The sequence below is a fragment of the Euprymna scolopes genome, chromosome 1 (assembly GCF_053919585.1).
Source record: "Euprymna scolopes isolate OS-2025 chromosome 1, ASM5391958v1, whole genome shotgun sequence".
Taxonomy (NCBI): Eukaryota; Metazoa; Mollusca; class Cephalopoda; order Sepiida; family Sepiolidae; genus Euprymna; species Euprymna scolopes.
In genome coordinates this window covers 193,259,265-193,403,443 of record NC_136482.1, presented here as the reverse complement: position 1 = coordinate 193,403,443, position 144,179 = coordinate 193,259,265, and the positions used below count along the sequence as shown (strand labels likewise).

Here is a 144,179-nt window from a genome sequence, read left to right as displayed (position 1 = left end):
TATTGAGATTAAACAATTGAAAGACGACGTGCAAAGAACAGTAGAGAAGGTATCGCTATTTATATGGCAAAAGAGGATAACACCTGATTAGAAGAAAGTCTTTCTTCTTTCAGTGTTGATCCAACTAGATCCCTGATCTCTCCTTTCACATTAAAAGTCATAAACTTTCTCTTATCCACATTAATGTGGAGACCAATGTCATTTGCAGACTTTTTTAGCTTACATAATAGTGTTTGCGCATCAGCAGTGTTGTCCGTGAACAAAGCAATATCGTCTGCGTAATCTGTATCAGTTATGTGCGCTGATTGATAACGTTTCAACACTGAGAGAAGTTGCTGAGTTTATGTATCTGGGCAGTAACATAGTTTCCAGAGAGAGAGAGATATCGAAATTTGCATCTCAAAAGCATGGGCCGCATTGGATGGGCTGCATTCAGTATGGACTTCGGGACTAACTAACAAACTGAAAAGGCAGTCCTTCAGGGCAGTGGTAGAGTCTGTCCTTGTTTACGGTGCTACAACCTGGACACTCACCAAAAGATTGGAAAGAAAACTAGACGGCACATACACCCATATGCTACGAACAGTATTAAATGTATCTTGGCAAAATCATCCCACGAAGCAGCAACTTTATGGCAACCTACCTGCCATATCTAATACCATCAGAGAAAGACGCCTACGATTTGTTGGTCATTGTCTGAGGAGCAAGTATGAATTGGTGAGTGATGTATTGCTATGGACTCCACGACACGGATGTGCAAGCAAAGGACGACCTAAATCCACGTACATCCAGCAAATAGCACACGACGCCAACTGTGAACGTGAAGATCTGAGGCAACTGATGGAAAACAGGAAACTCTGGAGAGGAAGAGTCACATTGGTCCAGGCAAGGAGCCCGTTATGATGATGATGATGATGATGATGATGATGATGATGATGATGATGATGATGATGAGAAAGCCACTAATAGGAGACAATAGGCAAATAGGAGTACTACACCAGTGAAGAGAAAACTTCGAGAGAAGTGGGCTTGCCATGGCTATTCACTGTAAGGAGGAGAGAACCAACAACAGCGTGCTGTGGTCCTCCTCTGATGATCTCAGACATCTTGGATCCAACTGTTGAACTGTGGACTTGAGAGCACTAGAAGGTTCAGTGTGTATACAAATCTTTAATGATTAATTATATAATATACATATAATAATTAATAAATAATTAATCATTAATTCTATAATATAATAATTAAAAATATAAAAATTAATAATATAATAATTAATAATATAAAATGAATAACATATTTAATAATTAATAAATGATTATTAATATTTAATAACATTAAAATTGATTATTACTATTTAATAACATTAAAATTGATTATTAATATTTAAAATTAATAAATGATTCTTAATATTTAATAACATTAAAATTGATTATTAATATTTAATAACATTAAAATTGATTATTAATATTTAATAATTAATAAATGATTCTTAATATTTAATAACATTAAAATTGATTATTAATATTTAATAACATTAAAATTGATTATTAATATTTAATAATTAATAAATGATTCTTAATATTTAATAACATTAAAATTGATTATTAATATTTAATAACATTAAAATTGATTATTAATATTTAATAATTAATAAATGATTATTAATATTTAATAACATTAAAATTGATTATTAATATTTAATAACATTAAAATTGATTATTAATATTTAATAATTAATAAAGTATTATTAATATTTAATAACATTAAAATTGATTATTACTATTTAATAACATTAAAATTGATTATTAATATTTAAAATTAATAAATGATTCTTAATATTTAATAACATTAAAATTGATTATTAATATTTAATAACATTAAAATTGATTATTAATATTTAATAATTAATAAATGATTCTTAATATTTAATAACATTAAAATTGATTATTAATATTTAATAACATTAAAATTGATTATTAATATTTAATAATTAATAAATGATTCTTAATATTTAATAACATTAAAATTGATTATTAATATTTAATAACATTAAAATTGATTATTAATATTTAATAATTAATAAATGATTATTAATATTTAATAACATTAAAATTGATTATTAATATTTAATAATTAATAAATGATTCTTAATATTTAATAACATTAAAATTGATTATTAATATTTAATAACATTAAAATTGATTATTAATATTTAATAATTAATAAATGATTATTAATATTTAATAACATTAAAATTGATTATTAATATTTAATAGCATTAAAATTGATTATTAATATTTAATAATTAATAAATGATTATTAATATTTAATAACATTAAAATTGATTATTAATATTTAATAGCATTAAAATTGATTATTAATATTTAATAATTAATAAATGATTCTTAATATTTAATAACATTAAAATTGATTATTAATATTTAAAATTAATAAATGATTCTTAATATTTAATAACATTAAAATTGATTATTAATATTTAATAACATTAAAATTGATTATTAATATTTAATAATTAATAAATGATTATTAATATTTAATAACATTAAAATTGATTATTAATATTTAATAACATTAAAATTGATTATTAATATTTAATAATTAATAAATGATTATTAATATTTAATAACATTAAAATTGATTATTAATATTTAATAATTAATAAATGATTATTAATATTTAATAACATTAAAATTGATTATTAATATTTAATAATTAATAAATGATTATTAATATTTAATAACATTAAAATTGATTATTAATATTTAATAGCATTAAAATTGATTATTAATATTTAATAACATTAAAATTGATTATTAATATTTAATAATTAATAAATGATTCTTAATATTTAATAACATTAAAATTGATTATTAATATTTAATAACATTAAAATTGATTATTAATATTTAATAATTAATAAATGATTCTTAATATTTAATAACATTAAAATTGATTATTAATATTTAATAACATTAAAATTGATTATTAATATTTAATAATTAATAAATGATTATTAATATTTAATAACATTAAAATTGATTATTAATATTTAATAGCATTAAAATTGATTATTAATATTTAATAATTAATAAATGATTATTAATATTTAATAACATTAAAATTGATTATTAATATTTAATAGCATTAAAATTGATTATTAATATTTAATAATTAATAAATGATTCTTAATATTTAATAACATTAAAATTGATTATTAATATTTAAAATTAATAAATGATTCTTAATATTTAATAACATTAAAATTGATTATTAATATTTAATAACATTAAAATTGATTATTAATATTTAATAATTAATAAATGATTCTTAATATTTAATAACATTAAAATTGATTATTAATATTTAATAATTAATAAATGATTATTAATATTTAATAACATTAAAATTGATTATTAATATTTAATAATTAATAAATGATTATTAATATTTAATAACATTAAAATTGATTATTAATATTTAATAGCATTAAAATTGATTATTAATATTTAATAGCATTAAAATTGATTATTAATATTTAATAATTAATAAATGATTATTAATATTTAATAACATTAAAATTGATTATTAATATTTAATAGCATTAAAATTGATTATTAATATTTAATAGCATTAAAATTGATTATTAATATTTAATAATTAATAAATGATTATTAATATTTAATAACATTAAAATTGATTATTAATATTTAATAGCATTAAAATTGATTATTAATATTTAATAGCATTAAAATTGATTATTAATATTTAATAATTAATAAATGATTATTAATATTTAATAACATTAAAATTGATTATTAATCTCTATATAAATAAAATGAACTCATTTTTCCCGTCTGATTTTGACCTTTATAGGATTAAAAATCAACATATTTCATGCAAATATAATATGCACAAACGGCAGAACAATATCTGAGGTGTGTTATAGGCTTATTATTTCTCAAATTCCTCGATAATCTTAGATTTCTATACTTTTTCTGCTGAGAAGTCACGGCCAAAATCGGTTAAGATCAATGGAAGTGGTAAAATATTTTCTCTCTTATAAATTCCTCCTCCCCCTGCCACCACTTAACACCGTTTGGGGATCGTTCACAAGGAACAGTTGAAAAGAGAACACCGGTTTGGCTTCGTAGTTCTTTCATGTGAAGTTATTTAAAATCACCAAACTAAGCTGCAGTGCTCTGTGGCGTAGTGGTTAGCGTGCTGGACAATTCACATTATATTTTCACGTTCGCGCCGACCTACCGTAGTCATTTTTTTTTTTTTTTTTTCCTAAACAACTGGAATGGACTTTTCTTGGTGGCTGAACTGTTAACGTTGCAGATGTTTTTTTTTTTTTTTTCACACTTTATTTTCCTGCTTTTACTCATGACTCCGAGTTTGATCCTTCCTACTTACCTACCATAACATTTTTTAACCCCCCCCCCCCCCGTCCCGGAAACAAACACTCGGGCAACGCCGGGAACCCCCGCTAGTATTTAATAAAATGAAGGGAAATGTATGAATATTCTTTTAATTTAATTTAAGAACAATCCAGAACATCTTTAAGAGAACAATATATACAATGGTATTCTTATTTTCACCTGAAAAAGAACATTCCAGAACAATCTAAAAATGTTGTACAAAAGATGCTGTGCTTTCAAAACTGAGTTATACAAACAGCTATAAATCTATACAGTGGACCACGTTTCCTGGACCTTGTCCAGCCGACAGAACTTTCTCAAAAGCATTTCCTAGCATTCAGTTAAAGATTTGAGTTTCAAGTAAATAAAAATTTATGTTAATTGTGAATAAAGAGAGAGCCTAACTTTCAAACACACTAGAAGTTGGCACCAACGTCTTTCAATTGAAGTATGGAAGCACAGAATGGATACAATTTTCAATTATATTTTATGTTTATTTTTTTTCACCTCCTTATAATAAAAATATATGAAATACGTGAACTTTTTTTATCAATTATTTTTATTTTTTATCATATGTCTTTTCAAATAACTATAATTATTTAAGTGTAGATGTTATATGTTTTGTCAAACTATTTAGATATTTTAAAAATATATTTATTTACAGAAACATGAAAAAAACATGTGTCACAGTTTTTTAATAGTTTTAGCAGTTTAAAAAAAAGGTGAATGTGCAACAGGAAAATAGTTTAACAGTTTAAAAATGTGAATATTTCACATATGTTAAACAAAACACTAAATTCAAACAAAAAAGTAAGTGTGAATCTAGTAGATTATATTGCTGAAACAGTTATTTTTAAATTGGTTACGACAAAAAAGAAAACTAACTATATTTGAAAAAACAAAAGTAAATATGTTTGAAAAAATATATTAACAAAAAATTTGTAAATTTATAAAGATATAAGAAATACCTAAGCTTTTTTTATTGATTATTTTTTTTATTTTTTAATCGGATATCTTTTCAAATAACTATGTTTAATTAAATAAATATGTTATATATATATATATATATATATATATATATATATATATATATATATATATATATATATATATATATATATAAGATATACACTTAAAAATAAAAAAAATAATTGATAAAAAAAAGTTTACGTATTTTTCTATATTTTTATTATAAGGTGGTGAAAAAATAAACATAAAATATATTTGAAAAGGGTATCGATTCTTTTTTTTTTTTTTATATATCAGTACAGTTGGGAAAGCAGTATTCCGAAAAGGAATTCCAAAGACTTGCACTTCTGGGGAAGAAACTATTGGAGTAAAAGGCTTTCTTACACCTAGGGATCTCTACTGTAAAGGGGTGGGATTTTGCTGCTTGTCAGGTCCGTCGGGGGTAGTCACATCGAGGAGGTACAAGTGCTTGCAGTTCATCAGAGCATTCACCATTAAAGTATTTGTAGAACAGGCAGAGAGATGCAACATTTCATCCATGTGACAGAGGCTGAAGCTTAGATAACAGTTCAGGACCGATCAGGTTGGCGACTCTCTTTTGAACCCTGTCCAGGAGTGAGAGACAAGCAGCAGATGCACCAGCCAAAATGTGACAGCAATACTCTATACATGGACGAATGGTGGCCTTGTATAGGTACAGGATACTTTCAGGTGTAAGTAATTTTCTAGCACGGTAGAGAGAGCCCACCTTCTTTGCAGCAGCCTTGGCAATGCTCTCAATGTATATATTCCCGTTCATGTTCCCTGTAAACGTTAGGCCGAGGAGTTTAAAGGAAGTACTTTCAGGCAGTGTATTCTTAGCCATTGCTATTGGTGGTAGAAAAGGTTTCTTGTAGTTATTGAAGGAAACAAGCTTAGTCTTGGCAGCATTGAATGTGACCATCCATTTTTGTCCCCATTCCACTACAGATTGGAGGTCATCCTCTAGTGATTCTGCCATTTCCTTAGATATGTGTTCATTTGTTTTCCTCTCATGCCTGTTATAGAGAGTGGTGTCATCAGCAAATATACGCATCTCCAAAACAATTTTATCAGGGAGGTCGTTTATGAATATCAGGAACAATAAAGGTCCGAGGATAGACCCCCTGAGGTACTCCCGCATTTATATCATATTGTTTAGAGGTATGACCGTCGAGGACAACTTGGATTTTTCTCTTACTTAAGAAGGATTTAATTATATTGTGTATTCTTCCAGTCTTCATTCTGCGCTTCCATACCTCAATTGAGAGACGCGGGTGCCAACTTCCGGTGTGTTTGAAAGTTAGGGTCTCCTTTTATGCACCATTACCAAATTTCTCTACTTAATTTATTATTGATCAACGGTTGTAAGTATTTTCGAATTCAACTGTTTAAAAAGTTGGCTTAAAATTAAGAAGAGTTACTTCCCTTGAACCATTACTTTTCTTGTAATATTCGTTCGAACAAAACGTTTGTTTATAAACATTTTTTAATTGTTCTTGTTTCATTTTTGTAAAATAAAAATTTCTTTTTATGATTCGGAGTCTTTTGATGTTATGTTCTCTTTTAATTTGTTGCATGCAATACCTTAGACTAAGCGTGTAACACTCACATGCGCATGTTGCAGGGCCGAATGTCAGTGGCAATCAACCCTACAAGACGACACAAGCAAGAAGGTGAAAAACAACAATGGCAAAGAAGAGATGACAAACGAAGTGGGTATCGTCCTGAATTAATATAAATCGGTTTGGATTTATTTTTCATAAAGAAACTGAATTGTGGTAGGAGGTCTCAGGCTGAGGGTTAGAATCCAGCTGTTGTTTGAATTGGCATGGCTACGAGGTCATAGTGGCTACGGGAAATGCGTGCTAGCTTGAGAAGCTGGACTACTAGGTATCGAGTGGGTCAATGGTGAGTGGTCGCTGCTGCTGCTCATAGCTCTAAAAATCACCCCTTTCCATGTCTGTGAATTCATAAAAATTTTAGACACTGGCAAGGCGTATGGGCCTGATCTCATCCCTGTTATACTAATTAAGAAATGCTTTGCTGAGCTAGCCCCTGTTCTCTCTAAACTTTTCAACAAATGCCTTGTCAAGTTTTGCTTCTCTGATAGATGGAAAATTTCCTCCATGTTACCAGTATTCAAGAATTTTGGTGAAAGAACAGACTCGTTCAATTACCACCTCATCAGTTTCCCTCTTCGCTAAAATCTTTGAGTCATTAATTAATCAAACACTAGTTCACCACCATATAAACTCTAATCTTTCTAACTTACTGTATAAATTTAAGCCTGTTCTACTGTGGATATTTTAACCATCATTTCTAAGTGCATATACCATGCACTGGATAAGGCAGAAGTAGCTCTTGATATATCCAAAGCATTTGACAAGGTTTGGCATGATAAACTTCTCATGCAAATTAAATCCTATGGTATTTCTGGACGAATACTTAATATAATAAGATCCTTCTTAAACAAGAGAAAAACCCAGGTTGTCTTCAATACCTGAATATCTAAACAATATAATACAAGTTAGAAAAGCATTTCATCCAAGGCATGAAAATTGTTAAACAAAATGTTTTTACTATAGGCTTTAAAATAAAGGTACAAGATTCAATTTGAAATTTATTTCTCTTCAAAGTGCACTTTTAAACATTTTACAAAGTAAGGTATTAAATTTGCATACCTTACTTTGTAAAATTTATAAAAATACACTTTGAAGATGAATAAATTTCAAATTGAATCTTGTACCTTTATTTTTAAAGCCTATAGTAAAAACATTTTGTTTAACAATTTTCATACCTTGGATGAAATGCTTTTCTAACTTGTATCCTATCTTTTTAAGATTATATTTTATTTAATTTATTAATTTGGATTTTAAAAAAGATGAATGTGGTTTTGTATGTATTTATAAAAACTCTCCTACTCTCTATTTCAGATTTTATTTCTCCTCACACCACAACTCATTTTTGCAACCCCCTCTTTGTATTATTACAGGTCTGAATATTCTCTCTGTTTCAGTTTGTAATTCTCCTCACTCCACAACTCTTTTTTGCAGCTCTCTCTTTGTCATACATGTCTGAATAATAAGAAAATCTGAATTTTTTTAACAAAAACTTTAAAATAACTTTTTTAGATTAATTTTTTTAAAAACTTCTTTCAGAATAGAAAATCTTTACAATTTAATAAGGAACATATTTCATATAGGTTTCATCAAAAATATTCAGTAGATAACGAAAAAAAATAGAGATGAAAATTTCAAAAGAAGTGTATAACTGGTTACGCTCAATAGTAGTCCTCGCTAGCGAAAGACTTTGTTATTGTTATTCTATTATTATTATTATTATTTAAAACATTTTGTGTCCTGCGCTTTCACATGAGGACTAATTAATGGGCGTGTCTCTCAGGGGTTGATCATTGGATCTTTATTATTTCTGATATTCATAAACAAATACCTTGATAATATTGTGTCTGTGATGAATATATTTGATGATGACACTATGCTCTATAATAGTCATGAGAAAAAAACGAATGTGTACATATCCAACATAATGGCAGAAACCTTAGAAAACGACCTCCAGTTCATAGTGGAATAGGGTTGTAAATGAATGGTAACATTTGATACTACTAAGAATAAGCTTCTTTCCTTTAACAATTACAAAAACTTTCTCAACCACCAATTGCCATGACAAATAATGTCATATCTAAACTCATCATTCAAATGGCTCAAGCTTACCATTTGCACGCAACATAAATTGGGACAAATACGTTAAAGACATTGCCAAGGCTGCTGCAAATATGGTGGGCTGTTACTCATATTTAATAGTATTCTATACCTATACAATGCCACCATTCGCTCATGCATGGAGTATTGTTGTAACATCTGGGCTGGTTCATCTACCGCTAGTCTCTCTCCTTCTTGGATAGGGTCCAAAAAAGAGCCTCTTTCCTGCACTATCGGTCAAGCTCAGTTTCTGTCCCATCACCGCATATCATATCCGTGTGCTTGCTTTACAAGTACTTTAATGGAATGTGCTTTCATAAATTCATAGAATTTGTACCTCCTCATAGTATATACTCAAAACTAACCTGACAAGCAGCAAAATCCCACTCCTTCACTGTTGATGTCCCAAGATGCCAGAAAGCTGCCTACTCTAATAGTTTCTTCCCTCGAACTGCTAGACTTTGGAATACCAACTCCCAAAACACATACTTAAATCATTCGTTGACATCTATGCTGATGACACAACCATCTATGGCAACACATCAAAGGCTGTAAATGACAAAGTTCTCTTTGATTCTATCTCCTCTGATCTTGAGCACGTGGTACAGTGGGGGAAGAAGTGGCTGGTTACTTTTAATGCATCTAAAACCAAGCTCCTATCTTTACATCATCAACGCTCTGATCCTCATCTGGCATCAATTAAAATGGATCACTCTCGTCTAGGGGAGGCTCCATGTTTTGATGAGATTCTGGGCTTGACCTTTACCCCTGATCTGAAATGTAACATGTGCATCAAGTCTGTTGCCAAGGTCGCTGGAAAAATGGTATGAGTCTTCTACCGCTTCAGAAGATATCTCACTGTTGATGGAATTCTCTATCTCTATAAAACCCAAGTACGCCCAAGGATGGAGTACTGCTACCACATCTGGGCAGGAGCTACTAAAAACAGCCTATCCTGCCTTGACTGTCTTTGTTTTATCGTTATTTCCATGGCAAATGTTCATCTGAGCTCCAATCTCTGGTCCCCCCTCGCCAATCTTTCATGAAAAACACCCATCTAGCTAAAACGAATGCCAATAATTTTCCCCACTCTTTATCTGTGCCTAAATCTAAACATAGATTCCATGAACAAAGCTTCTTTCTTAGAAGTGCACGCCTGTAGAACTCTCTTCTGTTCGTCTGTTTCACACCTGACTACAAATTGGATGTCTTCAAATCCAACATAAACAAATTCCTGATAAACCGCCCTCTTAAGTAAGACACTCTATCAAATCTCCATTGCTAACGATTATTACAATATTATCCCATTGATTACTGTACACGCAATAATCCTCATCCCCGAGTGGTTTCTGGGCCTTGATAAATGGTGACTTCCATGTAAAAAAAAAAGAAAAAAAAGTCCAGCACTATTAGCCAAGCTCTAACCTCTGTCCCATTGTCGCAATGTTGGATCCCTGTGACTGTTTTACAAGTACTTTAATGGAATGCACTCTGATGAACTCACAGCACTTGTGCCCCTCAACATACATATCCCTGACTAACCTAACAAACAGCAAAATCCCACCCCTTTACTGTTGAGGTTCCTATTTGCCAGAAAGCTTTCTTTTCTAATAGTTTCTTCCCTCGGACCACTAAACTTTGGAATTCCCTTGGACTGTTTCCCTGACTGTACTAACCTGCAGAAGTTTAAATGTAATGTTAACAAACTTCTCACAACTCCTCGCAGTTCCCTGTTGGGCACAATCCCAAATAGTAGCTCCTTATGTTCCAAGAGCAAGTGATTTGTGATATTCTCAATTAACCCTACACCATACGATCTAACTTTCAATTTTTGAGAGGAAAGCATGCGGAATGTCTAAATCGGAGCTGAAGAGGATTTCTCACAGGAGTTTGTTAATGTCGTCACTTTGAGGCAATAATTAATAACGTTAATGACAACTTTACAGAAAAGTAAAAAAAAAAAAAAGCAATGTAGATTCTTACTGGCTAAATTATGGACGTTACCGGTCAATAGCCAACAGAATAGAGAATGCTATATTGTAATTTGAATGCTTTAAGTAACAACAGATAATGCTTTTCAAATAATCAAAAAAGCACTAAAAACTTAGCAAATGCAATGGGACGGATGTCGCATGTTGGATAATGTTGATTTAATACGTCAACGGCTGACAAATTTACATGTACTAAAATTGTTTTTCCATACAAAAAATTATTTCTGATAATATTCCTTTTATAACCTCTCTCTCTCTCTCTCTCTCTCCCTCTCTCTCTCTCTCTCTCTCTATATATATATATATATATATATATATATATATATATATATATATAGTCATCCACATACAGTACTGTTGTGTTGTTTCACAGCTCATCAGTGCGGCTAGACAGGCAACTGCCTCAAGCCAGGGTCAGAACCCGACCGCCAAAATGACAGTCACCATTACACTATATGCCTGCTGCTGTGAGGGTAATGAATTAACGATGCTTTTGACATCGTCCAAATACCTTTGCTTGATCTGTTTACACAAAGAGCGTTGCTTAATACGCTAATGGCAGTTTGTATATCACTTCCCAATATGCTCAACCCAAGATAGGGAGCATTATAGTTATCCACATACAGTATTGTTTCGCTGTTTCACAGCTCATCAGTGTGGCTAGACGGGCAACTGCCTCAAGCCAGGGTCGAAACCCGACCGCGCAAATGATAGTCAAGGCTTGTCACCATTACGCTATATGGCTGCTGCTATGTGGGTAATGAATTAATGATGTTTTTGATTTACATACAAAAACGTCTCATATAATCTTTAATTTTAGTTTATTTATTAATTTTCAGTACAAAACAAGAAATGGTTCATATTCATAGCAATAATAGTTTATACAATAAATATCGAAAATTGATGACGCACTGTATAGCAAAAGAAAAAAAAGTTCCCATACCATAAACCTAATCAACCACTATTTTATATTGACTACAGGATGAAATGATAAAATCGTCGCCTTAGAAAAGACAACATTATTCCATTTCCGTTTGATGAAAACCAGTTTCGTTTTTATGTGGTAGACCATCTACTAGTTAGCCAGTTGTGTACAAATCCCAGGAGTGATAGGAGTCTTCTATCATATCTGAAAGTGACACAATGTTTAATGACCGAGATAGGAGATGCGCCGTTGTACAACTCATGCTCTCTCCCGATCCAAGTTATGATAACAAGACCATTGCCAGCACATTCAAAATGCATCGCTGGATTGCCATGAATAACACGGACGAGTCCAGGGTGCTGAAAACAAAGTTTTCGGCCACGGTTATGGTTTTTGGTGTGGTTTCACGTAAGAGCCACATTATGCCACCTCACATCTTCGAAGTCGGCTTGAAAGTCAACGCCAAAGTGTACCTGGATGAGCTGAAGAGTGTGGTGATCCTCTGGTGCAATCAGGTGGCCGCTGATAAGCCCTGGTTATGGCAGTAGGACTCGGCGCCAGCCCACAAGTCCAAAGAGACTCAGGCTTGGCTTCAGAAGGACTGTTACAACTTTGTACCCGTCTCTCACTGGCCTTCCTTCTTCTCTGACCTGAATCTGCTGGACTACTTCATTTGGTCATATGTGGAGAACATCACCAATATGACCTCCTACAACACCAAAGCCAGCCTGATCGTTGCCATCCGCCAAGTATTCGCCGAGCTCCTGCTGGCACTTGTGGAAACGGCATGCTCCCAGTTCGAGACCTGTATCGAGGCCGTGATTGAGACTGAAAGCGGTTGCATTGAATAAATGTCAGCTCTCCTACATAATCAAGTTACCTGAATTGATTTTTTCATTAAAAGTATTAAAATAAAGCTGTTGTGTTGTTTTCTTTAGGACGACAAAATTTTATTGTTCTAACCTGTTTGAATCAAACTATCCAATCTCAGTAAAGAAAGTCATTATATTATTATTATTATTATTATTATTATTATTATTATTATTATTATTATATTATATCTAGCATGTCAAAAAGAATATCAGTATGTTGAATTATGATAACCAGTTTTTTATGATTAGACATGAAAGACAATTGAGATTGATGTTAACTCAGATGTACTAGATCTATTATTATATAAAAGTTCCTTATAGGTTCCCAAACGGCTGAGTTTATCTTTTGCAAATTCCACACAAAGCTAATATATATGTCTGGCACTGTTCCTAGATATGTTTTGTACAGAAATTCATCTGATAAGTATCGAAAATCCAAAAAATCTGATCCTAAGAATAATTGTTTTTCTAATAGATAAAGAAAAAGAATTTTTACAGGGGAATTTTTATACGTTACATCAGCAAGGGAGATAATAATAAAATTTTAGCAAAGGATTTCTTCTTAAAAAAACAGATTTCTTATAATGTGGAGATATAGCTTAGTGGTAGAGCATTCGACTACAAATTGAATGATCCCTTGTTCAAGTCCAGGTGAACCTCACCATTTTATTTTAATTTTTTTTATTAAGGAGTTCAATTTATGATAAAAAAGGAGGTATCATTTAAAATCACAGCAAATCATTTCTTCATTTGTATATTTTAAAACTAAACATTAATCAGAAGTGACTTTTCCAGGGCATTCATCGTCAAGCCCAAATATCAGCTGACATGATATTGTAAACAAACACAGAGGGAATTTGATGAATGACATTATCTTCATTATTTTTTAATTTTATTATTTTGTTTTTTGGGTTTTTTTGTGAATTAGTTGACCGGGCAAATTATTCCTCATAATATATAATAAGCAATAGAGAATTGATTCGATAATAATATTTATGCAATCTGTAAAATTAAAATATCATGTTTCACGTCCAGTTAATAAAGTATATTTGGATTCTGAGATTATTGAGGTTGTCTAGACGTTTTCTTACCTTGCTGATGCCTTGGTGTAAGGAGATGGTACTAATGCGATTGTAACAATTAGGATTAACTGGAGAAAGTTTAAGAAATTTCCGTCATTACTAGCCAGCAGAGCATTATACTATCAACCAAGAGAATATTCTATCATAATAATCTGTTTATACCAAACTAGCAAAAGTACTCGTCGTTGACTCGGTTCAAAAACAGTCTACAGAAAATGGACTCTGATTTATGAAAGTATGATAGGTTATGAAAAGAAAGGGTTGTAAATTTAGGTTGAATTTGGGGGTATCAAAACCAAAGCAAAATATGATGAAAGTAAAAATAAAATAGATAAACCCCATAATTCATTATACCATACCTGTTCACACTGAAACAGATATCACAATATTCTGTGGATCTATATTAAAAAAAACCTTGTTAAACTTTGTGACATATTTCCATTCTATGGAGGGCAGGTGTGAACGAACACCCCATAATTTTATTATACCATATTTCTTCAAACTGAAACATAATTATCAAAGTATACTTACGCAGATAGATATGAAAAGTCTTTATTAAAGTTTGTGCCGATTTCCATTCTATGGAGGCCAGGCACAAACGCGAAACCCACAATATTATTATACCATCCCTATTTAAGTTAAAACATACGTATCAAAGTATTATTATGTACATCTATATCAAAAACACTTGGAAACGTTTTTTTTTTTAATTTTAAAATTTTTTATTTCCATACTTTGTGAACTAGGCGCGAATGCAGACCCCACAGTTTTAATGAACCACCGTTCTGCCAGATCAAGCATACCCACTCCTGTGTCTTGATACATCTTCTATCATTATATGTGATCAGTTTTTTTAAAATAGTCAATCGTATAGGAGCCTATTCGTGACCAGACACACACACACATTCAGCTTTATATTATAGATTTGTATTAAATGTTGTTGTGGTTCTTTGATAGTACAAAAGGATGCTATCATCGTCCAAAATGGCCTCTACCAAGTCCAGGGATCACACCAAAATGTTGCTCTGAAGTTTTCGTTATTCAAGTGTAATTAAGCTCTTTATATAGGGATGTCATCAACCAAGAGAACAAGCATGTTTCAGAGCAGGTTACTCCACCATCAACCATATCCAGGCTGTCAGTCAACTGCAAGAGAAAGCCAATAAATACAAGATTCCACTGTTCTTTGCCTTTGTGGATTACGAAAAGGCTTTCGACTATAGAGTTTGATTCATTGTTAACTGCCCTTAAGAACCAAGGAGTTGACTCTATATACATCACTTTGCTGAAAGACTTCTACTTTAAAGCTCCATCATGACAGCAACAAGATCAAGCTGGAGAAGGGAGAAAGACAATGTGACAACATCTCACCAAAACTCTTCACAGCCTGTATCCAGGATGCAATAATCAGTCGGATTAAGTGGGAGGGTTGGGGAGTCAACATCGATGACAAACACCTGTCACGTCTCATCTTTGCTGATGATAGAGTACTGAGGCACATTCTCCTCAGGAACTAAATGACATTCTAAACGACATCCACTCTAAGAGCAAACCGGTTGGCCTCAACATGCATCTTGGGAAGACTAAGGTGAGTTAATCAGCACGCTGCAAAGTCGCCAATAATTGTTGATGGAAAGACCATTGAGGAAGTTGAAAGCTACATCTACTTGGGAAAGAAAATAACGAAAGACAGAGATCTTTTCCCTAAGAAAAAGAGAAGGATAACATTGGGATGGGCAGCTTTTGGGAAAGTGGAGAATATCATGAGAAGCTGAAAATCAAATATGTCAATCAAAGGGAAGATCTTCAATGAATATGTACTACCTGTGATGATCTACGGTAGTGAAACATGGGCCCTGACAATTCACCAATGTGAAATCTTGGCAGTAGCACAATGGAAGATGGAGAGGACAATGTTAGGCATCACTCTACAAGATAGAAGACAAACATCTGGATCCGCCAACAAACAAGAGTTATTGACATTTTATATTGCCATCAAGATATCCAAATACAGACAACATGGCAAGAGATGATCCATTAAAATAACGGAATGAACACCTCGTGAACATAAGAAGTCAAAGGGAAGACCAAGAACGAGATCGATGGACGACCTGATAAAACACATGGGTCCCGCATGGCAACAGATAGCTCGGGACAGAGATAGATGGTTAAAGTCCAGGGAGGGGTTTCTCATTGAGTGATAAAGCCCTTATTGATATTGATATTGATTTAGGCATGGCAAACATTTTCAGTGTGCATGTGGCTAGGCATTGTCTATTGTTTGAGATCTGTTTCGTTTTACTTCATCTATAAATATAAAAGCAAAAATGTATGTATGCATGTATGCATGTATGTATGTATGTATTGTTACAAATATGTGCAAAAAATATAATTTGAGACAATAATTACTTTTAATATTATAAAAAAAAAAAAAAAGTCGAGAGAGAAAATTCTGTTTTATCGCGCTTTATATTGTCGTCTGCTCTCAGTGAATTTGTAAACATCCGGAAAAAGAAAAAGAGAGAGAGAGAGAGAACATACGAAAATACAGTGAGGGGACGCCTATAAACTATAAAGAAAGAGAGAGGGGGAGAGAGAAGATATGAAACTAGAGAGAGGGAAAGCTGCAGGCATCCGCCTCGCGTGTTATTGAGCGAGTGACGCGAGAGAGATGCAGGTACATACAGTGAGAGAGGGGGCGCCAAAGAGAAGAAAGGTATACCATTAGAGAGAGGGAAAGGAGCGGCGCAGGGTGGCGAGACAGTTACGATATAGCAGCCGAGGAGGAGGGTCAGGGAAGCGACATTGTTGGCGATGGTGACGGCGTTTGTGGTGCTGACGACGGCGAAGAAATGAACGACATATTTTGATGACAGAGAAAACGAAAAAAGGCGATAATGAGGAATGACGATATATCCAATGGACGAAGGAATGAAATTGTTTCAAAAGAAAGGAATGCGACAGAAATATTTAAAACCCGGCGCTGAGTGAGTCGATTGTTTATTTTTCTCTCTCTATATCTCTCTCTCATATATGAAAACAACTACAAAAACAAAAACACAAAAAGGATATCCTTCCATTTTGGAGTTAAAAGCAGACGACAGGGTGTGAACTGTTTATTTCTTTTGCGCGGAAATTCTCTCTCGAATCTATTTCAAGTTTGTTTGTTCATCTAGTTACACATTCTCTTTTACTTTCGTTACAATATATTTTTATATATGTAAATAAAATTGTGTTAATTTTTCCATTGGCCTCGGTATTGTTACTTGGATGTGTTTTTCCTTTCTTGTGTTTATAAATGTCTTTCGAGAAAATGGATATATCCCTCCCGTATCTAAAAACCCGGGAAAACTAATTTCTTTTAAATAAATTTTTTATATTTTGTGTTACGACTTTTACCCCTAGACATTCCGGGTCGTAACAGTATGTATGTATGTATGTATGTATGTATGTATGTATGTATGTATGTATGTGTGTGTGTTCGCTTTTTCTGTATGTCTCTGTATGGCTTCTTTCAGAGAAGTGGTCGGTCGCTTCACAACTTTTTAAAACTTTTTATATCACATATAAATCGTAATATCTCAGAGTTAACAATGAAGCTCACCTGTCTATTTAATTTGCTCGATTTTGGGTAGATAAATATTCAACATTTGTCACTCGCCGCATATGGGTTAGTCTTTTTCCTATAACATCTTGTCTATTGTTTGAGATCTGTTTCGTTTTACTTGATTTCTATATGAAATACATAAATATTCAAATATTCTATTAAAGTTCTTCCTTAACTCTCAAACACTGAGTCAGTAAAGAAGTTGAAACCATAATTTTCTTCTCTCCAATTGACCATTTAAATATATTATAGTATAATCTTTCTAGTGGTCTTTTGGTCATACTGGATTCCAGGACAACGATTCTTCTTGTCTGGTGGAATACCCAACTTTGTGCTGTTACTATTCCCCACAAAAGCCAGTGTTGGCTAGCCATACTGAAGAGACCTTATTGGAGCTGCAAATACTATGTAATTTTGAAGATTTGGTCAAGGTTCACTTGTAGAGGAAAGTATTCTCATGCCAGGTTGCCTTGACAAACCCCTATATAGAGAGACCTTGAATAGTGTCTAGTAGGCATTCAAGTTCTCTCCAGTAGGCATTCAAAGTGTGATGATACATGGAAGTGAAACTTAGTCAGTGAGAGTTGAGGACATGTGCTGCATGGAGAGAAATGATATAAGAATGATACAATGGATGTGTAATGAGAGACTTAGGCAGGCTTAAATCTGATGATATCAGAGAATAATTATTGGACATATGGGGTGCATTCAATAAGTTTCCAGACATTTTTGTACAGGTAACATTGGCGTAGACGCTTGAAAATTTGGTATGTTATTGCTATACATCTTAAGAGATGGCTGACCAATTTTTATGATTTCAGGTTCAAATGAACATCTACAGCAGGAATTGGAATACACTCTACTAAAGTCTGATTGTCACAGCTGGTGAATTTCAAAAATGCAATCTGGACATGGAGATACTTTAGAAGAACGATATGCAATAAAATTCTGTTTTAAACTTGAAAAAAAATGCCACAGAAATGTATGGAATGCTTCACACTGCTTTTGGATCATCTTGCATGAATCGAGCATCAGTTTTTGAGCGGCATAAGAGATTCAAGGAAGGCAGGGAGTCTGTGAAGGATGATGAGAGGTGTAGGACGAGTAAGGAAATAAGAACCCCAGAGTTGATTGGTCAAATCAAGAATTTTATGAATAAGGACCGTTGTGTGTCTATAGAAACAATAAATGCACAGTTTGATGTCAGTGTGGGAACTGTACACACAACTATTTGCATGAATGAACCAGTCCACAATTCCACCCTTGTCATAGACTATTTGACCAAGACACGCATCAAGACAGTTCCTCACCCTCCCTATAGTCCAGACCTTGTTCCCTGTGACTTTTGGTTATTCCCTAAGCTTAAGAAAAACCTTAGAGGCTGTCATTATGAGATAATTGAAGAAATGAAAGAAGCTGTGATGAGGGTCATTGTCACATAAGAGGACATCCATGGGGCCTTCCAGAAGTTGTTGGAATGGTACAACAAGTGCAGCCGGAGGAGATTACTTCGAAGGGGACTAGAGTTTCATGTGTGTACCATCAATAAAAGTGGCCATACGAAAAAACTCTGGAAATTTATTGAAGGCACCTCATAATAGGGAGATGTGTGCAGAACAGGAGATTTTGTTGGTTTAGTCACATTAGGGGAATGAATAAGAATTTTTGGGTTAGTATGTATAGAACAGTTGAAGTAGCAAGGTCAGTTGGTAGTGGAAGGACAAGGAAAACATGAGATTAAATGATAAGGATGGACTTCAAAGAGAAAGGGATAAATAAAGACCATGGATAGGTTTGTTTGGAATTCAGTTTCTAAAAGCCATACAATACATGCCAACACACATACACACTACCTTAAATACATACACACGCATATTATTCACACTCCGAACATATTGCCGTACACACTTCTAAGCCTTGTGACTACTTAATCAACTTTTTTTTTACCAAATGAACACTTACTGATAGAAAATAACTTTTATCTATATATCTATTAAAGTGAGAATGTGTGTGTGTGAGAGAACACTTCTCAACCTATATACTCAACAAATTTCTTATCAACAGACTCGAAATTTGGTATATAGGGTATTCAAACATGTGAAAAACTTTTTAATCTGATTTCATCCTGAAAAAAGGGCTGCTAAGAGGTCAAAAATTAAAAAAAAATTGATCGGGGGGGGGGTCATCAGATTTTTATCTGTTTGTCAGCTGTTTCGCAAATGTGCATGCGTGAATAGTTCATATGACAGATTCCTTATGTTAAGAATAAGTAGGTTTGAAACCACTTTTTAAAGATTGTGTCAAGCTGGCCTAATGGTTATCGTACTTGACTTACTGTCTTTAGATTTTGGTTTCAATCTCAGCTTGAGTAATTTTTTAACTTAAAAACATAATACTTGCATGAACATGTCTCAGTTTCTGTATGAATTAAAATATAATATTTATACGTATTTTACAACCAGGTAACGTCAGGTAGCCTACTAGTACTCTTAGAAAATTAAAGATATAAAAAATATAAAAATGTTTTGTTATACTATTTTTTTTTTCGATTCCTCATTTACAAAACTGTTTATGTTTCAGTTAGCACTTACTAAATGGTGACCCTAATATTCCCCAATATTTCATTTTAATATATATATATATGTGATCATATATATTCTTCATTTTCTTCCTTTGCCGTAAAATAACTTTCATAACAAATTTATATTCATTGTTGATGTGGTTCCAAAGATGCTATTGTCATCGAAAATGATCCTACCAAGGTCAGGGACCATGCAAATTTTGGTTTTGAATTAATTTTTATTTTTCGTTTTTTTTTTTTATTTTATCAGTAATATTGATTAAATCCAGTTTCACTATAAATCATGTTCCTTAATTTTTCTTTTTCAATGCATTTTTTAAAAAGTTTTCTAACGCTTTCTGTAAAAAAACTCTCATTCATTCATAAAGTCATAATCGAGGTTAAAATTTTAAAGTTTATTATCTATCTCTCCCAGATATGAAAAACTTAAGATATATCAAAAATATATGGATGATACTATAAAAAAAAATATATAATTAAGAGTACAGACTGAAAAAAATTCATGTAAAAATTATTTGTTTAACAATTAAAAAACTAAAAATAAAAAAAATACATTTAAGTTTTCTGACAAAAAAAAAATCACATTTTGTTATCCTTATATGGAAATAAACAGTTAGAAGAAAAACAACCCAAAAATGTTTGATGTATTAAAAAAAAAAATGCAAGAGAGCTATATGCTCAGTCCGTCAAATACAAAGTAGCTGAGCAGCGGCTTGGTTCCCACCAGTTTTGGTAAATAGCAAACAGGATCCTGAACAGATGCGTGCGTTCTATCCCAACCATCATCAATGGACCTGAGGTCATCTCATCAGCATCAGACAAGGCCAAACTATTCGCCAAGAACTTTGCAGCTCTGCAACGAAGGCCATCAACTCCCTGTATTTCCTCCTACAACAGACAACACACTATCCAACATACAAATAGCTATGCACGAGGTCGCCAAACTAATCAAGAACCTTGATTCCAGTAAAGCAACTGGCCCAGACCGCATTCCAATTATAGTGTTGAAAAAGCTTCAGCCAGAACTTGCCCCCCATACTTACAAAACTGTTTAAGCGTTGTCTTAAGGAGAAGTGCTTTCAAACACCCTGGAAAAACCTCATCAGTATGCCTTGTATTTAAGAACTCAGGTGATAAGTCATCTCCCTTTCAGTACAGACCAATAACTCGCCTGTGTGTCATGAGTAAGTTACTGGAATCCATATTAAATAAAGACGTAGTCAACCACCTCAGCAGAAATAACCTCCTTAGTGACATGCAATATGGTTTCCATTCTGCTAGATCTACAGCTGATGTGCTAACAGTTATATCTCTTAGGATTAGTGAATCTCTCAACAAAGGCTTCCTTTCTAGGGCAATTGCTCTTGACATATCAAAGGCCTTCGATAAGGTTTGGCATAAGGGCCTACTTCACAAGATTTCCAGCTACGGTATAACTGGAAATGTTTTCTCAATAATTAAATCATTTCTCTCTGATAGGCTCATAAGAGTAGTGGTTGATGGGCAGAAATCAGAGGCCCACAGTATTAATGCTGGAGTCCCTTAGGGGTCCATCCTGTGCCCAACTCTCTTCCTGATCTACATCAATGATCTCCCTAAACACATAAATCATTCGTTGACATCTATGCTGATATGACCATCTATGGCAACACATCAAAGGCCGTAAATGACAAAGCTCTCTCTGATTCCTTCTCCTCTGATCTTGAGCACGTGGCTCAGTGGGGGAAGAGATGGCTGGTTACTTTTAATATATCTAAAACCAAGCTCCTAACTTTACATCATCAACGCTCTGTTCCTCATCTAGCATCAATTGAAATGGATGGCTCTCGTTTTGGGGAGGTTTCATGTTTTGACAAGCTCCTGGGTTTGGCCTTTACTCCTGATCTGAAATGGAACACGTATATCAAGTCTGTTGCCCGAGCCGCTGGGAAAATGGTGGGAGTCTTCTACCGCTCCGGAAGATATCTCACTGCTGATGCAATTCTCTATCTCTATAAAAGCTAAGTACGTCCAAAGATGGAGTACTGCTGCCACATCTGGGCTGAAGCTTCAAAAAACAGCCTATCCTGCCTTGACAAAGTAGAAAATAGACTTCGTGGCTTAGTGGGGGGGTGCTCTCTTCTCTTCCCTACAACCTCTCTCCCACAGAAGAGACGTTGCAAGCCTGTCTTTGTTTTATCGTTATTTCCATGGCAAGTGCTCGTCCGAGCTCCAATCTCTGGTCCCCCCTCACCAATCCTTCATGATAAACACCCGTCTCGCTAAAACCACTGTCAGTAATTTCCCCCACTCTTTATTTGTGCCTAAATCAAAGCGTAGATTCCATGAACATAGCTTTTTCCTGAGAAGTGCACGCCTGTGGAATTCTCTTCCGTTTGCCTGTTTCCCACCTGACTACAACTTGGACGTCTTCAAGTCCAACATAAACAAATTCCTGATTAATTGCCCCCTTAAGTAAGACACCTTATCAAATCTCCAATACCATCTATTACTATGATATTATCCCATTGATTATTGTACACAAAATAACCCTTATCCCCGAGTGGCTCCGGGCCTTGATAAGTGGTGATCCCCATGTAAAAAAAAAAAAAAGATTGTAAATAAAAAAATCCTATTTAAATAGTTTTTTTTAAAACAGGTGCATTTTTAAATCATTAATTTTTTTAAATGTAAAACTTCCATACAGTATTTTCCCAGCAAAAAAAAAAATCTTTTGGGAAAGAAAATAGTTATTTTTTTTTATTTTTTTTTTTTTTTTACTAGTTTTATAAATCCCTCGGCAATTTCTCGGAGAATTGAAACAGTGGCCATCGTACTGCGACGCTAGCATATCACGCGGCTTTAGTGGAACGGCTTTCTATTTACGACTTTTGTGCTTGCTTGCACCCCGTGTATGACGTCATTTTTTTAGTGAGCAGGCCTGTTTTATGGTGGCCATTGAAGGTATTTTCCTCTTCCAAAAAAGCAAATAATAAGAGTTATCTGCCCTTGACTAACACCATGTGACGTGCGCATTGGCAGCCATTGAAATTGCCTTCTTATATTTGTCAACAGCTCTCGTATTGCTTGGAGCTTTTTTTTTTTTTTTTTTTCAAATAATATTGTTGCTCATCATGAATGGATGTAGCGCGGGGTCATCGTCAAAAGATGGCCAAGGTAGTGAGGATACAACGTACCGACAAAGTGACCCAGCTGATTCAGGAGCTTATGAGTGTAATATTTGTTTGGATTCGGCACGCGATGCGGTGGTCAGTCGTTGTGGCCATCTTTTTTGGTAAGTCATCCCGAGTTATCTGCTCTTGACTAAAAAACAAAAACAAAAAAAATCTCCAATTTCTAATTAATTTAATTAAATCTATTATTTTTAATGCTTTCTTCTCTTTTAAAATAATTAAAATGTGAAAATTACCAAATCTAATTTAAGTAACAGTTATATAATTTCTCTCGCTCGTATTTTTATTTACTTGTTTGTTCAAACATGGCTAACGAAGTCATCCATTTTTCTAAAAAAAAAAACATCCTATTCCAAAACAGATCTCTCCATGTTTTTTGTTTTAGTTTATTTAATATATTAATTTAACGAGTTTAATTAAATTAGATTTTAATATGTTAAATAAAGCATATAATGTTAATTATGTAGTAAAATAAACCCTATATGTCATCGAATTGTCCTTTTAGTCGTGTTCCCCCCCCCACTGTTTTTGGATTTTTAGTAAAACATTATTTTTCTGTTTTTGTGATCAAAGATTCGAATATAAAGTTTCTCGTAAATTCTTTACTGTTTACAAAGAAACTGTTTTGTTTTTTCTTTTTTTTTTTATCATGTTTAAAATGTTTTGTTTACGAGCAGAGAGGTTAGACTACTACTTGAAATGAATAAACAAAATGATCCCTCATTTGTTTTTTACTTTGGAGGGAAACCAAAAAACATTTTTCATTTTGTCCTAATTTGTTTGTTTCGTTCGTCTCTGACGTGCGTTAAAATATTAAATCTATTTATTTATTTATTTATTTATTTATTTATTAGCCTCCTCAAAGTTAAGGCCCTTAGAATTAAACCTAATTAAAAAAAAAAAAAAATCTACAGAAAAATCTGTGCGATGTATGTACATACCTTTCACAGAACAGAAATGTCATATTCCAAAAATTACGTAAATTGATCAAGTATTTTTTATTGTTTTTTTTTATTGATACACTTGTACTGTGCTGAAATAATGTTATTATTTAAAAACAAGGTATTTTTGTAACTATTTTGTACTTTCACCTAACAATTTAATAAAAATATACCATAAAGCTTGGATTTAACTTGAAAATATTTAAAAAAAAATATATAGCGTGGTGCAATAAGCGCATAAGCACCTTTGTTTTTAATAAAGAAAATTATTTTTAAACGATCTAAAGCGGTTAACGTGAAATCGATAACATTACAAGGCAGATATTGCAAGTTTGAATTATTGTGAACTTATCTGCTGCTTTTTTTTTTTTTTTCAAGGTAGCGACGCTAAACTCCTTTTATAAAATTTGTTCGTTTAAAATAAGACTACTTGATCAATTTATGTGATTTTTGGAATATGACATCTTTATTTCATGACGAGTACGTACATCGAAGATTTAGGTTGAATTTTAAGTAAGAATCAGTTAAAGAAGAAATATGTATTCGCTGTTTTAATTAAAATCACATTTTAGTTTATGTGCTTTTTCGGCGTTGCAAATTCTTTCTTCAAAAGATGGCATTTCACTACTCTTTCTCATATTCGATTTAAAAACGCATTGTAATTTGAAATATAGTAACAAATAGAGATTGAATATCGATTCCATTTTTTTTTTTTAAGTATTTTACTTTGTATTTTTTGGGAAATTTTTACGACGTGCTCCAGCATATTATAAACACCCCCAACCACCTCATGTTAAGAACGGTTTTCGGAATAAACACCCCCCCAACTTCGAAAGCCGTTCTTAACATAGGGTGGTTAGGTTGTAAAAAAATGCCGTATTTTTTATTTTTATTTATTTTATTTTATTTATTTATTTATTTTTAGAATCTTTTCCCTCTTTATACTGGTCTTTTTTGCGAGAGAGTGGGTCTGTTGCAACCTGAACTTATTTGCGACAGTTTTTATAAAATTTGATTTTCTTAATTAAAAAAGAAAAAAAAAACTACTTGATCAATTTACGTGATTTTTGAAATATGACGTTTTCATTTTGTGACGAATCAAAGATTTTTCGTTACTTATGCACTTTTGTTACCGTGCTGAAATAATAACGCTATTATTTAGAAAGCCATTCTTAACATGGGGAGGAGTGGGTGTTTTATAACTATTCTTTACTTTCACTTAACAATTTAATAATAAAAAAAAGATATCGTAAAACTTGAATTTAACTTAAAAATACAATTTTAAAAAATAATGCGGTAACAAAGGTGTATAAGCAACTGTTTTTCTGTATTTTTTTTATGTTAAAATCAAGTTTCGTCTGTGTTTGTTACGTCAGCTGGTAATTGCGCTTGATGGTGAATGTCGTAGAAAAGTCACTTTTGATTAATGTCTTGAAATAAGCAAACGAACGTAGCTGTTTATCAGAATAACAATATTTTAAAACTTGTAAACATTTATCAAAGGTGACATTTTCAGGACATTCATCGTCAAGCACAAATATCAGCTGACGCAAATGTAAACAAACACAGACATAAGATAATAATTAAAAAAATTTTCGAATACTACATCGTGAAGAATTTTTTTTTTTTTTTCTGTTCGTTAGATTAAAATGAACAATTAATGATTTTTTTAAAAATCTCTTCCGAATCTTAACATTCGGCAGGTTTCAGCCTTTCATCATCCAGAAATTAGGAACTTGGATGGAATTTCGAAATTACCATTTTTATTTTTAATTTAACCATAGGGATAGATTCATTGGCCAACCTAAGCGAGAGTCACCCTCACCCTCTATAGTGTCCACTGAAAAAATTGAAAAAAAAAAAAAAACAGAAGCCGTTCTTAACATGGGGGGGGGGGGTATTCCAAAAGCCGTTCTTAGGGGGATTTTCGTTCAGGTCCGCCGAATCGTACTTGGGTAGATTTGTGATCTTTTAAACCAACGCACTTCAGGTGAAAACATTACGTACTTGTGTAGGTGTATCAGAATTTTTGTAGGAATTTTTGACACCCCTAACACGAAACTGCGAATAAAATATAAAAAAACTCGTAATTTCTCTTTTAAAAGTGGGTTGTTTATTTTCTTTATGGGTTATACTTCCAAAATAAACTATTAAAGTTGTTTTAAAAGTAATAGAAATATTTTTTTTTATTTTTTAAAAAACAGTAATGAATTTTACGAACTCAATATTTTTCAATTTTTAAACTTTAAAAATCTATAAAAATTTTTCTATTGATTCTATTTTTACGATATTTTCAGGGTCAATGTGAAATTTTATGCTCTTTCCAATAAACCGAATATAATATTCTAGACAAACGTTTTTTTTTTTTAAATTCACGCCCCCCCCCCCATTTTCAAGTGTCTATTAAAAAGTAAATAATTAATTTACTCACCAAAGTTTTATATATCACAAATTGAAGAGAAAAGGTCAATAAATAATATATTCAAATTTAAAACAACAAAAACGTAGTGTTTTTTTAGAAATTTACCTGTAAAGTTCGAAGTTTAAAACCTTTTTTCTTTTTAACCACGTTGCTTGTTTTTTCTTTTGTTATTTTTAATGAAACCTTGGTCCTTGCTCCTTTTATTGAAAAAAAAATATAGCTTGAATTACATTTTTCGAATAGTTATAAGCTTGGAAAGACAGGGGGTCGAATAATTCACGCCTCCCATTTTGAAATGTCTATTAAAAAGTAAATAATTAATTTACTCACCAAAGTGTTATATATCACAAATTGAAGAGAAAGGGTCAATTAATAATATATTCAAATTTAAAACAAAAAAAAGTAGTGTTTTTTAGAAATTTACCTATAAAGTCCGAAGTTTAAAACCTTTTTAAAAAAAAAAACACGTTTTTTTTTTTTTGTTTGTTTGTTTTGTTTAATGAAACCTTGGTCCTTGCTCCTTTAATTGAAAAAAAAATTTAGGGCTTGAATTACATTTTTCGAGGAGTTATAAGCTTGGAAAGACGGGGTGGAATTATTCACTATTTTTCACGAAATTTCTGACATGGGCGAAATTATGGTAAATTAAAAAAATTACAGAAAAAAATAGTAGATATGCTAAATGTATTTTTAACAACAAAAAATAGAGATCTTTCTCTAAAAATGGCGAACTCTTAATTTAAGTCAAAGTCGAGGGTTATCTCCCTTGTTTATCCTACAGAAATGGCTGCACAACTCTTCCTCATTAAAACGTACAATAAAACTCGATAATTCGATAAATTTTGTTTTTACTTGTAATTATTTTTCTACTGGGTAATTTTTTTTTTGTAATTTTTGGAATTTATACTAATTTCGACATGCAACCTGAAATGTGTTGGTTTGAAAGGATTCTTAATCTGCACAAGCACCATTTCTCATTAATAACCTAATCGCATTTACCCGGCATTGCTCAGGTTGAGGGCTTAGAGAAAAATAATTTTTCACATGTTTACTTTTTTTAAAGTAGAATTTTAAATATAGTTTCCCCTTATTTCATTTTTAATTTAAATAAATAGTAAATAAGTATAATTAAATGTATATCTATTGAAGTTACGTATGAGCGAGAAATACATAGATACACAAGATATTATTTGATTAGATTAGCAGGCCGCCCGGTGTTGCCCGATCATAAGATACACTTAAATATGATATATTAATTTGTGAAAAGTTCATATTTATTAATTATTATTATTAGTAGTAGTAGTAGTATTAATTTATTAGTAGTATTATTAATTACTCAAACTGGAAAGAGGAGAAAGACAATGTGACAACATCTCACCAAAACTCTTCACAGCCTGTCTCCAGGATGCGATAATCAGTCGGATTAAGTGGGAGGGTTGGGGAGTCATCACTGATGGCGAACACCTGTCACATCTCATCTTCCCTGATGATATAGTACTCATGGCATACTCTCCTCAGGAACTAAATAACATTCTAAATGACATCCACTCTAAAATTAAACCAGTTGGCCTCAATATGCATCTTGGGAAGACTAAGGTGATGTTAATCAGCACTTTGACAAGTCGCCAATAATTGTTCATGGAAAAACCATTGAAGAAGTTGAAAGCTACATCTACTTGGGAAAGAAAATAACGAAAGACAGAGATCTCCTACCTGAGATAAAGAAAAGGATAACATTGGGATGGGCAGCTTTTGGGAAAGTGGAGAATATCATGAGAAGGCGAAAATCAAATATGTCGATCAAAGGGAAGATCTTCAATGAATATGTACTACCTGTGATGATCTACGGTAGTGAAACATGGGCCCTGACAACTTGTGTCAAAGTGAAATCTTGATAGTAGCCCAAAGGAAGATGAAGAGTATGATGTTAGACATCATTCTACAAAACAGAAAGACAAACATCTGGATCCGCCAACAAACAAGAATTGTTAACCTTAATACTGCCATCAAAACAACCAAACACAGATGGGCAGGGCACATAGCCAGACAACATGACAACAGATGGTCTATTAGAACAACGGAATGGACACCTCGTGAACACAAGAGGCCAAAGGGAAGAACGAGATTGAGGGAGGACCTAATACAACACATGGGTCCCAGGAAGTGGTTCCTCATTGAGTGATAAACCCTTAATGATATGGACTCATTTTGTGACATTTGCTCGGATTCACCCGGCACCTGACGTAAACCACCGGAATATGCCGAGCGTCACTGAGCAAATCTTACATCAGAAAGCAACAACAACTATGATAACCCAATGAGAATCTGCATAATTAGCAAATGACTTTTGATAAATTAGAAGAAAAAGGCGGAGAAGTTACCGTGTTTAAATAACTGTATTATTTAAAAACCCGTTCTTAACATAGGGAGGGAAGTGTATTTTGTACTTTCTAGACCCTTTTCTCACAACTTGCCGTTCTGTCTCCTCTTTGGTCTTCCGACCACTCTGTTGTATCAATTAAGATAAAAATTAAATGTAATAAATCCTCAGATGTATCTCTCCATCATACAGTATATCGATACACTATGGCTGATGGGATAGCTTCCTTAGATTTATGTCAGATCTACCTCTGCATTCCATGTTTAAAAAGGATGTGTCCTCTATAGTATCAGACATGACGGAATGGTTAATTGTAGGTATAGACTGTTTCATACTCTCGAATAAGTTCCAGCAAAAACCTAACAGCCAGCCATGGTTCTCTCCAGAATGTGCTGCTGCCATTGCGCACAGAAATCACTTTTTCCATTGCTTCCAAGGTAATAGATGTATGGAGACTAAAGCCGCTTTCAGAATTGCCAGCAACCATTCTAAGAAAGTAATAAAGAATGCAAGAGAGTTGTATGCTCAGTCCATCAAATCCAAAGTAGCTGAGCAGCAGCTTGGTTCCCACCAGTTTTGGCAAATAGCAAACAGAATCCTGAACAGAAGCGTGTGCTCTATCCCAACTATCATCAATGGACCTGAGGTAATCTCGTCAGCATCAGACAAAGCCAAACTCTTTGCCAAGAACTTTGCAGCTAATTCTACCCTTTGCGACCAAGGCCGCCAAACCCCAATATTTCCTCCTGTATCAGAAAACACGCTATGTGATATACAAATATCTGTACGTGATGTTGTCAAGCTAATCAAAAACCTTGATTCCAGTAAAGCAACTGGCCCTGACGGTATTCCAATTATAGTACTCAAAAAAACTTCAGCCAGAACTAGCACCCATACTTACAAAACTGTTTAAACGTTGTCTTAAGGAGAATTGCTTCCCATCACCCTGGAAAATCTTGTCAGTATGCCCTGTATTTAAGAATTCAGGTGATCGCTCATCCCTCTCTCAGTACAGGCCAATAAGTCTCCTGTGCGTCATGAGTAAGTTGCTGGAATCTGTGTTAAATAGAGAAGTAATCAACCATCTCAGCAAAAATAACCTTCTTAGTGACACACAATATGGTTTCCGTTCTGCTAGATCTACAGCAGATGTGCTTACAGTTATCTCATAGGATTAGCGAATCTCTCGACGGAGGCAACCTTTCTAGGGCAATTGCTTTTGACATATCAAAGGCCTTTGAAAGAGTATGGCATAAAGGTTTACTTCACAAGATCTCCAGCTATGGTATAGCTGAAAATGTCTTCTCAATTATTAAATCATTTCTCTCTGATACGTTCATAAGAGTAGTAGTAGATGGGCAAAAATCAAAAGCTCACAGTATTAATGCTGGAGTCCTTCAGGGGTCCATCCTGGGCTCGACTCTTTTCCTGATCTATATTAATGATCTTCCAAATAACATCCTTACATCATTCGTAGACATGTATGCTGATAACACTACCATCTATGGTAGCACATCTAAGACCGTAAACGACCAAGTTCTCTCCGATTCTCTCTCCTCTGATCTTGAGCACGTGGTACAATGGAGGAAGAAGTGGCTGGTTACTTTTAATGTATTTAAAACCAAGCTTCTATCTTTACATCATCAACGTTCTGATCCCCATCTGGCATCAATTGAAATGAATGGCTCTCGTCTTGAGGAGGCCTCATGTTTTGACAAGCTTCTGGGCTTGACCTTTACTCCTGATCTTAAATTGAACACGTACATCAAATCTGTTGCCAAGGTCGCTGGAAAAATGGTGGGATCCTTCTATCGATCCAGTAGATATCTCACTGCTGATGCAATTCTTTATCTATATAAGAGCCAGGTACGTCCAAGGATGGGGTACTGTTGCCACATCTGGGAAGGAGCTGCTAGAAAGGACTTGTCCTACCTTGATAGAGTTCAAAATAGACTTCGTAGCCTCATAGAAGATGTCCTTTCCTCTTCCCTGCAACCTCTATCTCACAGAAGAGATGTTGCGAGTTTGTCTCTGCTTTATCATTATTTTCATGGCAAGTGCTCGACTGAGCTTCAATCTATGGTCCCCCCTTGCCAAACTTTCACAAGAAACACTCGTCTAGCTGAAAACACTATCAATAATTTCCCCCACTCTTTATCTGTGCCTAAACCTAAACATAGATTCCATGAACAAAGCTTCTTTAACTGCACGTCTGTGGAATTGTCTTCCGTTTTCCTGCTTTTCAGTTGACTACAATATGGTTGTCTTCAAGTCCAACGTAAACAAGTTCTTGATGAGCCGTTCGTTCCACTTAAGTTAACAAATTTACCGAATTTCCATTACTAATGATTACTATATTGTCCAATTGACTACAGTACACTCTTAACCCTTATCCTCGAGTGGTCTCTGGGCTTTGATAAATGGTTATGTCTATGTAAAAAAAAAAAAAAAAAAAAAAAGACTTCCCCCTAACAATACTTGAAAATACAATTAAAAAAAACAAAAAAAAAAACGCACCGTAACTTCTCTGTATGCATCGAAAAAAAAACTTTTTAGTTATTATCCGAGCGGACGTTTACAGACATCCGTTTCACAAATGCACTGGCACCGATTATTATATTGTACTCAATGTATAATGATTTCAAAAGTTAAAAAAAAAAAAAAATACTTGGATGGCATCAGCCAGAATCGAAACCAAAACATATAGCCCTTACTGTCTAATCTAAGTCCATGTGCATAAAATCTTAAAAAAAAAAAAAAATTAACGTTGTTATAAATTGTGTACGCATGGAAATAACATTTCGATTTTACAAATTCCAAATTCCAATTTCTTTATTTAAAAAAAATCGAATTTGTTCCAAAGGTCCAAATCCTCTTGACAGAATAGTTTGGTAGAGACCGTTTCTCGAACAAAGTCATGGTACCCCGCCAACCACCCCGTGTTAAGAACAGCTTTCGGAATAAACACCCTCCCAACCTCCCCGAGTTAAGAACGGCTTTCGAGGTTGGGGTGTTAATTCCGAAAGTCGTTCTTAACATGGGGAGGTTGGGATGTTTATAATACGCTGGCGCAGTGAGACTGAGGCAGTGAGGCAGTAGGCACGTCGTAAAAAAAATTACTAAAGTCATTTTAGTTTCGATAGATTTGTAGTTTTTAAATTTATATTTTCAAATCTTTTTTATTTGTTTTTTTTTTTGTTTGTTTGTTTTTCTAACTTGTGTTTCATCTTTTTGCCTCTTGTCAACGAATTCTCTCTCTCTCTCTCTCTCTCTCTCTCTCTCTCTCTCTCTCTCTCTCTCTCTGTGTAAACAAACTGTTTTTCTAAAAATAAATTCAATTTCTTGTGCCCGATCTCGTCGTAAAACAAAATTAATGATTCAATTACGTTTAATTAGAGAAATAACAGGAGGTTAATTCCTATTTCAGTCACGTACATGATTTATTTTATTTTCTTGTATGATTCACAACAAACCCATTTTTACTTAAACCATGTTTGAATAAAGAAAAATAGCATTAAATTATAACAAGTCTCACCGTACACGTAAAACGCCGAAATAAAAACTAGTTCGGGAAAAAGTTACTATTTTTATAAACAAGCCGACATTTACCTACTCATTTTTTTTTTTTTTTTTTTTTTTTTTTTTTTGTTACACCGTGATGATCACCACTTATCAAGGCCCGGAAGCCACTCAGGGATAAGGGTTATTGCAAGTACATTAAGTTAGTGAGGAGATTTGCTGAAGTGTTTACTTAAGGGGGTGGTTCATTAGGAATTTGTTAACATTGGACTTGAAGTCATCCAAGTTGTAGTCCAGAGGGAAGCAGGCAGACGGAACAGAGTTCCACAGGCGTGCACGCGTGCAGTTCTAAGAAAGAAGCTTTCTTCATGGAATCCGCGTTTTGATTTAGGCACAGATATAGAGTGGGGGAAATTTTTCACAGTGGATTCAGCTAGACGGGTGTTTTTCGTGAAAGATTGGCGAGGGGGGGACCAGAGATTGGAGTTCAGACGAGCATCTGCCATGGAAATAACGATAAAACAAGGACAGGCTCGCAACGTCTCTTCTGTGGGAGAGAGGTTGCAGGGTAGAGAAAAGGGCATCCCCCAGTAAGCCACGAAGTCTATTTTGTACTCTGTCAAGGCAGGATAGGCTGTTTTTAGCAGCTCCTGCCCAGATATGGCAACAGTATTCCATCCTGTTCATTTGTTTAATTTATATATATATATATATATATATATATATATATATATATATATATATATATATATATATATATAACTTTAGTTATCGTTATTGCTTAGCTAGCTCTCTTGACTTGTTTATTAAGATGGCGACTATATTTTCCGGTCGCCTTTTTCAGTTGTTTCACGTGTCCGATGGAACTTGCCGTAAATAATTTAGATGCTTGAAATAGAAATTTTCATTAGTAAAACTGGAACTCTGTAGTTAATTCTTCACCAAATAACATAAGATTCTACTTTTTTAGGCAATTACATGTAAACAGTCTGAAAAGATTGTCGGGAAAGAAAAAATTAGTGGGATCATCTACTCCCATGCCACCGGCTAATAATAATTACTCACTTTCGGACCACATAGCGTTTTTGAAGATGATGTAACCATTTTTTATTTTTTTAAAGGAAGATAAATCATATCTATCCCTGATTGACATGACTTATGGGGGCTAACATAGGTTAGGGAAGAGCCTGAAAATGAATAGATGGGGCAGCCCATGCGATTTGGGGATTAACGGGAAGTAATTTTGGTAAAGCATCGAGAGTAGGGAATAGAGACTATTCATTCATAATATGGGTCCGTAAGAAAAAAATTATGACATGTTTTGATGTAGTTTTCAACAACAAAAATAGTTACCCCCTCCCTCACGAATCAAACACCTAAACTGGATGTTCAAAACGAACAAAAAAAATATCAGAAAATGAGATTTAAAGACAAAACGTTACGTATGCTTAAAAATTATTGTTCGAAAGTGGATGATTATTATTACCGTCTGTTGATCCGGACGCGACTGATCATTTTTATGTTTAATTTATATGCAAAAGTAATCGCCTCCGACGCCTCACGCCTCACTCTAGAGTCTAAAATGATTTTATTATAATTATTATTATATTTTTACCAACTTTTTCAGTCTGTTTACATGCAGAATCTCAATTTGAGGGGTTAGGATAGGGTGCATACCTTTTAATGTTTGATTTAATTTCATTGATATTTGTAAAACGATTAATTAATTGTCTGGTGACAATTTGTGTGTGTTTTTGTTTTTTGTTTGTTTATCTTAACGATCGAATTTCTTAAAACATGAATTTGTGAAAATAGTTTCGTTTTTAAATTGAATTATTTCAATGATTTTATTCTTTAGAGTGCCCCCCCCCCAAAAAAAAATCCTTATTTTTAAAATGGATGAAATGCGATCGTAAAAATGGAGTCTTACAGAAATGCTGACGTGGTGTAACAACGTGGTATAAAAGTTGCTGTTGAATGAATGATTTTGATTCGAACATTTTAATCTGACATTTGTCGGCAAAAAAGATGAGGGGAGAGGGCATAAAGACAAAATGCATTTTTTTTTTTCAGCATACGAAACACACACACACACACACACACACACACACACACACACACACACACACACGCACGCATAATAAATTCGAAGGTCAGTTTGGCGTTTTCGATGGAAGGGTGGGGAGGCATGGAAAAAATAGTTTTAAAAAAAGTGTGTAATATTTTTAGTCGCGTGCAAGCGACTCTATAAGTCACTCCGTCGGTCGGTCGGTCGGTCGGTCGGTCTGTCGGTCCGTAACACTTTTGTGCTTGACTGCTTGACCTTTTTGGTTAAGATCAAAGGTCTGTTGTTAATAAATGCTGTTCTTAGCTTTTTAAGCTTTTAGCAAGGGTTTCCGCATTCGCGGATGACGTCACCGTGTTCGTGTCTTGCCCCACGGACATTCAAGCGGTCACCGAGGCGCTCGCTCAATATGGAGAAGTTACAGGGGCCGTCTTCAATCGCAATAAATCGGTAGGTCTGCGGTTGGGTGCCTGGACCGAAGTAAATTCGCTTCCGGGCATCTTAAGTTGGACCGACGGCTCGGTCCGGATCCTCGGTGTGTGGTTCGGACCAGGTCTCCTGCTGGAGAAAAACTGGTCGGAAGTAGAGACCAAGGTCGAATCCACTGTCAAGACTTGGGTTTGAAGGAAATTGTCCTTGAAGGGTCGGGCAGAGGCGTGTGCTACATATGTCTTCCCACTCATCCTTTACCGTCTGTCTGTACTTCCCCTCCCTGCAAAACGCCGAATCAGCTTACAGGAGCACCTTGACTCACTCTTATGGAACGAGGGTAAGCATTATGTTTGCAGAGATGTCTGTGTTCAAAATCCGAGTGAGGGAGGTTTGGGGTAGCCCGATCTTCTGCGTCACAAGCACGCAGAAAGGCTGGCCTTCCTGAGCCATTCACTGTATGTAGTTGTTCCATGGGTCACTGCGGTTGGAATCTCATTTTCCAATCTCTCACCCGACCCCTCGGTCAAAGCTCAGCGTAGACCGAGGGGGGAACAAACATTCTACGCCGAATGCCGGTCTGCACTTAGAGTGTTGCCGGGGACCAGTGTCCTCGAACGGTCTAGGAACAGGCTTTATCGGGAGCTAGTGGGGCGTAGCAAAAAGGAACCGCTAATGAAGCGGATGGGGATGTCGTTGGAGGAGGTCAGCTCCCAGTGGAGTTGGGTGCCGGGACAGGACTTTCTTACCAACTCAGAATTTTCCCTCACCTGGTGACTTGCCCGGAACGCATTGCCCCTCTTTGATGAACTCCACTTACACAAAGAAGAGACCCGGGTCTATTGCCTGCGTTGCGACGAAGACATGAGGGAAACAGTCGGTCATGCTTTTTTCCGCTGCAGCAGGCTTAAGACACTCCTAGGGTACGTCAACGAGGTGGCGGCTTGCATCGATACCAAGCACCTGTTTGAACTCAACGAGTCTTAATTTGTGGAGAACATTGATCGGCCGCTGCCTAGGGAGAAAAGAATGGTTTTACTGGCGATCCTAGCAGTAGCGACAATGGTCATATGGATCACACACCTCAAGCGAGTCCATGAAGGGATATCTGTTCCGGATCGGGATCTGATTATCTGCTTTAAACCTGCTTAAAGTAAAGATCAGATGCGATTGGAAGAGATTGCCTCGAGTTGTCTTTGACAGGAGGTGGGTGCATGACACTAGCTTGTGCATCCGACTAGGCGCCAAGTTTGAATTCGTGTTACCACCATAAGCATGGCACACGTGGTACTGGGTCCCACGGAACCCATCCCACTAGGTTAGCAATAGAAAATTAAAGAGACTCTTGGCTGGTGGTCTAAATGAGATCCGGTCCCCCCGATTGTTTTGGCACTAGAGAACCTTCCGAGGCTACCCTACCATTACCTCCCCCCTCTTTTGTTTTGTCACCCCTGGTCAACCCTTACTCGGAGGTCACCTTCTATCCCCCCCTCTTTTGTTTTTTGATGCTTTATTTATTTTTTCCCCAATACCCGATAAGAATCCACCCCAATCCCCACTAGGGATCTCCCCCCGCTTGTTTTCGAGTAGTAGTAGGCGATCTAACTACTTAGATTAGCTCAGGGAGGGACCTTACTAACAACGCACTAGGCATTTTATTTGATCATTTTTTCTTGGTTGTTTTCCCCACTCCCAAACACGAAGTATTTGTTACCAAATTAAGAACTTTTATTTTTCCAATGAATTGAATTTTTTTCACACACACACATACACATTTATGTTTAAAAAAAAAAAAAAAAAAATGCACACACAAACACAGAAATTGTAAATATATGCTTTTGGCTAAAACGCTGGGAATTCATTAGTTAGCTTTAGATTCCACAGAGTGAATGAGGTATTGTGGTAAATGTTGCCAGTCAAGCGTAAAGTCGCCAATGACTCCAATTTTTACTTTAGTTACAAAGACCCTGCAACACTCTTTTCCTCAGATCTTATAGGGCCTTGTGCCTAAATTTGTTTTGTCTTTTGGAGATTTTACTTTTTAAATTTTTAAATTTTATATTGAAATTTTTTAATTGTAATTTTTTTCTTTAAACGGAATAAATTAAATATGAAGATCAAAGTGTAGTATCTGTTCTTACTACATGCTGTACTTGTGTTTGTAACTTTGTGATATAAAGTGGGGGGATCACTTTCTGTATTAATTTAATGTAAAATGATCACCCACTTTACAACCAGTCAGTCTCAAAGCCATTCAAGTCATTCTCCAAATCATTCAAGTTGTTTTTGAAGGATTCCAATTATTTTTTAAGCATTCAAGTCATTCTTAATGTCATTCAATTCATCCTTAAGTTCATTAAAGTCATTCTAAGTCATTTACTTTTTATTTATTTAAGTCATTTCAGCCTATTTTTCGGTCATTTTAGTTTATCTAAGAATTTCATGTCAATCCTACAGTCACGCATTCATTCATTACACGAGAGCACGCGACTAATGGCTTTTGGCCTTGTTTTGATAAAACTTTCTTCTCCTTCCGACTGCCACTCTGCACCTCTGTCACCCCCTCCCTCTCTTCGACTACATCTTTAATTGTCTTCTAGTCTCACGATTGCTTTTCTCTCTCTCTCACTAACAACTGGGTCAGCATATTTTGTTTAGTTAGAACTTTGTAAACAATTTTTAAAAATGTCCAAATTTATTCAAATAATTATTTCTTGACTCTGTTTTATTTTTTTCTTTTGATTTTGTAAATATTTTTCATTTATGAACTTGGGTGGAATAAAAATTGTCTACTAATACCAAACCTTTATGAATTAAACAAAATTTTAATCAAATAACATGGAATTATTTATGTTTGAAAAGAAAAGGGGCTAGAGTGTCTCCTTGAGGAACCCCGGCACCAATGTCAAAGAATTCAGTGTCACCATCTGGAGATCTGGCCATTGCTCAGATGTGTTTGTATAGCATCATGATAGCATTAATGACTTTGTTTGGAATGCCATATACCTTTAAGATACTGGCCATTTTTCTTCAATGCACAGTTGAACGCTTTAGAGAAATCTACAAAAAGCATGACTACCTCAAGGTTTTTGACTTTGGCTCCTCAGATTAGTCTCCTGACAGTAAGAATTTGACCAGCGGTAGAGCGACTGTTCCTAAATCCATCCTAGTCTTCCTGACCACCTGGTCCTGGATATGACCTTAAACTATATCCAGTGGTGAGGCCCCAGCTTGTGGGCTTTGGGGAGTGTGGAGCCACCCTTTAATTACCATTGCTCCCAGGTCCACTCTGACCCGGAGTGGTATTACCTGTTTGGGTCCCAACTATGGGTTAAATAGAAACCGACGTGAAAACAGCAAATATATTCTATTAAAAAAAATTTTCTTCAAAATGTTTGGATTCGGCATTAAATAACCCGAAAAGGGTTGATATGCCATAAAACAAAAACAACCAACCAACCAATCCTGAACACCTTTTCTATCTTTGGTTCAATATGGTTGAGAAGCATGGCATTGTAGATTTTAGCTGCAATTGGAGTGAGTGTTATTCCTTTGTAGTTACTTGGTATGCTTAGGTCACCTTTCTTAGGGAGGGGAAGTATGCATCGTTCTCTCCACACCTGAATAACCACTTGGTTATATACTGCATTGCATGAAGAAGGATGTCATTGAAGTCGCATATCTTCCAGACTTCTGGAGGAATGTCATCTAAACCTGCAGCTTTACCATTCTTGGTCTTAGTGCAGCTAGAAGTTCCTTATTCATAAAATAATAGTCCGGCTGTGCCTTGACTCCATTTCAGTATTGATGGGTTCAGAGCTTACCGAGTTTTTTCCGAAAACGATTATTTATGCAGCGTAGGTTGTTGTCAGAGAGAAAAGTTTGAAAATGTTCTCCGTTTTGGCTTGTTGATTCCTGGAAGGAGAACTTACACTTGTTGGTGTTGCATCCTACGTGTGCATTCGTGTCATCCCCCTTCCCAATAACTAATAAATTATGTCTGAGGACTGAGCGCACAATTGCTGAGATATCATTGTAGAAATTCAAGATCTCTTACTCGTCACTGACATTGGTAGGACTGTAGCAACAAATCACAATAGTAGCAGGATTACCACTAAAAGTAGCAATAACTATCGTGTTATCTGCACTGTCCAACGATTTCGATGCTCGAAGGCTAAGAAAAAGTTCTACTCCACCAATGGTACTATTCGTCAAATTCTTCCATGCTGATGCAGATACAAATGTCCAGCTATTACCAATTTCTTGGTACTTTATTTCCAGGTTGTCACGAAAAAGACGTTCTTGAATACAGACAATATTGATATCTTGGCCTTCGGATGAAACAACAAGTTCTGATTTTTGTTTGTCTTGACTGTGTACTTTGCCCCTCTATTGATATACACACTGGGTTTCACCTAAAAATGAATCCAGAAACAGACGCCATCCATCAGCACACATAACTCATGCAGATTATGCGAACGATATTGCTCTGTTTGTGAATAAAACTGCAGAAGTGTAAACGCTGTTACGTGAGCTAGAAAAGTCTGCAAATATCATTGGTCTTTATGTTAATGTGGATCAGACAAAGTTTATGATTTTCAATGCGGAGGGGGAGATCAAAGCTGAAAGAACCACTGAGTTTACGTACCTGGGCAGCAGCATAGGTTCCAGGAAGAGAGATATTGAAATTCACATCTTAAAAGCATGGGCTGCATTGCATAAGCTGCAGTCAGTATGGACTTCAAGACAAACTGAAAAGGCAGTTCTTGAGAGCAGTGGTGGAGTCGGTCCTTGTTTACACTGCTACAACCTGAACATTCACCAAAAGATTAGAAAGAAAGCTAGATGGCACGTACACCTCTATGCTACGAATGGTGTTAAATATATCTCGCACGATCATCCCATGAAGCAGCAACTTTGTGGCAACCTACCGGTCATACCTACTATCATCAAAGAGCGACATCTACGATTTGTTGGTCACTGCCAGAGGAGCAAGCAAGAGCTGATGAGAAATATATTGCTGTGGACTCCACGACACTGGCATACAAACATAGGACGACCTAGATCCATGTACATCCAGCAAATTGCACATGATGCCAACTGTGATCCTGAAGATCCGAGGCAACTGATGGGAGGTCTCGAGACAGTCATATTGGCCCAGACAAGTGTTATATTTTGTTATTATTTTTATTATTCTTGTTGTTATTGTTATTATTGTTCGTTGTTAGGTCTTATCAATTGTGAGTCTTAGAGAGTCTTATTAAGAGGCATGTTGCGTTCTGTGTTCGTGTTATGAAGAGATTCATATATATAAAATGTTCATACTTAGAAGTGTTAGTGAGGAGGTAGTGTTGAGACAGTCTTAGTGTTCACATTGTAGATATGAGATGTTGAGACATTGTGTATGTAAAGACATTTTAAAACACATGATATACAAGACATATAATGACAATTTCACTTTACCTTTTGGTAGAATTACAACACAAAGAGGACGTTTATAAAAACACATGATGGGTTTATTTCTTCTTCGACCGGTCGTCGTTTTCTTCGTCAGGAATTCAAAGTTTTACATTCTATGTTTCAAAGGTGACCGTCTCGCTTCCAGACGTTCGACTCCCATCTTTGGACTCCAGACTGTCGTCTCTCGTCCTTCGACTCTTTCTCAGACTCTCTCTGCTTAACTCTAAAGTTTCTAACTATATCGAGAACTTCCCATTTTCCATGACGTCATACACATGTTAAAACATGTGTCTTCTTTCACGTGTTCTGGAAATGCGTTTTCAAAACTTTTTCCTTTGTTTACAAAAGGAATTTTAACCTATATTTCCAGTAACCTATATTTCCAATATGTTAAAAACATGTTTATTAAATTATCCTATAGTTGCATTCCTTTTCCTAAAACTATTTTATCTCTAAGCTAAACAATGGTTTGTTTTTACATTCCATTTGCTAATTCTCTCTCGTAATCTATTTCTAAACCTAAATTACGAGGTTCGAATTTCGCCTATTCTATTTCATTTTCATTTTAACTAAATCTCTCTATTTTTATACTTACATGAAAAGGGGACAGCCCTTATCATGTAACACAAGGAGCCCAACCAGCTAGATAATGTTTAGAAATTGATATAAAAAAACAAGTTAGCAATAAGGAGGTCCATATTCAGGATAGTTTTTGACATGAGACCAATGATTGCTGTACAAATCTGCATTTATGTCCATTAGGACCTTTAATTTGATCATTAAAATTACCCCATGTTGAAGTAATATATATATAGTGAGGATCCAATCATAGACATTTAGTAACACATTTAAGACACGTCACAAGCAAACAGAAAACGTATACATTCGTTTAGATGGGTGCCGTTCATGTTAGATAATGTAACAAGTCCTTCGACATACCTCTCCATCATACAGTATATCGATACTCTATGGCTGACTGGGAGAGCTCTCGTATATTTATATCAGATCTACTTCTGCATTCCATGTTTAAAAAGAACATGTTCTCTATAGTATCAGACCTAACGGAAAGGTTAATTATAAGTATAGACCATTTCATATCCTCCAAAAAATTCCAGCAAAAACCTAACAGCCAGTCGTTCTCTCCAGAATGTACTGCTGCCATTGCACATAGAAATCACTATTTCCATTGCTTCCAACGTACGTAGTAGATGTACTGAGACTAAAGCAACCACTGTAAAAGAGTAATAAAGAACACAAGAGAGTTGTATGCTCAGTCCGTCAAGTCCAAAGTAGTTGAGCAGTGGCTTGGTTCCCACCAATTTAGACAAATAATAAACAGGATCCTGAATAGAAGTGTGTGCTCTATCCCAACCATCATCAATGGATCTGAGGTAATCTTGTCAGCATCGGACAAAGCCGAACTCTTTGCCAAGAACTTTGCAGCTACCAACCACCCATATTTCCTTCTCTGTCTGAAAACACCTTATATGACATACAAATATCTGTGCGTGATGTTTCCAAGCTAATCAAAATCCTCGATTCCAGTAAAGCAACTGGCCCTGACTGCATTTTTTTTTTTTTTACACGGTGGTCACCACTTATCAAGGCCCGGAAGCCACTCAGGGATAAGGATTATTGCAAGTACAGTACGTTAGTGTGGAGATTTGATGAAGTGTTTACTTAAGGGGGTGGTTCATTAGGAATTTGTTAACGTTGGACTTGAAGACATCCAAGTTGTAGTCAGGTGGGAAGCAGGCAGACGGAACAGAGTTCCACAGGCGTGCAGTTCTAAGCATTCCTATTATAGTGTCCAAAAAGCTTCAACCAGAACTAGCTCCCATACTTACAAGGCTGTTTAGGCGTTGTCTTAAGGAGAATTTCTCCTCAACATCCAGGAAAACCTCATCAGTATGTCCCGTATATCATCGTCTTCTACTTCAGATTTTTTTTTTTTTTTTTACGTTTATTTCCTCATTGTTACAGCTGTGATGTCACCCACGTGATCATGTTCTCGAACATCATCCATGCCTCTAACGTGATCCCAAACGTTATTTCATTTTGTACTTCATATCTCTTCCCACTGTATCAAAATGCAAAAATTTAAATGTAATGTGAACAAATATCTTGCTACCCAAGTTGCTTCCTATAAATCTGTCCTCTTCTTTTTTATAGTCTTTTTTTCTTTACCAGTGACGTTATTTCACATGCCTTTGCATATGTGCGTTCGCTATGTTATTATTGGTGAATGGTGAAAAAAAAGTTTTTGTTTTTTTTTCCAGTGAACCATAGTCATTGGAATTCAAAATGTGTTACGTTTTTATTAAACGGAAAAAATATTGCATCGTTTCAATTTTTTGTATTGATCAGGGTCCGTACCAATTTGATTCTAATGTTTCTGAATTTTTGAGAATTCAGAAACATTAGAACCAAATTGGTACGACTGTCATGGGTTACACCGATGACACCCTTCCAAGAGTTCAGTGTTAAAAATTTGTCAGCCTGACATTTTTAGACAACAAAAAGTGGGACATAGAAGATATTGCAAAGTTTCCAACAAAGAATGTAGGCGTCCTCTACCAGGCTAGAAAACCTATAAAGTCTGCTAGTATTCTATATCTCTGTAAAGCCACTGTTCTCCATGGAGTATTATCTTCTCCTCTTGGACTATATTCAAAAGAGAATTTCTCACCTAATAAGTTTCACTCTAGCTTCTAAGTTCCAACTCCTGTCGCATTGCCACAGTTTTGCATCCCTGCACTTGTTTACAAGTACTTCCATCGAAGATGCTCTGATGAACTTGCTGCACCTGTATCCTCTCGATGTAAATATGCCCAACCAACCCAGCTAACGGCAAAATCGTACGTTTTCTCTGTAGATGTTCCTGGATGCTGAATGAATTTCTATAATAGCATCTTTCCTCTAACCACTTACCTCTGGACTTCTCTCTCTGTTTCCCCCTCCCTCCCTCAACTGTATCAAAATGCAAAAATTTAAATGTAATGTGAACAAATATCTTGCTATTCAAGCTGCTTCCTATAAATCTGGCCTCTATCACAATAGCCTCATACATTACAGAGGTAATATGTCTTGCTTGGTGATTGGGGAGAAAAAAGGTTTTGTGTATGCCAGTAGATCTAAACGGACCAATCAAATGTAGAGAAATGAAATCATGATGTAGTTCTGTTACCAGTTTGTCACCACAAGCAACAAAAGGTCTTGAGAGCGTTAAAAATCTAACCTTCCATCGACCACAAAAGGTTTTAGAATTAGATAGCATGACAGACAACACAAGCTAAAACATGGTTTGCCAGAAATGAGAAAATCTTTAATGATTATCATAACATTCTGCTCCATCTCAAGATAAAGCAGTGTCCACGGCATCCTTCCGATCAATATCGAACATGCCTCACTCAGAAGGCAATCCATGAAGATGTGTGCGATGGTCTGCATGTTGGCACCTCAGGGACGCCAAAGTTAGTCGAGAATATGTCCATTGAGAGGACACAAGTGCTATGAGTTCATCAGAGCACATTCCGTTAAAGTACTTGTAAAACATTCACAGGGATGCAACATCGTGGCAAGGGGACAGAGGTTGGAGCATGGCTGATAGCGTGGGACCTGTTAGATTTGTACTCTTTTGGACTGTGTCTAAGAGTTAGACTAGTAGTGAATGCACAATTCCAAATGTGGCAACAATACTTCACGCATAGACGAATGGTGGCTTTGTAGAGATATAGGATACTGTCAGGTGTGATTAATTTTCTAGCATGATAGAGAGAGCCCATCTTCTTTGCAGCAGACTTGGCAATGTCTTCAATGTATTTGTTCCAATTCATGTTGACTGAATTAGTTTGAAATATAGGCTCTCCGGTAGGGTGTTATTTGTCATGGCAATCGTTGTTTGAGAAGGTTTTTATAGTTGTTAAAGGCAAGAAGCTTAGTCTTAGTAGTATTAAATGTTAGCATCCACTTATGGCTTTATTCCACTACCGAATGAAGGTCGTTTTCTAGGGTTTCTGCCATTACCTTGGGTATGTGTACGTTCGTTTTAACCTTTGTTTATTATAGGTGGATCTTGACCTTATTCAATTGCTGTGTAAGCCAAACATCCAACTAACATGCAACAGATTGTATAGCAACATCAAATGAACATTGGTTTATCAACCATCGACATATATAGATAAAACTATTCAAAGGAGATAAAGAGATTTTTAACACTATCAAAAATAGATGTTATCACTCCTACACAATACTAAAAGCATTTTGGAATACTTTTCTGTAGAACAAAAATTGATCTAAAAGATAATATATTCTAGAACATTCCAAAGAAATCTTAAATAGAAATGTGTTCCGTCAGTCACAATTTCTCAGTGAATTACCATATTTTTTAAACGCAATAAATTGCAGGATTTGTTTCATTTTGAAATATCAGAGCTTAACTGCTTTCAAGAAGTGAAGCGTGCATGGTTCCCTGTGAGTGCACAGTGAACGAGGTGTTAAAAAAAAATGACTAAGTTCAGCATCTGCTCCCCTCCCCATTTAGCCCCAAAAGTCCCCAGGGGATGTCAAATCCTAGTGAAAATGAGCAAACGGTGCAGTTTTAGGCCATAACATATGTAAATTTGAGTTCTGCACCATGTAAAAAACGAAATGATCAAGTCCATCATTTGCTCCCTCCTTCCCCCTCCCCCACCATTTAGCCTAAAGTGTTCCCAAGACTTTAACATATTTAAATTTTAGTTCAGCATCATGAAAAACTGCTAAATAGACATACAAAGAAAATTTTGGATAAATATGGTAAAATTGTCCCAAAAATGGAGTGTTTTTATTAGCCCTAAATGAGTCCCTGGGGCACACCCAAGAGTTATCGCGAAGTATAGACAAACAAAATTATATAGAAATCAGTTAGTTGCAACTTTTCAGAAAGTTTTATAAAATCCAAGGCATCAATTTTTTAATAAGCACAAAAGTGTAAATTTTAACTATTTTAAACCGAAAGGCACCCTTGGGGGGGGGGGCAACTGGAGTTTTCCCGGAAAATCCGCTCTGTTACTTTTTTACTCATATCATGTTTAATGTTTGTGCAAAATTTAAAAAATTCCAAAGGATAGTTATTGTGGAAAGTACATGGACGAAGTAACAAGGGTGAATTTACATGTCCACCCTCCTTTTGTCGGGAGGGGGGGGGACTAAAAATGGAAAAAATTACGTTAATGGTAAATAATAAAATCCCAACAAATAAAGCACATCGCATGACTTGTCAGTGAAACTTGGAGATCTTCAGTCTGAGGTTTTACATATTATTTCGACTTAACAAACTAATTATAACTTTGAGATGACGTCATAGGTTTATGATTCATATTGTGTTTCAAAACCTGAATTTAAACATAAACGATAATAAAATAAATAAATTGGAAAACATTATCAATCGCATTCAAAAGTATTTTAATGTTCAAAAACAATTTCGCTTTAACTATGTCAAATATTGCTATTAAAAAAAATTTGATATTTAATATTAGAATTTGAGGGACCCTAATTGTTTTAAAAGCAACGTTTAACCAAAACACTGTTAGTGCTTCGTGTTCAGTTCCAGTTTGCTTAGATTACTGCTATATTTATATGAAAATAGAATGGATAACAATCTCTTTCTTAAGAAGACGATCGATAAATGATTTTTTGATTGGGTTGATCCACTATTATTTTCTGTGTCCCATTTACTGTGATTTTTATTCATTACTAGCAAGGGTACCCAGCGTTCCCCGGGTGTGTCGAGGTGGTGTAGTAAGGAACCCCGAAAAAAAAAGTGGCAGTAGCGGCAGGTAGGGGGTTGATCAAAACAGCAGTAGGCAGTTTGGGTGGAGAGAGGCGTTAAAAAAAGTGGTAGTAGGTAAGCAAGCTTGAACCTGTAACGCGAAAGAGAAAAAGGTTTTAAAAAAAAAAAACGTAATGTCTTAGTCGATGCCTCCATGGAAAAACCGGAAGTCATGAATGTTGAAATTAAGGCTAGTCAAGCAATGTGAAAATGTTGGCGAAAAAAGCGGCAACTCCTTGTAGAAAACTGCCCAGTTGAGGGTGAAGGAATTAATGTTTTAACCAATTTTTCAATATTTGTTGTCCGAAAGATCGAGGTTTAAAATGATACCAGTTTCGTCATGTTCCGACATGTCTGTCAGAAGTTTTTGCGAGGCATACATACGAACACACACACACACACACACACACATTTTGCCCTTTTATATATATAGATTAACTGAGTTACCTGGAGCTGCCCGGAGCAAAAGTCCATCCATAGCCCTTGAGCCCCTGGAGGGGCATAGGCCATCTACAACTTTTGTAGATGTTTTTGTAGCGAGGAGTTCTTTTTTTTTTTTTTTTTTTTTGGAGTAAGTGTTCTGGCCCCATGTCCAACCTTCCCAGAAGGTACATACAGTGCCTAGCCTTCCCAAATGGTCACCCATCTGGTACTGGTCAGGCTCAATGTTGCTTAACTTCGGTGATCTGGCGAGAACCGGTGTGTCAATGTGATTGTGCCGTACCAGAGCAAAAGTGTCGCCCATTAAAACTTTTCTCTTTCTATGCTCTCTATCTTTCTTTTCCACCTAGCCCATTCTCCTCAAACTGGACATACACACAGCAATCTTCATGTATGTAATAGATTCTTCATGTTGCCATTTTCTTTCCGAATTAGTAAAAAATAAAACTGAAAAAATTATGATGGAAGCAATGATTATTAGATCAAGCCTAAATTTTAGGCAAAAAATCCTTTTACCTCTCCAAAAAATTTACAAAATTGACACGAAAGCAGAAATTCATTTCGACAGTTAACACATTGAATCTTTGTAATATGATTCATAGTAGATTTAGGGTTTTTTTTTTTTTTTTTTAATAGTGAATTAATAAAAAAAAAACAAAAAAAAAACTCTGATTTGGATTGTGTAAAAATAGACGGAAACACAATTTGGTGATAGGGCAAAAATTTTATTTATCAAAATCCGACATTGATTAAAAAAATTTTTTTGTGAAAGACAACTTAAAAATATTATATTAAACCCATCATATTTATGAGGAACTCTTAAGATGATATTGTTTTTATATGAATAAAGACAATATTGTGCACATTAAGTTGAAAAACATAAAAATCTAAAAATAGTTTGTTACTGCAAGTTGTGATCTAACTTGAAGTGATCTGAAAAACAACTTTTAATAATAAAAAAAACAATTGTACATTTTTTTTTAAGAGAAAAGATTAAATTTTGTTTCCATTCAAATTGGAATAAAATAACCCCAAAACAAATAAGTCATCAAAATAACCCCAAAACAAATAAGTCATCAAAAGTTGAAATTGAATTGAATTTCATTGTATTTACTCTTTTTTTTTTTTTTGCACACTAAAACTCTAGGCTGATTTGTGATACTTAGTACATTCTGCAGTTATTTTGCTTATTTCAATAAAATAATCCAGTCACTTTTCTTATCTTTCATATTTTTATCTCATATTTGTTTCAACGTCAATTTATAAGCTACTTTTTAGAAATTCATTTCCTGAAAGTAGAAAAAAAGGGGGGGGGCTACTTTTTATTAACTCCTCTTAACTCTCACCCAGTGTGAATTCACTACACCAATTCTCAGTGTCTCTTCTCATACTTGATTGACACAGTTTTTTCCACAACTCGGTCAAGATCAAAGTGTAGTATCTGTTCTTCAGATGCTGCACTTCAATTTCTTGTTCTGTCAGCGGAGGAGAAATCCTTCGCGACTGAGACAATTTTTATTTTTGTTCCTTTTCTCCACATTAAAAAACGACCCTGGTGTCTGTGTCCTGTGGGGAGGCATTGTAAATAGGAACTCGGTTGCTTATTCACCAATCAGCAGTAGTACTTCTTCCTCCAAACAAGATAACATCCAAAAAACAAAAGATACATAAAATATCTGTCTTTTTATGTTGTCACCTCGAACTCTTGACACACCTAAATTTGTATATATATTATTTTTGTATCAGAAAGATTCCAGGTTGGAGTGCCAGTGATTCTGTACAGCAGGCACACACCAAACGTGGACACTTATCACTATGACTCTCCACACCATTATCACACTTCCAAATTAACTCATCTATGGTTTATCTCTTTTCTCAAGTATATCTTTCTGCCCATGTTTTCTTTGGCTTTCCTCTACTGACCCTGCTACCTCAACTGTTCTACATCTACGAACCCAAGAACTCTCATCCACTCTTTCACTGTGATCAAACCAATCAAGTATACTGTTCTGCACACATCTTCCTGTAATGTCCAGATTTAATCTTCATTTCAGGTCATCGGATCTAATCATGTGTTTAAGACTCATATATCCTCCATGCAATATGGTTCCTCAGTTCTTGCTTGCCAAGTTTCACTTCCATACATCATCACACTGTTTACGCAAGCCTGATAGACTCCTTCCTTAATCAGTAGTAACACGTTTTAGTAATGGCGGAAGTTGCTGGAACGTACTCCATCCATTCCTAACTCTTGCTATCATACCAGCACTCACTCCACTCTTTACTTCAATGGTATCATCAACAAAACTTCTAAACAACATCAATAGCCTTACCATCCAGATATCCTTTCTCCATATACAAGTTCTTATTGTCTCCATTGTCGTGCACTTCTTGTGTACCCAGTGTTTATAAGCACCATCAAAAAAAAAAAAATTCAGTTGTTTTCAACCCCTTCTCCATAAACTGAGCATGCAAAATTATTTTGTGGGTATTTTCCAACATTATAACCACTGATCATCATTTTGGTCTAATATCATTCACTATTAGATCTTTTCTTTCTATAACTTTCTTCCAAGTCTTCAACTTAACAAGTAGACCTTCGGTTATTTCATAAGCAAACAGTAAATGATTAGCATAAAGCATTTCTTACCAATAATCTGTATAAATTCTTTTATAAATGTTTTAAAACACAAAACAACACAAAACCATTTTAGTATTTGAAGATATAAAACGATTAGTTTAAGAAATTTCTTTTTATTTGCAGTTGACTCTTTCATAATACATTTCCTTGTCTTATTTCCTTTATCAAAACAAAGTTTATCTTTTTATATATATATATATACTCTCTTTAACAAATATCTTGTGTACCGTGCACAAGTTCAATTCACATAGTCGTTTTTTTTTTTGTTTTTTTTTACAGTTTATCAATTGGCTAAATGCCACAAATGAATTTTCGAATAATTTTTCTAAAAGTACAGGTCACCTTTCTTTGTCTCAGTTTCGACACCCAAATATCAGTTAGCTTTCCACTTTGTATTTTAAATGTCAAATTTTTTCATCTATATTTTATGTTTGGGAAGGGGGCGGCTGTCCAAATCCTGAATAATTTCTGCTATAATTTTATATTAATAGACTAATAGTTTCATTTCATTTTTTTTATTTTTGCTTTTACTAAAGCTCAAATTTCAAGTTTTATTGTAACAAGACAACCCAGGGTGAATAGGAATTATAATCTAGATTCTAATGAAATATAAAACCGCAGGGAGGTGTGGGTAGATGTCACGTTTGGAATGTGATAGTGTTTTTTTTTTTTGTTTGTTTTTTTTTCATAATTTTAAGATTGAGAGAAAAATATGTGTGTTTAAGGAATATGTGAAAAAAAAAGAAAAAAAAAAAGACAACAATTTTTCAGTGCTACAATCCTTAGGATGAATAATAAGTGCTAGCTTTGAGATTGGGTTGAATGGATGTTCGGTATTTTGTTCTTTTTAATATGAGCTAATTGTTTATGTAAAGATGATAGTGCTAAGAGAATGTCAGCATTTTACAACACTAAAATATAAACTTTGAAAAATATTTGTTTTGACTCTTCATATTTATGCATCTTTAAAAAAATTTTTTTCAGTTTTGGATCAGTAAAGAATGCAACCTAACACTACAATATATGTATTATATTGAACATTGTGATAGGTTTGAATATTGGTTTTCCATTGTTCTTTTATTTCAAGTACACATTGTCTGACAGGGTCAGAGGGTCAAATTTCTGTATAGACATGGGAGCAGATGATAGCAAACAGAAGCAACATCAGGAATTTTGTTGTTCAAGAGGGCCTTATTAAATCATAATTCAGTTAATAACAGCGAGCAAAGTCGAACACACAAATTAATATATGTTCATAGAACGTGATAAGTCAAGGTCTCATCCTCCCTCTCTCCCCCTCTCTCCCTCTGTATCTGTAGGCAAAACCTTAATAACATATCATCTGTCCAGTGATTAAAAAAAAACATTAGTTTTCTTTATGCATTTCATAGTACAGTTCTTGGACCAGAAAGATCTTGTTTTCAAATGAATTTGATTTCACTGATTCTGCCCTTGCTCCTCATTGTTGACTGATCAAGACGAGACAAGAAGATATCAAGGTATGATATGATCAATAAAAGCCGCATCACATTATCTTGCGTATTTATGCTGACAAATATTGTCCATGTTCTCTAAACAATGACACTGTTACTTGATTACCGCTCATCATCATGTATTGGATGGCCATCAATGAAGATTTCTTCTACATAATACAGTTTCATGAAAGAAAAAAAAGAAAAATACTTGTGTTTTGATAAATAAAACCAGAAAGATTTTTCAGACTTATATATGACTAGCGAGGGGTACCCGGCGTTGCCCGGGTGTTTGGAAGTGTGTGTGAAAACTCCGGGGGGGGGGTAAAATAAAAAGAAATGTTTTGGTAGGTAAGTATGAGGATCGAACCCGAACCGTTGAGGCAAAGTTGGAAATTAAAGTGTGAAAAAAAAAAAGAGTGCGACGGTTTTAACCATTGGGCCACCGCGAGATGCTAACGGAAACACGTTTGAATTTATTTAATTACTTGGATTTGGCAGGTGTACGTTTTAATGACTTAATAAGGTCAAGTTTGACTGCGGAATAGTATTTCATTTACTGCGGCAATGCTTTTTTTAAATTTTTATTTTCCCAAGATGTTATAGGAAAAAGACTAACCCACATGCGGCGAGCGACAAATGTTGAATATTTATCTTCCCAAAATCGAGCAAATTAAATAGACAGGCGAACTCTGAGATATTACGATTTATATGTGATATAAAAAGTTTTAAGAAGTTGTGAACCGACCGACCGACCGCTTCTCTGAAAAAAGCCTTTTGTAGACATACAGAAAAAGCGAACACACATACATACATACATTTTCGCTTTTATATTTATAGATATGTTTTTTTTTGTTTTTATATTAACTCTATCTCCTTAAGATGTGAAGAGGAATAATGATATAGCCTAGATGTGCCATGTTCGAATCGAGTCAGTTCCATAGCATTGATTTAACTTACAGATGTTAGCAACCTTCATCTGGTCCCTCCTGTTAGTACCTGAAGAAATCTAAGGAAACCAATGATAACAGAATTGAGCAAATCAAAAATGTTGTACTATGTTGCTTCATACAAATTTGTTTTAATTGAAAAAAAAAAAAAAATTCACAATTTGTGCCACGTTGTCATGGTTACAGGGGTTCAACAAAACATTTTTAAATATTAATCCAATTGCACTTCTAATAATCAATGTCCATAGCTTTTTTTTTTTTTTTTTTGTGTGTTTGTTAAGTCCATCAAATTTGAAAACCTGAACTTTGTTTTGTTTGATTTAATTCAAAACCAATGACAAAAATGTTTATTTTAATTTTGAAAAAAATAAAAATAAATCACACGATACCTTATATTGGGTTTCCTGTTTCTCCGCATTTGTGAAAACGGTATGTAGAGTTGGCCGGGTCGAATTTATATCATTCATAACTGTACTGTGAACGATGTTAGTTTTGGTTAACAAGTAGGTTTGTTTGTTGTTAATCTAGCCTTTCTTATGCTTATTGAATATGATCCAACCTGGATGATGGACTATATTTCGTATGCATTCATAAAAAACTGTTGTTCACTATTATTTTGAATTCAGGGCTCTACATTGCGAGTGAAACAGTCGCATTTTCGAGTTATTTTTTTTTTAAATGGCGACTAGAAATAATGAAACACTTATCTTTTAGCGATTGTATTTCTTTCACTGACAGTCTTCCAAAGCTAAGTGAAAAATATCTTTTCAACTTTTTTTTTTTAATAAAACGAAGTTACATTATTTAAACAATAAATGTTTAATAGAACAATATACTGTTTTTTAACGGAGGCTGTTTAAAAAAATTGAAGAAATTAAGATGTTTATACTTTCAAGTATCAACATAAAATTTGTTGTATATTTAGAATAACACTTATTTAAAAAAAAATTTAAAAATAAAACACACAGAAAAATGTTGATGTATATACTCGTCACAGAACGAAGATATATTCTAAAAATCATATGGGTTTGGCTAGTAACTTTTCTATTTGGCTAGTAAACGAAAATATTTAGTTGTCAAAGGTCAACTAAAGATAAATTTGTCCGTAGAGCCTGGAATTCAATTAGTTTTGCACTCAAGACTTTTTGTAAGAATTTCATGTTCTTTAGTTTTATAGGATGGAGATGCTTTCAGTATCAACTTTGAAGATTTGCAATTCTGTGGTTTCATTAAGTGCTTTTGACCGTTTTTCAATGTTCTGAAACTGTCTAAAGCCAGTCTTTTTTTTTTTTTTTTTTTTTTTTTTTTGGATGTTTAATGTCTTCTTTGCTGAGCAGGGAACGCAGATTTTTACGCTTTTTCCGGTCAATACTCATAATATTTTTCTGTATTTTTCTTTCATTTTCGTTATATATTGTGTACTTGGTTGGTTTTATATTCATTCGATCATATAAACATGTTAGAAATTATTTCATGAACATCTCTAAGCTAATGTTTCCTGGTGTTCTGGTTTCATGAAACGACTTGATCTTTTGTGCACATGTTTATCAGTAGTTGTATCCAGCTGATGTCATGTGTTTATAGGCGTTGCATGCAAAGTTTTTTGTCTCCAAAACACAAATCTGGATGCGATGCAGGATCTTCCCTCTTCGCCATACATTATTAAAGAGGAGACTGTGTTGGTTTTATTACGATGCAACACAATATAGTTCCTCCACGAAGCAATAGCTCTGGAACCACTCCAAGATTGATGAAGACGTCGTTACACACTATGAAGACTGACATTGAACTTACCTTGCACAAGTCTTTGGTGTTTACTGCTGGTCCCAGAACTGATTGCTCATAACTATCTTGGCTGTTGCATACTGCCATGTATCGTCTGTGTTCATTTGGAATGCTGCGTGTTTTATGGGAGGAGGAGTCGTTCCAAAAGTAAAGCTTTCCTTTCTTTTCTTTTTTTTTTACTTCAAATTTTGAAGAGCTACAAAAACAAGTGGTACCATTAAAATGAACAACCTTTCGTTCCCCAGAATTTATTTTTCTGTATAGTCACCATTATTCTCAATGCACTTTTACCAGCAATTCAGTGACATATCTCCGCTTCTGACACATGTCCATGACAGGGGTTGCTTTCTTAGTCTTAGATCGTCAATATCTGCAACTGAGAAATGAAAAGGCATTACTTTTAAGACTCCCCTCACATATATATTCCCTGTCCCAAAATTGAATGTGAAATGAATTGGAATTCAATTCGAACATAGAATGGAATTTTCTTTTAGAGAAAACCATTTTATAAGAGTTGAAGTGAATGTCACTTTTGTTACTGCAATCAAGATAATAGATGTTTTTAACATAGAAGACATTAATAGTCGTCATCTACATCATCTCTTTTTTTTTTTGTGTCAGGATTTTGTTTGTCTTAATGCAACAGACATTTACTTTTATTCATGAAAGAAACACCATTCACTTTAGTTTTCCATAACACAATGATACGATATTACCATGGATATTATTACTACTCCATAGAAAAAATCATAGCGTTATCATTTCTCTATATCTAAATATTAATGAGTCAAGTGAATTAAGGTGCACACGTGTGTCTGGTGTAATGGATACTACTGTGGACTATGGGATGAGATGTTCAATTATGCCCTTGGAAAAGGTATGAACTCTCAAATTTTTTTCCTAGCTATGAACAAAATACTAATTTGCATTCATTTATACACAATAGATCATTTATAACACATATTATTTTGGTATTAACCTTAAAGGGGTTGCTATACGATAACACAGACGCTGCAAACTATGTGGAGTAAAACAAAGTACTAGCAAGATTACCCAAGGCATTGCTTGGGTTTTTGCTGAAAAAAATGTTTAAAAAATACTTTTGAAACTAATAGAAAAAGAAAAATATTCAACAGCTGACTGATTTAATTTTGCTAATTCCTACCCTCTGATGAGAAGGAAAGTATTTCTTCGAAACTCCGCGGATTAAGGACTATCCATTTATCTAGTGTTTCCTTTTCAGATTAAATATGTTTTTAACTCATTTTAAAGTGTTTTTTAACATATTTTATTAATTATTTGCTCATATTATAAGCTCTATTTCCTATTTGGTTTTATCGAGCTTTTACATCTGGCTGAGATAATTTTATAAATATTAATTTAATATTTATAATTTACTTTAATTTTACCATCTTGGATCATTTTGGTAAATTTAATTGTAATTTTTATTTTATATATATATAGCCTTCTTGTTCTTCTGTATAGACTTAAATGTCTAAACTGAGTGTCATCTTTGGATGGCAAACTTGAAATTTTTCAAAATCATGTTTATAAACTTGTTTCAAAATAAAGAATTAAAATAGAAAACTTACTCGGATGTACCAATATTGAAATAGTTTGATCCGCGTAAAATCTCAAACGAAATGGTTTTTCTAAAATATATCTGGAAAGTGTGTGAACTAGCAGTCAGTACCCACACAAGTGAAGACAAAATATTTATAAATGTCAGAGTTTCTATCAAAATGACCTGAACAAATCCACATGAATTAGGACAATTTGATTAAAAGTGAATCATAACTTCTAGCGGCATTCACCTTGGGTGGGTTGATCCTGTTGCTCCCATAAACACATGGCATCCTAAATATATGCAGATCACACATGACAGTTCACTGCAGTCAAGATAGTTATAGGCAGCCAGTCCTGGGACCATAGGTCGGTTCGATGTCAGCTTTGATGGTGTGTAATCACGTGGATTCCCAGGCGTTTTTATCAATCATGAAGTGGTTCTGGAGCTGTTGCTTTATGTATGAACTCTCCTATGTTACGGCATGCAGCGTTATGGCATGCAGCGTGGCCAAACCAATGAAGTCTCCTCTTTAAAAGAATTTGGTTAAATGAGAATGATCCTGCATTCCGTTCGGATTTGTGTATTGGAGACAAAATTTAAATCTAATGATATTCAGAACACATGAAACAAGCAATATTGAAGGTGGAAAAGCTTTCACCTTTTTATTTTTTTATTTATTTTTTTCCACTTCACTTCAAATTTCAAGTCTAAATTATGTAATTTGCACAGTTAATGTCTCAAGGTACACAGGTCATCTGAGGTGACTAACTTTTGATATAAGATGATTTGACAGATATATCTTATCTCCTTGTATCTAATTTCAAATGACATATATATATATATATATATATATATATATCACTTTTATTGATTCCTTTATTATATTTTTTCCATGTTATCATGAGAAATCAGTATTTGGTTCATCGTAACTTTCGTGGTGAGGGAAGATGTTATAATCGTAGTGATCTGTTTGAATCAATTACATCCTTGATTGGTTTGTGAGATCTGATGCTGATGATGCCTATAATTTTAGTTGGGTCAACTCGAAGGCATATTTTTTTTTTTTTAACTTTTTTTTAATAGAAATTCTATGATATCATGTACATTCACCAGTAGGAGCCAGGATTTGTTGTCTGGATTTTTCCTTTTCTCTTGAATAGGTAGCTGGAGCTCATAGAATGAGTGAAGGCAATTCAAACTTTAAAACTACATATTTTATTAACTTCGCTATGGATTCATTTCTTTAATTATGAGTTTCTTCAAGTTAGGATTAAAAATCTAAATGTTAATCTAGTCTTCACAAGACATGTTCTCAGTTTTCCTAATCTGCAATTTCAAATAATGCAATCAAGTTGCATAAGTAATGTTTGCCAACAGGACGTCTACCTTCATTGATGTGGATAGATGGATCTATTGGGAAAAATTACAAATACCTAAGGAATCTTTTTGTATTTAGAAAATTACACTAACTCCCAAAAGCATATTATATCGAAATATTATATAACATAAGTTTGTACCCAAAAATCCAATATATTTTTATTTTTATTTTTTTTTATTTTTATTTTTATTTTAATTTTTTAATTTTAATTTTTTATTAATTTTTATTTTTTTAATTTTAATTTTTTAAATTTAATATTTATTTTTTTATTTTTATTTTTTATTTATTTATTTTGTAAAAAGAAAAAATATTTAAACCGACTTGTTCAACTCATAAATCGGTTTTTACAAAAATATTTCTTACGTTTTTGGTGATGCACTTCTAATTTCCCCTCTACTAATGGTATTGTATCCCTCAACATGTTCAGGAATCTTGCCTGATATTGGGCCGAAATCTATCCAACTTAATTGCTTTAAACAATTTCTCGGACATTTATTATTGTCTCTTTAATCAATAATCTTATCTCCAACTTTAAAAATTGACAAATGATATTGTTGGTAGAAATTTCCTTTCATCTCTTTCCTCAAAACACAAGTCTGTGTTATTCTTGATAATTAACTAGCCTGGGTGCCCGGCATTGCCTGGGTGTTTGGAGGTGTGTTGAACAAAAAACAAAAAAAAAGTGGTAGTAGGCAGGCAGGCTAGATCCCGTACCGCAAAGGAGGAAAAGAATGTGGAAAAAAAAAAAAAAAATTTGATGTCTTTGCCGTTGCATCCATTGCCAAACCGGAAGTGACAAAGGTTTAAATTAAGGCTAGTCGATCAAAAAGCGGGAATGACTTTTGAAAATATTGGCGAAAATAGTGACCCCCCTCTCCTTGTAGAAAAGTGCCCAGTTGAGGGTGAAGGAATGAATGTTTTCAGCCAATTTTTCAATATTTGTCATCTGAAGGGTCAAGCTTTGAAATGATACCAATCTCGTGGAAATCCGTCGCCTCTGTCGAAAGTTTTAGGCAGACATACAAACATACATACATATATACATACATTTAAACAGATAGGTAGGATTTATATTATAGACTAGCGAAGGGTACCCGGCGTTGCCCGGGTGTTTTTCAGGGTATGTGAAAAAAACCCCGAAAATGTGAAAAAAAACAGGTGCCCGTGAAAAAAAACCAATGCCTTCACGACGCGCAGTTGGAAAATAGTAAAGTGTTTAAAAAAAAAAACAGGTGCGCGTTTTTGATTGACGTGACGGCGATAGGTATTCAGCAGTTAGCATTTTGTGTGGGACAGTTTTGAATGAGGTGAATAAATTGGTTTGTTTGTTTTTAAAAACCCGCTCCCTGTTTATTAGGAGGAGCGAAATGAAAGCTACAGTCTGATATGACAAAGTCGACATTGAACAAACGTTACTTAGCTCTCTTGAGACAACTGGCTTTCGGCCTGTGATTAGAGTCGAGTTTCGCTTTTTTTTATACCGAAAACCGAATGTAACGCGTGCCGATGCGGGAAATGTCGAATAATTAACGTTTGAAAGTCAATAAAATTAAATAGACAGGCGAGCTCCATGGGTAACTCTGGGATATTACAATTTATAGATGATATAAAAAGTTTTAAGAAGTTGTGAACCGAGCAAGCTCTTCTCTGAAAGAAGCCTTTTGTGGACATTGAGGAAAAGCATACATACATACATACATACATTTTCGCTTTTATGTATATAGATTAAATGGAAATGATTTTTCCCATCGAGAAACAAACATAGAAATATAGACGCCATATATAAATTCAGTATGGTCACACTACTTGCCATTACCTGTTGTAGGTTTTGCGGATATTATCTGTCAATTTTATTCAGTACCATAAATTCCTATAATAGTTCCAAGGAGACGCACTCTCCGAAAATAGTCATACTTTAGAAGGTTGGAGATGATCTCACCCTCTTTAAAATATCGACTGTTATTCACCCAAAAGAGACTAGGTATTTTCTTACATTAGCTTCATAATGCCAGTTGCACCATCAGTATTTATCTTTTCATTCCGTACATTTAACATTTACCCATTACACTTGCCATGCATAAATAATGGACGGTCCCTTATGCTGGCATTATTATACTGTGGGCAATTTGATTGGCTACTCCAGACCTAAACCAAATTTAATTTTTGAACACCACTCAACAACATGGCATCATTCAATGCTCTGTTTCATATGAAACAAGAAAAAATAGTCTTGGGAATTTTTTAACCTTTAAAACTCTATAAAAGACTTATTTAATTTTTATATTTTTTTATCATTTGTTGGAAAACTATTTAGTCAGTAAGTCATTTAATCACCTGTAATCGCTGTATCAACTTGCTTTCTTGAATTCACAATTGTCTTAATGTTATTTCAGGGATCATCAGTTGTCTACCATGAAACACTGTTTCAGGGGATTTAAAAACAAAACAGTATATTAATAATGACTCCCCAGCAGTGTTGATCAAACACCACCTCCCTTAATCACAAGAATAAAAAAAAAATGTTCCAAATATTGGATCTAGTTTCTTGCTCCAGATTAATTTGGTTAACCTATTCATGCTATAAAAAAACATGTCTTCCTTACTGTGACACTCGGCTTTGTCTCCAAATTCATAATGGATATTTTTTTTAATTTACCAGTCTGTTGCCATGATAGCATGATAAATATTTGGAATCAAATTATTATTTTAGATCAGCTTGGCGCTGGCCCACACGTCCAAAGAAACCCAGGCTCAGCTTCAGAAGTTGTGCTATGATTTTGTACCCTTCTCTCACTTGCCCCCCCCCCTTCCTCTACTGACCTGAACTTGCTGGACTACTTCGTTTGGTCATACATCGAGAACAGCATCAACTTGACCTTCCACAACACCAAAGTCAGCCTGATCACCACCATCCAATCAGTATTTGCCCAGCTTCTACCGAGGCTTGTGGAAAAGGCATGCTCCCAGTTCCAGACCCTATTGAGGCGGTGATAGAGACTGAAGGCAGCTACATTGAATAGATGTCAACTCTACTACATAATCAAGTTGTTGGTGGTCTAGAGCTTGATTGAGGACTCAAAGATTTTGGCATAAAGAGGGAGGAGGCTAATTAATTGGCAATAATTTAATGGGTCAGTTCTTTCACCAGAATTCTTGTAAACTGCACTATTAAAAATTTTTTAGTTGAAAATTATAAATCTGTATCATTACTTGCTAAATAATAAATTCTTAAAAAAGTGCAACAAAATGTGCACAACATACAATAAATCCAAAGTAATTTTTAGATTCAATTTAAATTAAATTTTTATACTTTCTAAAGTTTATAAAAGTGAACTTTGAAAATTGATAAATTTCAAATCAAATCTTGTACCTAAGTTTTTAAAGTTTATAAAAAAAAAAGCATTTTGTTTTTACATTTTCATGTAAAGTATGTCCATTATATTGTTCTGAACACCTGCGCATGAGGTTATTCTTTACAAATTTACTATCAGATCATATATGGATTAGTATTGTCATATTTGAGCTGGTGAATCTCTTTCCCATGTGAGAGTTCTTGATAAGGTGCAGAAACGTATCTGCCATTTAATTGACCTCACTCTATCTTCTTATTCAACCTCACCTTCAAAGACATGATGCTGCTATCCTCGGTTATTTCTATAGATAATATAATGATATGTGCTCTTTAGAATTGTCTGATTTATTTCCTGCTTCTTTTGTTCCAGCTCGTTTGACTCATTGGTCTAGTGGTCTTCATCAATTCACTGTTTTGATATTTCATTCTAATACAACTTTCGATTCCTGTATTTTCTTTCGAAGAACTGCAAGCTTCTGGAACTCTCTTCCTAATGACTGTCCCCCCCCCTCCTAATTTTTTATCAAACTAAGGTTAATAGGCATCTCTTGTCTTTGCTATAATCATCTTTCATTCTTTTTAAATCCTTACATCAAGTGATTTCGCACTTATTCTGGGGTAATTTCTATAAAAAACAAATATAAATAAAAAAAATGATTTCTATAAAAAAAACACAAATAAAAATAAATATAATGTTTTCATAAAAAACAAATAAAAATAAGATTTGATAAAAAACACGAATAAAAATAAATATGATTTCATAAAAACACAACTAAAAATAAATACAATGATTTCATAAAAACACAACAAAAATAAATATAATGATTTCATAAAAAAACACAACTAAAAATAAATACAATGATTTCATAAAAAAACACAACTAAAAATAAATATAATGATTTCATAAAAAACACAACTAAAAATAAATACAATGATTTCATAAAAACACAACTAAAAATAAATATAATGATTTCATAAAAAACACAACTAAAAATAAATACAATGATTTCATAAAAACACAACAAAAATAAATATAATGATTTCATAAAAAAACACAACTAAAAATAAATACAATGGTTTCATAAAAACACAACAAAAATAAATACAATGATTTCATAAAAAACACAACTAAAAATAAATACAATGATTTCATAAAAAACAAATAAAAACGAATATAGGGATACGAGTTCTGGTCTTTTATAAAAAAAGGTGATTTAAGCCAAAATTAACTTTTTCTGGATTAAAAAAAAAAAAAATTGCTAACAGCACTAGATCTGCCTATGAATATGAATGATATACAGCATAGTCATGTTGAAACACCTGTTCTCATTAGATTACCAAAGTTAAGCAACATTGAGCCTGGTCATTACCAGATGGATAACCATTTGGGAACACCAGGTGCCAAGAGGATGTTGACACCTAACTGCAAAACCTAACATCGTCATCTCCTCTAATGAGATGCAACCAGAGACTGCTTGTGAAATCGATATTCCCTAGACACTTCCTCCTTCGAGGAAAACTGATTCAATCCAATTAGGATGAATGCTCCTAGATATATATTAGTTCACTTTTTTCCTAGATATATATTAGTTCACTTTAAATAAGAAAAATCTGATTTTTTTCCAAATCGCTAGAACCTTACCTCATTTTTATTTCTTGCCTCCTGTTTTTCGTCTCTGTCTGGTTCTACCCTCTTTTCCCCTCTTATAATTATCCTGAAAACTGTAAATGTTAATTTTACCATGAAGACTAAGATTTCAAACGATTTATGATGGGGACTAAATGTCTCTTGTTTCATTAAAGAATGACCTCTCACCCTCACGGTAGCTCATTCTTTGTTTTGACTTTTTTTTTCTTTTTTTGGTTTAAACTAATTTTTTCTCTCTCTTCTCCACCTACCTCCTCCACGCACCGGGGGGGGGGGAGATAAAATAAGATTAAAAGCCATTTTTAATTATCTACAGAATTTTTGGAGATTTTATTAGTATAGTTAAAGCAATTTTGTTATTTATAATACAGAATTACTGCTCATTCTGAACTTGAACAATGTGTCCCATTTTTCTTCCTAGGTATTTATTGCTTAGGTTGTTCATTCATCATACTATTACTGGGGGCGGCTAAATGACATATTAAGTTGTGTCTGCTGATTGAAAAGTGAGCTGAAACGAAGTTAAGTGGCTCTGCTGAATTCAATGTGATTATTACCTTATTGACCTTGGTATGAAGTAAGAAGTAGGTCATGTTAGAAGGCGGTTCAAAGTAATTTTATGGCAAACTTAATGAAATTTAATTACAAAAAACATTTGCATAACTTTGAATGGAAAACAAACAAAAAAAAACACTCTTAACATGTGTTCATTTAATTTGCAGAATTTAGCCATGAAAATGCCGTTTATAACTTAAGTATGACAAACTAAAGAGCAATTAACATGTCGCCTTCATACTTGCTTGTACCTGTGAGAGTATTCATCCAGAGTGGTTTGAACCGGTTCCAAGTGAATTCGCCACATCACGAGTCAAGACATTCCATTCAGATTTGTCTGCTGTCAACTCCTCAGCATTCTTTAGCCATTCATGATTCCATCAGCACACACCGAAGACGCATGCAAGAGTCGGTTATAGTTTCCAAGTCAGCTTTCACCATTGCGAGCCACGTCCTCAATCTTCTCACACATACCGGTAGCAGTGTCGGTGCTATTGCCTTGTGAATCAGGTCAGTTGGTTGACGATGAAATGCGTGCCCAAACCATCATAGCCTCCCGAGAAGAAGTACTTTCTCAAGTCTTGGAAGCATACATTATGCATGAATTGTGACTTGTGACGTTTGGGATGTGGTCAGAGAGACGAATCCCAAGAATGCACCGAAGACACCAGCAATCAAAGACTTCTACCCTTTGGATGTCAGTTACTTATAGGGGCCAGGTTTGGCTTTCATATTTCAATTAAGCTGTTTGTTCTCATCTGGCATTAACTACCTTTCTTTTTTTTTTTTTTTTTAGAAGAAGCATACATCATTAGAGAGAGAGGGAGGAGTATTGTTGATCGCCTGAAGCGTTTGTGGCCTACCTCGCATTTAACCTTAACTTTTGTCATACCCGACCCAAGAAAGAATGACAATGTAGTTTTATTGGGGGGGGGGGGGAATAGCAAGGTAAACAGAAACATTTACACATAACAATGTGAGGACCCATTTAAATTTGTGCATTAAACAGTTTTTTTTTGTTTTTTTGTTTTTTCTTATAAAGAAAACATTGTGTGCCGATGCATTTATTTGTGAGTTTAATCTCATGTATGCGTTGTAGTGGTTGTTGGGAATTATAAGTGGCCGGATGGTTAATTAGGTGAATTGTGCCATCTACCAAGTTCAGATCCAATCAGAAGGGAAAGATTGTCTATTATAAACTAATATTATTGGGGGTAAAAAAAAAGTATAAATCCTCAAATTTGTATATGGTACAAATATCAAGTTTTGTACTCACTGGATTGATGAAGTTTGAGCATTTAAATATTTCTCCAAAACTTTTGATATGCCATGAAAAATCACATGATATTGTAAATGAAAATCTATATATCTATAAAAGTGAAAATGTCTGTGTGTCTGTCTGTGTACATTTCCCTACCAAATAACTCAGTCAATTTTTGGTCTACAGACTCGAGATTCGATATAAGGTGTACTGACATTTGGGAAAATCGTTTTGGTCGGTTTTCGGCCAGAAATTTGGCTGTTAAGGGGTCCAAGTTCAACGATTTGACCTTTTAAAAACACTACCAAACTCCTACGCCAATTTTGGGTCTAAACACGAAAAATTTTAGATATAGGTTATTTGGACATGGATCTAACTTTATAATTTGATTGGCGCCCAAAACAGTAAATGTTAAGGGGTCATAAAAATTTGATCTCTGCAGTCTGTAACAAATAACTCAGCCAATTTTTGGTGTAAACGTTTGAAATTTTACATAAAGTGTATTCAGAGATAGAGCAAGCTTTTTAATCGTTTTTTTTTTTTTTTTTTTCTGAAAATTTGGCTTCCAAGGGGTCAAAGTTCAAAAGATTTGACCTTTGCTGTCTCTAGCAAACTATTAAGCCAATTTTGGGTCTAAACATTTTAAATTTTACATAAAGGGTATACAGACATGCAGCAAGCTTTTTAATCAGTTTTTGGGCGAAAATTTGGCTGGTAAGAGGTCAAAGTTGTTGACCTTTGCAGACTCTATTAAACTCCTCCGCCAATTTTGGGTCTTAACACTTGAAATTTTAGATGTAGGTTACTTGGACATGGGTCAAACATTTTAATTTATTTTGAGCCCAAAACAAATGTTTAGGGGTCAAAATTGGGGTCAAAGTTAAAAAAAATTGACATTTGCGGTCTCTACCAACTTTTCTCTATGGTAGTTAAGGAAGCCTATTATACAGAAAGGCATTACTGTATATATTAACACTTTTTAATATATACATATGCACATTAAGTTATGAACTCTACATGGGGCCCGAGCAAAGCCGGGCAGAACTTCTAGTATCTTATAAATTGTTTTCAACACGTCATCAATAGGTAGTGTCTGATCGGATACCGTTATGCCTACACGATTGGCTGTGAGGACTTCAAATCTCATAGGATCTGCTGTGATCATAAACCTGCAATTCTCATTCAACTAAAAGGAAAATTGCAACTTGTTTTCAATTAAGTGTATACAATGAAATTTTTATACTGGATATCGTGTTTCAGCAATAAATAACTGCAAATGTTAATATGCCATAAAACAAACGTAGTTGGAATTATCTTGACTAGAGTTGGGTGGTATGACGATTATACTTTTGATACCAAGTTTTTTTTTTCTTTTTCATTGTGTATTTGGAAGAGAAAACGAGCAATTTCCTAATTTACGTATATTATTGGCATTAAGTGTTAATTTTTTTTTTTTTTTTTTTAAATATGATTTTAAGTTTTATATATTGCTTTCAAAAAAATCTGTATTCATATACGATAAGTTGTCTGATAATTTTGTTATCTAAAAAAACTTTGTATGGGTTCGTTCCTTATCGACTCCAAAATGGCGGGGCCGATTTTTATGAAATTTTACACAAATGAACTTCATGTATCTGACAGGGTTCTTAGATAGGTTTTGTATTAGAATATCTTCGATAAGTATTGATAATCGAAAAACTCCGATAAAAGGCGATTTTGACCAAAGTTAATGCTTTATACCGCTTAACATCACAAATGCATTTGAGAAATTTTATTACCTCACAAGCAGAAAGGCCCGGCATATAAAATCAACAGTAGGTTCTTTCATATGACAGGGGCATCACTGCAGGGAGGCATGTGAAGCCCCTGTGGCATTTGGTGCACCATGATGGGTCCCCAACTAGAGCAGGCAATCAATCGATTTGGTTGAAAAATGGTCGATTTCATCAATTTGGATGACAATAAAATTATAAGTGTTAAATTCGTTGATCATTATTCAATCCCGGGCAACATCAGGTCTTCTTGCTCGTATTGGATAAAATGGAGAAAACATTTTAGAAATGAATATAAACATTTTTTTTTTTCATAAAATCTACACAACTGTTGCATTGTTTTACTGTTTAATTGCTCAGTTAAGACTGGGTTAATAAATAATAACTTTAATATTTCAGCACGGTCCGTATTCTGCGTAAATACCCATGTGTAAAATGGTAAGAGTCTGAATACGATTCATGTTTATTTATGCACAATTTGTAAAGGTTCTCTAAAAAAAAGTATTAGTTATATTTGTTTTTAGAAACATTTTTTAATATGCCGAATTATGTTCCGTAAATGAAAGTGAAAACCTGCGCAAGCTTTTGTGGCAATCTGCAAGTTTTGGTTATAGTACATTATCCATGTACATTTCGCAAAAATCGAAATGAATTTTGCTTATAGTACATTATCCATGTACATTTCGCAAAAATCGAAATGAATTTTAAAGCATTTATAAACTGTCGAATTGCAAAAAACCTTTTATTCAATCGATAACGTGTCCTTTAAACATCTCATAAAATTTGTTTATAAGTTTTATATAGGACAGGAAGAAAGAAATGTCAGAAAAAAGAATAGAAAGTGCCAAGTCTGCTGTCCATTAAAAAACACAGTGTCTTTGTTTACATAGGGGCAATGAAGAATTACTGAATCTGGCTAGTGGAAAAATATAGCGTCGAAGAAGAATACAAAGACAAATCAATAGCGTGCCCCTTAAATCACTGAGATATAGAATATATTTTGGTGGCCGTGCTTAAACATCCTGTAAGAAACTGTTTATAAGTTTTACGTAGAAGAAATGCAAGAAAAGGAATAGAAAATCACACATCTATGAAGGATGATTAAATCTGAACAATGGAAGAATGAAAAGAAGAATGCTAAGAATACAAAAAAGTCGGAGAAAAAGAATACAAAGTTAAAGACGAATCAATAGCGTGTCCCTTAAACATCCCCTAAGAAATTGTGTTTAAGTTTTACGTAAAAGACAAAAAAGATGAAGATAACTATAGCATGTCCAGTAAACATCCTGTAAGAGATTCTGTGAGTATTGTTGGAGGTAAATATTCTGAAAATTGGTGTTGTGTTGCTGTTTGATTGACCCCATCTTGTTTTATGTTTAACCATTAGCAAAATACCAGAAACTGATATTTCGTTATTCCGAGAAACGCAAGTGGACAGCCCATGCAGACATTTCGAAGGGAGAGTTCACTATTTTAGGAATTGAAAACTAAAAAGCTCATGTCGAACGTGTCTGTCGATAAAGCAAATATGGACAGGAATGTACTAAAACTTTCGACCAATGTAGACAACTTTCCGGTTACAAATGGGAGAGTAATTTTCCCATTCTTTATCTGCGCCTAATTCAAAACATAGATTCCATGAGCAGAGCTTATTTCTTAGAAGTGCACAACTGTGGAACTCTTTTCCGCTTGCCTGTTTCCCACCTGACTACAACTTGGATGTCTTCAAGTCCAACATAAACAAATTCCTGATGAACCGCCCCCTTAAGTAAGACACTTTATCAAATCTCCAATACTAACGATTACTACGATATTATTCCATGCAACAACCCTTATCCCCGAGTGGCTTCCAGGCTTTGATAAGTGGTGAAAATAATAATAATAATTAGGGAGAAAAAAATGTGCTTCCTTCGGTAAACAAGACATTGTGACACTCCTAGGAATTAATATAAGATTTTATTATAACAGATGAATATGTGCAAAACTTAGATAAGATAGTGGCTAGTAGTCTGATCATAATGAAATTATACGTGGCGTCTGTGATTGTTAGGCTGTAATGTTTGTTTTTTTCCGCATGGAAATAATTGTTTCTGTTTTATTAGATGCAGAAGAGAAGATAACAAATTTTTTCATTTGTTTATTGAATTTTTATCAAAATTAAAAATAGTTTTGAAAGAATGTGAATAAATTTACAAAAGAATGATTGAAAATTAAACAAAACTTCGGAGATTGTATGAATTTTTAATTGTTGTCTTTGCATTCCTGATGCTTAAAATAGAATTCTTCTTTGTACAGGATGAGGGCTATTGCTCATCTGGTAAATGTACTCTTATTCTTGCTGTTTTTACCTGAAAGATTTATTAGATGATAAAACTAAAAAGAAATAATAGATTACAGGTAAAAACCACACCTTTTTGTTAACCAGATTCTCTCCTCCATGTCAAATGTAAAAACCTTGTGTGGATTAAAATCCTATCAAATCCTAATCTCTTTCTCTGTGTCATCTTCCGGGTTACAGCTTCTATAATTTACTCACACCTAAATCAGCTCTCTCTCTCTCTCTCTCTCTCTCTCTCTCTCTCTCTCTCTCTCAGGGTGTGAACAAATATTTAAGAGCAAAAAACACTGAGAAATCTTTTTTATTTTATTTTTTTACATGGAGGTCACCACTTATCAAGGCCCCGAAGCCACTCGGGGATAAGGGTTATTGTGTGTACAGTAATCAATGGGATAGTATCGTAGTAATCGTCAGCATTGGAGATTCAACAAAGTGTCTTACTTAAGGGGGCGGTTGGTCAGAAATTTGTTTATGTTGGACTTGAAGATATCCAAGTTGTAGTCAGATGGGAAACAGGCAATTGGGAGAGAGTTCCACAGTCGTGCACTTCTAAGAAAGAAGCTTTGTTCATGGAATCTATGCTTGGATTTAGGCACAGATAAAGAGTGGGGAAAATTGATGACAGTAGTTTCAGCCAGACGGGTGTTTTTCGTGAAAGATTGGTGAGGGGGGACGAGAGATTGGAGCTCAGACGAGCACTTGCCATGAAAATAACGATGTGGCAGCAGTACTCCATCCTTGGACGTACTTGGCTTTTATACAGATAGAGAATTGCATCAGTAGTGAGATATCTTCTGGAGCGGTAGAAGGATCCCACCATTTTTCCAGCGACCTTGGCAACAGACTTGATGTACATGTTCCATTTCAGATCAGGAGTAAAGGTCAAACCCAGAAGCTTGTCAAAACATGGAGCCCCCCCCCCCAAGACGAGAGCCATCCATTTCAATTGATGCCAGATGGGGATCAGAGCGTTGATGATGTAAAGATAGGAGCTTGGTTTTAGATGCATTAAAAGTAACCAGCCACCTCTTCCCCTATTGTACCATGCGCTCAAGATAAGAGGAGAGAGAATCAGAGAGAACTTTGTCATTTACGGCCTTTGATGTGTTGCCATAGAGTGTTGTGTCATCAGCATAGATGTCAACGAATGATTTAAGTACCACCCCCTCATCATCTGTCTTATTTGAGTGGGTCAGCCATTCCACATTATGGACATTGAAGTCACCACAAATGTGAATGTTAGCCGAAAGATGAACAGACAGGATGCGGTCAATTTTCTCAGATATACTCTTAAAGATAGTAACCCCATTGTTGTGGAAGTGATAGAAGGCAAATATAAATGCGGTGGTGTAAGCAAGTGCAACCCGGAAGCACATATAAGGTAAATCAGGGTTTTCTCTGGAGATATTCCTACCACATGGAAAGCCATCTTCAATGTAGGCACATATTCCATGCCCATGGCGATCTTGGGTGTCAGATTTAAATGTTAAGTTAGAATATCCTTTAATTATAAAATCATCTAGGGAAGTGGTTGGCCCTATGCCAGTTTCGCTTAAAAAGAATATGTCCGGTTTCGTCTCCTGTAATTGGGTTTCAACCTCTGGAAGGTTGTTGATGTTGAAGAGGGAGACCTGGTAGTAGGGGTCTATGTTGGAGGATGGGGTTCTAGGTTTATTTAAAGCTAGCAGGCAGCCCAGCATTGCTCATTCATAAGATACGCTTAAATATGATATTTTAATTTATGCAGATTACACATTTTTATAGTGTCAATTCTCTTTTGATTATTATTGTAGCTAATATATAGTAATTTCAAAAGTAAAAAAAAAAAAAAAATGACCTAGGTGTCATCAGTTGGAATCGAAACCAAAACATATAGCTCTTTTTTTTTTTTTTTTTTTTTTACACAGTGATCACCACTTATCAAGGCCCGGAAGCCACTCAGGGATAAGGGTTATTGCAAGTACATCACGTTAGTGAGGAGATTTTATGAAGTGTTTAATTAGGGGGGCGGTTCATTAGGAATTTGTTAACATTAGACTTGAAGACATCCAAGTTGTAGTCCGGAGGGAAGCAGGCAGACGGAACAGAGTTCCACAGGCGTGCAGTTCTAAGAAAGAAGCTTTGCTCATGAAATCCGCGTTTTGATTTAGGCACAGATATAGAGTGGGGGAAATTTTTCACAGTGGATTCAGCCTTATTTGTTACCCTCTAAGCCACGTCCATATAAGTTCAAAAATAATGTTGCTTAACATATAAATGTATATTTGCGCATGTGTAAAAGAGCACTTAAAGTCGACTTACACTTGCCAAGTTCCAATTTTTTTCAATTTTGACCCTTTAGCAGCTGTTTCTATTGGCTAAAAGCAAAATCAAATTTGTTCCACAAGTCCAAATCCTGTATATATCAAGTTTCAAGTCTGTAGACCAAAAATTGACAGAGTAGTTTGGTAGAGATCTTTCCTCACACAAGTGTATTACTTCTATGCATGTGCAAATCTATATTTATATGTTTAAATATGTTTGAAGTTTTCGCATGCGCATGGACGTGGCATCGTAATGAATAATGCTAGAGAGTTATTATTTGGTTTTGATTCTAACTGATAGCACCTAAGTCACTTTTTTTTTTTTAACTTTTGAAACTATTACTATATATTGGGTACAATATAATAATCAATAGAGAATTGGCTCTATAATAATAATAATAATAATAATAATAAATTCAAGATCTGCAAAAATTAAAATATATTTAAGCATATTTTTTCCTTTATTTCTTCCTTCGTGACGAAGTCACAGACAATGTGTGTGTCCAAGTGGTTGAAATGTTACAACACGGCTAAAGTTTATTGGCCACGTTATGTTACGTTTTTTTCAGGTTGGGATGGGGTGGTACCTAAAATACGAAAAGCAATTGTTAAATGTGTCAGACCTTGAAGTAAATTAACTGTGCATATACTAATATATTGATGCACTTCCTTTTTCTCCTTTTTGTTTTTATTTTAAATTATGGTATGATTTATTTGAAAATGACATCAAAATGCAGTAATACAGTGCAAAAATGACTATAGGCATAAAAAAGCTTTTTACTCCAATAGTTTCTTCCCCAGAACTGCTGGACTTTAGAATTCACTTCCGTGTTTCTGTTTCCCAGACTGTTCTGACATGCAAAAATTCAAGTGTAATTGTGTATAGACATCTTGCTGCTAAACTCCTTAAATAGTGTCCCTGCTATTATAGCCTAGATAGTAGCGCCCTACATCAAAGTGGTACTATGCCTTGTTTGGGGGTGAAAATACAATAAAATAAATAAATAAAAATAAAAAAAATATCTGATCAAGAAAAAGAACAGTTTAGGAAACAGCAGAAAAAATTTTAGATGGTGAGTGACTGTTTAATCCTGAACTTTATGAGTATTAACCTAGTTGTATGCCACATGGTGACTATGTTTTTTTCCATTTTGAGATTGTCAGCAGATTTCAAATTTTTTAAACTTTTCATCACTCAAGAAATAACAAGTTTGTGAAAATGTTGATTTTGCAACTGTATTCATCCTGGGAAAGTTCAACTGACTTTCCAAACCATGGTGTTCTTGAGCAAGGTTATATGAAATGGTTATTACATTTCTGAATTTTTGAGATGAGGATTATTTATTCGTATTATTTTGGATTTTTTGGACAACTGTTTTCATCTTGAGTGTCATTTTTCATAACGTTTCAACTGATGTAATCGCCAATCTTCTTCAGGTGTATCTTCTTGAACTCTGGGAATTTGGACAGAATTTTGAATGCAACCCTTTATTTACTTCACAGGGGTAGCATGCTCTTGTACCGTCAGCCGTGACTGGGTAGAGGTCCTAAGTGATTCGCAATTGTATTTTTTGGTTGCCCACATTAAAAATTGAACCTTCAACCTTCAGGAAAATATAACTTTTTTTACTGTTAATTTTTCCACTGTGCCACGGGACTGAAACGTTATGAAAATGACACTCAAGATAAGAACAGCAGTTCAAAGAAATCAAATATGAAAATCGCAATTGCATCATCTAAGGCCGACCACCAGAGAGCTCATCCAGGTTATTCTTGTCGTGGTTGTTTGGATCCTCATCAAGGATGTCATTAACTCAGGAAGCATCAAGATACTTTGCAACCAAAACAGTACAGCTATCAGCAATTTGGGTAATATGATTGAAAGAACCCTTCAGCAACCTGCTCGATGACCAATATCCAACGACAGGAGTCAACATTGAGCCAACTAAGGATGAGTATGACTGCAACACAGCCCTGCCACTGGGAGAGGAAATGTAACAAGTTCTCCATCAGATGTGTAACAAGATTTTTGGCTAGGATGGGATTTCTACAGAAATGTGCAATAAGTATTTGCTGCATGGGTGCATCATGTCTGCAATGCAAAGTTGGCAACCAAGATCATCCCTGAAAAAAAAAAAAAGATTTGATGATTAACATTAAAACATATTGAAACCAAAAAAAAATGTCTTATACAAGAAAACCATATGATGCATATATTTAATATTCAGTTTTCAAATGCATAATTTTTTAATTTTTTTATCAAACATTGATAGAAACTGGGATGCTGGATGGTATTCCACTTTCCTTCTCCTTAGGAAGACCTAAAACTGTATTATTTTTTTATTTTGTTTTCTGTATAAAAGTAAAAATAACATACTCCATTGTAAAAGCTTTGGATTAAAAGCACTAATAATTCTTGCAGCTGATATTTTCAAATCGATATAAAACATTTGATCAACTGAAAAGGATAATCAGATTTGAGAATGATTGTATAAAAATAAACACCGTTTAATTGGTTGTTTCTTTGTTTTTCTTGTGGGTGGAGGATGATTTGTGAGATTTCTCATTCATTATGACTGATTTGTAATTTGCATCCACATTACACACTATAAGATATATATATATATATATATATATATATATATATATATATATATATATATATATATATGCAGGATAAATTTGACATTTTGGGAAACAGGAAACTGATAAAATCTCTTATCATATAAACAAATATTATATATATCTCCCTCTCAGCAGTAATTATCATTTCCTACACTGATGATTGCGTAAGCATGAAACACCAGTGTCTATAGGTATGAAAATAATATTTATTTAAAATATATATACACAAGAGTCATTTCAAAAGTAAAGCCTCCTATTATTTTCTAACTACGAAAGTTGAAGAGCTATGAAGACGGGAGTGATTCCATTAAAACAAGCAACCTTTTGTACTCCAGAATTTATTTTTTGACATAATTTCTATTGTTTTTTTTTGTTGTTTTTTTTTTTTTTGTTTGTTTTTTTCACTGTTTCTCCTGCAAATGTTGATTCTCAACTTCCAGCTTTTAGTAACAGATTCATTTGAAGGGGAAAAATACTTCAACTCAGTTGCTCGTGATGCTTGTATTTGATTTTCTGATTAAATATACAGAGTATTCAAAACGAATTTAACACCTTTCTTTTTTTTATAAAAGAAAGAAATAATAATACAATGGGCATTTCAAAAGTAATGCCTCCTATTTTTATTCTGCCTGTACGAATCAGGGGATTGCAATGATGACTGAATTTATGCATTCATGACCTGAAAGTTTCATCTTTCTGTTACAGATATTGATGGTGTGAGGCTGAAATTAACCCCTGTCATGGATGTGTTTCAGAAGCAAAGATGCATATTTAAATTTCTGGCAAAAGTGTATTGAAAATGGTGGTGACTATGCAGAAAAAATAAATTCTGAAGCAGAAACAGTTGTTTTAAATGGTACCAACCCTGTTTTTGTAGCTCTTCAACATTTTTAGCTTTAAAAAAAAGATAGGAGGCTTTACTTTTGGAATGCCCCTCGTAATAATAATTGATGTATTCTCTATATTCAAAGTTCATCTTTAGAGAATCTTTTACTAAATGCAAATTATCAAAGAAGCCGCTCTGAGCCTCCACCATGGCCTCTTGGTGGGACCTAAACTTGCAGTACACTATTTTCCCAGTGTCGTTTAGGAAACTCCAGAATACTAGTTTGCACTTGGCAATGAGCTCATCCTTGGTTGTTGCAAGTTGTTGTTGTTGAGTTGGACATGTGCAAACCACTCGCAAAGATTGTACGTCAGAGTTTTTTGGTCTGTATGAAGTCCTCATCTGTCGCAGTTGTTTATTAACCTACAGGATTCCAGGTTCTACCCCTAACATTTTTATTTTTTAATTTTTTTTTTATTAACGTTTCACCCCAAACAAGGCACAGGGCCACTTAATCGTGAGGGACTACTATATCGGACCAGATTTGCAGGGATACTATTTAGGAAGTTGGACAGCAAGATGTTTGTTTACATTACATTACACTTGAATTTTTGCATGTCAGTACAGTCAGGGAAGCAAGAGCCTGGGAGGGAATTCCAAAATGCAGTAGTCCGAGGAGAAAAAGCTATTTGAGTAGAAGGCTTCATGGCATCTAGGGATCTCTACAGTGTAGGGATGGGACTTTGCTGCTTGTTGGGTTTATTGTTGTCGAGGAGGTACTAGTACTCAGAGTTTGTCAGAGCACTTGCCATTGAGAACATGTTCATTCATCTGGGTCGTTTGAGCCAGCTCTTTCCAACAAGCTAAATATGTCCTGAACACTGGCTGACCAGGCACAATGATTCAAGGCTGCTCTGTTATGAGTGCGAACCATTTGCAGTTCCAACAATGGACCCCCTGTAAAAGTGGGGGCCCAGAATCAGTTCAGCATCCTGCTTCACTGTCATGAGCTAGGTTTGAGTTGACCATTACAATGTTTCTTTTGGCCTTGTGGTGGAGCTGGATCGATGACTCCATGGATGAAGTCACCTGGGTGTCGATGAAGGCATCTGGTAAGGAGAGATTTTTGGAGGGAGTGGATCCGGCAACAAATGCGAATTATACCATTGGGGACAAACAGACATGGAGGCTGTGGTGAAGCAGTCATGATCAGATGCCTCCAGTTTGCATAGGCCAGGTCTCACAGCCATGCAGTTTGCATAGGCCAGGTCTCACAACCATACAGTTTGCATAGGCCAGGTCTCACAACCATACAGTTTGCATAGGCCAGGTCTCACAACCATACAGTTTGCATAGGCCAGGTCTCACAACCATACAGTTTGCATAGGCCAGGTCTCACAACCATACAGTTTGCATAGGCCAGGTCTCACAACCATACAGTTTGCATAGGCCAGGTCTCACAACCATACAGTTTGCATAGGCCAGGTCTCACAACCATACAGTTTGCATAGGCCAGGTCTCACAATCATACAGTTTGCATAGGCCAGGTCTCACAGCCATACAGTTTGCATAGGCCAGGTCTCACAGCCAGACAGTTTGCATAGGCCAGGTCTCACAGCTAGACAGTTTGCATAGGCCAGGTCTCACAGCTAGACAGTTTGCATAGGCCAGGTCTCACAGCTAGACAGTTTGCATAGGCCAGGTCTCACAGCTAGACAGTTTGCATAGGCCAGGTCTCACAGCTAGACAGTTTGCATAGGCCAGGTCTCACAGCTAGACAGTTTGCATAGGCCAGGTCTCACAGCTAGACAGTTTGTATAGGCCAGGTCTCACAGCTAGACAGTTTGCATAGGCCAGGTCTCACAGCTAGACAGTTTGCATAGGCCAGGTCTCACAGCTAGACAGTTTGCATAGGCCAGGTCTCACAGCTAGACAGTTTGCATAGGCCAGGTCTCACCGCTAGACAGTTTGCATAGGCCAGGTCTCACAGCTAGACAGTTTGCATAGGCCAGGTCTCACAGCTAGACAGTTTGCATAGGCCAGGTCTCACAGCTAGACAGTTTGCATAGGCCAGGTCTCACAGCTAGACAGTTTGCATAGGCCAGGTCTCACAGCTAGACAGTTTGCATAGGCCAGGTCTCACAGCTAGACAGTTTCTATAGGCCAGGTCTCACAGCTAGACAGTTTGTATAGGCCAGGTCTCACAGCTAGACAGTTTGTATAGGCCAGGTCTCACAGCTAGACAGTTTGTATAGGCCAGGTCTCACAGCTAGACAGTTTGTATAGGCCAGGTCTCACAGCTAGACAGTTTGTATAGGCCAGGTCTCACAGCTAGACAGTTTGTATAGGCCAGGTCTCACAGCTAGACAGTTTGTATAGGCCAGGTCTCACAGCTAGACAGTTTGTATAGGCCAGGTCTCACAGCTAGACAGTTTGTATAGGCCAGGTCTCACTGCCATACAGATGAATAGTGTGGACGAGTGCCTGGTATATTCTTACTTTGGTGTTCAGCCTTATTTCTTTTCGAGATCGGAGCCATGATCGAAGACAACAGAAGGCAGTACAAGCATTGCTGATGCGGTCGAAAATGTCCTCCTCCTTTTTGCCTGTTGTGGTGATGATAGAACTAAGATATTTGAATCAATCAAACTTTTCAAGGGTTTCCGTGCTGAGAACAACCAGTTTTTCATTTGGAAGGCGGCCGGCTGTTGGTAACTTTGTATTATTGCTGTTTATCTTCATGCTGATCTCCAAGGTGTACAATGGCATCGTGTCAGTGGCCGATTGAATGTCAACAAAGCTTTCACACAATATGACAATATCCTTAGCATAATCGAGATCTCATATTGTTAGACCATGACTTATTATTAGACCATGAAAGTTAGCCAGGATGTTCAATATAATCCAGTCGATGGTGTGATTGAAGAGTGTAGGCAAGAGAGTGCATCCTTGTTGGACACCAGATATTCCTCAGATCTACTGGTCCCAACCCTCCACTAAATCTTCACGCATGTCTGGGAAACTGAAATTGTTTCTCAAGACTGGGGCGATGCTGTCCTACTTTCCTTTTACAAGAAAGGTGATAAATGCTGTTGCAGTAATTATTGCAGTAACCATCCTGTTGAAGCGGTTTCAAAGAGACAAAGACAACCAATGTAGATTTCTCCCATGTTGAGGGTTTACTAACCAGATTTTCACTCTCCAAAGAATACTCGAGCATCACTGGAGTTACCAGCAAAAGACTATCGTCTGCTTTATGGACTTTGCTGCTGCATTTGACTCTGATGACTGTGGGTCCCTTTGGAAGGTCATGCGTGTCTATGACATGCCTACAAAACTGCTGGCCTTAATCAAAGCCTACTATCTCTCCATCTACACTAATATTTGCATGTATGGTCAAGAGTTGTGCTTTTTTAATTAGCAATACACATGAAAAAATTGAAATAGCTTAACATATTTCAATGATGGCATGCATAGGAAGAACTTGATTAGCTAAGGAAGAATCTTTTTAAATTTAATTCAAATTAACAAAGTTATGATTATTTTTGTGCCTCACACGTTTGGATATTTTTCCTCTTTAAGACCATATACGTTTTGTCACATTTTTTACACTACTTTTTCAGTAAAAATGTTATATCTTTGTTAAAACACAAGACTAAGCAATGAAATTTTCCATATAAGTTTATTTTTGTGCAATGAATCAGAATATGCTACTGAAAATCTGCAGTAAATGCACATAAATATGCTGCAATTCCTTAAAAATGCCATGTATTCATAAAAAGAAAAGAAGTTGGAGAATTCAAAGCTGAATTGCAATGTATTTTCCGTACTAAAAACTGAAATCGAAATCTAGGACTGTTAATAATGAATACATTGCAATATTTCTTTGGTATTATTGTAGATTAATACCTTCCGTTACGCTCCCCCCCCCCATCTGACCACTTCTCCAAAATATGCGATTTTACCTTTGTAGACAATTACGTGTGAACACCTTGAAAAATGCTGCAAATGCATTTATATGAAATTGTTGCGTTTGCGATGGTCGATCACTGGTCGCACTTTTGCCTTATTCCACTGCATCACGGCCGCCATCAATGGAATTAATCCCTTGGGAGGTTCAAGTCTGTCTTCCAGGTATGGCACAAGCCAACCCTTGTCGATCTATGCCCAGAGTTCTTGATCATAATCTATCCAAAACTCTGCAGCCACTTGATATTCTGACATGCCATTATGCAGTCCTTCGGGTGGGCAGTTATCTACCCATTTCCATGCTGCTATTCATGCTCTCTTCTGATAGTCAAACATAGCAGTAAAGTCCGGTTCACTGATGGAAATAGCCGCACACATGGAAACTTTGTTGATTCAGACTGCACTTGTACCTATTTACTATGCCTCCCCACTGGACAGTTAGGCACCAAAGTCGTTTTTTAACGTGGAGAAAAGATACAAAAATAAAAAAATTGTCTCAGTCGTGAAGTCTTTGATTCACATCTATTATTATTATTATTATTATTATATGTGAGCATCCTGTGTTCATTAATGCCGAACATCGCATTCCATCAATGTAGATGACAATCTCTGTGAGCGACGCATTTACATCTTGGTGGGGAGTAGGCTGGCACTTATGCCTCATCCCTTTGTTTGTTTACCGAACAGACATGAGTCCAGTCTCCAACCTTACTGCATCGGTAGCATTAGGTTCCACATCTTCGACAATTTCTCGCTATGTGTCCTTTGTGGCCAGATTTAAAGCAGTTTACTCCTGTGCCAGGGCTACCCCTGGTAGGAACAGCAGATTTACCATTTGATGGACTCCCGGCTGCAACCACGTGAAGGCTTTGGTGCCTGGTTGATGTAAACACCCTTGCTCTTGCTATTAGGGTCTCAATTTTTTATGCCTGCTGGAGTTCAATGGAAATGGCATCAGGGAATCCTGAGTTGGCAAGTTGTTCTAGTCCGACTCCTTCAAAACCAGCCAGTCCAATCAACCGTCTGATATTGTACACGTCCACCTGCTCGCCAACCCATTTCACCATGGTTAACTTCCTGTAGGCTGTGAATGCACCATCTGTGAATGTCTCTTTTAATCAAGTCTATTCGCTTAACGTTCAATTGGTCAATCTCACTTATTTCTAAGTAGAGGGCTAATGCATCCTCCTCCAGATACAATGGCAACTGGCTTGCCACATTATCTATCCTTTGAAGCTTCACAACCAACTTTAACTTCAATCACGCTACTACGTCTCCCTTGCCAGTGAATGGCTTCACGATGTCGCTGTTTAGTCGTATTTTCACCATTATAATGGCCGGAATAGCTTAAAGTGTTGAAATTGAAGTTTTGAACTGCCAAATACTGTTTCGTGCACAAAAAAAAATTTGTCATACTTTTCTCCCTCTGACATGTGAGTTAACTGTATGAAAAAGATAATCCATCATTCTTTTTTCCACTGATACGCAAAGTACGTCCAAAATGACTCTGAGTGAGCAAAAAAAATCTCCTCTCCAATCCAAGAAATATGGGCTTTTATATGCTCAAATTCGACATATGTAAATTAAGATGTGGTCTCGTTTGAGCATATGACGCCTTTTTGTGTACTATTGTCCAGGTTTCGAGTTTGAGCGTCGCACATGCCACCCTTGACCACTTGTTTCTGTGACTGTTATCACAGTTTGACGACAGTAGACAGCAACTCAATATAACCAACTGAATTGAGCCTATATCCCTTTTTTTGAAGATGTGAGCTTGCATAACATGATCTTGGCTTGAAACATCCCTAAAAAAATTTTTAAACTTGAGCAAGCATTCCAGGTTCAACAGTGTGTCTGATTTTGTTGAAGTTTTTTGATTTTCATAAGGTGGTTCTCTTGGGCCTTAGCTGTAAGTAGTTGACCCTTGCAAAATCTTGTATGAGGAGTAGCAAAGATCCTCATTCTGTACTTCTAGTCATCACTCCTGTGCTTATCCGTCTTGCAAAGGTCCACATCAATATGCCTGGATCTTGTTGCATTTTTTTTTTTTTTTTCAAAACAATTTTCTTTGTACAGATAGTCAGGATACCTACAATTATCCTTCCTTTACTTTCCATCTAGTATTTGAGATGTTTTTTTTTTTGTGGGGACAGAGACTCACAAAATAACTTACCACTAAATAAATTACTTTTATCTATAATTAAGTTTTGTTTTTTTATTATTATTTAAGATGCCAAAAATATTTACAAAAAAAATAGGTATTTTATTGTTGACATTACAGACGGAACCAAAGTATATATTGGCGGCAGAGATGCTGTGTGTGTGTGTGTGTGTGTGTGTGTGTGTGTGTGTGTGTGTGTGTGTGTGTGCGTGTCTGACTATATATACATATCTTCAAGCTCAAGGGTATTGGTTTTGAATCTCGTTATGTTCAGCTACACTGATGAGTTGTTAGATGACAAAATAATAACATACATTATATAAGATTAGACTTTTTAGCCCATTAAAAACCGATGAAATTTAAAGGCTGTTGATTTAGAATGAGTGCTTTATGCCAAACTTCCAGAGTAAATTGGGATATTGTGATTCACTCCTAATTGTAACATTACAAGTTGATTTTTTTCTTTTTAGATAATTGTTATTTTATCAACTTGCATGAAAAGAACTATGTAAAAGATGCTTGAAACCGTTTGAATCATGCAAATACCATCAGTAGTTCAAATGTTATGAGAATTTTAAGTGCCAAAATTTAGGCTTTTCCGTGGACATTTTTCTTTAGAAAGAGTGGGCTAAATTACGGACTGCAACATTTCAAGAAATTCGGTAATTTCGCCACCATTTATTTATTTTTCAAGTTATTCTCATGAAACTTGGCAGTCTTATGTAAAATTGTGTGCTCTTTCTGATTATGCAATCAAATCTGATGTATCTCTTTACCATAAGTCAAGAATTATAAATTCAGATGTACAAATTTCATTTTTTTAAAACTGGCACATGTGTTACAGAGAGAGAGAGAGAGAGGTGAGTGAACGTGGAGTGTAGACACGTTTACAAGAACCGAAGGTCAGCTGACCAGATTACGTATATGTGACGTGGTCAGGCAGGTTGGCTAGACCGGTGAGATTTGATTTGGGCTTTGAAGAAGACGGGCGGTTTTTCCGTTGTCTCCCCCTCTTAACTGGGGAGGGGGGAGACGAACGCTGACGTGTGTGAAGAAGAACCCACACAAGCCGATTTCACTTCCACCTCCTGCAGGACCTCTGGGGAAAGTGAAATAAAAACTATAAAACCCATTCATCGTCTTGGAGTGATAAATCTTCGTCAAACAGGTATCAAGTCTCCCTCCAGGATGAGAAATTTCCAGATGGTCCGTTTTGAAGAAGCAGAGGTAGGTTCTGAAATTGCATGTCGCACACACGATTCCCTTTATGATAATCAAACACACAACCATTTATATTAGAGACAATCATACACACACGGAATCTCTTTTTTATGTTATACACCAAAACGTAAATGGTGCCCCTCTATCATAACCCTAGTGAGAACTCAGATGATAACCAATATAAAACACATGGTATCAGACAGTGGGTGTCTATTTATAAACAAAACTAAGTATTATAGTGGTATTTAAATATAGCTTTATTGAGAATAGGCATTTTCCTGCCTCCTCACCAAAGGAGAGCTTAATCTTGGGTGTAGCCATTGAATTCCTAAAGAGCATTCATGGCCGGTATTTACTACTCCCCTCAAAGAAAAAAAAATTGAGTAGATATGAATTAATCTCAGAAATAAATCAAAATTTTTTTGTATAGATTTTGGATTTCTGTAAAAGATGGAAATTCCCATAGTCGACCAGAACTTTTGGGACCAGTCCAATTTTCAATTTTGTAAATCCTCTCTATCTGGCCCAAAATATACCCCTATTTTCTGAGATGCAACTATAAATCGTACTCTACATAAATTCTCGATGTAACTTTCACAGTACCAGGATACCAGGAATCCTGATAAGCAACAACTATATATTCACCAGTTGATGGCAATTTTTGTTATTTCTATTGTTGTTTTACTGAAAATTCCATTATGTAAACAAAGAAATAAAATGGTAATTTTTTACCTTGTTTCCACCTTAACATTTAAAATGATTACTTCTATAGGTTTTAGGGTATGCTGAAAGCGAATATCGCGTTTAAATTTTCTACAAATAAGTAGTTTTCCGGATATTTAGCAATGCCATTTCTTATGTTATCGCTGGTGGCCATCTTGGTACGCGCAAGCGCAACCCCGAGAAACTATGCACAAAGCGCATACCAAGATGGCCACCAGCAATAGCGTAAGAAATGACATTGCTTAATATCCGGAAAGCTACTTATTTGCGGAAAATTTAAATGCAATATTCGTTTTCAGCATACCCGAAAACCTTAAAAGGTAGTCATTTTAAAGAAAAATGTTAAGGTGGAGATAAGGTAAAAATTTACAAAATGCATCAACAATGAAATTCCTTATCGAACCGCCTAATTATTATTATTTAGATATCCTCATAAAAAACGGGTTTGTTTTACAGATTCAAAAAAATGGTTTTGACAATGAGTTAAAAATAAATTCAAGTTTCACGATATCGTTTTATTTATTTGTTAGGTAAAAGTACAGAATAGTTAACAAAAAACATCCTTCCTTCCCCATGTTAAGAATGGGTTTCTAAATAATAATGTTATTATTTCAGCATGGTAGCATAAGTCCACAAGTACCTTTTTATTTGTTTTTTTTGTTTTTTTACCACTAAAAAACACAATTCTACCTTAAGTACAAATAAGAAGATAAACGCATGTACTTAGTTCATTTTGTTGTTTTTTAACGCTTTTAGTGCATGTTTACTAAAAGCGTTAAAAACAACAAAATTGGAAATCAAATTTGAAAAACTTGAAAATAATTTTTTTAAATTGACGAACTCTGAATAAAAAATGACTAGTCTAGTAAGACGAAAGCAGAAACGCAGTTTTCTATTTTTAAGAGAATACTTTAGTAAGCTCAGCAGTCAGCACCTGGCGCGCTTAGCGACCGTTTTTCTGTAAGCGGATTTGATTTCTATAAAAGATAACATTTTAAAGAAAATTCCGCGCAGTTAATAATTATCAAATATTTACATATCATATATGAAAATAATTCTGAAACTATTATCTATATGAAAATGGATTATATATATTGATTTATCTTATCAATTTTGAAATATTCTTCAACTTTGCTCGGTCGTAACTTTGCTTCCTGCGGTCGTAAAAATAAAAATCAAACACCAGTAGAGATGGGCTTCTTTGTTTATATAGCCTGTAAAATTTCAGCCATATCCAATCAAATTTAACCCCGCGCATGTGTATCCAAACGTAATGTATGAAAGGTAAACATTGAAAAACTGTTTCCCTTTTTGTTGTCATTTTTTACCAATTTTTCATTTTTAACTTTGAGCATAAAAATATTGAACGCATAAAATAAAAATGAATTGACATCATTGGAATGCTTATTCTATTCTCTTTCCATCAATATAATTCTTTTAAAAATTGACCAACAAATAAAAAATATATGACTTGTTGAAGCACATTAGGTCTGTAATATTGCCGATGTTCACGAAAATACAGCATATGCTTGTAATGCTACTAATTGTGCATTGAACGCATACCATAATACTTAGTTTGCTGCACCTTATAAGAATTTCTCATACATATCATACAAAATTTCAGCCAGGATCAGCTTGGTAGTTTAAAAATAAGAAAAAGTGGAACAAGCAAACCGATAAAATGAAATATAATATGGATATATAATAATTCTGTAATGATATTACATATCTAAGCAAAATTAGGTTTAAAGCTCCTAAATGTTGGTTCCATTCTAAGGCTTGAAGGTTCAAACCTTACAACAGGTGATTATAAGATGAATTAACACTTCTACTCAATCTCTGCTAGTAGTATGAGAACGCTCTATTCTAATGAATTTTAAAAAACATTGTTCAACACCCAAAAACGGTCAAAGATTACATTGGATGAAATGTAAATGCAATTATGATTCAAATAATCAAAATATTAAAAAAAAAAAAAAAAATTCAAACATTATTAAGTCTGTATTTCCACATTAAAGAACATTTAATTAATATTTGTCTGTTTTTAATATTTCTAGTATTTGTGGTTTTTGTTTTTCCAATCATGTAAAATGTCATTTTACATTTTTTTTCATAATAAAAACTATATATATATGTTTTGTTTTTTGCTTGTACCACAAAATTAATGCAAATAACCCCCAGAAATTACCCAAAATGAAAAGTGTTGAATTATTTTTTCCACTCCACCAAATCTCATTATGTTCCTATTTACAATGCCTCCCCACGGGACAGAGTTAGACACCAGGGTCGTTTTTTAACGTGGAGAAAAGGAACAAAAATAAAAATTGTCTCCTCCACTGACAGAGAACAAGAAATTGAAGTGCAGCATCTGAAGAACAGATACTACACTTTGATCTTGTCCCGAAGGCCAAGGTTATTATGTTTGTTACTAAATTCTTTGTAATAAAATGTGTGAAAATATATTTTTATATTTAAAAGAATTTATTAAAAAAAAAAAAAAAAAAAAATGAACCGTTGAGTCACCCATTGTACTCGATTATGATCTGATTATTGGAATTGGTAAAAAAATGAGTTTTGAAAACCAGTTAAATATTAAGACAAAATTTCTTAATGAAATTGCTTTCTGCTCGCAATATTCCTCGTTTCTTTAACGATGCCAACCATCTTTTAAATCAAAATGATATCAATGACTTTGTATTGTCATTCGTTTTTATTTTTTCCAATATAACTCAAAGAAAAATTAATTTCTCAAACTACCTTTATTATCATTGAATTAAGCATTGTTTATTTAATATTTTCACACAAAAAAATTATAATTGCAAAAAAATTTTTTTTTTTTTTTTAGATTACAGATTTTGCATGATTTTTATATGTAAGATCCTAATATTTTCCTTGCTTGAATGATTGTGAAACTTTCAGCATAATTTTTATATAATCTTGAAAAATAAAAAAAAATTTTAATTCAAGAGCAGTTACATAGAAAAATAATTAAATTTAAAAAATGGTAGAAATTATACAAACGTTCACGATAGAAATGTACAGATGCACGGCTTGGGAAAAAAGAAAACTAGCGCTCCCTACTTCCCGTTAACTACCTGGCGTCATTTTCAGACAGCCTTTTGACTTTGACATTTTGGGCTTGAGAGGATTGGAAACGATGAATGGAAGGGACAGAATTTGATTAAGAGGACAGCTTGAACAAATATTTGTTAATATTGGACTTGAAGACTACCATGTTGTAGTCTGCAGGGAAGCAGACTAATGGTAATATGTTCCCATGATACCTTACACGTGTACCAGTCAGAACGTTGAAGGTTATTAGAGCCTCGAGTAATCAAAAAAAAAAGTCTGATTCTCAAATATTTGCAAAGTTAGATGTGCATTTCTTATTTGTATAATTCTGTATTGTTAACTTGTGTGTGTGAGGGTGGGGGGTATTTTCTTATTCTACGGTCAATTTGTGAATTGATTCACTTTTTATGTACAGAATCTACCTATACAATGTTTATGATTTTTTTCAGGTAAACGTAAAGTCTCCTTCAGTCTTGACAGAGTGTGAATACCCATCATAAATGAAATTTTTGTGATAAGAGTTGCGCAATTTCTAACCACACCTCTCCTGAGTTAAAATTGTTAGATACCAGTGGCAAGTGGAATGTGTGTGTGTGTATATATATATATATATATATATATAGATCATGCATAGATCATCGTATAACGATTAGATCACTCTCTGACTGACGTAAATGAACATTTAAAATTAAAATGTTTAAATTCGACGTTATTTAACGCGGTTAATGGTAGCCGAATGGATTAGGTCTTCGCTAATCGAGCCAAAGATGTCTCATGATGTGGGGTTCGAATCGTATTAATCGTGACACCCTGGACTGAAGATTCCCGAAAGGATGAAACACTAGTGTTTGTAGGTATTTAATTATTATAGTAAAGTGTATATGTATATATATATTCAGGATGACTGGAAACAGTGCTAAGATAAGCAGAGAGCACATACAGCACCTAGAATTCCCAAATGGTCACCCACCTGATACTAACCAGGCTCAATGTTGCTTAACTTCGGTGATCTAACAAGAACCGGTGTGTCAACATGATTATGTCGTATATCGATTTTTATCAATCTGAAATGTTTCTCTTCTGTTTTCTTTTTTTTTTTTTTTATTGATTGTTGGTGTCGGCTATTGATCTATTATGACCAATTTGAAATGCGACTCCATAATAAAGTGGGTGTGATCAGGGTGCATTAGGATTGTCTTTTTGATAAGTAGAATCGGTTTATGCAGATAATAACAATAGCTTAAGTTTTATAACTTTTTAAAGACTTCTATTTTGAAACATTGAAAATTGGATAATTTGCAGAAATGAAGAAAAAGTAAGAATGTCAAATTGAATAGAAAAAGAAAGTAAAAATTTTGGAAAACTCGCCAATAGTGAAACAAATATTTTGACTGAAATTCGTTGAAACAACCACTTCGTCTCAGATATCTCTCCAGAATGACATCACACACAAAATAAATAAATAAAACACTAAGTGACTGGTTGGGGAAAAAACAAATCTATCAATAGCATTTCACAGCTTAAAGCTGATCAGATAAGCAAGCTTAAACTGTAGGTCAGCTTTAAAGGAATACATTGAGTTCACATTTTGAATTTACTTCTTTCTGAAAACCGTAAACAGGTTTTTTTTACTGTTGTTACAATTTTAGAGTTTTTTGTTTCTCTCTCTCTCTCTCTCTCTCTCTCTCTCTCTCTCTCTCTCTCTCACTCTGTCTGTCTGTCTGTCTGTCTGTCTGTCTCTCTCTCTCTCTCTCTCTTTCAGTGTTCCTCTCTCTTTTTCACTCTGTTTCTCTGTCTGTCTGTCTGTCTGTCTGTCTCTCTCTCTCTCTCTCTCTCTCTCTGCTTCTGTTTCCTACCATCTGTCTCACTTAACCACTCTCTATCTTTCTCCCTCTCAATTTTATTCAACTGACTATGCTCATCACAGAAGTCCAGTACGGAAAGAAATAGGAGTCAGTGAAGAAAATTTTGAAATCTCAAACCTTTTAAAACATGCCGAGCATCTTTAAAATCAAAATGCTATTAAAGATTTTATTTTGTCACTTAAACTTTTTCAGTTGCTCGCATCACATTTCTGAATAAAATCTTACACTGATACACGTATTTTTCGATCGGGTTCATCGACATTAAGATCCAGAGAAAAAAAATTACATTGTACATTTAACAAAATCTGTCATTAGTGTTTCAACATTAAACGAACAAAAAAGAGTTAATGACATTAGACGAATCATTTAAATCAAGTCTTGTTTTATTTTCTATAAATTTACTTGAGATCATTTCCAGTCTAATATTGTTACTTTACTCTAGAAAGAAAACTGTTCTATATAACTGTTGAGTGTGCATGTCAAGAATCAAATGCAAAGAAATAGGACACTTAATATGTATATATGGACATAGTTCTCGTTTCTTTTGAAGTTTCATGTACAGTCTTTTCATTGTTGCCTGAGAAGGCAAAAACAAAACTATTCCCAATCACTGCACCTTAAATCCTCTGGTTTTGATGCATATTTTATGGTTATATTCATATATACAGCTATCTGTATCCTCGTGTGGCCTTTGTGCTTGTTAAGTGGTATCTTGTTAGAATATAAAACGTACTTTTGCCAGGAATCCGTTTCGCCTTTCTTTTTGAAACACTAAAGATTATTATAGATTAATTAAAGAACAAGACTTTAACGCCATCTTTGTGTATGCAGATTTTTTGTCATTTTGTAAATGCCAAACGTTTAAGTTTTTTATGTTCGTTTGCTAAAGTTTGTAAACTGGTTCATTTGATTTAAAATCAAATCTCTAGTTTAACCAGCATGCGTGCTTGTCCAGAATAATAACAAAAATTGAAAACTTGAATTTCAACTAAAAGCGAATGTTATCTACTTAAGTGTCATATCGAAATTAGTAAAATATCCAAAAATTATGAAAAATGGTAAAGTAGAAAATTAATTATTAATAAAAATTGTTTTTGAAAGAAAATTGCAAGTTTTACTTAAATAATAGATTTCAAATTATGAATTACTTCCCTTGTTTAAGTAAAATTTCAAAATAACAATTGAGTAGATAATATTGCTTTTAGTTGAAATTTGATTTTTCGATTTTTGGTAGCATTCCAAACAAGCACCCCAACATGAAACTTTTGCAATAAAAATTTGTAGTTTTTGAAGCAGAGCAAAGTATTCCATTGCAATACCTAAATTATATGGAACTAACATTTCAGCCCGGCATTGCCCGGGTGTTTGGAGGTGTGTGTTGAGCAAAAAAAAAAAAAAAGTGGTTGTAGGAAGGCAGGTTCGAACCCATACTGTGGAGGAGGAAAAGATTGGGGAAAAAAAAAACATAAGAATAAGCGAAGTAAATATTTTTAAATATTAAATAAAAATTAAATATTATATAAAAGTTAAAATTTAAAAAAATCGAAAAAAAAAAAACCACAAAAAAAAACTAACGTAAGGCAAACGAACGATGTTAAATGTAAAAATCGGAAAAACAAAAATGGCTTAAATAACTGCTTCAATATTAAAATTTAAAAAATCGAAAAAAAAAAAAAAAAAAAGACATCTCACCATGATTCGAACCCAAAACCTTTAGACAATGTGGCCGCGCTCTAAGCAACTGAGCTAAAACGACGTCCACGAAAATTGATCGTTTTTTAAAATTTTTAAATAAATCAGGTTACGACGTCATTTGCACATGCGTAGAACCAAACTCGTCATGAGAGGACGGTTTTTGCTGACCCCCCCCCCTGTAGAAAACTGCTGATTTCAGGGTGAAGAAATTAACATTTTTGGTCAATTTTTCGATATTTGTCGGGCGAAGGTTGGAAGTTTAAAATGATACCGATCTGGCAAAAATCCGTGACCCGCGTGGAAAGTTTTTGCAAGACATACAAACACACATTTTCACTTTTATATATATAGATAGCTCAAATTTTCGACCCAAACCAATTAAAAAGCTTGCCCTATCTTTGAATATCCTTTTTAAACTTTGACCCCTATTATGACTCCTTAACATTTATTGTTTTGGGCTCAAATCAAGTTATTAAGTTCGATCCATGTCCAAGGAACCTATATCTAAAATTTAAATTGTTTATACCCAAAATTGGCAGAGGAGTCTGGTAGAGTTCTCAAAGGTCAAATCATTGAACTTTGGCCTCTTTAATAGCCAAATTTCTGGTCGAAAACGAAGATTTTCCCAAATCTCAGTACTCTGTATATCAAATTTCAAGTCTGTAGACTTAAAATTGACAGAGTTATTGCATAGGGAAATGTACACAGACACAGACACGTTCACTTTTATAGATATAGATTTGTAACAATGCACGTAAATGGTTGCCATATTTTATGATCGTTTTATTTAAGATCGTCACTCTTTTCTTTGTTTTTTATAAAGTGTTATTCTCATCAAAACGTGTTCATAGGCTTTGCCTAGAACAAATGAAGAACCTAAAGAGGTTATCCCAACATCTGCAACACTTATAAGTATTTTACTCATTTTTTTTTAACTATAAATATTGTAATGTTTTTGATTTATTAAATGCAATTATTAATCGATAATGTACATTTAAATATTTGTATTTCATGACTAAGTGTAGTTCGTACTTATGTAGAAACAGATTTTTTTTTTCAGCGGGAGGAAGAATTGTGAAAATAAGCGTTTATTCACAAACACTGGGGTCCTGGATATGACCTAAAACTATATCCGATGGTGAGGCCCCACCTTGCGGGCATTGGGGTGTGTGGAGCTACCCTTTAATTGCCATTGCTCCCAGGTCCACTCTGACCCGGAGTGGTAGTACCTGTTAGGGTCCCAACTATGGGTTAAATGGAATCTGACTTAAAAAAAAATATATATATATACTCCATTAAAAATCGTTCCTCAAAATAACTAGATTCGGCATTAAATAACCTGAAAAAGGTTGATATGCCGTAAAACAAAAACAACCAACAAACACTGGAGGAAAGATCCTATTTTATAGGATGGAATGTATTTTTAAATATAATAATTTTTATGGGTATTATTATTAAGATCAGTGCTTAAATAGAAGAGTGGGTAAATATTTTGTCCAAAACAAAAAAATAAAATAAAAACAAAAAGTCCTTTATCCAATATATGTAAAAATCAATTGAAATTAAATTTAATTATAAATTAAATGTGCAAATAAGAATGAACTTTATTTTTTGTACTTTGGAAAAGTAATGCTTGAAAAATCTTTTTATTAGCCTCATAATTATTAAGATGTAATAATATGAACTGAGCATATGTGACTCTTAATTAGATTTTTTCCAATGTTCTGGGTCGAAGGATGGGTACTCATTACTGTGAGGGATTATTCCTGTGTTCAAATTTCTAAGCAACAAGAAAATGACTGAACAGATAAAGTATCAAATTTAAATTCTAACGAAACTAAAATTCTAAATCTGTCTTGTGTTTATAGAGCTATACTGGTCAAAGAAATAGGGGAAATTATGACTTTACTTTATTTATAAGCCTTTGAATAGCAATCATCAGAATTGCTGCTCTTTGAATCTTTAAAAATAAAAAAATAAATTTAAAAGAACATAAAAATTCGATTAATGAATAAAGTTTGTGGATAACTTATGTTGATTTTTGTCTCTCTCTTCTCTTTCAGTTGGCCTTGTTTACATCAGTGGTTAGAAACCCGTCCCCATAGACAGGTGTGTCCCGTATGTAAAGCTGGCATCAGTCGAGACAAAGTGACGCCTATCTATGGCAAAGGAAGTAATGATAAAAAAGATCCAAGGTGAGAGAAAATTTTTTTTGTTTTTTACACTTTTTTCTTTCTAGTGGATAATCTAAGTGAAGAGTTGTGGGTGCCTCACTGCTGGCCAAGCTTCAACCTCTGTCCCATCACCACAGTATCACATTCCTGTCCTTGTTTCACAAGAATTTTAGTGGAATGTACTCTGATGACCTCATAATACTTGTGTTATACCCTCTTGACATACATACCCCCGATTAAACTGGCAAGCAGCAAAATCCCAGTCCTTCACTGTTGAGGTCCCCAGATGCGAGAAAGATCTTTTATTCTAATAGTTTTCCATTAAACTGCTAGACTTTGGAATTCCACCTGTTTCCTGCTTCCCTGACTGTACTAAGACATCTTGCTGCTGAACTCTACACAGTCCTGTATTAGACATGATCCCAAATCGTAGTGATTTACATTCCAAATGATATTATGTCTTATTTGGGGTAAAGAAAGAGTTTTTAAAAAGAAAAAAGTAAGATATTTGTTCACATTACATTTAAATTTCTGCATGTTTGTACAGTTAGAAACAAAGCAGGGAGAGAATTCTAAAGGTAAGAGGTCTGGAGGGAGGAAGAAAGCTATCTGAATAATAAGATTTTATGAAAAGGTGAGATTTTGCTGTTAGTTGGGTTAGTTGAGGATATTTATGTTGGAAGGGGGGTGTATAAGTGGAGTAAGCTCAGTAGAGCACGTTCCATGAAAGTACCTGTAAAACAAACACAGGGATGTAATACTGCAGCCACAGAGGTTAGAACTTGGTGGACAGCGCAGGACCTACAATGTTAGAGACTCATTTGTACCCTGTCTAAAAGGGATAGACTAGTGGCTATTGCACTAGCCCAGATATAACAAATTGAGTTAAATAAATGAATGTCATGTGTGCAGCTATATATAAACTGTCAATCGCTTTATTACAAATTAGTAAAAGATCAATATTTCACTAAATATATGTCACAAAAAAATGACAATTGTGTCATCAAAGGACTGCTTTAAGGTTAGTTATTTCCCAAATTTTTATTCAAATTCATTTGATATTCATAAATTTATAACATTTTATTCTTTCTCAAGGAAATTATACTGTCCATCACTTTATTGCAAATCTCTTACAATGCCAAAAGATCAGGCGATTAAAGGTTATCGAAAAGCAAAGGATTGTTATTAGATTCGCAGAAGGATTGTCCATCAAAGATTTAGCCATGGAGCTGGAAAGGGATCCAAGAACCTTGCCTTCATTCTTGAACAACCCGAACACCAAATCCAGAAAAATAAGCGCACCAGGAGAAACCTTTTAGATCGTGATATTCGGAAAATTCATGGAGAAGTCAACCGAAACACAAACAGCACCAGTGCTTCCGTTTTTGCAAAAGCTGAAATCGTTTCAAGATCCAGCCATGCCCAATACAATGTGTTGAATAAGATTGCAAGAAACATCAAACCTCTTCCAATGCCTCAATTGAGGAAACAACATAGGAAAAACCGAATGGCTTAGAATTACATGAAAATGGATTTCCAACATGTCCTATTTACGGATGAGGTCCATGCTACTCTTGACGGTCCGGATGGACCTAAGTTTGAAATCCGAACGGAACTCTGACACGTTACAGAGTTCATCGCCAACAAGGAGGTGGAGGCATCATGTTTTGGGCAGGAATCATTGGGGATAAGTTGGTTGAACCATGCTGAGTGCCAGAGTGTGTAAAGCTTACCAGCAATGCGTACATAACCTTTTTGGATAATTGTTTGTCGTCATGACTTACCATTGTCACGTCACTTTCAGATTATTTTTATACATGCCAATGTACCATCCCATTCTACCAGGGGCAACTGCAGCTTTCCTTGAATCTATAAGATTCGTTGAGGAAACTCATGACCTGGCCACCTTGTTCTCCAGACTTTAACCCCATTGAATATCTCTGGTCAGTATTAAAAAGAGAAATTTATGAGGGAGGAAAGCAATTTACTTCAAAGGATGCCTTGTGGAGGAACATAATTCATGTTACTAGAGCCATAACTCCTTTTAAGATCAAAGAATTGACTTCCTCGGGGGGGGGGGGACAAAAGGTTGCTTTAAGATATTTTTAAAAAATGGTTAATATGTTGATAAATAATTAATTTATTTGAGGCTTAGCATCTAGGATGTGCTTTTTCTCATTATTCTTTGACAGAAAAATATAATAAAAAATAAAGTTTGCAGGATAAGACATTGTATTTTTGCCCTAAAACAATATTTTAGGATTCCTGCAATAAAGCGATGGACAGGAGAAATTCCACAATAAAGAATAAAATGTCATAATTTTGTGAATATCGCATAAATTTGAATAAAATTTTTGGAAATAACTAATCTTATAGCAGTCGTTTGATGATATAATTTTGATTTTGTTGTGACGTATATTGAGTGAAATATTGATATTTTACTAATCTACAATAAAGCGATTGATACAATTTGTGTGTGTGTGTGTGTGTGATAAATTGAAAAATGGGGCTTCTTTATGTAAAATAGAAAGGTCATATTGAAATAAATACCATTATATCATCAAAACTAAAAATTGGTTTACCTTTCGTAAAATACTATTTTAAAAAGACATTATTTGAAAACAAAAAAATTTGTATCCAGTTTGTTTAAAAATTCCTATGAAATGGATTTCAGTAAATATTTTAACCATAATTGCAAAAATGTAAATGATTTCACATAAACTAAAGAGAAAAGTTTGTCGATAAGTAAAACAAACATAAAAAAAACTCCTGGAAAGTGCTGGATAAATACAACTAGTAATATATATATATAACGACAAACAACCACAGAATTCGCGCATAAGCCTGAAGAGTCCTAGAGTGGATGAAACGCGGAATATTCAGTGTAGCTTAATCGCCATATATATTTTATAAATTATTAACTAGCTCTACCTACGTATTGAGCACTTTTGAAGTAAATACTTAAAGTTTACGCATAAATCTATACTTTCGTATATTAATTTTATGTGAGTAAATTAAGTAGTTATATATATATATATATATATATATATATATATATATATATAGACAAGTATTACATGCTCACTACACTACACATGCTAATGTTTTGACGCAAATTGGTTTATTAAAAAAAACAACGGTTCCTCATCGGGCAAGAGAAATAAAGTTTATATATGTTATTCAGAGCATCTTATCCTTAAGTCAACTTTTTTTTGTCAAGGTTCTGTAGTCATTTTCGTTCATCATTTTTTTTTTTTTTTTACTTTCAACTGAGTTTCATCAGTCGTCTTCAGGAAGTTTTTGATTCTTGTTTTGTTTAAAATCTGGATGCTTTTATATGCTTCAGTTCAAATTATATTTAAATTACTTAAAATAGTGAAGTTTCTTGTGTGTAAAAAACACACACACATTGTCCAGATGATTAACTCTACACCTTTCAGATACAAGGTTGATTTGCCAACAACATGGCTGCCCACATTCCCAATTTAGAAAAATCCTAGTTGAAATCACGAAAAGTATTATATGGATCCAAATGTAAAAAGACTAAAAATACTGGCGCACTGTATATAACAGCCAGACAGCCAAAAATTAACAATGTAAATTTTGAAATCAGTAATAACAGTAGTATATATATATATATATATATATATATAAGAGCAAATAGTTAATAAAACATGTTAAAAAATACTTTGAAAAAGAGTTAAAAACATATTTAATCTGAAAGGAAACACTTGATAAGTGGATAGTCCTTACTCGCGGAGTTTCGAAGAAATACTTTCCTTCTCATCAGAGCGTAGGAATTAGCAAAATGCGGGATCGGATTTTTATAGGTTCGATCCTCGGCTTGGGATAGGTGTTAGTCTAGCGGCACTGATGAGTTGTGAAACAACGAAACAGATCTGTATGTTGATGACTAAAATATATTTTATATATATATATATATATATATATATATGTGTGTGTGTGTGCACGTATAGTTATATATGTATATCTATCTATATGTTGTAACTTAAATTAATAAATTAAAAAAACAACTGTAAATTCCATACCATTTTGTAAATCACACTTTGAAACCATTGCACATTTATTTTAGCCACGTTCTTAACACGTTAAATCATTTTTTACACTTCACTATTTCAAGTATTTTAAATGTAATTTGAACTGAAGCATATAAAAGTAACCAGATTTTAAATGAAACGGTAATCAAAAACTGCCTGAAGACAACTGAAGAAAATCTGTTAAAAATACTTTTAAAAAAACAAAAAAAAAAAACAGATCGACGAAAACAATTGTGGAACTTTCTTACATAAATTCGACCGAGACATTAGAATGACCATTGGAAAAATTACAAAAAAAGAAAATCATTAAAAAAAAACACTCCATTTTATTTGACAATATCTGTTTGAATGAAAACATGCTGCCTAAATGCATGTGTGTATATATATATATATATGTTTAAAGAAAAAATAGAAAAAACCGAATGAAATTATTAAAAAATCAACGTTTCGTCCTTGTCTCAGAGGACATCTTCAGGATAATTGAAATAAAAATGTGATAAAAGGAAAAGTCATAGATCGTGCGAAAAACGACAGTTTTTTAAAATCCAACCCATATCGGGAAAGGACGAATATGGGTTGGATTTTAAAAAACTGTCGTTTTTCGCACGATCTATGACTTTTCCTTTTATCACATTTTTATTTCAATTATCCTGAAGATGTCCTCTGAGACAAGGACGAAACGTTGATTTTTTAATAATTTCATTCGGTTTTTTCTATTTTTTCTTTAAACATAACGTCAACCACCGCTGGTACATTTTTTCATTCCTTATACATATATATATATATATATATATATATATATATATATATATATATATATATATAAAGGAAACAAAATAAAATCCAAAATAACTACTATTTAATAAGATTAAATATTCCTACTTATTAAAATATAAATTAAATAAATATCCAATCTGATACAAATAGGAAAAAGTTCGTTAATAGAATAGATAAAAATAAATAAATACAAAATTGAACAAACATTTTTTATTGACAGACTAATTGACCCAATTTAGTTAAATTTTTTTCTATAATTATAACACTTTTAAATGATTATAATTATAACACTTTTAAATGATTATAATTATAACACTTTTAAATGATTATAATTATAACACTTTTAAATAATTATAATTATAACACTTTTAAATAATTATAATTATAACACTTTTAAATGATCTGAATTGAATCTTTACTATGTCGGTGTATGTAACCATGACAACTATTTTCACTCCTCTTCCATTTTCCCTTCCCTGCTGTTTTTACACTCTCTCTATATTATCTCTCCTGTTTCTAATCTTTCCCTTAAACTACTCTTTTAACTCTTCCTCCTTCTTTTAACAGAAACTTGATTTTTGTAATTAATTTAAACCCATAAGAAAATGCATCGAAGCACAAAAATTAGGAAATCGTGACTTCTGGAAAATCTACAACAGTGTAGTAAATAATGGGCAATCAACAATTCCCCCGGTAACCAACAATCACAAGGTTGTTTGCTCAGCAACCGACAATGCTTGCCAGCCGGTTTGCCTCGAACTCCACACTGGACCCTTCCAACCACCCCCTCCCTGACTTTCCTTTGCGGACAGACGTCACGCTAGACGATCTGAAAATCACCCCTGCTCAGGTGCATGCTATCATAAAAAATCTTGACACTTCAAAAGCATGTGCACCTGATCTCATCCCAGCTGTGCTCAGCCGAAGTAGCTCCAGTTCTCTCCAAACTCTACAACAAATGCCTTAATGAATCATGCTTTCCGGGCTGTTGGAAAACTGCTTCTGTGGTACCAATATTCAAGAATTCTGGCGAAAGAACTGACCCATCAAATTATCGCCCCATTAGCCTCCTCCCACTTTTCGCCAAAATATTTGAGACCATAATTAACCATGCTCTAGTCCGGCACCTTACAGATGCTAAACTTCTGACTTACCAACAATATGGATTTAGACAAGCCTGTTCCACAGCTGACATCCTCACTGTAATCTCTGAACGCATATACCATTCACTGGACAAAGCGGAGGAGGGCAGAGCGGTAGCTCTAGATATATCTAAAGCTTTTGACAGGGTATGGCACAAGGGCCTCCTCAGGAAAATTAAATCATACGGTATCACTGGTAGAATACTTAGCATAATTGAATCCTTTTTAGACAAGAGAAAAATCCAGGTTGTCCTCGACGGTCGAACATCTAAACAGTGTGATATAAATGCGGGAGTGCCTCAGGGGTCTATTCTTGGACCTCTATTGTTCCTGATATTTATTAATGACCTCCCCGACAAAATTGCCTCTGAGATGGGTATATATGCTGATGACACTACACTCTATAACCGGCATGACAGGAAAACAAATGAACACATATCTAAAGAAATGGCAAAAACACTAGAGGATGACCTCCAATCTGTAGTGGAATGGGGACATAAATGGATGGTCACATTAAATGCTGCCAAGACTAAACTGGTTTCCTTCAATAATTACAAGAAACCTTCTCTGCCACCAATAGCAATGGCCAGTGACTCCCTGTCTGAGAGTACATCTTTCAAACTCCTTGGCCTAACGTTCACAGGAAACATGAGCTGGAACAATTATATTGAAAACATTGCCAGGGCCACTGCGAAAAAGGTAGGTTCTCTCTTCCGTGCTAGAAAACTACTGACACCTGAAAGTATCCTGTACCTCTATAAGGCCACCATTCACCCATGTATGGAGTATTGTTGTCACATTTGGGCTGGTGCATCTGCTACTAGTCTCTCGCTCTTAGACAAGGTTCAAAAAAGAGTCGCCAATCTGATAGGCCCCGAACTGTCATCTAAGCTTCAGCCTCTGTCCCATCGATGAAACGTTGCATCCCTCTGCCTGTTCTACAAGTATTTTAATGGTGAATGCTCTGACGAACTGCAGACACTTGTGCCCCCACGATGTAGACACCCTCGACAAACCCGACAGGCAGCTAAATCCCACCCCCACACAATAGAGATCCCTAGATGTAAAAGATCTTTCTACTCCAGTAGTTTCTTCCCCAGAACCGCTAGACTCTGGAATTCCATTCCAGGTTCCTGCTTCCCTAACTGTACTGACATGCAGAAGTTCAAGTGCAACGTGAACCAACATCTTGCTGCCCAAATCCCTACATAGTGCCCCAGTAGTTGCTGCCCTTGATAGTAGCCCCCTACACCAAAGTGGCAATGTGCCTTGTTTGGGGTGAAAATGTAATAAAAAAAAATAAAAAAAGAACTTTAATTTTTGCTTATTGCAAGTCATGGAAATTTTTCTCTCCTCAAAATTTGAAAAGGTCTGGAACCTTTTTAATTTTTGCATTTTAATTTTTCTTTCCTGATGAAATAAAATATGATTGAAATGGTCTGCACATCGTAGCAAGATATGACTATTTACATAAAGAATAAAAAAATATATAATTTGCTCTCTTTGATTGAGCACTATCAATGACCCTTGTTGAAATTCAATTATTCTTAATTTTTGGAAATCTTCCTACCTGAAATATATATAGAGAGGGTTGTCCAGAAAGTTCTGAGCATTTTTTAGGCTCACAAAGAGAATACAAATAAGATTTTCCTTTTCTTGGCAATATTCAATGAAAATAAGTATGAACTACACTTTTTGAAACTCCAGACTCTTGCGCAAGGTCTTCCAGTGCCAGTGTCATCTTCAAGATTGATGTTTCCTGCTTTGAATTTTACAAACCATTTCCTAACAGTTAATTTTCATATACCATTGTCAGCATACACTTCACACTTTTTGAAAGTTTTAGCAGTCGTTTCTTTTTTTTTTTTTTTAATCCATTTTCTTGTAATGAGGGATATCTGAAAGTAAATAATTTTGTCAGCCATGGAAAAAAATAAACATGCATAGTGTATGGTAAGTTTCATCTGTGATTTATAGGCTTGTTAAGAGTCTTTGGAAATCTGTACGTTAGACAACCATATATATATATATATATATATATATATATATATATATATATATATATATATATATATTTCTGTGGAAATATGATTTTTTTCAATTATATTTAACTTTTTTATATAATAATCCTTAATTTATGAAGCTCAATGTAATTACAGAGTAAATAAATGATAAAAATACCACTTGTTTATTTTGTTTTTACTTACAGAAATTTAATTACAAGAATAAAACAGAAAGTCATTATTTTTGTTAATTTAATTACAAGAATAAAACAGAAAGTCATTATTTTTGTTAATTTAATTACAAGAATAAAACAGAAAGTAATTATTTTTGTTAATTTAATGACAAGAATAAAACAGAAAGTCATTATTTTTGTTAATTTAATGACAAGAATAAAACAGAAAGTCATTATTTTTGTTAATTTAATGACAAGAATAAAACAGAAAGTCATTATTTTTGTTAATTTAATGACAAGAATAAAACAAAGTCATTATTTTTGTTAATTTAATGACAAGAATAAAACAGAAAGTCATTATTTTTGTTAATTTAATTACAAGAATAAAACAAAGTCATTATTTTTGTTAATTTAATTACAAGAATAAAACAGAAAGTCATTATTTTTGTTAATTTAATGACAAGAATAAAAAAGAAAGTCATTATTTTTGTTAATTTAATGACAAGAATAAAACAGAAAGTCATTATTTTTGTTAATTTAATGACAAGAATAAAAAAGAAAGTCATTATTTTTGTTAATTTAATGACAAGAATAAAACAAAGTGATTATTTTTGTTAATTTAATGACAAGAATAAAACAGAAATGCATTATTTTTGTTAATTTAATGACAAGAATAAAAAAGAAAGTCATTATTTTTGTTAATTTAATGACAAGAATAAAACAGAAAGTCATTATTTTTGTTAATTTAATGACAAGAATAAAACAGAAAGTCATTATTTTTGTTAATTTAATGACAAGAATAAAACAGAAAGTCATTATTTTTGTTAATTTAATTACAAGAATAAAACAGAAAGTAATTATTTTTGTTAATTTAATGACAAGAATAAAACAGAAATGCATTATTTTTGTTAAATTAATTACAAGAATAAAACAGAAAGTCATTATTTTTGTTAATTTAATGACAAGAATAAAAAAGAAAGTCATTATTTTTGTTAATTTAATGACAAGAATAAAACAGAAAGTCATTATTTTTGTTAATTTAATTACAAGAATAAAACAGAAAGTCATTATTTTTGTTAATTTAATTACAAGAATAAAAAAGAAAGTCATTATTTTTGTTAATTTAATTACAAGAATAAAACAGAAAGTCATTATTTTTGTTAATTTAATTACAAGAATAAAAAAGAAAGTCATTATTTTTGTTACTTTAATGACAAGAATAAAAAAGAAAGTCATTATTTTTGTTATATATTTTTTTCTGTTGATTTAATTATATTTAAATGTTTTCTTTAATATTTTCCTTGAGTAACGTTGTTGCACTTTGATAATCGATGACGCAGTTGACATCATGTTCCGAGCAAAACTTAGCAGCCAGTTATTTACATCTGGTTTAAATTCTGCACAAGTACCAAAAACTTCATTTATTTATTTCGGACTATTATCCTCATCTTTTAGTTGTTGAAACAACAACTAAAAGATGAGGATAATAGTCCGCAAAAAATAAAAATGAATAAATAATATTTATCTCAATAAACCTTCCAATGAATTAAATAATATATACCAAAAACTTGTCGTGATGATATTAATTAAAAAAAAAGCAATTTTTGTATATAGTTCAGACTTATTTTTATGGGAATCAAATGCCAGAGTAAACTGAAACTTGATATTCAAACCATTAAATAGTTTTACAGACCAGTTACATATCATACTGTCATTTGATGTCAGGTTTTCTTTGATCCAAAATTGACATTAAATTAATGCACACACACACACATACACACAAAAAAAAATTGTGCTTAGCTAATTTAAAATATGTTTTTGAAAAAAAAAAAATGTCAAAAAAACATTGAATTTGGCTAATTCTTAAAATTTATATACAAACGCAAACTGACATTTAACTAATACGAGATAGCTCCTCCATGAGATTTTCGTTACAAGTTTGTTAGTTTCTTACATTATTGTCGTGATATTTCCCCATACTTCTTTTATTGCCTCACAAAGTGACTTCTTGCAAATTTTCTACCAATTTTCTTTTATTTCTGCTCCACAAAAGGGTTGATGTGCCATAAAACTGATAACTTTTTTTTAAAACTCGTTTTGTGTTTTTATTTGGTTTTCTTATCTATTTTTTTAATGATATCATAAAACTGAATGTTTTTATTTGGTTTTCTTATCTATTTTTTTAATGATATCATAAAACTGAATGTTTTTATTTGGTTTTGTTATCTTTTTAATATCGTAAAACTGTTATTCAGTTGTTTTAAGTTTGCTTAAAACACAATTTATAAATTTGTAAAATTTGTTGCAATCAAATTTTTAAATCTTTAAAATTATTTTTAAAATTTGTTTTCCAGGAATAAATTGCCCCCACGTCCCCCAGGTCAGCGAACAGAGCCTGAGAATCACAACGTATGTACTTCTTTTTTTCATCTTCACTTTAATCTTTCATAGATAGTATCCTACCACCGCATGTATTAATTTTTGGAACTTAAAAATGGTTTCATAATTTCCTACAGAAATATTATATCTGAATATGTTATTGTTTTTTTTTTTTTTTTTTTTTAAACATGATTTCAATATTAATGTTACTAACATTTTTTTTTATCCAATTAAATCATAAAAATAGTTTATTTCTTAAAAGAAAATGGTCATTACAATAAGAACAAGGTAAAGATTTCATTTTTAAAAAATCGCCATTACAATCAAAACAATGGAATGATTTTAAAAAATTATTATAATAAATGAAAATGATTTTATAAAAAAAATAGACATTACAATCAAAATAATGGAATGATTTAAAAAAATTATTATAATAAATGAAAATGATTTTATAAAAAAATTAGACATTACAATCAAAACAATGGAATGATTTAAAAAAATTATTATAATAAATGAAAATGATTTTATAAAAAAATAGACATTACAATCAAAACAATGGAATGATTTTAAAAAATTATTATAATAAATGAAAATGATTTTATAAAAAAAAAACAGACGTTACACTAAGAACAATGTAATGATTTTATTTTTTAAAAATGGCTGTTACAAAATGATTTTATTAAAAAAAAAAATTCATATGCAAACAAGTGTCAAGTAAGAAATTACCTCTTTCTTTTTCCAAATATTTTATCCAAAGACGTACACAATTCTCATCTTAATCTCCTCAATAATTGTAAACTTTAAAAAGCATTCCCATTCTTAACAAAAGTTGCAAAAATGTCCTGTTAGCAGTTTTACAATTTGTATAACTTGAAATGTGTTGCATACATTATTATTCACTAAAGTGCTTTAGTTTTTAAAATATGACTGTTTCAGTAGATCCTCTTTTTGAAATCTGTGCTGATTCAAAGCGGTTTTATACAAAAACTTGGTGCTGGTGGATGAGAGACCATGAGATAGGTGGATAAAACAAATAAATTTAAATACTTCAATAGAAATATACACTCATCTCAAGAACAAAAAAAAACCCCACAAATCTCTTACAATATTTAATGACTTTTTTTCTGTTTTAATTTTTTTCCATGTATTGCTCATCCAAATTTTTGTCTCAGCTTAAACATCTCTTTTCCGTTGTTAAAACACTTTTCTTTTTTTTCTTTTTTTTCAAATCCTATTTTCCGTACACACTCATGCTAAAATCTCAATCTGATTCTCAAATCCTCCTATCTTTTTTTTTAACATCTGTTTGTCATTTTTTTGTTAATTTTTATTTTTAGGCTTTTTCGGGTTTTGGATTTGGAGAAGGAAATTTCCAAATGTCTTTTGGAATTGGTGCCTTTCCTTTTGGGTTTTTTGCATCAACGTTTAACTGGAGTGACGTGCGGCCTGGACCACGTAAGTAAATACCAAGTGTGTGTGTGTGTGTAAAATGTATTAATCACAACATACTTTGTTGACAATTAATTTTAAGCTGTTCATTACAAAATGGCGTCGGATATTGGTCCTTTTTCATTAAAGTATGAAGCTATCATAATTCAGTTTGTTCGTTCAAGTGTTAAAATGTTTTATCCTTTGTTTTTCTCTTTGCTGGTTGTCAGCTTTACTCAATAGATGAGATGATCCCATCTACTCTAAAGTGTTTCCTGGTGTTACGTAGTTCTTCAAACATTCTTCTCGGCCTAAAGATGATTTTCTTTTCTGCAATTCTCACATTATGATGACTCCTTTGCATTTTGTCATGATCGCCAAAGAGCATGTGATCGGCTTATGAAATCAGCTCTGCTGCATTCAAATCTTATCGGATTTCACCATATTGACTTTCACATTTTATTTTACACTAGCGGGGGGTACCCGGCATTGCCCCGGGTATTTGTAGGTGTGTGTGTGTTTTTTTTTGGGGGGGGGGGGATAAATCAGAACAAAAAGGAAACTTAACGATAGCGATTTAAAAAAAAAAAAAAAAAAAAATGGGGGGTTGGTGGCTTGAGGCCTATAGACTGAGCCTGAACACCCGCGCTATGGTGACAATGTTAATGTAAGAGCAATTAAAGTGAGTCACATCAAGGAGGTTTGATTGACAGGTGGTCGCTTAATGAAGTCATCACGGGAACGTTACGATGACGGGGCAGTTTTTTTTGGGCTTGTTTACTTTGTTTCACTGCGGGACCGTTTTTTCATTTACTGCAGGCCTGTTTGGGCTTCCCCAAGGTGATGGGAGGGGGGGAAACCAGCTTCGCATTGAAAGAGATTGTCCAAATTGAATAGCAATTGTCTGATATAACGAAAAAAACGCATTACTCAAAGCTGATTGCTTTTTGGACATTCCCGGCGATCGCGCTGAGAACGATGCAACAACCTTTGTATTAGTTTCGCTTTTATTATACAAAAAAGGCGAATCTACACGCACCAATCGAAAAATGTTGAATATTTAGCTTTTGAAAGTCGGGCAACTTAAATACACACACGATCCCATTTCATAACTCGTAGATATTATGATTTTGACGTGATATAAAAAGTTTTTAAAATGAGCGACAGCCTCGAGAAGCCGCCGAAAAAAATCCTTTTGCTGACATACACAAAAAGTGAATATACATATACACATTTTCGCTTTTATATATATATAGATGTTGGCATGTTTTGGACAGCTTTTAGAACTAGATTTCCTAACAAACCTATCTCTGGCCAGGTTATTATTTAAACTACATAATCTGAAATGCAAATAGATTTTCTTTGGAAGTCATATTGTAATCATTTTCATACTCAGACCCTTAGTAAAAGTTTAAAGGGGAAAAGAATGAACACATATCTAAGGCAATGGTTGAAACCATAAAGGAAGACCTCCAATCTGTAGTGGAATAATGTTGCCAAGACTAAGCTTCTTTCCTTTAACAATTACAATTACAAGAAACCGTCTCTACCATTGATTGCCAGGATTACTAATATGTGAACCTAATAGGTTCCGCACTATCAGCCAAACTCCCACTCCTGTCTCATCGCCAAAATGTTGAATTGTTGTGCCTGTTTTACAAGTATTTTAATGGAATGTGCAGGTCCTTGCAGCAGAAAATCAATCTAAAACAAAAACAATTGAACTATTTTATCAACTTCTCATTTTGGAAATTTGCATTAAAATAATGTCACCATTTATCACAGCATCTTGATCAAATTTGGTATGGTAAGTTTGTATAAAGCGCAGAAAGAACAAAGAAACTTAAATAATGGACAATCAACAATTCCCCCACTATCCAATAATCATGAGGTCGTTTGCATGGCAACCGAAAAGGCTAACATACTTGTCGGTCGGTTTGCCTCAAACTCCATATTGGACCCAGCAAACTACTCACTCCCTAACTTTCCTTTGCGGACAGACATCACACTAGATGATCTGAAAATCACCTCTTCTCAAGTGCATGATATCATAAAAAAAAAACGAGACACCTCAAAAGCATGTGAACCCGATCTTATCCCGGCTGTGCTATTAAAAAAATGCTCCGCTGAGGTTGCTCCAGTCCTCTCCAAATTTTACAAAAATACCTTAGCAAAAATTCTTTACTGCTGGAAAACTGTTTTAGTGGTACGAGAACTGACTCATTAAATTATCGCCAAATATCCTCCTACCACTTTTCACCAAAATATTTGAGTTCATAATTAACCCAGCTCTAGTCCATCACCTTACACCTGCTAAACTTCTGAATGACCAACAACATGGATTTAGATAGACAAGCTTGTTCTTCAGCAGATATCCTAACTGTAATCTCTGAACATATATACCATACACTGGACAAAGCAGTATTGTCAAAAAGAAAATTTACAAAGAAAATGTTTTCAAAAATGTGATTTTTGTTTTTAGTAAAAGTATTAGTTACACATTAGTAGGTTAACGTGTTAATACAAACAAAATGGATGCAGTTTAATGTCTTGTCCAGAACATGTTTATCTTTTGGGAGAGGTACTACCGAATAGGTATTATTTTCTGCCAAAGCATCTATTTCGTTTTTCATTGCTATTTTCCATTTATCACAATGTTCTGAATTAATTGCTTAATTAAAGCTTTTTTGGCATATTCTCCATGGAATAGCAATAGTCGATTTGATAATCTTTCATATTGTCGACCACAAAAAAATCGGGCCGTCTTCTACTTCTTTTGGGGTATTGTTTGACTTTAGCATCATCATCATCATGGATACTCTTGTCCCCATCATCTTCATTGTTGTCATTTGTTTTAATAATTTGAGGAAATGTAATTTCATCCTCTTCATATGATGGAGTTTCGTCTTTAAAATTGTGTCTGTGAATTTTACACATCGGATTCTTGTTATTTTATTTTTCTCTGGAAAAAATACTAAGTTGTTTTTATCGTACCCAAAACATATACCTCTACCGGTTTTAGTATTTAATTTGCTCTTTTTATCTATATATGCGAAGCAAGTTTAACCAAATAAATTCTGCTTAAATTTGGTTTTCTACCGTAGAAAGCTTCCTATGGGGTTTTAGATAGTCTTTTGTTAAAGCACCTGTTGTGTATATATGCAGCCGCCATAAGTGTATACATCCAGAGGTTTTTGGGGAGTTTTGATTCAATGAGTAGACATCTTGCCATTTCAAAAAATGTCCGCCATGCTCTTTCTGCAGTCCCGTTTTGGAGTGGTGATTTAGGGGCCGATTTTTCATGCTTGATACGATGGTTAATTAGTAAAAGTTCAAAGGCTTTATTAGTGAATTCCATACCATTGTCTGAGTGAATACACTATACTTCACCATAGGGAGCCATGTCGGCTAAATATTTTTTAGTTGCTAGCAGGGTATCAGATTTGTTCTTTAAAAGATAAACCATTATTAAACCCGAATGGTCGTCTACAAAATTCAACGCACACCTGTAATGTTCCCTGGCCATCGGTTCCACAGGACCGTTCAAGTCACAATGCACCATTGATAGGATTTTCTTGGCCTTCTTGTCTGAAATGAAAGCTAGTCTGATATGACGAAGTCGACATTGAACAAACGTTACTTAGCTCTCTTGAGACAACTGGCTGTGATTAGTGTCGAGTTTCGCTTTTTTTTTATACCGAAAACCGAATGTAACGCGTGCCGATGCGGGAAATGTCGAATAATTAACGTTTGAAAGTCAATAAAATTAAGTAGACAGGCGAGCTCCGTGGATAACTCTGAGATATTACAGTTTATAGATGATATAAAAAGTTTTAAGAAGTTGTGAACCGAGCAAGCGCTTCTCTGAAAGAAGCCTTTTGTGGACATCGAGGAAAAGCGTACATACATACACACATACATTTTCGCTTTTATATATATAGACTAGCAAGGGGTACCCGGCGTTGCCCAGGTGTTTGGAGGTGTGTTGTTGGGGGGGGGGGGCAGACCAAAACATGGCCGGGTGCTTGGAGGTGTAAAAGAGGAAAAAAAAAAAGTTTTAATAGGAAGGTAGGCTTGAACCCCGAAGCTGTGACGTGAAGGTGGAAAGGAAATGGAAAAAAAAACGGACACCTAACCATCTCGACCACGAGGGGAGAGGGATTGATAAGCACGTTAAGTTAACGTTTATAAAGTGAAATTGACAGGTGCGAGGAAGTTAAGTTGCGTGATGTTTGACTTTGAAACATGACATAAGCAATGGCTGTTCAGCAGTTAAGATTTTGTGCAGGACAGTTTTTACCAAACTTTGGGAAAGGAAAAGCAGCTCCCCCGTTTATTAGGGGAGTGTCTCAAAATGAAAGCAACTGTGTGATATGACGGTGAAAAGCCGACATTGACTAAACGTTTACACTGCTTTCTGGAGACTACCGGCCGTGGGCCGGGGAGGTGGCTATTCGAATCGAGTTTCGCTTTTTTTATACCGAAAAATGAAAGCAACATGCATTGATCCAAAAATGTGGAATATTTAACGTTTCAAAGTCAGACAAATTAAATAGACAGGCGACCCCTGTTGTTAACTCGTAGTAGATATTATGCTTTAGACGTGATATAAAAAGTTTTAAGAATGAGGGAGCCAAGCGAGCGAGCGGACAAAAAGCCTTTTGCAGACATATATAAAAAGTGTATATACATACATACACACACATTTTCGCTTTTATATTTATAGATAACCAGACAGTGTTTAGTAATTACAGAATCTGAATCAAAACAAATAAAAATTCCAGAATGTTTTCTTGTCATTGTTTGTAATTGTATTAACTTTTTTTGTTTTCCAGCTCCTGCCGGTTCTCCCCATCACGAAGAAGAACAGATCTTATCAAAGGCTTTTCTCTTCCTCGCTGTTATCTTCATCTTTTGGCTCCTCATAGCTTGATTCCATGGAAACCAATGCTCATTATCAAGCTTTTATTTCCAACTTTGAGTTTTTTTGCCCGCTATCTCGATGTGTTGATGAAGTGAAAAAGGACGACGATGACGACACAATTCAGAAAGACACCCCACCCCCCGCCCCCAAGATCAAAATTTTCCTTTGCTGGTTCAATTTTACGATTGGAGCTCAGTCAAAAAAAACTGTTTTATTTTTCTTTAGAACACAATTATTAAATTTAATAATCTTTATCAAATTTCAAAATTTTTATTTAGTTTAGCAAATGTTATTAAATTCATTTGACTTTGAAAAAAATTAATCGGATAATTTGAAAAATGAAAATATTTGGTTTGTCCTTTTTAAAACTTATTTCAAGCCAGAACTTAAAATCTCAAGGTAAGTTTGCTTTTGTTCTTTAAGCTAATAAATAAATATAAATAATACAAATAAAATTAATATAAGTACAATAAAAAGTAGTTTTTGACTGCGCCACTATTGTAAAATTGAACCATTAAAGATTTCCTCCCCACGCACAATATTTCTCTTCTTTTATGTATGGCTTGGGAAGCAGAAATGTTTTTTTTTTTTTTTTTTTCAATTCATCTTTATAAAAACAAACAAAAAATCTGACGAATAAGAGGGAGCGACTCGCATACGGAATTTTGGATTGATTAATTTTAATTTGTTTTTCCTTAATCAGCTTCTCTCTCTCTCTCTCCCTATTTCTTGTCCATTGTTTTCCTTTTTTTAATTTTTAACTTGTGCATTAATGTAAAGAAAAAGACAAAATGAAAACGGTACAACCCTTCATTTTGTGACGTTAGATTTTTTTATCTGTGATATTTTAAAAAAGAAACAAACCAAAAATACCCCAAATTTCTCTGTTTATTTCTTGTTTGGTTTACAAATCAACCAATTTTTTTTTTTTTCTTTTCTTCCTTAACAAAAGAACAATGTTGAGCATGCTCTTTTTGTACCCGGTTCGTTTTCTTTGTCCTTTGCTTACCATGTTGCTCCACTTGATGAGGAGCCGTTTCTTCCCTTGTGATCAGAATAACAAATTTCTCTGACCACAACTCTTTCAACATAAAAAAAGTCAGATGGAGGTACAACACTGCCCTCCTGAATTTTTTTTTTTTTTTTTTTTAGGGGTGGGTGTGGGGGGCTTTTCTCACTTTGGAAGAAACTGCAAATTTTTAGTGGGATCAGGAGACAGAGGGTAGGGGTGTTTTTTGGGTTTCAAAATAACATAGAAAAAAAAAAAGAAAATATAATGTTTTCTATTACTTATATCCTTAAAGAAAACCATCTTGATTTTTGAAAAAGTGTTTTCTGTTGGTATAGTAACTTTTGATTCTTTTAATTTTCCCACTAGTTAAGTGCAGCCGTGACAATGGAATTTTTGTAAATGGTCTAGATTGTCGAAAGATACCAGGTTCATATCATATGAAACTAGCGTTGTGTTTACTCCTACCTGCGTAATACAATATATAAATTCCATGTCTTTGATGAGTACCAAATATAAAAATATTTAATAAAAAGACTTGGCTTTAGTATATTTAGTCTTCTAAGATTTTATTTCAACATTTATTCAGGGGAGTTAGATAAATCTGATCATAAATTATTCATGTATATTTTAATCTCTCTCTCTCATATATATATATATATATATATATATATAAAATCCAACAGAATGCATAGAAAAATAAATGTAAAAATGGATACCCTCCCAACAAAATGAAAGACAAAATCAAATCATAGACACATCAATAGACTAATATTGTTTCCTTTAAGAGATTTTGATTTTTTTTTTAATCCATTTTTTATATTTGTGTGTGCATATATATATATATATATATATGCAATTCAAGAAATAATAAATTAAAAAAAAAAAAAAAAAAAAAGTTTCTCCCAATGAATATTACTTGAAAGACGCCTTTCTTAGAGTAAAATTGGCTAATAAAAACTGGGAGTTACTTTTCATATTTTTTTTTTTTTTTTCCTTAGCTCCCATCTTTTCTGACGTCATCAATCGGTGGAGGTGTTGAGGAGACGGGAGTTTTTGGAAATGACCCAGAACATCACAATAAATAATTCCTGGTTACAGACTGTTGAATAATCTTTTCTACAGAAAAATATTAAGTTTTGTTGACTTTTTTTTTTTTTTTTTTTTTTTTTTGGAGAGTAGAGAAAGAGCTTTATTTTTTAAAGATTTTTTTTTTGTTCTGTGTAGATATTTCGATAACAAAAATTTGTCTGATATTAATTCTTTTGTTTGTCCAGAATTCACTCTACAAAAAAAAAAAAGAAACATTTGCTTGATGCATGTACCAGCGACGAAACGAAAATATCATATTCCAAAAATCACACAAATTGATAAAGTAGTTTTATTTTTAAATAAGAAAATCAAAGTTTATGCCACCCGAGGAGCAACTGTCTCGCAACACAATCTTGAAAGCAGTTTCAAGGGAAAAAAAGGAGATAACTAAACATAATTCAAACTTGCGAGATTTTTGTTGTAATGTCCATTAATTACTTGAAAATAATTTTCTTTATAAAATAAAACTATTTGATCAATTTACATCATTTTTGGAATACAATATTTTCATTTCGTTACGAGGATGTACATCATACAGATTTTTCTTTTTCAATATGGGGGAATTCTGCACAAGAACCCAAATTGTTTTATTTATTACGAGATAACATTTTTTTATTCCATGCTGTTTAAACTATGGCAGTACAAAACAGTCACAATATTTGACGTGCAAGTGCATAAAAACATTGAAAATGAGTTTCACAGACTGAAAATGAGATCTGTTCTAGTTTAAACACCATTGCGACACGTGTAAGAAGTAAATAAAAACTAGTGTTAGCCAAATGCAAGAGTTTAAAAACTCATGATTATTGAAGTACTACAAAAAAATCCGAATTCTTTTTTAAAGTCTTTTGTTCCTGGTGTTGTGATTGTAAAAACATTAAAACGGTTAGACATATTTTAAACTTCGTCTTGTTTTTAAGGAAACAAGGGGTGAAAAGGGGAACTTTCTAATTTAAAAAAATTTATATCCGAATTCAATTGCCTTCATTTTATTCAGCCACATTTTGTCTGCCTCTGAAGTGTTTTCTCCTATTCACATCCAAGCCGCCACTGCCTCCTCCTAAATCAGAATACGATCATCGATTTTGTCTGTCAGTAGATTTGTCTTGTCACTGAGCGCAGAATTACCTCAGTTGTGACCACCATAGCTGAAGACGAGGAGGCGTAGACCATGGGAGAGGAGTCTACTGATGCTGCCTTTTAGCAAGAAAGTCTTCAACTAATTTTGGGTGCGGCTGTGTAAACTTCAATAAGTAAAATTATTGCTCCCCTCCTTCAAATAATATAATTTTGAATTGATTTTCTTTAAAAGTGCATCAACATGATCTGAATATGTTTAGAGGCGTTTTCAAAATGAAATTTAGTTGCACCCCCACCTAATTTTTTTTTTTTTTTTTTTCCTGTAATTTTGTCAAGATTCTTTTAATGGTTTCCATTCTTATTCTTAAGTAAATGGTTTTTGTTTTCCTGGGTATTTTATAAGTACAAAAAAATTGGGTTAAATACATTTTCCCAGACAAATTTTTTTCTCCCCCTCGGTCACTTGGATGGTTAACCTTCTTTATTGGACAAATTCTTCAAGAACTTGTTTAGACTGGAAAAGCAGGAGAACTACTTCCATCCTTTTTGTTGACCTGTAAAATACGTGTGGAGCAAATACAATTTTTATCCCCAAAATTTGATGTAAATAATTACATTGACAAAAGAAAATGGGCAAAGCGATTGCAGACCACCATCCCCTCTACTTTTATTGAGTATTTATTGAAATTTATTGACATATTCTGCGTTAGATTTTTTTTTTTTTTTTTTTTTTTTTTTTTTTTTTAGTATTTATTGAAATTTATTGACATATTCTGCGTTAGATTTTTTTTTTTTTTTTTTTTGCCTGGGATTCTATTTTAGCTTTATTTATTTTTTAAAAAAATTTTTTGAATAAACAAAGATACAATATGTAAAATGGCTTGCAATGATTTGACATGAATTTTTTATTATTTTTTTCTTTCTTCATTTCAAAAGTATAAAAGGGAAATGGCGGGGTGGGGGGATCAAAGTGTGATTGGTAGACAAGAATGCAAAATTTATCCTCGAATCAACCAATTCTTTTGTTTGACGAAATAATAAATAAAAACAAAATTTAACAAATAAACAGACAATTGTTTATAATATTGATAAAAGTTGCAACAAAAACCAGAAATTGTCGCTACTCTCAATTCTAGAAGTGATTCCCCTCTTCTATTTTGCCGATGTCAAATAATAAAGAGAAATTAAAGTCTTGCTTTCACTTCTTGCAAATTATAACCTATATTTAAACTCGAATTGTGCTGTCGGTTGATTAAAGTGGATGACATTCAAATTACAAATATTCATTCCCATCGTCTATTTAATTCTTTAATAGAGAACAAAAAAGTTTTACAGTTGCCATTATTTGATTTTGTTTCTAACGAAAGGTTTGCAGTTCCTTGTTAAACAAATGTAATTTCTTTTGTTTTCCGCTATTTTATATTCAATAAAGAACAGATGATATTTAAAAGAGAAGGCATTTATTTGTAAGAGATCAAAATATGCCCCCCCCACCATTTAATTTCTTTCCTTCATGGTTCTTTATACCCCCCCCCCCAGCAAAAACAATTACTTTTCCAGCAGCCATATTTATGTCCAGAGATAAAACAAATTCGCTATTTTTACATTTGGCAACTTTGTGAATATTTATTGTGCAGATTTATTTAAAATTCAATTTTTTTTACAAATTTATTTAAATAAGTTTTATTCTCAAAATAGTGAATGATTTTTGTTGCAAATCATTATTGAAATAGCCATACCAAAGATTGTATTTTTTTCTCCCCCCCCCCCTCCATCACAAGTTGATTACATAAAAAAAAGGGGGGGTGCTTCTTTAAAATAATCTATAAACACTGAAATGATTTTGTTGTTTTGTCAATAAAATTCTCTTGGTGGTCGCATTTATGCCAGATATGGAATTTGAGTTATACAAGTTTTTGTTTTTACTTAAACCATATGATGACAATCCTTCTTCCGGCCAAACATTTCATAAGATACAAACTCGTATCCTGTCTGTTTAACAGTACAAAACAAATTCAGCATTTATATATTATTTCATTGGAACTCATTATTGAGATGAGTATATTATCCTCATCTTTTCTCAGTTGTTTCACAACGTTTCGGCCAACTATTCCTCTGCCCTTCGCCAGGTGGTAACTGTGACGGGATAGAAACTCTGAATCTCCTGACTGCATCCACAGTTGTCGTCTCACTACGTTTTGGCCAAATAAGCCTTTGGACAAGATTAAATAAATATATATACCATTCAGTACGGACTCGACCCTGGAAGATCAGATAATAAACATGAATTTATGAGACCAAAAAATTCAACCTTGATCGTCCTTCAGGGCCTGTGGTGCAGTTGATGGAACAGTAGAGATTCAACGTCTCTAGGTGAGAATTTTCTGAAGGTAGCGGTTTCAATCCTACACAAAGCTGGCTCGAGGCTTACTCGGCCAAAACGTGGTGAGACGACAACTACAGAAGGCAATAATTGCAGTGAATGCAGTCAGGAGATTCAGAGTTCTTATCCGTCGCAGTTACCACCTGACGAAGGCCAGAGGAATAGTTGGCCAAAACGTCGTGAAACAACCAAGATAAGGATGATAGTCCGCAATAAATAAACTGAGAAATTTCACTGTTACAGCTGAAAGTAACTATTGATCGGTCGTTTTTTGTTTATATACAGGGTGACCAAAAAAAAAAAAAAAAAAACTAAATGGAGGCCATCTAGAACATATGTTGTAGAACGGAGAAAAATAAAGGCTAAAGACCCTTGTTTTGATGTGATGTTTTGAATATAATAAACTAGTTATGATCAAAGTTCCATTTCATTCGGACAAAGCACTAAGAAACGGGGCCTAATTAGAGTTGCGCCCGTTTTTTGGGGTCACCCTGTATAACACTGCCTTTAAGGAATTTGTTTTGCAAGCAATTCAGTGTATAGAAGTCATTTGTGCTTTTAATAAGGCTGTCTAATCTTTCATTTCTAGTTATAAGTTTATTAAATTCTGTTTCATTAGCCATTTTCTCATAATTCCTCCTTGTTTTATATAATTTGTAATTGAAGTCTTGATAAGTCTCCTGTGTGTCATGAGTAAGTTGCTGGAATCCATACTAAATAGAGAAATAGTCAACCACCTCAGCAGAAATAACCTCCTTAGTGACACGCAATATGGTTTCCGTTCTGCAAGATCTACCGCAGATGTGCTAACGGTTATATCTCATAGGATTAGCGAATCTCTTGACAAAGGCTACCTTTCTAGGACAATTGCTCTCGACATATCAAAGGCCTTCGATAAGGTATGGCATAAAGGCCTACTTCACAAGATTTCCAGCTACGGTATAACTGGAAATGTTTTCTCAATCATTAAATCATTTCTCTCTAATAGGCTCATAAGAGTAGTGGTCGATGGACAAAAATCAGAGGCCTGCAGTATTAATGCTGGAGTCCCTCAAGGGTCCATCCTGGGCCCAACTCTCTTCCTGATCTACATCAATGAGCTCCCTAAACACATACTTAAATCATTCGTTGACATCTATGCTGATGACACAACCATCTACGGCAACACATCAAAGGCTGTAAATGACAAAGTTCTCTCTGATCTCGAGCGTGTAGTTCAGTGAGGGAAGACGTGGCTGGTTACCTTTAATGCATCTAAAACCAAGCTCCTATCTTTACACCATCAACGCTCTGATCCCCATTTGGCATCAATTGTAATGGATGGCTCTCGCCTAGGAGAAGCTCAATGTTTTGACAAGCTTCTGGGCTTGACCTTTACTCCTGATATGAAATGGAACACGTTCATCAAGTCTGTTGCCAGGGTCGCTGGAAAGATGGGGGGTTCCTTCTACCACTCCAGAAGATATCTCACTACTGATGCAATTCTCTATCTATATAAAAGCCAAGTACGTCCAAGGATGGAATACTGCTGCCATATCTGGGCAGGAGCTGCTAAAAATAGCCTATCCTGCCTTGACAGAGTACAAAATATACTTCGTGGTTTAGTGGGGGATGCCCTTTTCTCTTCCCTGCAACCTCTCTTCCACAGAAGAGACGTTGCGAGCCTGTCTTTGTTTTACCGTTATTTCCATGACAAATGCTCATCTGAGCTCCAATCTCTAGTCCCCCCCTCGTCAATCTTTTACAGAAAACACCCGTCTAGCTGAAGCCACTGTCAAAAAATTTTCCCCACTCTTCGTCTGTGCCTAAATCAAAACGTAGATTCCATGAACACAGCTTCTTTCTTAGAACAGCACGCCAGTGGAACTCTGTTCTATCTGCCTGTTTCCCACCTGACTAAAACTTGGATGTCTTCAAATCCAATGTAAACAAATTCCTGATGAACTGCCCCCTTAAGTAGACACTTTATGAAATCTCAACACTAACGTACAACGTACTGTACATGCAATAACCCTTATCCCTGAGTGGCTTCCAGACCTTGATAAGTGGTGACCTTGTAAAAAAAAAAAAAAAAAAAATTTCAATTACAAACTTCTATCTGCATTTAAAAAATGCTGTATAAATTTAAGCAAATTTAAGTGAAACCTTTGAAAAGTACAGATTATCGTAGAGAAACTGTTTGCCTTGTGATAAGAAATTAAAAACGAGAAAGCAAATAGTTTTAACTTCGTTTATTTCTTCCAACAATAATAAAAACAAAAAAAAATCCTGAAATGATGTATATTAATAATTTTTCTTTATTAACAGACACTAACAGTGTGTGTGCATACAAAGAAATGTAGAATCTGATCGTCCGCAGAGGAGAGGGTTGTCATCAGAAAAAGTCCAGTTTTTATGTTAAAACAATTTTTCTCAAGACTCCAAGCAAACAATTTTAAATCGAAGCCTGTGCAAAATGTTTATTGTATGCAAAGTTAGAGTTGATTCCGACACGTTTTTGTTGGTCGCAACAGGGATTCATCACTAGAAATCTACATCATTAAATAGAAATTCCTGAAAAAGAAAAGTTTCTATTAAAAACTTTTTCCACAATACAATTTGGGTGACTTAAATCTAGGTATTTGAAATGGAGAGTTTTGGAGTAAATTTTAATATTATCAAAGGCAAACAAACTGATTGCTTGAATTATTTTATTTTATTTTTATTTTTTAAATCGAAACAAATATAAGTAAACAATGTAAAAATAACTTATGACATCTTCATCCTCAACACAAAATTATGAAAATTAAGTCTACAAAACAATTCAATAAGATTTTTTAAAACTAAAGAGTACTTTACGATCAAATTATTTAATGAAGTTAAAAAAAAAAAAAAAAATTTAGAAAATGTAAATAAACTGGATGAATTCAAAAATAAGTAATTTCTGAGGTTTTTTTTTGTTTTTTTTTTTTGTTTCATATTTCCAGTTTAATACAAGAGGTTCCAGAGACCTAAGTTCTAACTTTCACAATTTAAAAAAAAAAAAAAACTGCAATAAATGGTGAAGGCATTATTTTAGATCATGTAAATATATCTTTGACACCAAGATTTTTTTTGTATTGACAACTAATTTTCAATCCGTATATTAAGAAATATTTATAAAAGTAAAAAATATATACTAGTTCAGCATTGCCAGGTCATAAAATATGCTTCAATATATTTTAATTTATGCATATTATTGATTATTACATTTTACTCCATCTATAATAGCGATTTCAAAAGTAAAAAAAACAAAAAAAACTGGGTGCCATCAGCTAGAATCCAAACCAAATCATTCAGCACTTGATCACATATCCACGTAGGTTGTTTCAGCCTGGCAAATATTTTGGATACTTTTTATTTCAAGCTTTTCAAATGATTCACATAAACAGTCTAAATAGAAATACCTTGTAACTTTCGAGGATTACATCGAAATCACAATTCTCCAAAAGCAAAAAGTCGGACTTGTAAGAATCTGCTGAAAGGTATAATAGAAATTTTTTTTTGTATCTCTAAAGTTCGCGCTATCGCCACCTAATTGCGAATATCTCTTCATCTCATGTTGAGGGTCCTTTCAGAGATGTAGCTCACCATAAATTGTTGCTTCATCAATCTATTATCTCTCGTGTTGACAAACACATTTGATAGCATTTTATTAAAATTGAATGTGTCTTCAAGTGCCTAACGTCTCTGTACAGGACAAGGGTTTAGTTTTTGTTTTACAAGTAAACCCTGACTAAATATTCAATATCATATATACACCAAGGTTGAATATTGGAGATCAGGGTGCCTGAAGCAGGCAAAAATAAGGATTAAAGTAAAAAAGAAAACTCCTGGGCAACGGCAGACAGCTACAGCGAGTGAAATTGTTGACCTGATTGTTGATACAGAAGCAAACATTAACAGCAATGAATCGGATAGAACTTTATAAAGAATGCAAACTTGATAAAAGCAAATAAGTTTGAAAGAGACGCAAGCCATGACCAAATTCTGCCTGTTGCCCTGCCATCCCATCTCGCGACACCACACATATCCATTTATAAATAAAAACAACTTTTTATAACCAAAGATTTTGTCATTTATTTGATAAGCACGGAGGGGGGGGGGTCTCTCTTGTATCCATCTTGCAGTAAATACTATATCAACTATCTTCTCATTCCTAAAATTACTTGGTCAAAAAGAGACATTCTAAAGCAAACATCTATTTGGGTCTATTCATGTTCTCCTCCTCAAAGGGTGGAACCAGATGATACTTTGGTTATCCAATCCTCTCCTGCCAAAACACGTTTTTAACAGAGCTGCATTGCTAACGTTCATGTTCTTATGGTTGCCATTCTACATTCAAACAAGTTTGCATCAAAGACAGTTTTACAGCAAATGTCGAATCAAACTCATTTCCTTGCATACCATCATCGTTGTTATCCCGAAGGCTAACCAGTTGTAATTACCGCCATGGATAATCTATGTGAAGGTATAACAGCGAGATTATCAATAAGATTCCTGTCAATTCTGCATAGAAACGTAACAGGTCATACCTGTACACTTCGCCTCTCCTACATCGGCATACGTTTTTTTTTGTTTTCTTTTATGACATGAAATTGCAAAGAGACATCTGTATATCATTGAATTTTTTTTTTTTTTTTTTTTTTTTTAATTTTTTTATTACATTTTAACCCCAAACAAGGCACTTTGATGTAGAGGGCTACTATCAGGGATATAAGCTACAGGGTTACTATGTGGGGAGTTGGGTAGCAAGATGTCGGTTCACGTTACACTTGAACTTTTGCATGTCTATACAGTTTGGGAAGCAGGAACCCGGAAGGGAATTCCAAAGTCTAGCGGTTCTGGGGAAGAAACTACTGGAGTAGAAGGCTCTCTTACATCTAGGGATCTCAACTGTGAAGGGGTGGGATTTTGCTGCTTGTCGGGGGTATACATGTTGAGGGGGTACAAGTGCTTGCAGTTCGAAGGATTCACCGTTAAAGTACTTGTAGAACAGGTAGAGGGATGCTACATTTCGTCGATGGGACAGAGGCTGAAGTTTAGATGCCAGTTCAGGGCCTATTTGGCTGGCGACTCTTTTGAACCCTGTCCAGGAGCGAGAGACTAGTAGCAGATGCACCAGCCCAAATGTGACAACAATACTCCATACATGGGCGAATTTATATTCGCCCATGTATGGAGTATTGTTGTCACATTTGGGCTGGAGTATTGTATATGATATTTATGGCCGTACAGGATACTTTCAGGCGTTAGTAGCTTTCTAGCACGGTAGAGAGAATCTACCTTTTTCGCAGCAGTCCTGGAAATGCTCTCAATGTAATTTTTCCAACTCATGTTTCCTGTGAATGTTAGGCCGAGGAGTTTAAAAGATGTACTTTCAGATAAAGAGTCTTTGGCCATTACTATTGGTGGTAGAGAAGGTTTCTTGTAGTTATTGAAGGAAACAAGTTTAGCAGCATTGAATGTGACCATCCATTTTTGTCCCCATTCCACTACAGATTGGAAGTCATCCTCTAGTGTTTCTGCCATTTCTTTAGTTATGTGTTCATTTGTTTTCCTGTTGTGCCCGTTATAGAGTGTGGTGCCATCAGCATATATACCCATCTCAGACAATTTTGTCAGGAAGTTCATATTGTTTAGATGTACGACCATCGAGGACAACCTGGATTTTTCTCTTATCTAAGAAGAATTTAATTATGTTAAGTATTCTTCCAGTGATACAGTATGATCTGATTTTCCTGAGAAGACCTTCATGCCATACCCTGTCAAAAGCCTTAGATATATCTAGAGCTACCGCTCTACCCTCCCCTGTTTTGTCAAGTGAAGTGATACTTCTTTTAGGCAGAGAGCTAGTTAGCATAGGATGAATATGGCAACCGAAGTAAAACGGTTTTAAGATGCAGGTAATCTGTCTTTTACGCATTGCTGTGTTCTAACATTTCCACCACAAAAAAAGACCCAGAGATATTCGATACTCATATCATTTTGGGATATTTAAAACCTATGACAAGACATCTTGATAATAAGAACCTATACAGTGTTATACATTAAAATTTTATATATATATATATATATATTTTTTTTTTTTTTTTTTTTTTTTTTTTACACATTTGAAATCTGAAAATAGACTTCAGAGATACCTTTAAGAAATTAGGTGCTAAAGTTTTATATTAGTGAATTTTGGGTCGATTTTCATAGACAAGAGATAAAATAATTTTTTTAAAAATTTCCCTTCAAAAGAAACATTTCATAATTTCATATTCCTGAAATAAGTGGAATCAAATCTCAGCAAAAAATTATCAAAGTGACGAATTACCATTTTGTTGTTTGCACAATTTGATAGCTTCGTTGAATCCTGAGCAGAGAGTTATGTCCCCTTGTTTTTGTGCACAATCCATAAATTGTTTTATCTCAAACTCACACGGATTCAATTGACTGGCTCCGGCCTGTTGATTGTAAATGGGTTGCGGGGCTGGAGCAACTTGAGCAGGAGCAGCGGCAGCAGCTTCACTACCACCTCCACCACCAAAAGAACCTGTCAAGGCATGGCCAACAGTGTGACCCTGAAAGAGATGAAACAAATACATCAAAAAGATTAGGATATCTATAAGTGGTACATTTATCCGTATATTTTCTTTCAAGGGAGATAATTAAATGAAAATTTCCAGCATCAAATGACATTGTGGAGAAGAACAGATATTACACTTTGATCTTAACGGAAGGACCAAGGTCTATGGATTTTTTTTTTAAATAAATAATTTTACTTTTCTGTCAATAATATTGTAAGGTCTAGTTAATCTATTATCAGAGTTTCATGTTGCAAGTAATTTTTCCAAGTGGTGACTAGAAATAATAAAATGCTTATTTTTTGGCGATTTTTTTTTTTTTTTTTCCCCCCCACTGACAATCTTCCAAAGTTCATTACTGAATGAAAAATGTCTTAAACCATTAATTTTTTTATAAAACGAGCAAAATCAAATTATTTGAACAATAAAAGTTTAATAAAACAATACTCATTTTTTTTTTTTTAACGAAGCCTGTTTTAAAAAAAACAGATGAAATTCAAATTTTTATACATTAAAGTCTCAACATAAAATTCGGTGCATATTTTGAATTACACTTATTTAGAAGAAAAAAAAAAAAAAAATCTTTGATATTCGTCACGGAACGAAAATGTCATATTCCAAAAATTACTTAAATTCATCAAATAGTTTTTTCTTCAAACTCAGAAAATCACATTTTGCAATTAATAATATAACAGTGTACGCCATAAATCTCAGTCAAGTGGAGTTGTTGACCTTTAAATTTTAACATATGCTAAAACATTATGGCTGCTCCCAACCCTCTCCTGCCTTCCTTGTAAAATTTGATTTTCTTAAAAAAAAAAAAAAAAAAAAAAAAAATACCTGGATTAATGTATGTGATTTTTTTTAATATGAAATCTTCATTCCGTGATAATTACAAAGATTTGTCCATTTTTTATTTTTTTAATTAATTCTGAATAAGAACCTAAAATTCATCATAAATTAATGATCAATGAGTTCTTACATGTTTCCTTAAGAATTGACAATTTCCACAAATTTTAAATCAAAAAATGTCTCAAATCTGCGGAAGGTAACTAGCATTTATTAATAAACTAGCATGGGTGCCCGGAGGTGTGTGTTAAGCAAAAAAGTGGTAGGTACCGCGAAAGAAAAAGAATGGGGAAAAAACATAACGTCTTTGCTGTTACGACTACTGGCAGACCGGAAGTGACGAAGGTTTAAATTAAGGCTAGACAATCGAAAAGAGGGAATGACTTTCGAAAATATTGGCGAAAAAAAGCGACCCCTCCCTGTAGAAAAGTGCAGAGTTGAGGTGAAAAAATTAATGTTTTTAGCCAATTTTTCGGTATTTGTCGTCTGAAAGGTCGAGCTTCAAAACGATACTGGTCTTCTGAAAATCCAACGCCTCTGTCGAAAGTTTTAGGCAGACATGCAAACATACATTTATATATTGGTAGCTCAAATTTTCGACCCAAACTGATTAAAAAGCTTGTCCTATATCTGAATGCCCTTTATGTAAAATTTCAAATGTTTAGACCAGAAATTGTCTGAGTAATTTGGTAGACAGCAGAGGTCAAAATTTTTTTTAATTTTGACCCCTATTATGACCCCTGAACATTTGTTTTGGGCTCAAATCAAGTTAGATCTATGTCCAAGGAACCTATATCTAAAATTTCAATTCTTTATACCCAAAAGTGGTGGAGGAGTTTGGTAGAGTTCTCAAAAGTCAAATCGTTGAACTTTGACCCCTTAACAGCCAAATTTCTGGCCGAAAACGGATTACAAAGATTTCCCCAAATCTCAATACCCTGTATATCAAATTTCGAGCTCGTAGACTGAAAATTGACAGAGTTATTGTGTAGGGAAATGTAGACAGAGACACTTTCAGATATAGATTAAGCTTGTTCTGGGACAAAAAAAAAAAAAAAAAAAAAAAAATGCCTAGAGTCAGGAGAGAACAGATAGTATACATTATATATATAATTTATAAAATATATATGGCGATTAAGTGACACTGAGTATTCGGCGTTTCATCCACTCTAGGATTCGTCAGGCTTATGTGCGAATTCTGTGGTTGTTTATCGTTTTTATATGGTCCTCTTCTGTTGAGGATTTTAGTTAGCCAATCAGCTTTCTAGTATCCACCGCGCCCCTTCCTATCAGCCAATGGGCATGCATTTTATCGAACAAAGGATCTGTTTTAAAACTAGTTTAGTGGTTTAAGGCAGACTTTTTTTTTTTATATAAATATACATGAGTACATATATATATACATACATACATACGTGATCGTTTATGTATATTCATATTTATTTATTTGTTTATTTTCTATTGTTTTTGTTACATATAACTTTTTAAAGTGAATAATCCAGTTTTTGTTTGTTTTTTTTTTAATGAAATTTTTTTATAAAAATATAGTACTTTGACAAAGGGGTGGGATTCAGCTTTCATATGAAGTTTTGCCCGCAGAATCTTATGCACAGTAGACTTTGGCAGCCCGAGCTCCAATGATGCCCGTCTTACAGACTTTCTTGGACTTGCAGTAAAGGATTCTTCTATTGAAGCAACACTTCCGTCACTGACACATGGCCTTCCAGACCGTGGTTTATCATGGACAGAGCCTGTCTCTTTAAATTTTTTCATCCATTTAACAATGGTGTTCCTATGAGGCGCTTTTTTATTGTATTCAATTCTAAACTTTCTTTGTACAGCAACAGTAGATTTCAATTCAGCTAACCAAAGGATACAGTTTACTTTTTCCTCAATTGAAGCCATGGGATCAAATTGATTCTGAAAAACAAAAGAAAATATTTTTTACTTATCTAAAAATTGTTACAAATTTTGTGGTGAAAAATTATTCAATAACTATACTTAAAACTAGATACATGAAACTAACATTTTTTACAGATTATTTCTATCGCAAATATAAATAAAGTTATAAATTTTTTAAAGTGCACCCGAACTTTATGGACACCCTGTATTACAAAAATGAAATTTAAGACTTCTTTATTAAATGCAAAAAAAAGTATGCTTTTTATAAATAGGTAAACATTTTACATTGATTAATCGAACAACTTAAAACTAAAATTAAAGTAATCTTTCAAAAAGCTGAAAGGTTTTCAAACTGATATCACATGATCGTCATGTGATATCAGTTTGAAAACCTTTCAGCTTTTTTGAAAGTATGGAAACATCAATAAACAAATATTGCAAAAAACTTCATTTTGCAAATTGACGGTTGTAATTAAGAGCTTCCATAATTATTAAATATTTTGAACTAAGTATTTTTTCTTTTCTTTTAATTTATTTTTTTTTTTACTTGAAATATAATCTGATGAAGAAACTTTGCACAATAAAAAGAAAAATTTTTAGGTACCTTTTTTTTCTGCATAAACTGACCCAAATTTACGTAAGACTTGGCTTGGGCTTAAATCGGCAATCGACAAACTACCAGAGTATGCCAAGTGCTGATCAAGTTGATCAGCTAATGGAAGCAGACGATTTTTAATAAATTGTAAAAGAAAAAAATTATTTTATATTCACAAAATGGCAGACACGGCTGATCATAAGATGAATCTATGTATGTTGGAGAAAATGATGAAAATGTTGCCATGAGAGAAAGTTACTATCATCAGAATTGAGGTGCAAGACAAAGTATTCGTTTTAGAAAAGAGCGTATGTGAGCGATGATTTTACTTGGTGTACTAATGCCCAATGCAAGACAAGGAGCCTTGTTGCGCAGCGGAATTTTTTCAAGGTCTAAATTGGAAATCTTAAATTTTTTTTAAATTATTTAGTTGTGGGCACACAACATGACCACAAAAAAAAAAACTCTTCAGAGAATGTAGAATTGGGTTGGAGTATACGGTTAGCGACTGGAGGAGCTTTAGAGACCTTTATCAGGAGTATTACCTTAGGAATCCCCAGCATATCTGAGGCCCAGGGCACATGGTAGAAATTGACAAGTCTCTGTTTAACAGAAGAAAACATGACATCAAGAGACTTGTCGAATTACTCTGGGTCTTCGGAGGATATGACACCACCAACAAGGAGGGTTTCTTGGTGACTGCACCAAATCGCAACGCCAAAACCCTCCTTTCTATAATAAAAAAAAAAAATATATATCTGCCGGAGACCATCATCGTATCCAACTGTTGGAAAGCATACAAAATTGAAGGAGAAAAGGTTTCACCACCCGACGGTTAACCAGTCAGAATTTTATCGACCCAACAACGAAGGCTACAATAAATCACGTTGAGAGGATGTGAAAGGAGGCCAAACAATGCAATAAGAAAAAATGCGGAACCAGCCGGGAGTTTCTTGATATATTATACCTAATTGAATTTAGGTGGAGACAGAAATTTGAAAACAATGTTTGTCTATTATAAATTGTAGAAAGCCGTTCGGTTGGGGAGCTTCCTTCCAATTCCTCTACTCCATCTCCTTCGCCATCAATGACCGTCCTACGGTTGCTTGAAAAATATTCCTAAAGAAATCCTGTTCTCTAATATTAATAGGTTCCTCTACCCTAAAGAAACAGCTATAAAAATATTGTCACTAAAAAAAAAAAAAAAAAAAAAAAAAAAAAAAAAAAAAATTTTTTCGTAGAAAAAAAAATCTTTCAACTTTTCTTAAAATTATATGGAGGAAAAAAAAAATATGCAGTATAAATTTAAAATCACATATTTTCCTTATAATTCCTAAAAGTTAAATTTTCTAAATATTTATGAAACTTATGGTAGGTTTTTATTATTTCATTTATTGTATTTACATTTCCCCCTCCCCCATTGTATTTAGTATGCAATAAATGTTATTTTGTTTCTCCGAGTCTTTTACTTTGATCAGCATATTTGAGTGGTTTACATCTGCTGCTGCTGGTGAAGCCCGAGCAACCGTCACAAATCAGTCAGCATGTGCAGAAGAATTTTTTTTTTTTTTTATACAGATGAAAAGAATTCTATTTAAAAAAAAAAAAAAGTCAACCTTGATTTTTTTTTAAAAATAAAGTTTAGATTTCTAACTCCACAGCTAATTTTACTCATGAGGGAAAATATTTTGGAAAAATGATACATCATTTTATTAATTTATCTTTAATCCTCATAAAGTCCAATCATTGTTTTTAATATGGGTGGGTGAAGTTCAAGAAATACGCTTCTCTAGTAAATAATTTTTATTTTATTCAAAAGAGTATAAAATTTTACATTTGATCAGAAAAAATTTTTTTTTTTTTTTAAATAAAATTAAAAACATTGGATGAAGAGAAAACTTTAAAAAACTGAAAATTTTAAAAGTTAATGCATTTCATTATGTAAAACTGAGCATCGCTGACACAGATGTTTATGCATTGGTTTGGAAGAATAAAGGTATTAAACTATAGTTTTTTTGTTTTTTTTAATAGTTTGTTTTAGAAATATGTTCAATCAATAAAATTAGCAATCTAAAAATGGAAATTATGCATTTTGCGCAATTTTATTTGTTTTGTCCTTCGAAGCATACATAAATATTTAATCTTGAATAAAACTTTTTTACTCCCCTTTACCCCAAAAAGGCATATTACCACTTGGACGTAAGGGTCATACCTATGAAAGATAGTCAATATGTTGGTTTACATTACATTTAAACTTCTGCATATCAGTACAGCCAGGGAAGTAGGTAGCAGCAAGGGAATTCCAAAGTCTAGCTGATTGAGAAAAGAAACTATTAGAGTAGAAAGCTTTCTGGCATTATCATCCAGTGAAGAGGTGATGGTTTAGTAATCACTAATCATGTAAATTGGGTAAAAATTTATTATCTATGGGGGCGGCTCACCAAGAACTTGTTTATATTGGTTGTGAAGGCTACAATGTTGTATTCAACCAGGAAGTAGGCCAATGGAACAGTGTTCCACTGACAGGAAGTTCTGGGAAAGAAGCTTTGTCCATGGAATCAGCGTTTAGATTTAGGCGGGGGGATTATATATAGCGGTTGTAGCCAGTTGAGTGGGTTTTTTTGTGAAATACTATTTTATAATTCCGATATACACACCAAATCAAAGATTGTATGGAATTGTTTCAAATATGAAGAAGGAATAGATTCCTGGGGGAATGTAGAAAAAGTTTATCACGTATATTGGTGAACAACAGTCATGAAATTTTGCAGGGTAATTCCAAATTTCAAGGAGTTGAAATGACTGGGAATCTGTGAAGCCTTTGTTGAATTTACAATTGACATTAAAATCAAAGAACTGGAGTCAAGGTTTCAAAATTTGTTGCCAACAAATACAAATGTAAATGCTTAAGGTGTGGTGAAAAACTTCATTAAGGTGTTCAATCATAACACATGGCCAGAATGTAAAAGGGAACTTATCCATTTTAGAAATCATGAAAGACATTTGTGACTTGTTTGAAAAACGTCATGTAGTTGTAGGATACAATACGGAATTTGTTTACATGGAATGGTGACAAGTTATGTGCAGATCAAATGAATGTATTGACAAAAAAAAAAAAAAAAAAAAAAAAAAAAAAAAAAAAAAAAAAAAAAAAAAATGCTAAAAATCGAAATTTAATGTTCAATTGTCCGTCATGATTGTCACGATCTGCATTGAACAGCCGATTAAAATTGAATCCATTTTTTGCAACTAATAGTCATCAGTACTGGTTTTCGCAAGAAACCCTGAATTGCAGTTTCAATTTGACGTTATATGCATTGTACTCACCACTGCTGATCCAACAGCGACACCAGCGGCTGTGGCAGCCATTTGTTTGAAAAGGCCTGGTTGTTGAGGTGCAGCCACCGCAGGTGCTGGGGGTGGAGGTGGAGGCGGTCTATAAGCGGGAACGGAAGGTCTGAAAACAAGAAAAAGTTGGTTCTAAAAAAAATATATTAAGATGATTTCCAGTATAAACACATTCCTCATTAAAATTTGATTGCAACTTCTTTTTTGTTAATAAAGATATTTAAAATTAAGTAATTGCAGTTTAATACTTAATTTAAATTTTACTGCAAACCTAATGATATTCTCATTCAAATCAGCACCTGCACAACCCCCAAGGATTCAGTTATATTAGGATCTTAGGTAGGAAGTCGGTTCTGCTGACAAAAAAAAAAAAAATAAATAAATAAAAAAAATAACTTGTCCTGAAGAATAACAAAATTCATTGGCACACATATGTAACAATTAAAAAAAAAGTAAAAGGAATAACACATCGAGGAATCTAACTGGTGCAAAGTCTTGGTTATTGGACTTCATTTTCTGTGCATTTGTTCCTTAGAGATGAATTTGGAAAAGAATTCTTTTTAGTTTTCTGAACTTCTGTCTGAACAATTGCTAACTCTTTTCTCAGCGAGCTGACCGACAGTCCTCTGGCAAATTTTTTCAAAATGTTAATTCTTTTATTGGGAACTTTCTTTTGTGTCAAGGTTTGTGATTCGCCCACCAATCACAATCAAGGTTATATTTTTCTGCCTTCCAGTAAACTTATTTTTTAGTGTTGGGATATATTGAATAACTAAGCTGGAAGGTATTGCCATAAGATGCAAGTTTTTTTCTCTTTGGCATCGTTTTTGAAAGAGCTCATAAATAGATAAATATAGTTTAATCAGTAAATAAGTTTTTTTTTGTCATTAAATATAATTATATTCTGGTACCTTACACATTTGCCATGATAAGCAATTATGTGCACTGGGTAACAATGATTACAGAAAGCAAAGAGCAAGTGGATAATATGAACAAAAATTTTTTTTAAAAAAGCAGCAGTTAAATAAGCAACAATTTTATATGAAAGAATGGTTAGTTATTGGGTTTTATGGCAAGTTAGCTGTTGTCGAGTCATTTTATGCTGAAATTATGTTTTGTATAGATTGGTTTTGTAGGTGCATATCTTGTATACAGTCTGTAAAGGATTATCTATAGATGATAATGAGTTGGAAGCCATGTTTAGTTTCAGAACAGTTGCTGATGGTTAGTTGTTCTATACAAGTCCTGGAGGTGACTGGTTCTCAGTAGACAGCTGTTCTGTACAGGTTCCTGACTTTACAATTTTTGTAGCCAAAGAGCAAAAGATTCTTCCCGTGTTGACACCAAGAAAACATGCAAGATTGTTAAAGAAAAGGTTTAATTTTTATGGAGCAATTCTGGTTTCTGATTGGTTGATAGCAGAACATGAATTAATTTGATTTGTTAGTTCCTAGCAGCATCATTAATAAATAGAATCTTCCAATTGTGAGGGACCATACCCCCATCAGAAGTCCATTGTGATGGGATGTGTCTCCTAGCGGCTTCGGCTGCAGGGAGACAGGGTAGTACCAGTCAAGGATTCGTCACTTGACACTCAGCCCAACAGGTGAGGGGGCCGGGAACCGGCCCAGCACCTGTTGTACGCCGCCTGGGTAATACCTAGGAGGTCCACCCTCCCAGGCCTTGCCACCGGGCTTTCCGGTGGAGCAAGTTTATTGCTTGCTGCCTGAGGCGCCCCGACCAGGGAATGCCGACGGGGTTACTCAGGCAATTTTTAAAATTGCAGGAGTGCCCCTCCTTTAGGGGAGCCTGCAGGATTCCCACTTTCCGGCCTTGTGCCGCATAATGCTGATGTGGGCAGCATTTAAATATATACCCCCATTATGGATCAAAAATATTGCAACAGATGAGGACTTAAAAGCTACTACCACTCCAGGTCAATGTGAACCTGAGAATAGTGGTCATCAAAGAGCGACTCCCCAAATTGGGGTTTCACCACTTTTGCAGTTTTGTGTCCTACCCAGAACAGTGGCTAGAGAAATTAGGTTATACAGAAAGAAAACATAAAAATGGCTGGGGAAGATGGGTGATGGAGATAGAGATGAACACCTTGCTCAAGGGTATCCAAAGCAATTTAGTATTATGCCCGGGACAAATTCTGACAATATCAGCCTTCGTTGGTTGAAAAGCCAACATGGCTAACCGATACTAATGTCACATGAAAACTAATTTGTGAAATAGAAATTTAGGAACAAAATGCGTTCTAATAGGCTTTGATTGGAAAAAGAAAAAAACGAATCAAACTTATTTCAGGTCTTTTCTTTTTCAGACAATTTTTGTATGGAAATCTTTTGTCGTTGAACGAAAATTTGAACAAAAAAAAATAAAATAAAAAATAACAAAACATAGCAAACAAAAAATTGTGACTACATACTTGAATATTTTTAGTTTTTCTAATTTTCATATTTAAAAAAAAAGTAGTTGCAACTTCCTTTAACTTCAGAAAAAAGACGAAATAAAATGATACAAAATGTAATAACAAATGAAAGTGAAATTATTTCCAAATTTGAATTTAAAATATGTTTGAACAAAGACGCAAAACATTCGGTTTTCTTTTTTCTTTGCATCAAAAACTATTAAAGCGCATTTCGTTCCTATATCTGCATTTCACAATTGTAAGTTTCCATGTGACGTCAGCATTGGTCGGCCATCTTAGCTTATCAATCTATGAAAGTCCATACTGCCGAAATTTTATTAAATACGTGTATACTATTCCTCCAGGTCACAGTGAAGCTGAAAGTAAATATAACAAAGAGGTGACTTCTCAATCCCCAAATGAGGGCATCATCATCCCCAGATGAACTTGGATGGTGTTGATCCGCTTGACAAAAAATTATCCGACGTATGACATGGTTAGTTGATGGGGGGGGGGGGTCTAATTTACAGAGAAGAAAGTTGACACGGGATTTACTTTCAGCAACCTTATAAATTTTGCTTTCCCTTATTTGGTCCTTTAATCCTCATGTTCCATGAACAGTGTTTCTGACAAAGGGGGAAGAATTGCTATTTATGAGTCAGCTATTGTTTTGAGAGTCATTGGTATGTGAAGATTTTTAAGCCTCTTGTAACATTCATCATCATTTAACTGTTAATGTACTTCATCTCAAACTGTTCAACTGGCTTTTTTCATCAAGGCCCAGAGGCCACTCGAGGATAAGGGTTAAAGCGTGTACAGTAGTCAATAGGACAATATAGTAACTATTAGGGGTGTAAATTTGGTAAATTGGATTACTTAAGGGCACGGCTCATCAAGAATTTGTTTATGTTGGACTTGAAGATGACTATATTGTAGTCAGTTAGAAAACATGCAAACGGAAGACAGTTGTGCAGTTCTAAGAAAGAAGCTTTATTCATGGAATCGTTTAGGTTTACACATAGATAAAGAGTAAGGAAAATTATTGATAGTGGTTTCAGATAGACGAGTGTTTCTCGTGAAAGTTTGGCATGGAGGGACCATAGATTGGATTTCAGATGAGCACTTGCCATGAAAATAGCGATAAAGCAGAAACGGGATCACAATGTCTCTTTTGTGAGAAAGGGATTGCAGGAAAGAAAAAAGGGCATCCCCTACAAAGTCTATTTTGAACTGTCAACGCAGGATAAGGTCTTCCTAACAGCTCCTGCCCAGATGTGGCAACAATACTCCATCCTTGGACCTACCTGGCTCTTATATAGGTAGAGAATTGCATCAGCAGGGAGATATCTACTGGATATCGATCCAGTCACCATTTTTCCAGCGACCTTGGCAATGGATTTGATGTACGTGTTCCATTTCAGATCAGGAGTAAAGATCAGTCCCAGAAGCTTGTCAAAACATGGAGCCTCCCCAAGACTAGAACCATTCATTTCAATTAATACCAGATGGGGATCAGAGCGTTGATGAAGTAAAGATAGAAGCTTGGTTTTAGATGCATTAAAAGTAACCAGCCACCTCTCTCCCCATTGTACCACGTGCTCAAGATCAGAGAAGAGCGAATCAGAAAGAACTTGGTCGTTTACAGCCTTTGATGTGTTGTCATAGATGGTAGTGTTTCAGCATAAATGTCTATGAATAATGTTAAGATGTGATTTGGAAGCTCACTGATGCAGACCAGGAAGAGGATTGGACCCAGGATGGACCCCTGAGGGATTCCAGCATTAATACTATAGAGCTTCTGATTTCTGCCCATCAATCACTACTCTTATGAACCTATCAGAAAGAAAGGATTTAATAATTAAGACGTTTCCAGCTATACCATAGCTGGAGATGGTGTGAAGTAAACCTTTATGCCATACGCTATCAAAGGCCTTTGATATGTCAAGAGCAATTGTCCTAGAAAGGAGGCTGCCATCAAGAGATTCGCTAATCCTACGAGATTAGACTAAGCACATCTGCTGTAGATCTAGCAGAACAGAAACCATATTGCATGTCCATAAGGTTATTTTTGATGAGGTGTTTGACTACTACTTTATTTAACAGATTCCAGTAACTTACTCATGACGCACAGGAGACATTGGTTTGTACTGAGAGGGAGATGACCGATCACCTAAATTTATAAACACAAGGCATACTGTGGAGATTTTCCAGGGGGTTGAGAAGCAATTCTCCTTAGGATAACGCTTAAACATTTGTAAGTATGGGTGCTAGTTTTGGTTGAAGCTTTTTTCAGCACTATAATTGGTACATCCTTAGATTGCACCCTTGGGATGACTTACCTTTGATTAGTTTTTTTAATTTGTAATGAGTTGTCAAAAATATCAGCCCACGGCTAACATCCACATATGTGGTGACTTCAACGTCCATAACGTGGAATGGCCGACCTACTCAAATAAGACAGACGATGAGGGGAGGTTTTGTCATGATTTTGCCATTGCTTATGACCTCACTCAGATTGTTCGCGAGCCCACCTGTGTGCCCGATACTACAGGTCAATATGCAAGCCTCCTAGACCTTTTCCTCTCAACTTCCCCTGAGCTATGTTCATGTTCCGTTCTTTCTCCTCTAGGATAATCCGACCACTCCGTCATATCAGTTAAGATAAAAATGAAATAAGTCCCCAGACGTACCCCTCCACCGTACTGTATACCGATACTCCATGGCTGACTGGGATAGCTTCCGTACATTTATATCTGATCTACTTCTGCATTCAATGTTTAAAAATGATGTGTCCTCTATAGTATCAGACCTGACTGAATGGTTAATTGTAGGCATAGACAGATTCATACTATCTAAAAAATTCCAACAAAAACCTAACAGCCAGCTATGGTTCTCGCCAGAATGTGCTGCTGCCATCGCGCACAGAAATCACTTTTTCCATAGCTACCAACGTAATAGATGCACAGAGACTAAAGCTGCTTTCAGGAACGCCAGCAACCACTGTAAAAGAGTAATAAAAAAATGCAAGAGAGCTATATACCCAGTCTGTTAAATCCAAAGTAGCTGATCAGCGGCTTGGTTCCCACCAGTTTTGGCAAATAACAAATAGGATCCTGAACAGAAGTGTGCGTTCTATCCCAACCATTATCAATGGACCAGAGGTCATCTCCTCAGCTTCAGACAAGGCCAAACTATTTGCCAAAAACTTTGCAGCTAATTCTACCCTATGCGACGAAGGCCATAAACTCCCCATATTTCCTCCTATAACACAAAACACGCTAGGTAACATACAAATATCTGTGCATGAGGTCGCCAAGCTAATCAAGAACCTTGATTCCAGTAAAGCTACTGGCCCTGACGGCATCCCAATTATAGTGTTAAAAAAAGCTTCAACCAAAACTTGCTCCCATACTTACGAAACTGTTTAAATGTTGCCTTAAGGAGAAGTGCTTTCCAACACCTTGGAAAACCTCATCAGTATGCCCTGTATTTAAGAACTCGGGTGATAAGTCATCTCCCTCTCAGTACAGACCAATAAGTCTCCTATGTGTCATGAGTAAGTTGCTGGAATCCATATTAAATAGAGAAATAGTCAATCACCTCAGCAGAAATAACCTTCTTAGTGACACGCAATATGGTTTCCGTTCTGCAAGATCTACCGCAGATGTGCTAACGGTTATATCTCATAGGATTAGTGAATCTCTTGACAAAGGCTTCCTTTCCAGGGCAATTGCTCTTGACATATCAAAGGCCTTCGACAAAGTATGGCATAAAGGCCTACTTCACAAGATCTCCAGCTACGGTATAACTGGAAATATTCTCTCTATCATTAAATTATTTCTCTCTGATAGGCTCATAAGAGTAGTGGTGGATGGACAAAAATCAGAGGCCTGCAGTATTAATGCTGGAGTCCCTCAAGGGTCCATCCTGGGCCCAACTCTCTTCCTGATCTACATCAAAGATCTCCCTAAACACATACTTAAATCATTCGTTGACATCTATGCTGATGACACGACCATCTACAGCAACACATCAAAGGCCGTAAATGACAAAGCTCTCTCTGATTCTCTCTCCTCTGATCTCGAACGAGTGGTTCAGTGGGGGAAGACGTGGCTGGTTACCTTTAATGTATCTAAAACCAAACTCCTATCTTTGCACCATCAACGCTCTGATCTCCATCTGGCATCAATTGAAATGGATGGCTCTCGTCTAGGAGAAGCCCCATGTTTTGACAAGCTTCTGGGCTTGACCTTCACTTCTGATCTGAGATGGAACATGTACATCAAGTTTGTTGCCAAGGTCGCTGGAAAGATGGTGGGATCCTTCTACCACTCCAGAAGATATCTCACTACTGATGCAATTCTCTATCTATATAAAAGCCAAGTACGTCCAAGGATGGAATACTGCTGCCATATCTGGGCAGGAGCTGCTAAACCCAGCCTATCCTGCCTTGACAAAGTACAAAATAGACTTCGTGGCTTAGTGGGGGATGCTCTTTTCTCTTCCCTGCAACCTCTCTCCCACAGAAGAGACGTTGCAAGCCTATCTTTGTTTTATCGTTATTTCCATGGCAGGTACTCGTCTGAACTCCAATCTCTGGTCCCCCCTCGCCAATCTTTTACAAAAAAAACCAGTCTAGCTGAATCAGACATATGCACGGACTTGGAGTTTACATTCGTAATACCCTTCCCTTGACTAGAGAAACAAACCTAGAAACGGATGATCAAGCCTTTATGTGCTTTAGACTAATTATGCAACACAACATTAGCTACTTTTACTTTCTCTACCGCTCTCCCTCGACCCAAGACTGCACCATAATAAACAAAGTATCTGACACCATAGACACAGCACTCTCCTTCGACACTAGCGCCCAAGTACATGTATTTGGTGACTTTAATGTCCACCACAAAAACTGGCTTGGATTCTCTACTTACACAGATGCAGCAGGCAGCGCAACTCATAGCTTCTCTATATCTCACTCCCTATCACAAATTGTTAGGTTTCCAACCCGTTTCCCTGATCAGGAAGAACACCACGCATCACTTTTAGATCTGTTTTTGACCACAGTTCCTGATGATTGTATAACGAAAGCCGACAACCCACTTGGGAACGCTGATCATGCGGTGATAATGGTTGAAATCGCCCTAAACTCTAGAGCCAAAACTGAAGAGCCAGTGCTCAAAACAACAAGATATTATAAAAAGGCTGACTGGGAAGCCATCAGAGATCTTATCAGACACCCCATGGGGAAATATTTTTTCTCTTCCTGCTGAACAGTGCGCAAACGAGACCACTGAATGGTTCAAAAACTGTAATCGAAGCGCATGTTCCCATGCGGAAATTCTATAGCAAGCCCCACTCTCCCCAATGGTTTATTTTGACTTGCGCAACTACCATTTCTCAAAGGCAGCATGCATTCCGCAGGTTTAACCGACATAAGTCCAGTTCAAACAGACAGAAGTACATAGAAGCTAGAAGTAATGTTAAGAAAGAAATAGCGACAGCTAAGAGGGAATTTACGGAAACCACTAAAAAACGCATCGAAGCACAAAAACTAGGAACTCGTGACTTCTGGAAAATCTACAACAGTGTAGTAAATAATGGGCAATCAACAATTCCCCCACTAACCAACAATCACGAGGTTGTTTGCTCAGCAACCGAAAAGGCTAACATGCTTGCCAGTCGGTTTGCCTCAAACTCCACACTGGACCCTTCTAACCATCCCCTACCTCAATTTCCTATGTGGACAGACGCCACGCTAGATGATCTGATAATCACCCCTGCTCAGGTGCATGCTATCATAAAAAACCTTGACACTTCAAAAGCATGTGGACCCAATCTCATCCCAGCTGTGCTATTAAAAAAGTGCTCAGCCGAAGTAGCTTCAGTTCTCTCCAAACTCTACAACAAATGCCTTAATGAATCTTGCTTTCCGGGCTGTTGGAAAACTGCTTCTGTTGTACCAGTATTCAATAATTCTGGCGAAAGAACTGACCCATTAAATTATCGCCCCATTAGTCTCCTCACACTTTTTGCCAAAATATTTGAGACCTTAATTAACCATGCTCTAGTCCAGCACCTTACAGATGCTAAGCTTCTGACTGACCAACAATATGGATTTAGACAAGCCCGTTCCACAGCAGACATCCTCACTGTAATCTCTGAACGCATATACCATTCACTGGACAAAGCGGGAGAGGGCAGAGCGGTAGCTCTAGATATATCTAAGGCTTTTGACAGGGTATGGCATGAGGGTCTCCTCAGGAAGATTAGATCATACAGTATCACTGGTAGAATACTTAACATAATTAAATCCTTCTTAGATAAGAGAAAAATCCAGGTTGTCTCGACGGTCGTACATCTAAACAATATGATATAAATGCTGGAGTGCCCCAGGGATTTATCCTTGGACCTCTACTGTTCCTGATATTCATAAATGACCTCCCCGACAAAATTGCCTCTGAGATGGGTATAAATGCTGATGATACCACACTCTATAGCAGGCACGACAGGAAAACAAATAAACATATATCTAAAGTAATGGCAGAAACACTAGAGGATGACCTCCAATCAGTAGTGGAATGGGGACAAAAATGGATGGTCACGTTCAATGCCGCCAAGACTAAACTAGTTTCATTCAATAATTACAAGAAACCTTCTCTACCACCTATAGCAATGGCCAACGACTCTTTATCTGAGAGTACGTCTTTCAAGCTCCTTGGCCCAACGTTCACAGGAAACAGGAGTTAGAACAATTACATCGAGAGCATTGCCAGGGCCGCTGCAAGGAAGGTGGGCTCTCTCTACCGTGCTAGAAAACTACTAACACCCGAAAGTATCCTGTACCTCTATAAGGCAACCATTCGCCCATGTATGGAGTATTGCTGTCATATTTGGGCTGGTCCATTGGCTACTAGTCTCTCGCTCCTTGACAGGGTTCAAAAGAGAGTCGCCAATCTGATAGGCCCTAAACTGGCATCTAAGCTTCAGCCTCTGTCCCATCGATAGACATGTTGCATCCCTCTGCCTGTTCTACAAGTACTTTAATGGTGAATGCTCTGACGAACTGCAAGCACTTGTGCCCCCACGACGTGAACACCCTCGACAGACCCGACAAGCTTCAAAATCCCACTCCCACACTGTAGAGATCCCTAGATGTAGATCTTTCTACTCCGGTAGTTTCTTCCCCAGAACCGCTAGACTTTGGAATTCCATTCCAGGTCACTGCTTCCCCAACTGTACTGACATGCAGAAGTTCAAGTGTAACGTGAACCAACATCTTGCTGCCCAAATCCCTACATAGTACCCCAGTAGTTGTTTCCCCTGATAGTAGCCCCCTACACCAAAGTGGCAATGTGCCTTGTTTGGGGTGAAAATGTAATAAAATAAATTAATAAATAAAAAAAAATTAAAAAAAATAAAAAATCCACTGTCAAAAACTTTACCCACTCTTTATCTATGCCTAAATCAAAACGTAGATTCCATGAACAAAACTTCTTTCTTAGAACTGCACGCCTGTGGAACTATGTTCCGTCTGCCTCCTGACTACAACTTGGATGTCTTCAAGTCCAACGTAACAAATTCCTGATGAACCGCCCCCTTAAGTAGACACTTTAAATATCCACACTAATGTACTGTACTTACAATAACCCTTATCCCTGAGTGGTTTCCGGGCCTTAATAAGTGGTGACCACCTTGTAAAAAATAAAAAATATGAGGTGCTTTCAATAAGTTTCCAGACATTTTTGCACAGGCATTTCAAATTGTTGTAGACTTTTAAAAAATTAATATGTTATTGTTACACATCTGAGATGGCCGACCAATTTTTACGATTTCAGATCCAAACGAACAGCTACATCAGAAATTGGAATACACACTACTAAAGACCGATTGTCACAGCTGGTGAATTCCAAAAATGCAAACTGGATGTGAGGATACTTTAGAAGAACGATATGCAATAAAATTAGGTTTTAAACTTGAAAATGTCACAGAAACGTATGGAATACTTCAGACTGCTTTTGGACCATCTTGCATGAATCAAGCATCAGTTTTGGAGTGGCATAAGAAATTCAAGGAAGGCAAGGGAGACCGAGGGATGATGAGGTGTGAGAAGAGTAAGGAAATCAGAACACCAGAGTTGATTGGCCAAATAAAGAATTTCATGAATAAGAATCGTTGTGTCTATAGAGTTAATATGTGCGCAGTTTGATGTCAGTGTGGGAACTGCACACACATTTTTCGCAAGCAATTGAAGATGTGAAAGATTTGCATGAAATTTGACCCAAGGGTACAGTCTAGGGATGGACCAAGTAAGGAGTAATCGGCCAATTTGCCGATTAACCGACCGAGTAATTACTTTTCTCTTTCCTATTAAATTTAAACCAATTAATCACTGCCAAATGACTTAGTGACACATTAAAACAGTAACTGCTAACTTAACATTTGTTAAATATCTGACCACTGTTATGGCTTTTTAGATAAAAGAAATTACAAATTAACTACAAATTGTAATTCTTAAAGTGAATAACTATAAGCTGAAGTTCTGCACCTGCTGCTGCTGCTCTAGTTCCTCTTCTATTCTTGTTGCCTGCCTCCTCTACTCTCATGTTCTCTGTATTTAAAGTTGAATACTTTAAGTTGTAATGTAGAAACATTCGAGTTTCTCCATCCTCAGGATATAGCCTGTTCCTCATACATTTCAAATAATCTAAAAACACTACAAGACATACATTTGTGTGAAATAAAGAAATTAAAAAAAAAAAAAAAAAAAAAAAAAAAAAAAAAAATCGACCCAGCCATTTACATACAAAACGAACTCCCACACAGAAAAAGTTCCTTATATATATATATATATAGTTTTTAAAATATTATCCACGGACACGTGGCTTATCTACGACTCATCAGAGTGGCTGAAATTTATATATAAGTTATGTTTGAAGGCCACAACAATGCAGTCATAGGGGAGCACTGGACACGAGCCAATGTAGTAAAAGAATGATAATATTGAAAAAAATTTCAATAATTTGCAATCAAAATATTTATAAACATGTGTCGTATAAGATGATAGGCGTTTGTGAATTTCCCAAATTTTCTAGAAATCTTCAATTGAGAAAAGAAAAAAAGTGTACAACTATTGGAAAAAGTCGGTAACTCTGAAACATTTGATAAATTATCGAGAACAAAAAAAGAAGTTCAACAGATGCATAAAAAAGACGAATAAGAAAAAAAAATGTGATCAAAAAAATATTTTTAAATATAAATATATTTTCACAACTTGAATTTGTTTGAAAAGCTTTTGACTCAAAAAGAGTTTTGCACGTCTTAATGGAATTCCTTATGTCCTAATTGAAAAAAAAAAAAAAAAAAAAGATAAGAAAAAGGTCAATATGTGGAATGACAAACGATTGTTGGCCTTTACAGATTTTCTAGAAAGTTTATCTCGGGGGGGGGGGGGGAAATCGTCACAAAGGTAGATATATTTTTTTTTTTTACCTAATTAATTTTAAGTCAATATTTATTCGCATTCAAAATGTGGTACAAAACCAAAAGAAAAAAGTTGAACATTAACGAAATTTAATATTATTAAATTTTCACGATGTGCCCCAGCAGCAGCAGCACTGCCCCAGTGCCCCAACTGCCCAAGCCAGCGTATCATAAACACCCCAACCTCCCCATGTTAAGAACGGTTTTAGGTATAAAAACTCCCTTCAACCTTAAAAGCCTTTTTTCTTTCTGGTTTCCATTATGCGGGGGATGGAGGGGGGTCTCAGGTTAAAATACGACCGGAAAAAAAAATCGTCTTATACCTTACCCGGCGTTATCCGGGAATCTTCATTTTCAATTATGTTATTTTTCCCAATATTACAATAACGACTTGGCACACGGACTTGCTGCTACGATCAAAATTCGTACATCTCTTTTGTACGATCTGGGGAGGCCATCTTCCTAAGCATTATCCTCTTCTTCGAGAGGAAGAAGATAAGGATTATTGTCGATCGCTCTCCCAGGGATACTGATACAGGTGCAGTTCATAGGGTTAATCATGGTATATTTTGCACCAGTGAAATGGGAGGGGGGGGGGCAGTGGAGAATATTCTTAAAAAAAATAAAAAAATCGGTGCAGTTTAGCGGCCTAAACAATGTGATAAAAACGTGTAAGCGATAAATATTGTTTTATTTATTTTTTTAATATTCGTAAATGAAGTATTTGGAGTTTTAGTTAAAATCTAGTTAGTACGCTTGTAACATTAAGAACACGTTCGAAATGTGTATATTAGGGTCGAAATAATCGACAACTTCCGTTTGTATGAATACTCCGTTTCTAATGATCATTCCAGCATTTTTTAAGCGGCGTTTTTAGTGTTACAAGCGTAATAATACTAAATCGATCTTAACTTGAAAGTTCGACATTTACTGACCGAAGTAGGAAATAAAAAATAAAAATAGAAAGTTGTTTTATTAAAATTATATTTTTGATATTATTTTTAGAAAAAGCGTGAACTCTAACTAATAGATAAAAATGTATTGTTTCTGTAGATTTCGGTGTGCTAAAAAAGAATCTGAAAACCGTATCCGTCGCAAATTAATAGTTTCGAAGATATTAATATTTTTCCAATGGATTATTTTATTTATAAAATCAGCTATAATGGCGTAAGTCGGCTGATTACGCATGCGCACAGACCGAAGAGAAATCACATTAAAAAAAAAAAAAAAAAAAAAAAAAAAAAAAAAAATCAGCATTTTATTAAGTTCCCGTAAGTAAAAAATAAATATCACAACGCATCGTTGTATTTGTTCAAGTAATTCGGTTCTTGCGTTCACGTGCGCACGAGCGTAAAATGACTTGTAACATTGCGGAGGAATTTTTAGCGTGCATTTTCAAATAAATGTGGTTCATTTTTGTTACGTAGTTTTTAATGCTTTTTAATTGATCTAAAAAAAATTTAGTTTTCATGAGCAGTTTACAAAAACAACCGTTTTTCCGTAAGTAACGCACCGAAATTTATCGAGCAGAGTAATGATTAACATTTCACAAAAATTCTGTCTTTACATTAGCGGGGTGAAAGGGGACGGGGGCGGCGCCGGTGTGTTGCGCTTTTTTCTAAAATTTTACCATATTTTCTTTTACGCAGACTTTTCAATAAATGTCTTTACAATTATATTTTGATACAATTTTATACAATAAATATTTTGGTTTTCAAATGGCGTATGCCATGCGCGCGCTTGCGCGTACAAAATGGCCAGTCGTGATAACAGAATCACATGGGCCACATGGCTTCATATTTGGAAAACAACTTGTTTTTCGTCTAATTTTAATTTTTCGCCAATACTACAATGTGACAAGGCAGTTTGGTACGCGAGTGCACATTTAACAGTCTTTTTTATGCTCGTGCGTAGCGTAAACGAAGGCTGGGCTGTGAAATGGAAAATAGTCCCACAGCTAAGGGGTTAATACCATACAAATGGTAAATTTACGACGAAACGGTTACCATATTCTTTTAAAGCACACCGAAAACTACAAAAAAACTTTTTATACAAATGTGAGACAAGCCTAAAAGTAAAAAATACCGATTTTTATTTTTTTTTTAAATTTCCTCCTGTCTTTATTGAAAGATTTAAAAAAACTTTTAGCCAATAAACACTTAAATGCCCCTTCTCCCAGGTGGCCAGAAAGTGAGTATTCATTTTAAGTTAAATTTACATGGAATAGTGATTAGGCACTTTTCAAAAAAAAAAAAAAAAAAAAAAAAAAAAGTAATTTCTTCATATCGTGAAAACTATTTTTTTTGCGACGGAAGCGGGGTAATCGTGAAGAAAGAGAGAGCCTGTTTCCTCCGTTCGACTATAGGTGGCGTTACTGTCTGTCCACCCAGTTACGGAAGTACAAAATGTATATAATGCCACCCTTGAAATAAAAATAAATGTTTTTGTTATATTTTAATTTTAAACATGTTTCTTTTTTTTTTTTTTTTGTGCAAACAAATTTAAGTTTTATTTTTTTGCAAACATATTTAAGTTTTATTTTTCCAAACATTTACGTTTTGATGCTTGTTAATTTTTAAACATTTACGTTTTTTTTTTTTTTTGCAAGCATAAACTAAATGTTTTTGCTATATTTTTCTTTTAAACATATTTATGGGTACAACCGTTTTTCCGCGAGTATTTTTTACGCTCTTATGATAAAAAAAATCGGTAAATTTATACAAATACCGTGACAGCGAATTAGTAGAAAAAAATGTACCCTAACCCTAACCCAGTTTTCAGATTCGTGTTCAGCACACCGAAACGTAACAGAATACTACGTAAAAGATTTTACTAATTCGCTGTCACGGTGTTTGTATAATAATACCAAAAAAAATCAACGTTTTTTCTTTTATCTTTTTTATGGACCCCCCCCTTTTTTCTTAATTTTTCTGCACTTATTTTACCTTTTCTGCAAGTATTTATATATATATATATATATATTTGAAAAAGGATATTGTAAAACTTGAATCTTACTTGAAACTACTATTAAAAAATAGCGCGGTACGAATAAGTGCATAAGCAAACTTTTCAAAAAGAAAAATATTTCAAAAATATTTAGTTTATGCTTGCAAAAAGAAAAAAAAAAAAAAAAAAAAAAACCCCAAAAAAAAAACCGTAAATGTTTTAAAATAAACAAGCAACAGCACGTAAATGTTTGGAAAAATAAAACTTAAATATGCTTGCAAAAACAAAAAAAAAAAAAACGTAAATATGTTTGAAAAAACAAAACTTAAATATGTTTGCACCCCCCCAAAAAAAAAACCATGTTTAAAATTAAAATATAACAAAAACATTTATTTTTATTTCAAGAGTGGCATTATATACATTTTGTGCTTCCGTAACTGGGTGGACAGACAGTAACGCCACCTACAGTCAAACGGAGGAAACAGGCTCTCCCTTTCTTCACGATTACCCGGAAGCGGTTTTCAGAGTCATTTTTAGCACATCGAAATCTACAGAAAAAAATTTATTTCGTTATATACGAACGTGAGACGGGCTTTAATGTAAAATTTAAAAAAAATGCTTTGGGTGCCATCAGCTAGAATCGAAACCGAAAAGAATTATCACTCCAGCCGCGTTCCTTACCGTTTGAGCTATAGTTTTCGAAGACTATTAGCGAAAGTTCAGTTTTGCACGCACACACACACACACACACAAAAAGGGGGGGGGGAATATTTTCTGGAAACAAATGTTCGGCAACTTATTTTTTTTATTTTTTTTTTTTTTTACTCATTGTCTTTGAAAACTTTTCATTACCTTATTGTTTTTCTTTTTTCATAATTTTTAGATATTTTCATTATTGCGGAATGCGGCATGACAATTCAGTAGATAATATTGGTTTCACATGAAATTCAATACTTCAATTTTCGAATTTCGATACAATAACGAAGTAGCCAAGATCAAAGTGTAGTATCTGTTCAGATGCGGCACTTCCATTTCTCGTTCTCTTTCGGTAGAGGAGAAGTCAAGTCCTTCACGACTGAGACAATTTTTATTTTTGTACCTTTTCTCCACGTTAAAAAATGGGTTAATTTATACAAACACCGTGACAGCAAATTAACCCTAACGCTGTCACGGTGTTTGTATAATAATACCAAAAAAATGACCCTGGTGTCCAACTCTGTCCTGTGAGGAGGCATTGTAAATAGGTACAATAACGAAGAAGAACCTTGTGACTTTCTTTGCTAATTTTGATTAGAATTTTAATTGCGCAAAAAAGTTTAGGGCTTACGTAATTGGTGGAGATTTGGTCAAAAAACGAGTTGCCGGTTTATTAGAAGAAAAAAAAATGTGTAGAGAATTGGCAAAGAAAAATGTTTAAATTTTAAGGTTTTTAGTTTCATTTTTCATGTGAAGAAAAGAAACTCGAAAATTTGAAGTTTTTCTTTTCTCTTAACATTGTTTATATAAAAATATATATTTTTTTAAAGCAATTAAACATTTTCATTCAACACACATAATCGTAAAAAGACGAAAGAAACATTGCAGTTTACGTTAATTATTAGTCAATAAAACAAGATTCGATTTATTTTATAAAAATAAAACAAACAAAAAATGAGTTTATAACAAAGTGAAACGATTTTATATTTTATTCGCTCGGATTTAAAATGAAACGGAGAAAGTGACCTTTTAAACTGATGACATGAAATGATGGGGGGGGGGGAATGTGTAAACGAAAACGTGAATTGAATGAAGAAAGAGGAAACAAACAAAACAAAATGTCGGATCTTCCATCTTACCTGGGGGCAGCTGCCATTGAACGTCCTCTCCTTGGCATCGTGGAATTTAATCGTTTCGATTCGGACTTAAATTGAAGATATTTAAGACGAAATTTATCCGATCCCCAAAAACACGTGCTGAAAGGTTCACCTTCAAGATTACCTTGTGCAGTGACATCAACAGTAAATGTGTCCTGATCGGTGATTGGTCGACATCAACCAATCAACATTGAGTTAGAAACAAAATGATTAAATTGCATCAGAGTTCGTATAGTTTAGAGTTATCTCCCCTTTTTTATTTGTTTATATCGGCCATCTTTATTCTTAATAACGGGAAACTTGTTTTCTACACGTTTCGCTTGTACGATTAAATTTACGATAACTTATTAGGGTATTTCATTTGCTTTCATACCCACCGTTTTTTTTTTTTAGCAAAATAAAAATAAGATTCGACTTTTTTAGGAGATTACATGTAAACAATTTGAAAAATATCCGCGGAAAAAGAACTTAAAGAAAAATAAACTTTAGATTCACGTTCCTATGTCTATACAAGTGAAAATGTGTGTGTGTGTGCATTTCCTTACCAAATAACTCTGTCAAGTTTCAGTCTACAGACTCGAGATTTGACATACGGGGTACTGAGATTTGGGAAAATCTTTTTAATCAGTTTTCGGCCAGAAATTTTACTGTCCAGGGGTCAAAGTTCAACGATTTGACCTTTGAAAACTCTACCAAACTCCTCCGCCAATTTTGGGTCTAAACACTTGAAATTTTAGATATGGGTTACGTGGACATGGATCTAACTTTATAATTTGATTTGATTAAATCTGGGCAAAAGAAGCATTTGAACTTTGTAGTGTTGCTATATAGCCATCTATATAACAAGTCTATTTAATGTGTTTAAGGTCATATTATATATCGAAGCCCTTCTACACTATTGGGACGAAATTTTGGAAATCGTAAAACTGAATTCCACTTGAAAACAATGGTATCTACGTATTCCTCCTATTTTTTAAATGATTATATCCAAAAATTACGAAAATCGATAAGGTAGAAAATTATTTATTAAAGAAAAAAAAAAAGAATTTGATGAAAACAATCATAAGACACAGGAGAATTATTTGTCTTGTTTTCTTATTTATCTTTTTCCTAAATCTTTTTGTCAAATATACTATTATTAACCAATACTTTTTCTTATATTAAATGAGAGAAAAAAAAAAGTCTCCCACGAAATTGAACATTTCCCAAATTATATTTGCATATTATCTGAACTCCAAAACACGCGGCTTTTTTTTTTTTTTCTGAAGTATGCATTCCTTCTAGCTAGTCTAAAGTTAATACGTAACCTTAAAGGTATTACTTCTTAATCAGATTTTTATTTTTTTATTTTTATTTTTTAACGAGTTAAAAATAACCAGACTTTCCAATTTGATAAAAGTTCCAGTATAGCATTTATTATGGGGTGGAGCTGGAACGGTTGAACATTCTGGTATGAGGTCTGCGAGTCGTGTGTAGTTTTTAAAATTTGACTCGAAAAATTGAAAGCTTAGGCAAGAGAGAATTCTTAACCTAACAGAAGCGAGGATT

General features: G+C 34.3%; 2 protein-coding genes and 1 pseudogene across 3 annotated transcripts; 1 reads left to right on the top strand and 2 right to left on the bottom strand.

Moving 5' to 3' along the window:
• Positions 1-23,214: 23,214 nt before the first annotated feature.
• LOC145278778 (E3 ubiquitin-protein ligase RNF185-like) lies at positions 23,215-108,775 on the top strand. The gene is made up of 5 exons (XM_080130686.1): positions 23,215-23,483; positions 90,094-90,225; positions 100,712-100,766; positions 102,074-102,191; positions 107,000-108,775. Exons 1-5 carry the CDS (start codon positions 23,323-23,325, stop codon positions 107,095-107,097), a joined length of 564 nt encoding a protein of 187 aa, XP_079986812.1. The 5' UTR covers positions 23,215-23,322; the 3' UTR covers positions 107,098-108,775.
• LOC145285017 (5S ribosomal RNA) lies at positions 85,404-85,520 on the bottom strand (annotated as a pseudogene).
• Positions 108,776-114,868: 6,093 nt separating the features above from the next.
• On the bottom strand, positions 114,869-143,140 carry LOC145278795 (coiled-coil-helix-coiled-coil-helix domain-containing protein 2-like). Of its 2 annotated transcripts, XM_080130688.1 has the most exons (4): positions 142,614-143,140; positions 125,913-126,042; positions 118,990-119,236; positions 114,869-115,205 (listed from the first exon to the last, which is right to left on the bottom strand). In XM_080130688.1, the coding sequence occupies exons 1-4, from the start codon at positions 142,649-142,651 to the stop codon at positions 115,192-115,194; spliced, it is 429 nt and encodes a 142-aa protein (XP_079986814.1). In that variant the 5' UTR covers positions 142,652-143,140; the 3' UTR covers positions 114,869-115,191. The 2 variants fall into 2 exon arrangements, with proteins under 2 accessions (XP_079986814.1, XP_079986813.1); XM_080130687.1 differs by lacking the exon at positions 114,869-115,205 and having other exon boundaries at positions 118,958-119,236; positions 142,614-142,777.
• Between the last annotated feature and the right edge of the window lie 1,039 nt (positions 143,141-144,179).

Excerpts from the sequence above, each read along its gene's own strand:
- LOC145278778 (XM_080130686.1), top strand. The coding sequence starts at position 23,323 with ATGAATGGATGTAGCGCGGGGTCATCGTCAAAAGATGGCCAAGGTAGT. Across the intron at positions 23,484-90,093 it reads CGTTGTGGCCATCTTTTTTG|TTGGCCTTGTTTACATCAGT; the intron begins GTAAGTCATCCC and ends CTTCTCTTTCAG. Across the intron at positions 102,192-106,999 it reads TGACGTGCGGCCTGGACCAC|CTCCTGCCGGTTCTCCCCAT; the intron begins GTAAGTAAATAC and ends TTTGTTTTCCAG.
- LOC145278795 (XM_080130687.1), bottom strand. The coding sequence starts at position 142,651 with ATGCCAAGGAGAGGACGTTCAATGGCAGCTGCCCCCAG. Across the intron at positions 126,043-142,613 it reads TCAATGGCAGCTGCCCCCAG|ACCTTCCGTTCCCGCTTATA; the intron begins GTAAGATGGAAG and ends TCTTGTTTTCAG. Across the intron at positions 119,237-125,912 it reads TCGCTGTTGGATCAGCAGTG|GGTCACACTGTTGGCCATGC; the intron begins GTGAGTACAATG and ends CATCTCTTTCAG.